We start from the raw sequence: 129,247 nt of genomic DNA, 5'->3' as shown, positions 1-129,247 counted from the left end.
CAGATAGAGTTCTGTATTTAATGAAAATGTGACAAAAATCCAAAGGAAACGGATTTCGTGCCACAATTCAAACAATGCTATGATAAAAATTGAAGAGCCATTGATCTTTCCTGCCGTGAAACGATAAAGGTGAGTGTTCTCATTTGACTTAGCAGTTTAAAATCTTGGTCGCATTAATAAGCTAATAACATCTTTTTCTTTATGTTTACTTCGATCACAAATTCCATAGAATGATATGAAATTAAAAATAATTGCATTATGTAGTGGTAACTGTAACTACCAGCTTTGATGATATATTTAACCTTATTATAGATTTAATTCTACGCTGCTATGTGATACAATAAAGTCACTAACAAGGTTTTTCTAAATTTTTAGTGTTTTGTAGTAGTAACTGTAACTACCAGCTTTGATGATATATTTACCCTTATTTTAGATTTAATTCTACGCTGCTATGTGATACAATAAAGTCACTAACAAGGTTTTTCTAAATATTTATTCCTCAGCTTTCATATTTCACAAAATAATTTTTATCAGATTTATCAGATTCACCACCTTGTCCGGTATAGTCCACAAATTTCCACAGGGGAGAATGACGCCTCCGTAGCTTAACTGGCTAAAGCACTCGGCCGAAAATCGAGGGATCCGGGTTCGAATACCGGTCAAGGCGAATGATTTTTCCTCTGTGGATTTTTCGCATCATCAGATGGCGTGTCTCCTTTCAGAAATGTATTCCAATTCTACGGTCTTACAATTATTGGTGTTCATTGCTGGTGTGTATGTTAGCCAATGTAACGCTGAATTCTTCGTGATTACTCGCTCTGTGCCATCGTAGAATTATATATTACATCGGTACAGCTCGACTAAGCACCATGAGGAGTAAAAATGGAGAATTAATTTGTTTTTTCTGCTGTGAGATTGAAATACAGCCTTCATTAGGAGTTCCGAAATACCAAGCCAGTTTTATTTTCAATGTGCTTAGAGTTAGTCTTAATGTTTTTCGCTACAAGATGCTGTGTTAACACAAAGAAAGCTTTCGGTTTCATGGTCTTCCTTTGAATGCAGTGCGATGTTAAAAATGTACAACTCGTGCATGGTGTGAATCTAGGAAATAAAAATTTATGATGCAAGTCTTGAGTAATTAGATTACAGTTAAATACACAGAGCAAGCGATGGAAAAGGATTTTGAGATTTTCTTAATTTGGGATTAATTGGGCTATGATACAAAACACGCTCGGATTTCAATCGAGTGTATATAAAATAAAAAAATCAAGTGTAATGAGATGCATTTAATGATAAAATTGAATTATATCACAAATAATTAGGATTATACACCCCTCGTAAAAAGGAAATATTGTTTTGATGAAGATAATGGCTTATTGGAAGGAAAATAACAGCTGGTTTCGGATATACTTCCAGCAACATGGACGAAGATATACTCGGACTTTGAGCTATAAGTAACGAAAAAAGACGTAAATACAAGCTTCGACAAGCAATTATCACTTCATTTACTCCTTAAATATAATACTATGTAGTTTTAAGACTACATTCCGTCTTAGACTGGAGACGGGAAGACCTATAGAGAAAATGTCTTTTCTCCTTCTTGCCAATGAAATTCAAGTCTACAGAAAAATTCACTCAGGAAGAAAAAGCATAGAATGCATACTAAGTATGAAACTTTACATAAACAGAATGACTTTGAAATCTAATATGTAAATTTTAAGCAGTCGGCTTCCAATAATTCGTATTAAAAATCAAACAATTGATGTGTCCCACCTGTGAGGTGAATAACTTCAGTTGATTGAACATTGCATGGATTTTACTCCGACTGATTTGAAAGTAATTCAACTTTAAATTAATTTTCTTATACTTTAATCGTTTTTGCGCAAAATATATTTTGAAAATAATTTTATTTTAAATTTTTAAATCTCCACAATAGCTGCTGCATAAACTTCACGCATTCTTCCGATGAAATTGAAAGCTAAGAGTGATCACATTTCATTACTTTGACCTTTGACACTGATTTACATTGTGATTGCAATTTTTTAGATGGTAAATATATTTAAATTTGAGTTTACCTAAGCTTAAGAAATAGTCATTAATAGCGGAGCATTATTTTTTGCTCAAATTACAATTCACGGTGAATAAATGTTTTAAAATAGTGTATTGGGGCGTAGGCGATCACTAGCGGTGATAATCCATCGTTAACACATATGGATGTTCGCGTGAATTTAAAATTAGGCGGAGATTATCCTTTGACAGCGAAATTACATTTCATTTAGCCCCGTTGATGGCTAATCAGTTTACAGAGATAACCTCTCTCTGAACTCAGCGCGCTAAATAATGCAAAAGGGTAATTCAATTTCCCGATATAACATCTGATTACTCCAAAAAAAATCTGAAAAATCTGGTCTCTTCACTTTCGTTTTCTTCTCTACCTGTTTAAGCTTCACACTCATCAAATCATTAACAGGACAGACGTTTGGTTTATGCATTAAATTGCAAATTAAATGCATAAAGATGTTAAAATTGGCCTGTCAGGTTACGGAAACGATATACTTATTAAAATATATAACTTAGAAAAATGAATAGCGATTACAGAAGAGCATCATGCGTCGTAATTGGACCGGTTGATGATAGAAATTAAGAAAAGCGTCCTCATTTGAAATGGAAAAAGTTATTCCTTCATCATGACAAAGCATGGTTACACACCGGTGCAGTTGAAGTGGCCAAAACTACGAAATTAGAGTTCAAAGTATTACGAATTTCACCGTAATCACAAGATTTGGACCCCAGTGACTTTTTCCAAAAACTATTATATTATACTGCTTCTCTTGCTTCCCAACCTGACGAAATGGATTGGCGAACAAAGGTCTGCGTCTAAGGTGGAGGTCATCGCCCAAACTAATGCCTACTTGGAGGAGATCCCGAAATTATACTTAATTGACGGCTTGATATGTTTGATAAATGTTTACGAAATTTTATTAAGCTGAAAGAAGGCCATGTTGAAAGATATAAAAATAATCCAACATAATTTATTTGCGCATACCTACTTCTAGAGAATTATTAAATTACCCCATACGTGCGGATTCACACAACTTAAATTAGTATAAATCAATATGAAATCACCCCCATACTTAGCGTTCCGAAGAAATTTCAAAATAAATTTAATCTGCTGAAAACATTGCAACCTTAGACGTTTTTATACCACGTTCTTAAATCAAGAGATAATTCTTCAAAAATTTAACTAGCCTCATCAAATACAACTACAAAATTTATTCCTTACATAATTAAGTCATTGTTATTATTATTAAATATGTTTGAACGTTGTTTATTCGAGTAGTATCCCATGTTATCCTCTTTGTGTAGAGAACAGTTGAGTCATATATTGTGTGGTGCCAGGACAATGCAGGCTGGGAGTTTACTAGAAAACTAATTTAGATGCCACTCCTCAAAATACGCCTAAATTCTTACGCTTAACCACTCTCTATGTTCTCTTCTCTGTTTTAGCACTTCAAATACAATGTCGTTGATGCAATGGAACTGAGGAAATGTTGTGCAATATTTTTATCTTTAAAAGTTGGTAATTTCGTAATCGAAGTTCAAACTTGGATGCATATAATTATGTATCCGGTAATGATGAAATTTTTGTGCTACGAAATTTTTTAAATATATTGTTTTAACCAACGTGGTTCAAAAATTCTTCGAGCATCAATATTTCTTTCGCCCATAAACCCAGGTAGAAAAAGATTCGGATTTAACGATTACAATCTTCTCCACCATTATTTTCAGCTATATTATTAAAAGGCTATAAGTAAAATTTTACAGTTTAACAAAGATTTGGGTACTAAATTAGTTTTCATGGCTTGATTTTTAAGTTTACTCATTCGGCAGTGATTAAGATATGAAAAAGTAAATGACGGTAAACTGCTGAATTTATGTAATAATTTTGAATATTCACAAAGTATTTTTTCAGAGTAAGTAAATTTACTAAATGAGTGAGACAAAATTTTTCTCAGATGGTCATACAAAATTCTTACTCATTAATTCGGGATTTATTCATGAAAGATGGAAAGAAATTTTTAGGTTTATTACGAAAAAAATCACCCGCGTCATTAATAAGTAATCGGATTTCCCTTTAATTTAGATGAAAATGAATAATTTTCTCAGCTTCCGGGATTGATATTACATTTTAGCTGATGAGAACTTAAAGGGGAGCGTTCACTAGATAAATTTAAAGGAGGTGGCGTCTGACTCTTGGAAACATTACAGCTATTCATCGATCAGCTCAAGAGAAAGACTAGGTAATCCTTTTCACTTCAAAAATCTCTTGTCATTTCCATCATAATTTTTAATGCTGATTAATGTAACCTTGGAGTGTAGGCCTTTACGAATTAATCATAAAATTATTGGCCAACGTTTTGGTATATTTTTATACCTTTATCAGGGCTTTTCTGTAAGGAATATGATTTTTTCATTCTTACAGAAGAATGAAAAAATCATCTTCCTTACAGAAGAGTGAAGAAATCGTATTCCTTACAAAAGAGCCCATATGAAGGTATAAATAATGTACCAAAACAATAGCCAAAAGTTTTGCATTTAATTCTCAAAGACTGCAAGACACTAACTAACGTTAAAATATGAGGTAAAGAGAAAGAAAAAAACTCAATAATTTTTAAGAACGTTGACGGGTAAACCATATTGCATTAAACGTTATCCAGGTTATGTTCAGTGTACAATCATTGAGGGGATATTTGCTTTATTAAAATGGGTATCAAAATGAAATTAGTGTATAAAGTTAACATTACATACACAGTACGAAACGTGAAATTGATTAAAGGCAGATTAAAAGACTTGTCGCTACTATCTATGTCGACTATCGTGGTCGCAGAGTGAAATTAATGGAAACTTTTCAATCGGGATATCTAGACTTTGCAGAGTTATGCATCACTGAACACTCATCTTTATTATGTAAATCGGGATTTTTTCTTCATTTGCGCTACATTTTTTGTTGTTTGTACATAATTTTATATAATTTTTTCCAAGTGATGATTGTGAGTTTTTGGTATTTTCATGCATATTTTCCCCTTCTGGTCATTCTACTAGCTATTCATCTAAGCTGTTTGATACTACCAACCAGGTAATTAGCCTTGCAGAAATATAAATGTACGGTTTTATCAGATAAATAGGAAAATGGGATTACTCTTTTTGAACTTTCAGACACAATGATCGGGTATTCTACTTCCAGAAGTCTTTATTTATTTCCAAAACTGTTTCTTGCGGGCACCTCTCTTTAGTGAGTTCCATAAAAGAGTTTACTGAATATAAAATGCCATAATAAAATCATCTTCAAAAGATGGCGGGCTCAGAGTAAGATTAAAGAATTTTTGCTGAATTAAAGACAAAGCATATCGACCTGTGGGCGCTCTTGAGGTGGGCTTATAAAGATTTTCTTGAAAGACGTCTACGCTCACCGATATTCGGCTCACTTCCGAGGCCATAGATATTTGAAATGCATCATAGCTCTCCTACATATTTGCCATGTGCCCAAAAAGGTCAGCATCAAAACTGGAAAAAGGTGGTATATATACTCGATTTGAAATTTTGTCCTCAAAAATGTGGTTTGCGTAGTGCAGCTTTTATCTCTGATTAGATTTTCCAAAGTTACTTCATCGTGTTCATTGTGTTGGATATTTTAAAAGCGTCTTAGCATTTAGAATTAGTCCTTTTCAAAACGCTACACATAAACGCAATGTCCGCTAGACCCAGTCATAATTAATAATATGATGATAAGTCGTCTCTTCAACTGAACTCTAGCAAACGAAAGACAATATTATAATACATCCAATCGCGTCAAAACAGGAAGATAATAAAAAATCGTTTTTTGGAAGGCGATAGACATAAACACATGAATAATGAATATTTTTGGAATGTTTTTCTCATTCTATGCCTCTAATACTTAACTGAAACTTGCCCGGCTATTACCTGAAGAATACAGAGATATTACTTTCATGAATTTCATTTTTTAAGGAATGCCGAAAATTGGCAAACTTTCAAGAAAAAGGTTAACAATTCAAGTGCGTACTAATTTATGATATTTTATTTTATACGTTATAAATGTTGGGTATTCGCGGTTGGGCCAAATGAAAAAAATCAAAATTGTTCCAGGCATCCAGTTTTGAACATCTGATTAAGCTGTATGTGATCATTACATTTCTCATAACAGGAATGGACATCATTGTTTGATTCCAAAAAGTAATGTATTTCCTTTGTGACCACCACAACTCATTTATATAATGCATTCATGCAATTGATATTGGTACAGATTAGAATTACATGCCGAATGGAGCCCCAGAGATGGAGTCTTTCTTAAAAGTATAAAAATAGGCAAATATCAAGTGGTAAAATTAACAATAGCATTTTCATTGATCTCAACTGACTTAAAATGAGGGAGGTTATTTTATTTCAATTTTATTATTAAGATCGATAATGTTTTCCCAGAAATTTGCGTTTTAGAGGCCAAAATAAAATTATTTTCTCTGAATTCAGTTTTATTATTACAGTATTCTACCGATTAAGGAAGGTTTGCGTTGAGTATTTAAGAAGCATTCTGGTAGCCTCCCCTCCCTTCATAGACTCCCGTCTTTCGTTCATAATGAGGGGTACTCCCTTTTATTCCTAAAAATCCTATTCTCTTACTTTCTCTCCCTCGTTTACCCAACTATCTCCCCTCTGACTTTGGTTTCAACATCCCCTCCCTGCTAAGTACCCGCTCCAGCTATACCTTCTGCCTCCTCCGTATCCCATTTAGGATCTCTCTCCTCATTCATCATGTAATGCACTTTGTGGTTCCTCCTCCTCTCCGTCCACTTCTCTCCATATTTCTCCACACCCACATCTCGAATTCCTCCAGTCTTCATTCGTCCTCCTTCCTAAGAGTCCATGTTTCTGCTCAGTAAAGCGCCTAACTCCAGGTAAAACTCTTCACTAAAGTTTCCTTTAAACTTATGCATGACGATAATCCCATGAGTTTTAGCTTATCCTTAATAACTATTTCAGTCAAAATAAACGAAGTAGTACATTAGACAACTGATTTATTCTGACTTGAAAGGCAAGACAGAGTTCGCCGACGAAGCCAAAGGTAACACGTGAACAGTCGTATGTGCAGAGCACCGGAGTACTATGAGAGAGCTGTACTTGTCAGGAGGCGGTTCAAGAGAGAGCTAGCGCTCAGAGAAGCTAATGGCCCTGCGAGAACAATTTGCGCAGTAGAATTTCCCTAGCGGAAAGAGCTGGAACTAGAAATACGCAAGGGCGCACATTTGAACAGCGTAATATCCGCAACAAGAACCATGGCTTTGGATTTATAAATGTATATTTGAGTTAGTGACATCAAACTCATTAGAAATAGGTTGGCATTATAGGTATATGTGCAGCGTATTATTGACGATGATTAGAGATGCGTGAAAATCGCAAATGCGATAAATGCGATATAGATGCGATGTACGCATATAAATGCGACAAAGATGCGATGACTGGACTTCTATGATATTTTTACGCAAATTTGCCTTTTCGACGGAAAAATTCGTACATTTTGTGCCGAGCGCAGTTTAAATGCTCCGCCGACACTCACCGCTTAAAGCATGTGAGCGACTGGCCATCTGCTAGTTGGCTGGGACTCTGCGTGGCCACAAACTACAAGTGGGCGGGGGCAAGCTACACCTCCGCCACTATACGTCTTATCGCTTAATTTATTATTGTTCTACAACATGATTATTTAAAATATTCTATATTTTGTCATATATCTGTGTTTCACTACATTTTATCGTCATCTACCTCATTATGAAAATAAAAAATAGACGCTAAATAAAATGAAATAAACTGTTATTGAAAGTGCGATAAATTAAAAATGAAAGTGCGATTTTCACGTATCTCTAATGATGATAAATAGATTATAAATATTAATGGAACTAAAATCCCCTTGCGATGAAATGACGATTCTAGCTCGTCATGAACTTTCGAAGATTATTCGTGTAATGACGAGTGTAGTTCGTTATCAAATTTTCATAATTTTAGCACCAATTATAAATAAAAACATAAATACGATAAATAAATAAATCGTACAAATCGTATAAATAAATCGTATAAATTAACAATTTAAACATTTTGAAAGGGAGCAATATAATTTTAAATTGTTAAACTTTCTAAATATGATATGTTTTGAAAGTTTAACAATTTTAAAACATCCATAATATACAAAAACATCTTATGTATTGCATGAATTATGATGTATTGAATGGAATAAAATGATTTTATACGGGTAGAAATAGCTGTATTCTCGATGTTTGATAAACCCTTTTTTTTCACATTTTTCCATTTAAAAAGAAGCAACAAAAAATAGAGAACAGGAGAACGATATTCAGAAAGTAAAATGAAGTAGAAGGGGTTAAAATAAACTGTATTTTATTTTATTGTGGATAAGGATAAAATTGATTAGTTTTTATTCACAAAAAATTAATATTTACCTCAAAATCCTTTCCTTTATGTTTAGAGCAACGTGAAAATCGTACTTTCATTTTTATTTTATCGTACTCTCAATTACAGTTTATCGCATTTTGTAGCGTTTATTTTTTTATTTTCATACTGAGGTAGATGACGATAAAATGAAGTGAAACGCAGTTATATAACAAAATACAGAATATTTTAAATAATTTTGTTGCAGAACAATAATAAATTAAGGAATAAGACGTATTGTGGTGGAGATGTAGCTTGCCCGCACTCACTTATAGTTCGCGGCCACCTAGATTCCGAGCTAACTAGCAGCGGACCAATCGCTCACATGCTTTAAGCGGTGAGTGTCGGCGGAGCATTTACACTGCGCTCGGCACAAAATGTACGAATTTTGCAGTCGAAAAGGCAAATTTGTGTAAAAATATCATAAAAGACCTGACATCGCATCTATGTCGCGTTTATTTGCGCACATCGCATCTATATCGCATGTATCGCATTTTCGATTTTCATGCATCTCTATTTATGATGAAAACCAATGGGCTTTCCAGCTAAAATTGAAGATGATACCGGAAAAAGCGTGGTAGCTTGAAAATTCAAGGTCATTCATTTCCTTTTTTGAAGAGCCCATGTGTTCAACGGCACTCCGTGTGGCTGCCGCTGTGATCGAAATTCCTCTCACGCAGAATACCTATGAGGCTGGACCCCCTGGGGTCCTCTCAATGGCTGCCTTTAAGAGAACCTTTGAATGCTCCCCTCGAACAAAACTCTCAACCCCCAGTGCCATCAATTCCGTAAACCCCCTCAAGCGCCCTCCGTCAAAAACAACAAAAGGTCTTCTGAACTCTCGACCTGAGCATCCTTCGAGGGATCATGGAACAGGGTAACGGAGAAAATACTTTGCGACGCTATGTGATGGTATAAAAAATTATGATGCGCCGATTAAATTTTTTTCGATTCCGATTCATGCTTATAGATTACTTTTCCTAAAAGGGATAAGCCGAAAGAGGGATGAAGGTGGGATAAAAATAACTTATTTTACCTCCCATTTTTTATCCTCAGCTGAAGGGCTCATTAATCAAGAGGGAAAAGATTTTGAGGTTGCATTAAATTTTTTTCCGAGAAATTGAATAATAATATCCTAGGTGCGAGGTGGCTTAGGGCAAGGAACCGGCTTCCCAAGCCCTGAATGTTTGAAATCACTTGTCTGCGGCTGAATCTGGAGTAAGCTCTACCCGGGACTGGGCAATATTTCAAATACAGGTATTTTAAAATACGTATTTGAAACAAATTTGTAATTTGCATTTAGTATTTTAAAATCACGGAAGGTTTCTTGTATATTTAATTTTAAAGATGGATTTTTGGTATTTTTCCAATTCTAAAATAAAAAATACATTTGTAATATACTTTTGAAGTAACTCTTATAACACGTCTGTATAATTATGCTTCAGAGATTACTTTATTTTCGTTAGAATCGTTTTCTTCGTGTTACCACTACCCTGATTATCCAAACTAACTATCGGGGTGTATCACTGAGTACGTGACCCCTGGAAATTTTTATTTAATAAAAATTTAACAAATTATGGTTCAATGGTAAAAATGCAATTTAGAATCCAATCCAATTTATTCCCGGATTTGCGCATAAATCCTTTAAAAATATCTTAAATAAAATTTTTTCGGAGGTTTCTGAAAGTGCAAACTATGTTCACCGCGATTCATATCTCATTACGTCAGAATTAAGTGGTATTTGCGTTGTATCCAACGTCATTCTTCACCTTTATTAATGTCGTTCTATTGACAGTATCATCCTGCCTGTTTACATCGCGAGGATAGCATCGATGAAAATTTATGAAAGGCGTCAGGTCAGAAATAGTTACGAAAACATACTTTTCCAAAAAGTTTTCATTGCATCTGTGCGTTGTGAATGGAATTTTTTTATTTATAATAAACCTTAACTAAGAAATTCAGCATGAGGTTTTGTTTGAATAGATAAGTTAGAGAGTATGCTGGACTAAGCCACAAGCGTGTGGATTGCAACAGTGACGTCATGGCAAAATTAGCAGTGCCAGAACGAACTTTTCTTAGCTCTTATTAGAAGTGAAGTATTGGTCTGTGTTTTCTTTAGTAACTAAAAGTTATTTCTCAAATTTTATTACATGTCTTTGTTTTGGTTACGATTTTATGTATTTGAAATTTTGATGCAGCGAAATTGATAAAAGTTGTATATTATGCTGATTACCATGTCTTTTGTTAACCAATGCCGGAACGGCGTTACCATGACACCACTGGATTTCAAACATTCCGAGTAGGACGTAATTCCTTTTCCATGGGATACCACTCAATGAGAGATGTGTACTTTGTCATATGATAAGGCTTCAGCTGGATTCGAACCAGAAATCCTACGAAAAGGCCAATTTTCCAGCCGCAATGGAAACGCGGTTCCACTGTTTCTCTGTAAGGATTGGTGCAATATAAAAAAGGAACATTTCTGGTTCATAAAACTTTGCATTATGCCTAGAAAATACGTTTTAGGCTACAGTAGACATTATCACAATTTCAGTGTAACAAATAGGTAATTATCCAATTTGTCGAAAGGAAAATGAAGACGGTTTGAACTAATTTTATTAAATCAATTGGCTAATTCAGTTTTTAAAAAATAGATGTTACTTCTTGAAAGCCCTGTACATTCTAATTATTTGAAATACAAAATTTTCACTTTAACAGCAATTTGTATGACGAAATATTATTCCGTGTTTCTTTTAAGAAATAACTGATAGAAAAACTAATAGAAATTACTTAATGCATAAAAATTAATCTATAATAATTATATGCTAAGCAAGATATTTCGTTTAAGATTATATTAACAACCTACGCCTTCTGTGAAGGCATCCTTTGTGGAGAGATTGGGGATAAGGTGAGATATTTTGGCGTTTACTTTTGGCTTTTTTAAATTTTACTGTTGATTTTAATTACGCCTTCTCCGAGAATGACTCATAACTAAAAAAACTCACTGCCTAACGGAAAACATTGAAAGAAATTTCGTGCGTAAAAATAAATTCATAACTGAAGTGATTGTAAAATGAATTACAACATGGTATGTACGACGGTACAAAAATTGCGATAATCCTTGGAAAATTAATTTTTGAAATTAGCATAAACTAATTAATTGCAAATATTGTATTAGTAATGGGCTAAAAGTTATAGCGATGTCAGAAAGTAATACCTATGGTAAAAAATCCACATTGCTCATTAGTTTAATAAAATGACTTCGACTTCTCTTTATTTTTCTTCATGCAAATCGGATAATTACCTACTTGCATTGCTGAAATTGGGATACTAAGTTCTACCATAGCCTATGACAAATTTTGGAACCATAATAAAAATTAATACGGAAATATTCCTTTTTTAAATTGCACTAATCCGTATATAAATACCGCGAACAGCGTTTGCATTGAGTTTGGAAAATTCGCTTTTTCGTAGTATTGCGGGTAGTGAGTTCAAGTATTGAATGGATCCGAATCGATTTTTTACGCAGTAAACTATTCAGTTCTTATGGTTGGAATCGAAGAATGAACTCGCTCGACCAAGAGTAAAAAGCCATGGTCCTGCCTTGGGCAAACAATGATCTCTCACCCGTTACGTTCCAAAACCTATCCAAGAACAAACACAAGCGTTCCAAACTCGTAAGCGACGAGCAACGGAGGGAAGGGAACCGTTTCGAACCCCAGGAATCCGTGATGAGACGTTTACTCCTGACCTGCACTGTCAACATTCGCTCCTTCAAGCACCGTCCTCTTCCACGAAAGAAGGTCAGAGTGATGATTGAGTCTCACCTTGCCCAAGGAAAATCCCCCGTCCAGGCTCCAACGAGACATTCAAGACAAACATCCCACGGACTTTGCGCCGCATTTGTTTTGACGCACAGTGGGCTGAAATAAAAACATAGAACTTCTTCTACAGAGTTTTTAGCCCGGAAGCTGAGACTTAGCGTAAAAATTCTCCGTAAATTTGCGCTTACAGCAACCTACACTGGAGGTGCTACCGAAGTATTATAAAGTTGAAATGGATCGACCGAGTAAGTAATGTGGAAGTGCTGAGAAGAGTGGGAGAAAAGAGAAACCTTCTTCTAAAGGCCGTTTTACGCGGGGCACGGAATTGCGCAGGTAAGAGCTGCATTGATTTCTAAAATGGCGTGGAATTGCGCGAATACATGAACGAAATAAGAACAGGGTCTATTTTGCCGTCTCGCATCCACGCATTCTCGCATGTGTTCTAGCATTCACCGCTTTACACGACGCAATTTTGATTGCGCCTTCGCACGTACGTCAGATTGCGCAATTCCGTGTACCGTGTAAAACGGCCTTAAGAGCCTCAAGGAGATGACGGGACACCTTGGTTGGCCACATTATGAGGCATGGTGGCCTGATGAAAATAATCGTAGAAATACATGTGGAAGGGAAAAAGGGCAAAGAACAGCTCCGATTGAGTTCCGTAGGATAGGTTTTAAAGGATTGAAAAGAGAATAAAGACGTCAAAATGAAAATGCTAGCGGATAGGAGAGCGGAAAGAATAGATGAGTCAAATCTATCGTAGGATTTTTGATGATGAAGGAATTTATCGCGGTGCTTACTCAAACAAAAGAATATTACATTAGTTATAATTTCTATCATCCTGCAAAAATGTTCGTAACAACCTTAACTTACTAACGTCTTTATTTTCTCTTTGTCCGTAATCTTTTTATCCTTATACCTAACACGGCTTTTTTCGTCTTTTTATGCTGATTCGTCTTTAGATAATTTCGGTTTTCTTGGAAGCTGGGGACAAAGATGTCAATGCTTACGTTTCTTTAGTGTTGCGTAAATCTTTTATACTATCTTTATTTTACATATAGTTTTAGAAAAGTTCCATGTAGCACTTTTGAATATTTTGGCTCTGATAATTGGTTAAAAGAAACGGATGTTGAAGTCAGTTACGTTCTACTTTTCCAAGGCATATATGAAATCAGCCCAAGTCATTTCAATCTTATAAACACAACCCTTCGAAGCTTATTTTTCTTTAAAAATCAAACCTTTGTTAGAGCTGGAATGATTAAAACAGAGAGTCTGACAATTAATTCAATGAGGCTCTCCTAAGGTTGTGTAGAATAGGGTTTTTTCATCGTAATCTTGGTATACTTAAAGAATGTGTGAAATAAATTCGGAAGCCTGATGTAAACAACGATCGTAAAATAGCAGCCGTCGGAGAAAAATGTAGCATTGTAGCCAAAAGTAACTTATAAAATTAAAAATATGCTATTGAAAGGCGAGAGAGGGCAACATAATGCAAATAATTAGGGGGGAACATAATACAATAAATAAAAAGACATGAAACGGCATCTTAGGAGAGCTCGAAGCATTCAAATCTAAAGCAAGCAGACATGTGTATATTATGATGACAAAAAATTGCGAATCCGAGATGACGTTTAAGATGCACCAAGGTTGGAAGAGTTGAATAGGCTGGATATCTTTTCATGAGATATCTTTGAAGAATTGCCCAATGGTAGCAGCAGACGAAAGTAAGTCACATTAATTAGTGTGGAAGAGTAACAATCAAATAACAGAGCTGCATGACGACAAGGTCGCTCCAACAGTGAGAATTGAAAAATACGAAGAGACTTCAGGCGAAGCTCGCGATTGTTTGAAAAGTGCAGTCGTAAATAATGAAATAGCTTCTGAAAAACGCCTTACGAAGCATCTGTTATAATTGAGTAAAAATTTACACTGCCTGAGATGTTGCTAGAAAGATTTTTATCTGAATTATTCACGAAAAGGAATCGCTATATAAAATGTCTTTGCTGTGAAAATCTATGGTTTTTGCGTATGGCAAAATTTATGAAGTAATTATGTTCACTTTCAGTGAAAATGAGATACTGTCACAAAAAGATGTGAATGAATATATGTATATAGAGCTATCAATGTGTGAATCCAGGTTGCAATTCATAGTAATAAGAAATTCCCAACTCCTCTTATGCTAAAAACAGCTCGTAATAGAATTCATTTTCCAGTTTTTCTTCGTTCATGCAATTGCAGTCATCATTCTGAGAATTTTCGTCTCTTACTGCCTGCCAATGAGGAAATATTCAAAGCAATTTCCTAAAATGATATAACTATGTAAATTCTTCTTCCTCAATCCCTTCAATGTCCGTGTTCTTTAGAAACTCATCTCGGATTGTAGTATACGATTTTGAACATACGAAAAGTATTGAATGATGTATTATATTCATCTTGTATTTTTTCGGAAGTGTGTTAAAGAGTTAATCAGTATATAATTATGTATTCCGAATAAGTTGACCTTATTTTGACCTGGATAATATAAAGGGAAATAAACCATACGCTTTTGTTGAATGCTCTTAATATTGTGTTAAATCATAGACGATTCTTTCCGAAATAGAAAGCGGTGACTTTTAAATATTGAAATGTACCGTATTAATGCAGAAAAAATAGGGGGGGGGGAATTTATTGGGATATTGCAGTGAAAATTATAGCTGATCTGTTAATATCTGTTATGTATTACTCCTCTGTCATAAATATTGGGTTAAAATTTTCGTTTTTTTTAATTTTCTGAATTTAAATTCACTATGCAATATTAAAATGCCAAAATATATTATACTTACAGATGGGGAATTAACGAAATTTTTAATTTTCGCGGTGTATTTTCGTATATCATCGTTTTTAGAGATCGCATCTTGTTTTTATTAAGTCTCATTTTGTATCTATTTGCGAGCATTGCCATATGGCCTTACTCGCCACTAAAATGTACTTTATCCCGTGAAAACTAAGATTGAAATAAATGCCATTAAAGATTTCGATGCTGGAGATGAAATTTTGACTATGATGACCAAACTTCCTCCGTCGAGGATAATTACGAAGAATTATTTTTTTGGACGGTCAATGCCATCCCAATCGGACTTTCTTCTATGCATAAGGATCTGGATACACTATCACTCCTTAATAATCCCCTACAGTAAGTATCAAAGGTGTTTTCTTCCTTTATCATTTAAAAAAGATTTGGAATAAAATTCGTTATGCATCGTAGTCACTAACTTTCATGAACCTCGAATCAATGAATCGTCATGGTGGTATAGCATATATTAGACATGAGGTTATTCACCTCCACATCTGAAACATTACCTCCATTTCTCCGACATCATTTCCCAACTTCGTTTAGGCCAATTAAAACAAACGATCTTCATTTTTTTCATTATTGTCTCCCGCTGAGAGCGATATTTACGTTGCTCTGAAGAGCTCTCCAGTCTCTTGAACTGGCGGAATGGAAACCTCTCCACTGGAGATGGAGATTACGTACAGAGCGAAGAAGTTTTACGAGCATATGCTTTTCCACTTTACGTTCTAGATTTTCATTCCTTTTTTACCACGAGTCTCTCGGCTCAACTTGTTTGGCTACCCGATTCCTAGTTATCTTAGTCCTGCGTTTTTTTTACGCAAGCGTGTTTTCGCGAGCTGCGAGTTCCTGAAATTATTAATTAATTATGCCTCGTGATATATGAATGTGAATTTCACTTAAAATCTTAGAGTTGGCCCATGGTAACTTCAAATTTATTGTACAGAAATCGATTAATTATTTTTCAAGAGCAGCACAAATTTGATATCATGCTCGAATTTTTAACTACTGCTAAAATCACATCAGTTATAACTTTTAGCCTTTTTTTCTCGAATTGAATCTTTTATTAAAAAAACTTACACTGTTTTTAGCTTTGAACTCGAACTGAAACTTGAGGAACTTTTTTACTTCTATGGAGTTACGTTGATCAGTCATTTACATATCAACAAGTTGATCTATAAGAATTTACTTGGCAAAGAAACAATGTGTGAAAAACGGCATTATTCTATGGACCGAATGGGATACATCTCGTTCGCTTTGGAACTAATGCTAAAATAAACTGGCTTAGTGAACGTCCGTAGATATTTCTTATTGCATTACAAAAATGATATAATTGATCGAGTGTATTTATTGACTATAAAATAAGTAAATTTAAAATCAGCCCAGAATCATTTGAAGAAAAAAGGGGATTAAATCACGTAAGGAATAATTTAATTTTATATTTATATTCACGACTACTAATTACACTGTTCTGCAAAAAATAGTTCAAAAAATGCCCCGCTACAATTTAGGGTGTTTCTGGCTAATTTTGGGTCGCTGAATCCGAAAATGACCTCCGTTTTTTTCTATCGCCCTCCATTTTTATGCAACCCCTAAATTGGGGAAAACAACCCCTTATGTAAACTTATCGCTTTTCAAGTGACTTTTACTAATTTTATCTGCTTCTGATTGAAAGAAACTGACGTTTTAATGCAATTAGGGTCAAGAGAGAGACAAACTTCACTGGGGTTTAAAAGATTCAAGACGCGGTGATGAGTGCAGTTCGAACCACTTTTATCCAATATTTTGCGGTATAGTGCTTTTAATTACTAGGTATGGCTTTGAAAAGTAATGAATATGATAGATCACATCAGTGGCGCCGACACAATGGGGCCTGAGGGGGCCCGAGCCCCCTCAAAAATTCGTTATGGGTATGAGGAAAAAATGTGTGGGGCTTGTCGATTTTCCTCGGAGTGTCCAGATATCGAGATTCGTGTTATTATGGTTCTAATATTGATCATATGACTCTTCTAAAATGTTTGAAAAACCTAAAACTCATTACTTATAAAATTTCCCAGGGCTAGATCCCCGGTTTGGGCCCCCCCCAATAATTTTTGTAAGTCGGCACCCCTGGATCACATCGTCATGTTTATAAATTTCGGTTAAAACCGCTAATTATACCTTATTTCCCCGTTGAACTCGGATTAATTTGTCCGGTTGTGAGTGGCCACTTTTGAAAATCCATTTAAATGCGCAGTGGGTGACAACACATTTAGAGGCCAATTTTAGCATCCTCTTTTGTAATATTCGTGGTTTTCTTATTGCCGAACCCTGCAAGTGCGCTCAGCGCCACCTAGCGCCCATTCTACACCCTCTACCTACTCTACAACCTTCCGATAACTTTCACTCTGCCATATTTGTATATCTTTGTGCACGCTGTGTGCGATGTGAAGGCCAATTTGGCGACTTCCAGTTCCAATTCTGTATTTTCTCTCTACTTCATCGTTCACAGGTAAATGGCCCACGGTTAACCTTGCTATCCTTTTAACCATGCATTCCGACAAATCGTATTTCTTCTAAGTTCTTTCATATTTTTCCTTTGAGAGGTAAATATGACCATGAACTCCAAGTTCATAATTTCCCCTTCTCTGGGTACCATCCTTCGCGAGCAACGCCGGGTGGCCGGCTAGTTATTTAAAAAAATTGATGGTTACTGATGTTTTATGCATGTTACTAATAAATTCATGACCTCCTCTAAGAATTTTTCTTTTCTTCCCACGTTACTAGAGATATTCGCTAAATAATTGTAAAAATTAATTAATATAGCGATAAATAGCAACAAAGCTTGAAATTCGAATACAATTTTCTCTTAAATCTTCCGTACCATTTATTCCGCCAACACCTTAAAGTCGTTTGTTGATTTCCCTAGTTTGAAAGAGATCGAAGACTATTTGCAATAAATTAATGGTGAATTAAATCTTGCGAAATTCTTTTCTATCTGACGACCTTAAAGTAAGGTTCAGGGAAGGAAAAAGGGTCACCCAGAAGGGTGATTATGAAGACGAAGCTCTGAAAGATTTTTAATTGGTCCTAGGGACTGTTGAAGAGAATATATATGTATGCATATGTATGTAAACTGCCGAATGGGGTGAGTTGGTGAAGGAAAAGAGCCTCTGATGAAATGGGGGTAAGGATCGCTTCAGCCTCCTGGCGAAGTTTTTAATTGCATCTACCTCGGATAGATGGTGTGGGAGGTGTTGAAACGATGAGGTGGCCAGGAATTAAAGGAACCTTTTCCAACCCCTCCACCATGACTAGAAGGCGTGGCCGAAGAAAGGGAGAATATACTGAAGAGACTTAGAAGAGACTCGTCTTCATTCTAATGAGATGAAAAAGCCAATGAATTATAATCGTTATATTTTAGGCGCGAAAATGTGACAAATGGAATTCTAAAGAGAAAATCCGCCGCCCTCACTTTAACTTCAAAATGCGATATTTCAGTCTTTCTGAAGCCTTTTTTAATGCGTTACTGATAAGAAAAATCTTTTCGTAAAACACCTTATTTTCGATTGCTTAATCTAGAATTTTTACTTTCCATATTTTTTAATCGGTTATTCAATTTGTCGTAGACATTAAAAAGCCTATTTTTCGACAGACATTATATCTCTGGAGGAAAGGTTTTCGACCTCCGTTGAAATGTATTAAGATGAAACGAATTAATTTACATACGGTTTGATCATGGGATCATGGGTGTGAAAGGTCTGGCGAATTGAACGAAAACTCATTTCCATTCTCACGGTTCGATCCAGCACAGCGGTCCGTAAGTTAATCAGAAGTTTAAAGCTGTTGAGAATATCTCTGAGGAGGTTATTGGGAATTGAGAATTTAATGAGCAATGGGTATATTTGATGCCGAACCCATGAAAACGGAAAAAATTTGTTGATCTTTCCAGTTCAGCCATTATGAGGAAACAGAAAGGGAATTCAATGGCGCTGGAGGGAAAAGGGGAAGAAGTTGATTGAGACTCTTGAAATATCATTCCTTTGTGAAAAGTGAGACAAGAGAAAGTTTAAGTATATAATTGAAGGCTAATTGATGATTAAGTTCTATAATTACTTCCTCAAGGACCCTCCGTTTTAATTACAAGATTGTTTGGTTTAATAACACCACCGCACATTACTTTGGAAGTTGGTAGATGTATCATTAAAATGTGTGTAAAATGCCTCGAATAATTGTTATTAAAACCACCACGATGGATTGTTTGTAGCTTTTAGTAGCTTTGTTCCCTAATTCTCTCAATCACGTGCTAATAATTTCATAAATCTATTCAATGCCAGACTATAATGTATTATATATTCAAGGTTACATGATAAGAGATAATGCAACGTTCTGACAATCACTTTTCATGGAAATGGATGCTTCTAAAAAATGATTGAAAATAAAAATCGATTGCTAGAATTTCACAACTTTACCCACGTTAATGATAGAACTGCAAACAAATTTCTAAAATCAAGCCATTCAAGGGCTAGTAGTGACCTCTGATCATCACCTGTGAATATGTCCGGAGAACGTGTGGTTGTGTGCTTAAGAAAACTGATGTTCCAAATTAAAAAGAAAGGCAGTTGCATTTTCCACAGTTATCTATAATATTTATTGCTGAAAAGTACAACTACATTTCATTTCCATTTGACGAACTTCTATTGTTTCACGCCAGAATCGGTTGAATTTATTCGTGATGTTCAAAAGGTTATCGGAAACAGTACAAATGACAGAATAAAGAAGCAAAGCAACTTTACGAAGTGGAAGCAGTATTCCAATTTTTATTACTTATTACATTAAGTAGGCATAGTATTTGTTTTGGCTCACTCTAATGAAATGGGCGTAATCAGATTTTCAACGTAATTTAAAGGGATTTTTTTTTAAGCTTAAAGACCTGGGGAGTAATTTAGAATTAGCGGATGATTCTGCCCGTTTTCCCAGAGACGAAGTGAAGGTTCAGCGAAATAATTCCCATGGGGGAAATACCTTAAGCCACGCCCCTCCCGCACCGCTCCAGAATCTTAATTTGGAGCAATTTCCTCCCTCGCGAGGCCTCGGTAGGGAAACTATTTAAAAAGAAAACTGATGAGCATTATTTCCATTACCTTTAAGAACTCATCAAAGTTGCAAAACGATTTTAATTTACATGTGGTTCTGAAAAAAGAGGCTTAACTACGATATAGGTAATTCCGTTATACAATTTTTTATGGCTAATTGAGACTTGGAGAGAAAAATAAATATTAATTAAAGAGTAAGGAAATTTCGACGAATTAAATAGAGATGTAAGTGACCATCAAATGAATTTAAGGAATATTCAGCACTACCAGTATCATCACCACTGCATCATGTGCCAAGGCATTTGGTGGAAGAAGATTGCAGTATGTATAATTTCAATTGATCTTACAATACAACTATAAATGTCCTAATTATTGCGTATTTATCCCACTTTTTTGCTTAAAATTTGTGTATTCCCGGTAAAATACAATTTTCTTCAAAATAGATCTCGATCCCTAGAAATAATGGCGTAGGTTTATCACTTAGCCTCATTTGTTGTACTGTTAACAAGTAACTTTTAACCATGTGATTAGAAACCTAATGTGTTGTACTAAAAACTAAGGAACTTACTTATAATTTTTGTCATAGAGAAATGATCCCTTAGCATTTGGGCTAGTTCAATGTACTCCATAAGCGCACGGCTGGGGATGAATTTCTCATTTCGCATAAAAGAGCTAAAGTTTTAATTTTTTTATAAGGTAAGATAATACTGTAGTAGATTCTGCCTGAACGCAAGATTTAAGAGGAAATTCGGAGCAGGCAGTTTACTTGTTTTGGTTAGTCGAAGCGAGCACAAAACAGAAAGGGCGTACTGAAACTGCTTCAGAGGGAAGAATGTCAGATAAAGGGAGAAGGGAGAGGAATTTAACAGGGTTTATTGAGAGAATGAAAGACTACAGTGGGCCTATATCGATGACTAAGTTCTAACAACACGTATCTCAAAAATAGCAACCTTTCAGGAGAGAAAAAAACAATTTATTTTTTTAATTGTATATAATTTTAATTGAAATCGAAAACCAAAAATACATAAAACTGAAAAATAAGCATAGATTTCCAAACACAGAGTTGTTTTTTGTTTAAATTTTATTGTTTATTAACAGTATTACCAGTATTATCTCAGACTGGCCAAATTTTGAGATAAGTGTTGTTAGAACTTAGCCATCGATATATAGCCCTATTGTGGACTAAAGAGGAAAGTTGAATGTAGGAAGTGGGGAAGAAGTAGTAGATTCAAGAAATGCTTCGAGCATACCTACCACAACCGGTTTAATAATTAAATATAAATATGAATGATATCGAGAGAAAAAAGTTCTTGTGTATAGAAAAGACTATCAATAACTGTCCCATGAGAAAAATTGTTGTTTATAAACAAGAAATATTTTCTAGGGGCATTTATTGACAGTCTAATTTAACAGGTTTAAAAAACATATTTTACAACGCTCCAATTGATACGTTTTTTTTTAATTTTCATGTATGCTAATTGAAGTTCTTGTGCCACTGACGGCTTGGGATTTTCATAATAACCAGATGGATTGGCGATAAAGATTATTAAAAGTGTGACATCAAAAGTAATGGAAAATTTCCCTTGTTGGTGTACGGAGCGGAGCAAAAAGTGAGAAATAAAAAATGGTCCTTCATGGATGGAGAGTGGTTAAATGATTTTTGGTCATGGCTCGATGGCTTAAAAAGGGTTAAAAGTCACTAAAGGCCATCGTGGCCATGACCAGGAGATAAAGAACCGGAGATGAAAAAAAATCCTAACGATTTGCGGAAAAGAAATTAACGGTGGAAGGTGATGCGATAGAATTTGCAAAAAAAAAAAACAATCTCCGTCGACGAGGGCACATATGGGGGAACGGTTTGCGTCTTTCTTTTGTTTTCTTTTCTCTCTGCAAGGGAATTTTGAGGCCACACCCGATTAGTGGCGTATCGATAGATTCGAGGGTGTGGCGACTTTCGGACCTTGGGCCATATAGAACGCTGTTAACCGGTAAACGATCCTCCGCCATTAATCACTGCGATGCCTCATGGGAAACTTCTCTGGTTGGGATCCATCCTCGAGCGAAAAGTGAAGAATAAAAAAGGGGTTATCCATGTCAGGAGTGGTTAAATGATTTTTTACTACTGCCCGATAGCTAAAAAAGTGGTTTGGAAGTATGGACAAGATGTGCATGTAGGCCTCCCTAGCTCAAAGTACTTTATGCCTTGCGTTGCCCAAGAGGTTACTTCAAGTACCCCAATGGGTATTCCCAAAATCGTAAGCGTATTGAGCGAAATATTGCCACTTGGTAATCTTGAGATATTATAATTATACATGGTGTATTGAATCAAGATAAGTCATTGCATTTGACAACTAAATGCACGCATTACATGAAATGTAGGCAGAAGGGTCTATGATAATACAGCTTGGAGTAGTTATAATAATGGTACAGTAATTGAATATTGCAGACATATTTGAAGCATAGAAAGGATAAAAAATGATCTAATTGCAATTATAGTACACAGATGGAGGCAAGATAAAGTTCAATAAGAAAAAATTAAGTTCTCATTTGCACCGTATCGTCAAAGTGCCTTTCCTTCCCCTAAGTTAAAAGCATAATTGTTCAAAATTTGAAGAAAATTTTCCTCAAAAATTACATTTTAAATGAGTTGGCTTGCAAGGAAAATCTACTTGGGGGGACATCCTTGTTCTTCGTCACTATGCAGAGCAGCATTAAAATAATATAATTTTTAACTTACGCAATCGCATTAGTCTGTCTTTTTTCACTCTTCTTATACTCTAACACACTTCTACTATAAGCCTTATTACGTAAAAAAATCATCGTAGTCTGTCAACTTTTATGGCATCGTGTGAAAGGGCTAATCCTTTATCTCCTTTCAGTTTGACCATTGAATTAACAATTTATATTTAACGACATAACAAAATTTCGTTTATACATCCTGGTTTAGGGCAGACGTAATATCCGCAGTTTAATATTAAAAGCATGCGGATTCAATAAAAAGATGGCTGCAAGACAAATTTCAACAATAAGTTCATCCATTAAATGAAAATTACATTGTTTGAATGCTACTATGCATTGTGTCGAAGAACAAGGATGTCCCCACAAGTAGCATTTTCTTACAAGACAACTCGTATAAAATGTAATTTTTGAAGAACTTTTTGTTCAATTTTGTTTTGTAGCCATCTTTTTATTGAATCCGTATGCTCTTAATATTAAATTGCGGGCATTACGTCCACTGCTTCTTCTGTGTCATATCGTCCGTTTACTTTACTGACTTGAACATCAATCCGTATGTATACATTTGGAATTTTTAGTTTCAAATTCAAGATAATAACCGCGGAATAGACAGCGTAAATGCATCTCGTAAACGGGCAGAAAAGACGCAAAAATTCTGTGGAGTAAAAATCATTGGCCGCAGTTAAACCTTTTAAGATGATTCAATGCGTATTTGAAACAATATGAAAGGTATATACACGATCCTTCTATGCTGCATTATTTTCCCTACCATATTCCGTACTTCTACATATAACCCACACAGCGAAATTATATACTCAGAAAAGCTCATATTATACTTTCAAGACCAAGGTAAATGCCGAGAATATCCTCTGTATTGGAAGACCATAGAAACGGTAAGTGGTATTGCTGGTCACATGCTGGGAATGGGTGATAAGCATAAGCTTGGCACATCATATATAATGGGAACATGTACTGAGCACTAGTGATCGGTCGTTCGTGATCGATTCGTTCAAACTGAATAAATCACCATGTGATTCAAATGACTCATAATTCATTGAGCAAAATTTAGTCGATCATCAATCTGGTTTGTTCGGTGTTTCGATCTATCAGCTAGCCTTTCTGTTTATTCACTGATTGATTCTGAGTTCTTACTATTGGTGTGAAAATGACTGGCGTTGTGCTTTTGTGAATCCAATTGATGTGTTAATCCGTGTACTTACAGATAATCACTTTTGTCACTCACTTCGCAATATATTTTTAATCTCCGTGCTGTATTAGCAGCGAATTTCGTGAATACCAATTGACATATGATAAATAATTTATACACTTAATTAACTCATTATTCCCCAGACTGTATGTAGGGCGTTTAACTTCGGTTTTATCGTATTTTCCGGATTAGTTTGGCCTAATTAAGGATTTAATATTCGAAAAATTGCTATATTCATCTTAATACATGATTTACATAATTTTGCGTTTCCGCAACGCTGGAAAATATTCGGTAAATAAAAAAAAAACTTTTCAAAACTTTGATTGATTCTTTTATTTTTCATCATCAATTCTGATGAAATGCGTGAAAAAATTCTGCTTGAAGTTGAACATTGCACTTTTACACACATATGAATTGTCTGTGATTTGCTCACTCGACATTTTTAGCATGGCAATGAGTTGGTATCTCTTCTTATGGTATCGTAGTAATTTAATAGTGAAACTACAAATTTATGAGCAAATTCAATTTACTAAAAACTAATTGGATTTGGTAAGCTAAATCCGAAATCGGATTTCTTTTTTTTTTCAGACATAATTTTACGAACGCTTTCATGGAACGTATTTCCCTCTAAATTCGTAAATCTCTTCAAAAATGTATCGAAGCAAAAGTCTTTTTGCGTATCTTCAAAATACCAATTTGCTATTAACACTTAATTACAGGAGATGATTTTTTTTAAATTAGCAGTTGAATACCGTTTCTATACTGCTTTTATTGGTATCAGTTTCTGCAATCACTCGATCATAATTCGCTTGAGTCATGCATTTCATTTCAATGGACAGGTCACCATCCGTCTATGACCGCTGTTGCTTGGTTAAACGGTTTCGTTCTTCTGATTCCATGATTCAATCAGTGATATCAGTAAACCCCAAATAATTAATCAAAATGAATGAATAATCGAAATGATTGAATTAGTTGATGGAATCACCCAAGTGACTTTGCTAACCGTCAATTTCCCGTTTACTTTCGATGTCAGCACTAGATGGCAGCACAGGTTTTAACCATCGTCGTGTGAATGCACGTTAGCTCCGACAATCGCTGGAGCAATCGTAATGTGAATGAGGCATCACAGGAAGAAAAACTAAGGATTGTTGCTCAACAAGGCATTGAGATGTAATGAATAAGGAAAAACCGTAGTGTTAAGTGATATTGGAGTTTTTATAATCACTTTGGTGCGTTAACATGTCCTTCAACGATTATTCTCATTATACGATCGTATCTCGTGATGTGGCCGATTAAATTGCCTCATCTTCTATCCAAGGTTTTTTCAAAGACTTCTCCTCTCTCCTCCTAATATTAGAACTCCGCCTTGCTCACATAATCCATCCGTTTGATCTTCATCATTCTTATATAACTTTACATTTCGAAAGCTTTCAACCTTGATTTCTCCGCTGCTATCATCATCCATCGTTAACACACTCATTTACGTTGTTTGTAGACCTAAAATTGTGGCCACTAAGGCATTTGTATTCATTCAAAGTCCTAAAATTGTTTTATGCCAGAAGTGGCAATATGTCGATTGGATGTGATAAATATTAATTTAATTTAAGGAGTGAGTCATTTGTCGTAACAAACAGATCAAGGTGAACATTATATAAACGTTGTTTTCCTTACATGGGGCCAAAATTATTTATTTCATTTACTGACCGCTAAAATTAAAAAAAAATCATCAAAAAATGCTAAGACCCTCCAAAGACCGCCTTTTCTCACAAGAAATAATTAAACATTTACTTTAAAGTTATTTCTTTAAAACGCTCATGTAGTGCATTTTTAATTTGAACTTATTATTTTCTTTTATTGACTAACGTTTTTTTTATTTTCATAATGAGATAGATGACGATAAAATGTAGTGAAACATAGTTATATGACTAAATACAGAATATTTTAATGTGGAATAGTACTGTGTTTTTATTTAACCATGAACAATAATAAATTAAGGAATAAGACATATAGTTGCGGAGGTGTAGCTTGCCCGCGCCCACTTGTAGTTTGCGGCCACGTAGAGTCCCAGCCAAATAGCAGCTGGCCAGTCGCTCACATGCTTTAAGCGGTGTGTCGGCGGAGCATTTTAACTGCGCTCGGCACAAAATGTACGAATTTTGCCGTGGAAAAGGCAAATTTGCGTAAAAATATCATAAAAGTCAAGTCATTGCATCTATGTCGCATTTATTGACGCACATCGCATTTATCGCATTTGCGATTTTCACGCATCTATAATCATCATTAAACTTTACAGCACAACAGAAAGCGTAGTTTAAATCTTTCCTGAAAAGAGCTGAAAATGTGTACATTTTGGATGTTACTTAAGAGCAAAATTGCGTTACAATGGATCAAGGAACATTTACGTCTCTTACGTCGGCACCTGGGTTTGTGGATGTTCAACCCCACAGTCGATCTCCTCCATAGAATTCTCAGAGTTTCTGAACTCACCAAATCCCTTCAAAATTCGAATCTCCATATGCAAATGCTTTGAAAATCGAATTAACGAAAGCAAAATACCTCCGGAAGTGGTTCGTCAAGAATGTTATTAGATTTAAATCCTGAATAATTCCTTGCCATTAACTGGCCTCAAGAATTTTTTGAAATTTGGTTAGATACCGGCTCTTTATTTAAATTATTCAGGAATGACTTGCAAAAAAATGCTACAAACGTGGGCGTGTGTTCAAAGCCGAGCGACGTTCCATTGTTAATATAATTTTTAACTTACGTAATCGGGTTATTCCTTGTGTCTTGCCCGCACACATTTACTCTAACCTTATTTCATTGAAAATCATAACATTCTGTTAACTTTAAAGGCACCGTGTGAAAGGGCAAACTCTTTAACCTCTTTTGGGATGACCATTGAAATAACAATTTATATTTAACGTTATGAAAAAAATTCTTTTATACATACAGGACTACGTCAGGGAAAAAATTTAGATGAAATTCGGCCTTCCAAACGCTAAATTGAAAGGGCCAATATTCTGTATATATTTGTGTAAATATAAAATCTCCACTCACAATAAGAACAACATCTTATTGAAATGTCTACTTTTTTGTGTTAAAATATACCTGCATGAATATTCAACACGGAAAAGCCTTTTGTTCCCGTGTTTCCTCTAGCTCATCGCAGGAATATATAGTAAAATGTCAAAATTTGACGTGAATCATAATTGTACGAATTTCACGCTGAATTTTGGGACGAAAGACTGCTCACATTAACAATCAAAGTGATTTAACGGCAGATAATGCGTTATGATGAAGCGATATAGCTTATTCTCAATGTCTATTCCTCAATTTAACTATTTAGGCGTCTTAAATATCTAGGAGTTAGACTCAATAATGATCTATCATGGAATAAACATATTCGAGAAATAACCGGTCAGGCTAATCGTAAAATGGGTTTTGTTAAAAGAATATTAGGAAAGTGCGACGACAAAGTGAGAGAAATTAGCTACTTTTCCCTCGTTAGACCACATTTGGAATACTCTGCCAGTGTTTGGAACCCTCATGAAAAAGGCTTAATAACAGAGTTAGAACGCGTGCAAAGAAGAGCTGCCAGGTATATGAAAGGTCGTTACGATAGTCTTGTTAGTGTAACTGACCTCTTAGATAAACTCGGATGGGAATCTCTGTCGGACCGTAGATTGAAAAATAGACTAAACCTTTATATAAATTCAAGAGCAGTGTCTTTTCTGACGAAGTTAACCATATCTTACGGACGCCAACATACTACGGAAGATCAGATCATATAAATAAAATAAGAGAGATAGATTGTAGAACAGACAGATTCCGAATGTCATTTTTTCCACGATCAATAAGAGATTATAACGGCAGCAATAGAACTCGTAAATAGATTGCATGACTTGTAAAGTAGCCTATAAAAAAATTAATGCATGTTTCTTAATTCAATTATTATTTCTAACAGCATATAGTAGTATAGCTTGTTAGTATACGGGACTATATAATATATAGTTTTTTGGACGGTGTGGTGTGCATGTGGGAGTCCAAATACATGCTGCATGCTGGTGATTGATCACCCCCTGCCAAACACCCTAGAGGTGGCTCGCAGGGTATTATGTAGATGTAGATGTAGATAAATTTACTGTCTCTCTATGTTTGTCATTGCAGGTGACGTAAATATTAGCTGAAAACTTCTTTTGACACCTTTAAAATTGTTGGAAAGAGTTTTATGCACAGAAAAGGAACGCGGTATTAAAAAATAAAACAGAGAAGCTGCACTGAAGGTATACCGGTGATTAGATAGCGCACCGTCCAAATTATAAGTATATATCCGTATTCAACATGGATTTTCACAAAGTTAAAGCCGAAACAATTGAATTCAAGCAATGTAATATTGTTATAATCATATATTTTCCACAATGCAAATTTTCATCAATCTCGGTTTTATTGTTATGGAAACCGTATTTTAGGCAACCATAGGTATATCTATATTTATGGAAAGAAGGTAGGAGAAGCATTTTACGCTTGGTCTAAAACAAGTTTAATTTCACTATTCTTACTGAATACTCTCCGATTCCTTGGCAACTGAAAAATACTTTAGAAAATACATTGTGTTGCCATAGCTTGTAGGTAGCTAAGGGTTCCGACCCTGTGTTCATTGGACCAAAAAAGGCTTAATATCGCCTTCCCTACCTCTCTCGAAATGCACAAATGTCATAAATCGTCTAGTGCATAAAATAAAACTATTATGTGACTCGCACATCTTTTCCTTTACTACGTCCTTTGGCATAAACCTTCAGCGATTTATTTTCTTGCTTCTTCGGAAGAATGAATTTCCATAACACCGCGGTAATGCTGAGGTGACTTCACTGACCGGGTGACTGAGTGACGTCTTCTTTCCTATTCATCACGGTAGGTTGCGGAGCAGGTTTCGATGTTTTTTTTATCACGAAAAAGAACCGCTGTTGATCGGATGCTGGAGACGTATGAAAAAGAAAATAAATCACAAAAGAAAATATTTTGCTATCTTCGTCTTCTTTTTCCCTTACCGACCACACTCGGATTTTGACGTGAGAAGCAGTTAAGCTTTCACTTCCCGAGTCCGATGGAATGGCTAACCTGTTTTACGATCTCCGCGGCTGGGTAACCGCAGGCTTCAGTTCATTCACGGTTGAGTAAACAGGGAAAATAAGAGCATAAAAGGTAATGGTCATTGATCATTCACTTGACCAGATACGGAGATGCGTTGCGTTCAACAAATAACTTGGCTAAGCTAAAGTTAATTTTTAATTTTTCGGTAGTGAAAATTTCAAATTTTAAAGGGAAACTATTATCAATAAAATTAAATTACAAACATTTTTATTTATAACTTTAAATAATAATTCTTTAAAAAAGGGGCTATTGGAGAATGGAGCCTACATGTCACCGCAGAGGTCTTTTGAATGGAGTTATCTTACTGAAAACTTAATCATATTTGATGTAAACAATTGAACACAATTTTCCTTAAACTGCAAACGAAAGTGGTAATCTTACTTCAAAGTTGATGGAGCTGGAACTTCAGCTAGAATTACAACAATTACTTCGAAAAGCTGAAGATTTGTAAGGGAACTCGACGAAATATTGAGTGTGTTAGTCATCTTTGACATTCGAAGATTTTTTGTGTCAATATTAATATCAGAGGAAAATAAACAAATTACCAGTTACTTTTACATTTTTAAATGTAATAATTTCAAGAAATTGTATCAGTGATGTCAATTAATAAACGCATCTTAGCGTGAGGTGGTTAATTCCATCAGGTGAGTGTAAGCTTTGGTAGGGTTTGAGGTCTACATTAGTAAATACGCGCAAAATTATGGGCACAATTTTTGTGGCATTGAAATCATTGGAAAATCACTACTGTCATGACAGAAAGTCTTAAAAATGAAATCTGCGTGAAATAAATACCATATTTTCTATTTGTTTTTCTCTTGCTAATTATGTAATATAAAAAATATTATACATAATTTTTCCGCGGCGTGGATTTGCGAATGTTTCCATGCATTCAGAGTTTTACCGCGTAAAACTTATCGAACGACGACATTTTTGTAGGCGTAATAACGCCATTTTTTCTGACTGAAGTGTGTGGTTAAAGGTGGTATAGGTGATTCAGTATGGATAAGTCTTCGGATTTTATGAGTTGAATGTTAGGTATGAGATCTGTAAGAGGTATGAGAACAATTTAGTGGCACTGATAAAATTATAACAGTAAAAATAACTATGAGTCATGATAATATTAGTGATGAAAAATACCCTCTGTAGATTATTATCCCGCATTTGCGCTGGTTTTCACTGAATCGAGTTCAAAAAACGCAATAGGTACCTTACTCTAAGGAAATATGGTTAATTATTCTATGGAAAGAAATACTTACTCTATGGGCCCATTAGAAATAAAAGTAAATTATTCATAATGGATATACGGGGAAATTATACTCCTCTTCTATACATTTTCCGGCACTTTATATCTCTTTAAATATTGTGGCTGGGTATTTTTCTTTCAATTTGGCCAATGGTGATGGCTACAAATAGGAATTGTTAAGATGTCGTTTACTAATATGGTAGAAATTAAATTGAGTGAAAATAATATGTGATTGATATCATTTATTATCCCTACGGGAACGTTGGATATTGAATTTTCTTTATTAAAAATCATTCAGATGCATCTTGATGTAAGTGCGTGAAAAACTGGTCTAGATTTTTCCTGTTAATCGATGCACAAGGTGCTTTATTTTTGAAGCGCCGCTCTCAGAATCAAAGATATAAACACCAAAGAAGATATCTTCCTTGAAAAATATCATTCCACTTCACCTGGATATGACGGCATTGGAAAAATTTCAAATTATGTATTGTCTATTGAACAGGTGGCAGTTTATTGCAAGTAGCCATAATTGTGTAGTAGACTATATGGACAGTAACACAGAGCTTATTTCTTCTAATAAGGATTCTGATATCATGCGATAATTTGAAATTAGATGTAGCATGTAGATATTATTAATTCCAAGATGGTTTTGCATGGCAGGGTCAACAGTTTTGATTTATTTTAATACGCTTAACATGAAGTATCCTTTAGTTCACATGAAGCACGCTTTAAGATCCAGTCATTGCTCTCATTACCCTATTTATTAAGTTTAAACATTCTGTAATTTGACAGAGCGGCCCTAGAATATTATCCCATATCTAATTCTCTATTGAAAATTTTCAGTAGAAAGTATTTGAAGAATATTCGGAGATACTGTCCTCGTAAGTTAAAAAAAATCAATGTAGGAATGACAATTTTCAGATAAACTTTCTCTGTAATTTGACCTTTCATAAATTTTTGTCAAAGTTTTCCAAGATGTTTTACATCTTCACCATGATTAACTTTGACTGTCTATAAAGCTCTCTGAATTATTGACTTATCATCAATTATTACTACCTATGTTCTTTTATCCCATACCCTTTTTATATGGATGGAATGGAACGTAAGAAGTCGCCTTGTTCTAAGTTTTAAGATGGTTTAACTCTTATCCTGACCTGATATTAGAAACTGGTGCTCTTATCACACTCCGAATTTGTTTCAGAGCCAAACGGTTCTAAACTGACATGCTTTGAGCATTGATAAAATGTTTTGAATTGCTAAGGCGAGCGCGCAAGAAATCAAGGCTTCAGACGTAGCTTCCCTTATCGACACTAGATGGCAGCTGACGTTGGAGCCCCCGCTCAGTGGCGCTTCGTGGACGATGAGTGGACTTTTTCGACAGGACGTAATCAGACGGAGGCGTGTAACAGGTGCGCGTCTGCCCCGCGTCTCACGTGTGTCTGCCTTTCACGTAATCCCACAAGAAGTCGGATTCCAGGATAACCACCGGAGGTCTGCCACTTCACCTCAAGACCTTCACCCGACGGTAGACCCTGCGGTATCCGGAGAAGAAGCTAGAACTTAACGCTGCTCCAGAAAAATGGTGAGTCGCTGTTGCGAGCTACGCAGGTACTTACCTACACAAAAATAGGTCTAGTTTGTTTTCGTCCGGTCTTCGTTTGTCTTTTAGCCCGCCGAAGTTAACTTACAGCGCTAGTTCGGACAAAAATCATATTCATCGTGGAATCACCGCGTTTGGTGTAGACTGAATATGATAAGTTGTATCTTGTATTCTTTGGCGTAATAGCTTATCCCATGTCCAATTAATCACTACCTATCCGCAATAATAAATTGATGATATTGTAAAATATGAAGTAGGTGTAGGGTAATTTACTTTGACAGGGAAATTTTGTAGGCTATCAGTAATTATACGTGTATCGAGTGCTGAGACAATCAGGATTAATACCTTTACCTTAGGTATTTTAGTGTGTTACCTGGACCAATTATACTGCAGGAAGTTAGTTCATTTAAATTGGAAACATGTAGCTTTTGATAAATTTATGTAGCTGTAGCCTGAGCCTCGAATATATCAATATAATAGATGAAAATACATTAAAACTGGCGAATGCATGAAAATTTATTTCCAAGCAAAATTTTCTATCGGTGACTAAAAACCAAATTGAAGCTTATTAGTCACAAAAAAATTGCTTAAACTCGGCGTTCATCCAAGTATTAACATCGTCCTGCTGTATCAAAACTATATGAATTACTCCTACTTGTAGGCAATATAAGTTTAAGTTCCAGAACCACAGCTACATAGATGCTATCAAATAAGGTTGTTGAATTAGGGGATGGAGATTGAATTTGTGAAATATTTTACCCTTACGATAAATTGTAGGTAAAATATCCAATCGTGTTGAACGGAAAATATGTTGATTACTTGGCAGTGTTGAATGCAATGAACATTTGAAAGGCATTGCTGGTAAAAATGCACCTCACTTTGCATCTGGCAGTGATTATAAAGGTAAGTTCACCAACAGAAAAAAAATATATGACGATATAAATTATTTATCACGTTATTTACTCTCTGCCATATTTGTCATTACTTCATTAAAAATATTTCGTTTGGGCTTTTTCAAATATGATTCCAGACTAAAATTTATTCATGAAAGCTGTTAATAAATGTTAGATTTTTCAATTGGATGGCTTGGTATGATTTTATTGTTTCCATTTGAATTTCTCATCGTGTTTTCATTTTTTATAATTCTTCCCTTTATAAGTCGTTTTTCAGATATTATCTTTTTCATTTCTTTTGAAGGAAATGGGCGGGATATAGTGAGCAGTTTTTCATCGCTTGAATTGTTCCCTATTGTTAACCACAAAATTAAATACTTCTCGGGTAGCCTAATGGTTAGTTTTTTTTTTTTTTAGATGGGCCATTTTATATCAAAGTATTTTGCGGTCACAAACGCCTAAGGTTTATCACGTAAGGCCTTTGGCAGGTGTTGGTAACATTTCGTTGGTAATTTTTCTTCGATTTTGAATTTTCATTGTAGAATTTTTGTAAAAAAACTAACCCCTTGGTATACCAAAACGAAGGTGTTCAATCGTCCTTGTGTTTGGGCAGAATGAGGTTGCCTACGTGACCAAGTGGCCACTACAAATGGCCTATGGAGGTTGTGTTTAAGAAATCATTTTGCCCGGGTACGCATTTACTGTGTGACTGCCCTTCTGATCCTGAAAAATGGAATAGTGCCAGCCGTGAATAAACCACGCCGATCCAAAACTTACGCTCTTGATTTTCTTTCGTGTACCGCGGCGGGCTGGAGAAAGTTTACTCACCCGTGGCCTCGAATTTTCAATGGAATTATAAGACGATGGTTCGACGAGGCATATGCATCTTGTTTCATCATCTTCTCCAAGGAGACCCCACTGAGGTTGGTCGCGGTGAGTGCTGGTGAACCTGACGCGCGAGGATGCGTCTCCCTTGGTCTACCGGTCGCGTTTATTCGTGTCTTCCTTACGCATTTCTTGCTTTAAAATATTATAATAAATTCAAAAATTAAATAATTTAAAAACCCACCTTTGCGTTCGTGCAAGAAAGAAGAAAATTAAACATCAAAGCCTAGGCCCAAAGTCCCACGGTTAAATTTTCAGACGGAATACCATGTGTCGAAAACCAAAGACGCAGTGCGAATTCGATTTAAGTTTGAATTGGAGTTGCATACATTAATCATCTTATCCATGATAAAGTATAAAACACAAGGGAATTTCTACACTTAATTATAAAACTCCACTACCGGCCATGATTTCCACTTTCTATGGTATGGTTTATGACATAAAATGTCAAAACCATGGTCAGTAGTGGAGTTTTATATTTTTGAAAAGTGGAGATTACCATTTACAGGTTATATTTTACCATGGATGTATCGCACTTCCACAAAGTCAAGGCTAAAACGATTTTATGCGTTCATAATCATTTATTTGAGATTTTGGTAGCGGTATTGTAATAAATATTTACAAGGGGAAGAATATGATTTGAGGAGATGTAATTGACTATAAGTACTTGAACCTGTTTTCTTCTGATACGTCGTGAGACGCGTTAATCGTTGCGACGCAGGGTTCCTTATGTAGTTGCGAAGAAAGAAATCGTTAATTTTTTTATTGAAACTGAGCGATTGATACAAATATTAACCTTTCATCGGATGCACTTTTGAGATTTCTGAGTTCAGGCGCAATGTGCCCGACAAGCACAGATGTGAAAAACCATTATTAACTATGAAAATAAAAATGTAACCTTCCACACAATTTTATTTACAAAAGTACCGACCCGGTTTCGACACGTAGTGTCATTATCGAGTTATCGAAACCGGGTCGGTACTTTTCTAAATGAAATTGTGTGGAAAGTTACCATTTTATTTTATTCTCATGGATGTAAAACATTTCCACCAGATATCTCCGGACACTGTGCATTATGTCCATTATTAACTAACTGGTACACCTTTTAAGTTAAAAGCACCATTATTAGTGTAAACGAACACTTAAATGATGTCTTACTTACTATATATATGTATACCCTTTTACACACCGTCATATGGCCCCATTCCGATCCAGCAAGGAGCGATTTTACGTCCTCTTTAAGCTAATAAGTATTATTATATGTAATGCGATTTAGCAAGTGAATTCTATAAGATGAGTGTTTTTATTTAGCTAATCACGATTCTATTTTGCTTTATTGTACCATTATTGCCTTTTAAAGGGATCGGATTGGTATGGTGGCTAGAGTGTTGGCTTCCCACCCGGTGGGCCCGGGTTCAAATCCCGGCAGCGGCAGAGAATTTTCAGGGAATGCCCGATCCCTACTTGAGTGTTGTGTGGAGGACATTTCAAGCGCAACACTCCGTCCGTCGGATGGGACGTTAAGCCGTGGTCCCCTTGGTGCCTTTCGTTAAGAGCAGGAGAATGCCGACGCCGGGTTTCTCTCTATCCTTCCTTAACTATCCTTCCCTCATGGCGCAAATGACCTCAGCTATCGGTCGCCTCCAAATACCATACCATGCCTATTGCCTTTAACTATGCTGTATAATCTGCCACTGATCTATCGGCATAAATGCGAAAAGGGAAAGGCTGCATAAAGTGTGGCAAAACAAATCAGCTACTTAAAGCGTCAAAGGTCTTTGCCGCCAAGTGGCGCAGAGAAATGAAAGAAAAAAAAACTCGCGCTGTGCATGTCTGATCCATTGCACCCGACGGAAGAGTTAATATCGGAAGTGACGGTTTATATTTCCCTTGAGGAAAACGGTGCAAAAAAACCATTATCAACTGATTCTGAATTTTACTGTAAATTTTAATCGCATAGGTAATTGGGAAGTGGATTAAATTTGGATGAAAGTTTCTCGGGTTTTCAACCGGGTCAGGGTCTGCTTGGTGTCGGCCGACGTGTCGTTGGAAGACTTTCCCAACATCCTCAGGGCTGATGTAACTAGGTGACCTATGATTGGTGAAGGAGGAGGGTATATGTATCGTAACACAGCGACATCATCAGCCCTAATGCTCAGATTCTCGATTAAATTTGAGATGAAATGTTAAACTCACAAAGAAATAACAAAAAAATACAAACAAGAAAGTTACTTTATAAAAAAGTGGTGAAATGAACGTTACCCCGAAGTTTTCAGGGCACGTAGAGAATAAAATAATAACCTGCAACTCCACAACGGCTGGCTGTCTCAAATATGAAAATTCTACTTCGGAGAAAACACAAAGGTAAACTTTTTATGCATGTAATACGGGTAATTTATGTCTACTCTACGTAATTAGCCCTTTTTTTGAGATATTTATGGCCCCCGCGCACTGGCAACTTTTACAAAGCAACTATTTAGTTGCTTTGAGGAAGTCCCTATGGAACACACGGCGCGGCAGTTGCGGCAACTAAAAAGTTGCCCGTGCGCGGGGCAACAGTCAATTTCGTGTTTCATTTGAACATCCACAAAGCAACTAAATAGTTGCTTTGTAAAAGTTGCCAGTGCGCGGGGGCCATAATAATAGAACGCGTAGTAAAAAATTATTTAAAAAATTTATTGGAGCGAGATTGGGAGTGCAAAGTCCATTCTTCTACCTAACCCCTCGTCACTAAACTAATACACAATATTTACGGTAATTTCCCTGGAAAAAGTGCATGAAAATTTTATATACCGTGATTTAAAAAAAGATTAATTGCATCGAAGAATATGGTGATACTGACAATTACGGGAATACGAAATATGGCATTGCACTGATATAGCAGAGATTAATAATATAACATGTGGGAAACAAAATTAATTGTAAGGATTTGGTTCAATGAAAGTTTATAATAACGTATTATTTTTAGCGGAATACTTAATAAATCGAGATAAAAAATATCCGGTTGAGCGAAGAAGACTATTTCATGGACCGCAAAAAGCCTAACATAAGCGATGTTCAAATATGTAGGCACACCGACAATAAGTGACTCCGCGCACCGAAAAATTAGCCGTTTTGTCAACTTCATGAACTTTCTAACTCAACCTAGGGAAAACTACTACGTTTACAGCATTCATCTTCCACAACACGTTGCAAACAGTTATGTAGATCAAGATAACGGCTTTTGCGTATTTTTGAACGCACATTTTGACGTTAATTAACGAAAATATTTAAACATTACCTTATTCTACAGTTTTCCCTGAAATAAGAAATAACACTAATAGAAACACCTTTAAATTTATTTGTAATTTGTATATGATCCGATAATACTTGACTTATACGTAGCATAAATTATATATGGACATTAAGAAAATTCGCCGGAGCAAACGAATGTTGCGTTGCCAAGGCAGAGCGCAGAACTCAACTTATTGCCGGTGTGCCTACATACTTGAACATCGCTTGTGTTAGGCTTCCAGAACCCCAGAGTTGAAACTAGATTGTATTGCTGTATTCGCACGCAGGGTGGTGTTCCAATGGGCGGGTCTCAAGGTTGGAATCGTGACTGAAGAGTACCAGCATTAAAACTGCGTGACCCTCAATTGATCCCAAATTAAAAATCTTCGGTGAGTAAAAGAACAGTGGGAAAACTACTAGCCTGTCTTAGAGATGCCAAGTTATGATGGAGTGACGAGATTAGCAAGACTGTGTTAGGTAAGCCGCTCATATGCCATGGGTTATGTGATCCTTGGGATTATGCATGAGAAGTTGCGATAGACATAATTTTTTACGACATAAATGGAATAGATAGGATACGAAAATAAAAGTTAAACCCTTCAGTCGAGTTGCCTATTGTGTTACATAACTTAATCCATCCCTCTTGGTGGAATCTATTCCATGGAGAGAAGAACTCAACTTCATGGTGGTGATTTTTAAGTGGTGTCTATAGTATTTTCTCCTCAGCCAGACTGTCAGAATTCAGATCCCAGTGGTGGCGGAGATATTACTGAGAAAGCGTATTCCTACATAATTCACAGTGTCCGGCGATATCTGGTGGAAATGTTTTGTATCCATGAGAATGAAATAAAATTGTAAACTTGTTTGGAAGAAACTAAAATTGTTGTGAAACTAAAATTGTGTGGAAGTTTACCATTTTATTTTATTCTCAAGGCGTATTCCTGATTGAATGCTGTGGCGTTAATCGGTCTCTGCTTCCCGGGGCAAACGCGAAATACGCCTTTTCTTCTTTAACCTACAAAATATGGTATCACTTCGAAGATGAAGTTTTCAAACATTTTGGGAAATAGTAAACGGAAAATAATACTCTCCCATTTCAGAATTCTTTTTGGATAAATATTTGTCTCCATCATTACATTGATTTGAAAGATTTATTATTTAAAAAATACAAAACTAGAGGTGAATGAAATTATGAAGTGATTAATTGATATTTTTAATATGATTTTCCCTTCATTATGTAATGAATTTAAGATTTTTTTGTATAATGATTGCTTCCACGTTATTTATGTTCAATTAACCCTTAACCAGTGACGTGCAATTCTTGTTACACTACCAGTGACGTGCGGTCTGGGAGACCGCAATAAATCAAAAATTCATAAAATATTGCTACGCCATTTTTATTGTTTTGTTTAATTTTTCCTTTGAATGCTTAACTATTTTAAAACGTATATATTAAAATTTTTACACTCCCAATACGAACCAATTTGTCTAAAAAATTGTGATTTGAAGCAGGATCAACAAACTGATGCCAAAAACACTTGAGTTATAATTATTATATTTATGTATCAATATTTCGCCAGAATCAAAAAAGGCCTTAAATGTTAAAGTTGGAAGGCTAAGTAGTAAGTAGCCATGAAATTTATCCCGCTTATTCCTTTTCTTGATGCATTCTTAGTAAGTGACGTGCGGTCTCACAGACCGCTAATTGAGTTCAATTGCAAATTTACAGAAATTAATAAATGGAACGTTAAATTTTAAGAGTGGGATGTCCTTGTTATGCAAAAATATGAATATAACGAGAATTATAGATATTTTGAAATCTTAATTTTGAAAATATTCATAATTTTAGAAACGGTCACCGGTTAAGGGTTAAAAACATTTCTCACCCAAAACTTGAACAATACTTTGTACAAGTGAGGAAATTAACAGACTTTTTATAAAGGAAATATACCTATGTTACATTATTTTTTTAAATTTGCAATAATTTTTTTGTGAACCCAAGGTTTTAAACTACCAAACTTATTTGCGTCCGTTTCGATAAGTTCTAATAGTAAAAGCACTGCAGCAACTAGGTAGTTAGTTCTTTCACTTTCTTTTTAGTTCGCCTGCCTTGCTTTTAATAGACGTACTACAGATATGGACTGCCAAGTATATTTCCGACGACGCCTGCTTGGCCCTTTTCCAAAGCTTTTTTTTTTATTGAGCGATCGCGTAGAAGCGGTTGAATGATATTGTAATTGGCTACCTGTTCATCTTCTGCTTTCCTGTTACTTCTTCTGCTTGCCAACAGTGCTGTGCTCTAATGTGTGTGAAGGATGGGCTAAAATATAATTTTTTGACAATATCGAGTATTATTTTTTTATTCCACTAGTGTCAGCCAGCATGCGACATCGGTAATAACCAATGGCGCTTAATAAACCCTACCATTGTATGAAATAAGAAAAGGCTATATGTTAAAAGTTAAGGACTGATAATTGAATATTGTAATAGACTCAAAAGAGAAATTATATGGACTTGTCGGAGGAATTCAGCCTCTAATGACTTAAGCGTCTATCACTCAAGTGGAACGTATTACTTAAGCCCGACTCTTAATAACCATGCCTAAAGAACTTAACAGTTTTCAGTGGGCAATGACGAACTACTGTCACATGTATAAAATATAGCTTTAATAGAATCAGGCAGAGATAGGTCAAATTAGTATACTCTATGAAGATACATTATGCAGAATAATGCAGATATGAATTTTAATGTATGGAATTTTCCGTACGTTTCAGTTCATCAAAATACCGGATAGTACACTGAAAGAAAAAATTGGCTGTGGTATCCAAGAGTTGGATCCCACGTCCAAATTAAATGGTTGCTAGGCCCCCATCCATTTAGTTGGATGAGGGAGCCATTTTAAATGGTTGGGTAAGAGATGGTTGGGACAACCAACTCGTTGGATACCACAGCCAGTGTCGTTGGGTCTGATGTCTATCTATATTGGATGCTACGGCTTTGCGAAATTGTTGCTGTAGCGTTTAATGAATGGGCCATATTTCAGCGGATATTATTATTAATAATGACACTAGTGGCGTAGCGAGGGGGGAGGTCCGGGGGTCCGATACCCCCCCCCCCAAAATATGAAAGCACAATTAATTTACTTCATACTTAAATGAAAACAAAATAGGGAAAAATCATGAATTAAAAAAAATTTCTTAGATTATGAAAAGTGTAAAAATTATTGATATCTGAAGTACTATAATCTTTAGCTAAAAATTATCTAGTAATTCACATGTATACCGATATGCGTGCACTTATAAAGTGTCAGTATAACCAACCTGGATGTTATCCTTAAATTTAAAAACTCATCGTAATTAATCCCTTCATTTTGTTAAATTCAAGTATATCGGGACTAGCCACGGTGATAGCTTTAAGGAGTCACCCGCAATGCACAAACTGCGAAAGATCCACAGAGAAAAAATCATTCGCCTTGACCGAGATTCGAGCCCGGATGCCCCGATTTCCGGTCGAGTGCTTTAGCCAGTTAAGCTACCAATACCGGGACCGGGACATTGCTAGTGACTCCTTGAAGTTATCACCGTGGCTACTCAAATTAATCAAGAGAGACCGCCTCTATGTGGTCAAAGTTCGGGCTTTGCTCTCCGGCTGTGGCGCTGTGCGCACGATTTGGACTGTTTGTGGAATCATATACTCAGCAGTCCATACCACCTTCTTCGGTATAGTCCTTAAATTTCCACAGTAGAGAATGACGCCTCGGTAGCTTAATTGGCTAAAGCACCTGACCGGAATTTGGGGGATATGGGTTCGAATCCTGGTCAAGGCGGGATTTTTTTCACTGTGGGTTTTTCGCATCCTTCATTTAGCTTAGCCCTCATGGGCGCACCCAGCGAGGGGCAGGAGGGGGCAGCTGCCCCCCCCCTAGAAGCAAAAATCGCAAATGTCTTTGAGGAAAATTATATTTCTTCAATCAAATAATTTTAAAAACTAATAAAGAGCTGTTACAGTTTCCCTAAAATGTTGGTGTCTTTCACCTTTTCCATGCTTAAATCTTACGTTTATCTTGAACAACCATGGCTTATCCCCCCCTCCAGTTTTGATCCTGGGCAGGCCCTTGTTAGCCCTTGCATTGGTTTGAAACAAATATTTGTGAAAACGAGCTAAAACAACCCCTGGGCATCTATGTGGTATCCAACTCAAAACGTTCAAGGAATTCTTCCAGACATTTCTTTCTCATTCACAAAAATCATTTCCCGTGCTCCCTCGTAGAATACATTCCAACATGTACGGCATCGCTGTGGGACGAAGATTCGGGGAAATTGCGGCCTTGTAATTTTTTGATTATGCTCCCCTCGTAGATTGGGGACAACCGGTTCGTCTTTCAAAGAAATCCTGCCCATAATATTTTTCGCCTTGCCCGAGTGGATGCGAGCTTGACTTCTCGCTTCTCGAGGGCAAAATATATGCCTCATGGCCTCTCAACTTTCTAAATATTGTGTATGGTCACTTTCCCGGTCGCAATTTTTCACGCGTATGACACTAAAGGTCGGCGTTCAACATGACGTGGATCTGGGTTTCTAGTGATACGAATAAAATTATTACTAATAGGTAATACTGACGATATTGTTGGTAAACTTTTCGCAGGATTCCCACCGGGTTAAAAAATTCATTCCTGTCGACGTTTCGTGCTCCGACTCAAGGTTCACCCTCAGGGCTGCTTGTAAGTGCCGAGTCGGAGTTCGAAACGTCGCGTCGGTAAAATGAATTTTTAACCCGGTGGGAAGCATGAAAAATTTTACCCACAATATCGCCAGCTCAGTAGTTTCAGGTGTCAGGAATTCATTTCTGCCGACGTTTCGTGCTCCGACTCCAGACTCACCCTCAGATCTGTTTGTTAAGTGCCGAGTTGCAAAGTTCGAAGCGTCGCGACGCGTCGCACAGTGGGCTAGAATCGAAAAAAAGCTGGCCAAAACTTCAGAAACGATTTTTTTGAGCTAGGAAGTTGAAACTTCGCATGCATATTCTCAAATAAATTTTGCATAAATTGTCTGATTATTTTTTTCCTGTGCCTTCACACTAACAATATAATTGATGTCAAATTTGAGCAAATTTAGCGAAATACGACCACTCTTGATTTTTTCTGAAAATTGCCAACTATTTTTTCGTGCTGTGGTTTATGAATAATTTTATTGGCAAAAATCGCTCGATCACTTTCGATCATCAGGAGGGCTCTGCCAATTCCATTCCGCAGAAGGCTGATTTCTTTTGCCTCTCAGTTCGCATTTTAATCAGTTTTCAAAAATGTCCGCGTCGAGGTGATGAATGCTATGCGAACCACTTCTTTTTTCGATATTTTGCGGTACAATTTTTGTAATTGCGAGGAATAGCGTTGATCTTTTATGAATTTGATTGATCACGTCATCATGTATATAAATTTCCGTTAATACTGCGAGTTATACCTAATTTCCTCGAGAAATTCGGGTCACGAGGTCTTTCAGTGACGCGAGTGGAGAATTTTGTAATCCCATTTAAATGCCCAAATGAAACAAAATCTTCCACATTCTTCCATTCTCTCATTGGCTTACAAGAATAGAAATAACGCGAAAATGTCCACCCATTTTTCATGAGTTTATGCCGTCATTGGATTTTTTGTTCATATAATAATTACGGGAGAAGGAATTTTATGCAGGGAAGGAATCGCTCTCAGGCGTATAAACAACTACGAATCACACGAGGCCGAGGAGTAGCTGATAAGAGGTGACCCGCTCGCCAATATTTTGTGACATCATCAGATTATCTGCGTAAGGCCGTCGATTCTTTGCCGCGAATAGCTCAGGGAGAAGGAGAGATATCAAAAACGAAAATTCGGATCACGATGTCTGTCAGTGACGCGAGTGGAGGATTTTGTAAAACCATTTAAATGCGCGGCGGCTGACAACACACATTAATATACATGATGACGTGATCTAACAAATTCATAAAAGATCAATGATATTCCCCGCAATTACAAAAATTAACTGCAAAATGTCGAAAAAAGAAGTGTATCGTATACCACTTATCACCGCGCCGCGGACATTTTTGAAAACCAATTGAAATGCGAACTGAGTGGCAACAGAAATCAGCCTTCTACGGGATAGAATTGGCAGAGCCCTCCTAATGATCGAACGCGAGTAATTAAATACGTGAAGAAGCCCATTACGTGTGATATTGGCACTCATGTCACGAATGTGTTACATCACAAATGCCTAAGGAGTCGTTAGATATTAATAACAGAGTTGGGATAGAATAAGCCGAGAGTTACATCATCTTCAGTTATGTCCGAAAAACGCCTAAAACTACCAAAATTTCAAAACTTTCTGTGCGATGCGGCACGATTTCCCGGTATCCCATTGCAAAAATAATTTTCATTACTTATTGTCTCACCAAATGAAACAAAACTGGGGGACGTCCCAAAATAAATTCGAAATTTTTAAAAATAAGGACCACCCTAACATCGGCGCAAAAAATATAGAACGCTGAACTTTGAAAAGCATTTATACGAAATTCTACCGAAGGCCCGTCGGGTCGTGTCAAATATAGTTTTACTCATTGTTTATTCGACTACAACATTGAATCATTAAAGATTATTTGAATGTAAACGTTTCGCTTCTACGGTCGATAAAATGAAGAAGAACACGCGAAAAAATATGAGAACGGTAAAACGGTCGTCTTCTTAATCTTGTCACGGGCAAAATATTTGATTGGTGCATTTCATTGCATTTTTTATAGAGAGAACAACATCTTCGCATGTCAAAGAGCTGTTTAAAATTAAATTTTACCCATTCTTTGATTTTTTTAAATGGCTTCAAGGTAGATTTCAATTTCCGAGGTGTAGAAGAGTAAATCAATATCGAAGTTACGTATGCTTTATGAAAAAAATATTTTTTCAGGAAATGTTGATATTACTCCTATTACTGAAAATAACACACAAAGACGAAAATCACCATTGTGATAGCGTGAATTTCTGTGAGGTGAGATTTAGTGTGACATTACTAGCCTCGGATTTCGGCATAGTTACGTTAAGCGCTGTTAATGCTTACTCTGAGGTTGTGTGTGAAATTAAGCTCGCCAGCGCGCACGAGCATCGCTCGGTTGGATGCAAGCCGTACCCACTAGACGCATCGAGTCTGTCGACGGACTATCCTTTGAGCGGCTCTATCGGCCGCGTGACCGACTGCGGTAGAATTTACGTCTTGTCTGCGAATAGCGCTCGCCCTTCAGACCTGTTTCTTGACAAGCTCACGTCAACATCACGTACTCGCGGTTACGTAAGGTTGTCGCCCGATGCATCTCGCTGCAACTACCGCTATCACAGTGGGCGAAATCGAAACTGCAGCTGTCTTTAAGTGACGTTATCCGACGGAAGGTAAATGAAGACTGCAAAGCATGTTGATTTTTTGTGAATAGTTTTTCAGTGGTACGATGGCCTGAAGAAGACAATCGTGTAGGGACAAGTAGTTGGCGAGAATGGAAAAAGGAGGACCTCGAATGAAATATCTGGAACAGCTAAAGACGATTAATATGACAACCCATTTGTGGAAGAAAAGAAATATATAGGTATGAAAAGATATCTGATACAAGATTTGAGGAGATAGCTGCGTCAAATTAATCTTAAGTTTGTTGACCAGTGATGATGATGATGAGTTTTTTTATTAAATCCACACTTATTCCTGCAGTTTTTTGTTGCCTCTAGTTACGTTTTCACGTAAAAAACGTGTCTCTGTCGATTTTAGTTACATTATTAAAATTGCTAATAGATAGAAATTTGTGACTATGTTCTTGTTATGGTTCGAATAAAAATGCTGCTTTTTAAAATTTTTAATTTATTGTAATATTTTCCTCACTTAAGTTTAAATAAAGACGTGATATTTGAGATGAATTTATAATCTATTGCAATAGTATGACTAAACTCCATCGTTTACATTCTATCAGGGCCGAAGAACCTGAAATGGTTTAGAATTATCGAAAATCGTTAAAATTTACGCTGCAACTGAACAATCATAATGCTGAAATTCCTAGTTACTAGCTACTTGAAGTGATGATGTAGAATTTAATAAAATTTTAATGCAATTACTTGCAAAGCAATAATGTAAATAAAAATATTGATGAAAGTACATAAAAATGGAAAATATAACCGAGAGTTTCAGGCGTTACTTAATGAAGTTGCTTCATGTTAAATAAAATATTTGTTTTTTTTTACGTATTTCATTTCACACGACCAGTTCCATCGAAGGGCGACATCATCTGGTGATGATCTCGCAACTCGTTGTACATTATAGTCCTCAACCAGATGTCGCACCGCGACGAAGCAGTTTTTTTATTAAATACGTGAAATTAACAAAGTTTTTTCATTTAATGCAAATGGTATCGTAAATTAGTTACTGTATTCCAGTTAGGATCAAGTTTAATAAAATCGGGTCATAAATACAAAGCGCATAGAATGCAGTAGATCACTTATCCTTTTGTTTAAGGGAAACGGCATTGATATACACTAAAATTTATGAAGACAAAAGAGCCTTTTAGGTTCTCTCATGAAGTCATAAATTATATAACTGGGATCAATTCCTCTGTAGTAAGAGATGGAGAAATCCTGATCAGAATTTGAACGATAGGTAGAGGCAACTTTCAGTCGATTTCCGCACTACTGGGATATACCGGCTAATGGTTAATGGGTGAGATGCTGATCGGAGAATATCTTTCGCTCTTTTAAAATTATTTTTTACGAATTCGATTCTCCTTGTTAATCATTCACTTCCGTGTATCTATTATTCCCCCACCTCCTAGAATCTATTGTGAATTCATGAAGGGTTTCAAATTGCTGGCGTTTCTCGAAGATTAATGAGAAGAAGAAAAGAGAAAGCAAGAATTGTTTTCTTCCTACTTGCTAGAGTATATAATGTCATACAGACAAGATTACAATAGATGGCGTTGGCTTTCGGAAAAATTTCATATAGCTGGTTCATTTACAAATATATGGAAAATTCTGATCAATTTTCTACTCTTTGGAGTTAAAACTTTTAGACATTATAGTCTTCAAATAATATGCACAATATTCCTTGCTGTTTATTACCATCACAACATAACTCAGCCATCTTTTCCCGAATAATACCCCATAGTCATTGTGTCATTTAGACTATTAAAATAGCCCTTGTGATAACGCAGGCTCGATAATCTCAAAAAAAATATAAACCAAATAAAAATCTTCATGAATATCATATGATCTTCCATGCATCTGACAGCACGCTATTTTCAGTTGTAAAAGTAAGTTCTTAAAAATCTCGGATTTCATTGAAAAATCGCAGTTCAGTTATCCGCCGTTTGTATGCAAACCGAGAGCTGCGATTAAATCTGGACCCAGCCATGAAGAAATATAGTTAACATATGAGTAATCCAACGTAGTGCGAAGAAGTTGGAGAAAAAATGATCACAACTTACATTCTTGGAGTGTTTCTTTATAGCGGTGAAGGATGGACGATCATAGCAACAGAGAAGTCATCATTGGAAGCATTCTAAATACGGTGCTACAGGGAATGACGAAAATGACAAAGACTTATCGTACAGACTAAAGAATTATACTTATACGCATAGAATAATGTGATGTAGTTGACAGAATATGAGAGAAAAAAGTTTTCTGAAACCCAGAGAAGATGACGGGACAGCTTTATCACATCCACATCATAAGAGATATGGTCTTAAAAAGACAATTGTCGACACGACGACAGTACGGAGAGGAAAGATTCCTATGGGATATGTGGGTCAATTAGCATAGATTTCAATGAGAATGAACACGTACAGCATCGTAGAAATGAAAAAAGTATTTGACTTTCGGTAGAAACCCATGCTGAAGTTCGTTCTGAGAAAATGGCTTGTTGGTGTAACTGGCTAACACGCCTAACCGGCGATTGGGATATCCGGATCCGTCTACCGGCAAAATCAAATATTTTTTCATGGCGAACTTCATCCCTGGGTGTGGATAACGTTTTCCCCTTTGAAATCAGGTCTCTATGATTTTAGCGACGCAAGTGGCGACTAAAGTAAATTCATTCAAATTGGCGGTGGGTGGCAACAAATAAGGTGTGACAGATTAAATATGAAGATCAAATTGAGGATTAAAGTTTTAGGATAGTTAATCAACATATCCCTCTTGCGGTAAAGTACAATAATGTCCACGAAATTAACTTTAAACGGGTCATTATAATTTATAATATATAATCATCACTCAGGCCCGAAATCGTATTTCTTTAAATTTTAAAATAAAAAACGCGACAGTCGCCGCTCAGTTTTCATGAGTTGGTGACGTGATTATCTGTTAGCGGCGTCTATCGCGTTTTTTATTTTAAAATTTAAAGAAATACGATTTCGGGCCTGAGTGATGATTATATATTATAACGACCCCTTTAAATTTAATCTCGTGGACATTATTGTAATTTACCGCAAGAGGGATATGTTGATTAACTATCCTAAAACTTTAATCCTCAATTTGACCTATAAATTTGATCTTCATATTTAATCAGTCACACCTTATTTGTTGCCACCCACCGCGAATTTGAATGAATTTACTTTAGCCGCCACTTACGTCGCTGAAATCGTAGAGACCTGATTTCAAAGGGGAAAAAAGTTTAGCATACTAAGGGATGAAGTTCACCATGAAAAAATATTTGATTTAGCCGGTATACGAATCCGGATCTCCCAATCGCCGGTCAGGCATGTTAGCCAGTTACACCAACAAGCCATTTTCTCAGAGAGAACTTCAGCATGGGTTTCTACTGAAAGTCAAGTATTTTTTAATACATAGTATTTTATACTATTATACTATTTTTTCATTGTACTGCGTACAAAGCCACTTGTTTCATGCAGGGAAAAAAGCTATAATCAAAATTATCACCCAAAATATGTATTTATGATGATATAACTTATCGACTTCATTACTTTTAATGCTATTCCTCGGGAATGTATCTCATAATCGTCAACGATAGCTATTGCAAGTCCATGTTTACCTCTACATCGGTTAAAAAGCTGCATTCCTGCGAAAAAAATTTTTCCCAAGACCTGAAGTAGTATATCGAAATGAGGAAGAAAGGTGTGCAGCAAGTTTCCGAGATCTGCAACCGGTTGGAAAATACTTCCTGCCTCGATCTGTCTTCAATGGATTCAAACGGGCGTGACTTGAAATGAAGATTGCGTCTTTCTTTTTTAGCTCTCACCTTGCTCCGCCAGAAGGTCGCAGTCCGCGATATAATTTTCGGGGTTTCAAGAGGGAGTGAGTTTATGAACACCGATGTTCCCGATTAAATTCCCTGCATGCTGCATTTTGGAATGTGCCACGAATTTTACAATAGAGGATTCTCCAATAATCCACCAGATGTCGCTGCTAGTCTTCTGGGTTGTCTTCCGCGTCGATTCATCTTCGAGACGACAGTTTAACCGGCGTTGCAGCAAGCCTCTTGAAACCTGCAGTATATATTTTAAAGATTTCGATAATTCAAAACGGCTTCCTGCTATTCGGTACTTATTGAATGTAAAAATACAAACCTGAAGACGTCTGCTGCATCCCCGGTGAAACTGTCGTCACATGAAGATGAATCGACGAGGAGTACAGCCCTGAAGCATAGATGCGCTTATCTCACTTCACCGCGGAAGCCTACATCAACAACGAATTTTGCCAACCACCGCGCATTTGAATGACTTTACTAAAGACGCCCATCGCGTCGCTGACATCAGAGCGACCCGAATTTCTTAGGGGGAAAAACCTATACTCAAAGCTATCAACCAAAATTTTAATAATATTAACAATATTATAATCTATTGAATTCATGACTTAAACGGCTTTTTCTCGGGAGTATAACTCATAGTGGTCATCAACCCTTCCATATCAATTTTTTTGACAACAATTTCTGATAATATTTTATTGTAAAGTATAATTTTTCTCATTCTTTTTCCTAATGCATTTTTCTAATTTTATTTTTATGATAAATAATTTTTTTTCTAATAGGTACCTATAATAAAGCTATACGAGTTATATATTTACGTGTGTTGTATCACAACAGTATAATTTGAAAAGAAAAGCTGAAGAAGCCGACTCATGTCCAGCGCAGATATGAAAAAAATGTTGCTATAGAAATGTTTGCTAAATTTGTTGTGAAAATTCTAAATTAGAATAAGTTCAATGAACTTTAAAAATGACAGGCCCACAATGAAACTTTAATAATCGAGTTGGCTTTGGGTCGTCAACTGAAAGCAACACAAAAATAGAAGTTTGAAACTGCTAATGAAAGAATTATTAGTATTGTGCCTGGGTACGATATTTGTTAGAATGGAAATTAAACTGTAGAATATTTAAACCCTTCGAAAATACGATTAATTTTGATTATTTTAATACGATAAATAAATAAAAATTTGCCTACTATTTTATGAAATAATAAGCTTAGAAATATTTAATTTAGAAATTTTAGTCTAGAATCAATTTTGTTAGGAAAATATTTCTATAAAACTATATCATCACCATTTCTGGTCAGAAATCCTAAGATTGGTTTGACGCAGCTCTCCACTCAATTCTCCTATCAGCTAATCTTTCCACACATACGTATTTCTTCTATTTCACATCCTCCTTTACCTGTTCCATATATTTTGTTCGAGGTCTTCCTTTTCCATTCTTGCCTTCCACTTGCCCTTCGACGATTGTCTTCATCAGGCCGTCATGTCTCAAAATGTGGCCTATAAGGTTGTTCCGTCTTCTTATTAAGGTTTTCATGAGGCTTCTCTTCTCTCCTACTCCTCTTAGGACTTCCTCGTTACTAACTCGGTCGATCCATTTGATTTTCATCATTCTTCTGTAGCACCACATTTCGAAGGCCTCTATCCTTGCTTTCTCCGCTGCGGTCATTGTCCATGCCTCACTTCCGTATGGGAGCATACTCCAGATGTAGGTTCTTATAAATTGTTTCTTTACTTCCATATTTAAGTTTCCCGCTGTTAGCAGGTCTCTCTTTTGGTGGAATGTTCTCTTCGCCTGAGCTATTCTGCTAATAATTTCTTTCTTGTTTCTCCCGTCACTAGTTATCTTGCTTCCAAAATAACTGAATTCATCCACCTCTATCAGTTTTTGCTTCCCTATTTTAATGTTAGTCTTGACTTCTTCTTTTCTGCTGCATACCAATATCTTGGTTTTCTTCGTGCTTATTTTCAGTTGATATTTTCTCATTACCCTACTCATATTAACCAGAATATTTTTCAAATCCTTCTCTGTTTCTGCTATAACAGCTAAAGCTTAGAAATATTTCATTTACAAATTTTAGTTTTGAATCAATTTTGTTAGGAAAATATTTTTATAAAGCTATATCATCATCATTCCATAATCGCCATCTACTTGTCCCTCGTCGATTGTCTTCATCAGGCCATCATGTCTCAAAATATGGTCTATAAGGTTGCTCCTTCTTCTTATCTTTAGATTAGTTTGATACTATAAATACATTTAAAAAATAGAAAGTTTGAGAATTTAAAAAGCCTGAAATCTTTCATTTAGAAATTTCAGTTTATAAGAATGGAAATACCATAAAGGTATTTGAAAAAGTTACATAATTAGAAAGAATTGCGTAAGAAATTTTGATAGGGAACTGTCTTCAACAGTCATAAATTACATAATTGGTTAGACACAGCCCTCCACTCAATTATCCATTCGGATAATCTTTTAATACCTACATAATTCTTCTGATTTACATCCTTCATCACATGCCTTTATATTTAAATCATCGCCTCCATCTGCCGTTATTTCCTTCCACCTGTCATTCAACGATAATTTTAATTAGTCCATCGTGTTTCATTACATGGTCGATTACATTACTCTTTCTAGAACTTCCGCATTACTCAAAGGATCTACCAGTTTGATCTTCATCATTATTCAGTTACACCACATTTGGAAACATTCCAAATGTGGTGTAACCTTGAGCGTGTGGTGAAACCTTGATTTATCCGCTGCTGCCATCGTCCATGCCCCAGGGAGTTCAAATACTAAATTGAAAATATATAGAATGGAAAAATCGTTCTTTATCATCCCGCGATGAGGACATTTTTGAAATCCGATTGAATGTGCCCTGTGTCTTCTTGTATTTGGTCCCCTAAGGTCTAGCTCTTCATATATCATCATCATTAGTCAGCAATCCTACAATTTATCCTCTTAATAGGGTAGTTTCCTTCATCAAAGAAAACGAAAGCCATTGATTGCGATTCGTTACCCACCATTAGTGTATTCATAATATACAAATTATTTGGTTTTAGAAATACCGGTTTACACGAATGGCAACGGTCAATTTTATCCTCATTTGAAAAAGGCCATATTGGCGCCCATGCGATGCCACTCCATGTGACGTCACAGGGACCTAGTTTCTGTACGAGTAGATAGGAGTTTTACATCGTCTGAGGTTACCAATGCATGCATGAGGCACAGAGCTCAGGGAAACATTTCTTAACAATCACCTATTAAAACTGGCTAAGGTCGGAAAGTTTCCTTCGTTTGATAAGGTATTAATAATCCTTATTTAAGCCAAGCACTACTAGCTAGCATGGTACTCTGCTACCTGCTGGCATCATGCGTCGTATCAGCGCTCAGAGCCTCGCCCCAAGATCACCTCACTTGCGGCAGCGGGAACCAGATCGACGTCACACGGAGTTTTCCCGGCATTCATACTTACCCGTCGCGTTTTCGCGCGCTTGAAAATTTTCACTTTTCATTTAATCGCGAAAAATAGATATCGTAATTTAAAAATCTAAAAGCGTGAAATACGTGCTCTAGGAGTAATAGTCTTTCGATTTAGGCAATAAAAAAATAATAGGAAACCACCCTATTCCTCTCCCCTATTCACTAACCCATTCATCGGAACGTATTTCTTCTCATAGTGAATCGAAAACCAAGTAATTTTCTACAAACTTTAATTTGCTCTTGACTAGTTTCAAAGGTTATAGCGTCATTATCAAGAAAAACAGTTTAAACCAGTTCCAACTTTCAGACAAACTTTTTATCTTGATAATGACTCTATAGCCGTTTGAAACTAGTCGACAACATATTGAAGTTTGTGGAACAGTACTTGGTTTTTGATTCCACACGAACATCTCATCGTTCCACCAAGTAACGCCCAAATCAGTTGATTGTATTTGTTCTCTTTTACGTCCTAGAAAACACGTCCTATATGTATCTCGTTCGGGGCCATCCCCTTCCCTTCTTCCTTTCTACTTGCCCCTCTATGATTGTTTTCATCGGGCCATCATGTCTCACAATGTGGCCAACTAAGTTTTCCAGTCTTCTCTCAAAGGTTTTTAGAAGAACTCCCTGTTTTCCCATGTCTTTTTAGCACTTCCTCATTGCGTAGTCTATCGATCCATTTAACTTCTTTTCTTCTGTGATAGTGATGGTGTGTTGTGATAACTGGTGATGTACCTGACCGGAAAGAGAGAGAACTGAGTTCCCCTCCCGGTTGTGTCAATTGATTTTTTCTTGGTAAATGTACTCCCAACTATTTTTGGATTACTTATAATTCTGTTACTATTAATGATTGTGGATAATTCAACGTATGCGAAAGTTTTATGTTGACGTAAGGTCCGACTGCATAAAACCAATTTTTTTATCGCGCGCATATTAAAATGGATGTAATATCACCTGAGTTTAGGGTTGTCTTTCGCAAAAATAGACGCCATTTTTGCCGATGGCTTCGCTTAGTACTAATATTTTTTGTTTCCTTTCACAATCACAGTTTTCTAGACGCTTAAATGGCCCTCAATACTAATAACTTCATTTTCTGTGTTTCAAATGTGTCATATCATGAAACTACTTCAACAATGTGATTAGTGCTAGAATAGTCAAATAGATTTTACTGAAAAAATGACTGCGGGAGGAGTAAAAAATATTAACTGATAAGTATTATAATTTTTTCCTGTAAAGATACCCTGCGCAATAGAATTTACCTTTTTTAAGTCCGAACTTTTACCAGGTACATCAGCGGACTCTAGCGTAAACTTCATTCACATAATGTGCTTTGATTTAAATCACGGAATGCTTTTGCCAATCATTCATAAAGTAGCAGGCTTACTAAAAACAGATTTAATTTTCACATTAAATCTCATTATATACTTTACCATCGGCTTGTTTTTGTTATAAAGACATTTATGTATTTACAATTATTCACACTACTTTAGTGCAAAGATCAACTTAATATTTGGAATGTTTTATTACAAATTATCCGATTTTGGGTACGATGGACGAAACATAGATACCGTTGAAAGCTTAATATTTTTAAAAACAGGCAGTGGAGTGCTATCTTATGCGTTAATAATCCCTTCACGCGTTGATCATTCGTAAAATCTCTACAATTACCTCTTTTGCGTAATCTCGAGCGATTTTATCTCGTCGTAACAGCCCAGTTTGAAATGGCATTCTTGAGAGAAAAAAACTGTATATACTCAGCCATGTGGCATGAATCAGCCGCCAACTTGCTGTGAAATTTATGCTAATATATTTATGGATCATCTCTCACCAAGAATGACAGTCCTTTGGTATAAAACACGCTTAATTTCTCAATTAGCAAAATTGGTAAATTCATACTTCATTCTTTTCTCGCTCGGCCATGGGTCTCAGTGGTTTAAGTCAAAACAGGAATGAAGTTGATTGCATCTATAAGCATTTTTGTTTTAATTATCTGGAGCTTGATATATTATTCCTGCTTCTAATGTCCTGGTGTAATTCATGCATGATTTTTATTAGTCAGAATTCTGTAAGTATGAATATTAGGTTTTCAGCAGTTTGAATGGAATTTGTTGCCTTTGATAAAAAGTATTCGAATACTTGTTGTATACATGTTGGACTTATCATGTTTAGACATTATTAAGATATCGTTTTTTTAAGGTTTTAATTATTTTTTACCCGTGCAGTGCAAGTTATTTGTATGGTTTCATGGTATTCGTATTCGTATGGTAGCAGTTATTTTGTAATGGATATAAGTCGACCATGTCAGCAGTTACGTCCACGACCCTGTGGTTATCCGACGAGTTTATTTTCCCTCCAAAAGCAGACACTGGCAATTGCGACCACATTTTTGGCGTTCATAATTTTCTGCAAAGAGGGGTAATTTCGCCCTCCATGCCCTTGATCTCTGCTCGATCGCCCTCCAACGCCTATTTTACTGATTCCTAATATCAGGTCTCCCGAGGAGGCGCTTAAAATCGCGAATTGACCTTGGGCTTGGCCTTGGATTTCATGTGCTCACCGTCTAATCTTTTTTTTCTTTAGTGGTATGATTTTGGTATTGAATTTAGATTAATATCCAAATGCTAATAGCTGTATTTAGTGAAGAAGCAGGAGCAATTTCCACAATTTTAAATGTATTGGGTCTACCGGTTTCGCTTACAGCATCATCAGGTACAATATATCAAAGTTTGCAACGTATTAAATAGGAAAGGCAGGATGGGGGTGGTAAGACGGGAAGGCTGAGGAAGGGGAAGAAAGGAAGGGAAGGGTGTACAATCACTGAAACTTGGACCCCCCCCCCCCTGCCTTTCCTATTTAAGACGTTGCACACTTTGATATATTGTACCTGATGATGCTATAAGCGAAACCGGTAGTACCAATAAATTTAAAATTGTGGAAATTGGTCCTGCATCTCAATTATGCTCCGTTTCCACTCCATCTCGCCTGAAACCTCAGATTATAGCTGTATTTAGATTAAATTCCATGAAAAATAAGTTATCGCCAATCGCAATTGCATCAATATCTAGATTTTTTTAAGTGTTTAAAAAATAACAGCTCAAAAATGGTAAAAAGAAGAGATGGGGTAAAAATAAACTCAAAATCAGATTCAGGCGATCAAAATCCTTTTTAAGTACCCATTTTTGTTCCTTATTTGGGTAAAATTACGACGTTATTAATTGTGGCCAAGGTTTTTCGATTTGGGACCACCTTCATACCACATGAACACCTTTCACAACTCTGCTTATGTATCGTAAGTAATTAATAGGACGTAGAGATAGTTACCTGAGAGTTCACTGCTTATTTCACGCTTGATTGGAGGAGATATGCCTTGCAGAATACACAATGTATCCATATGAATACAAAGTAGGTTAAGGGAAACCGCTAATTGATAGACCGCTCTGCTTGGATTCCAGCCAATTCACTCAACCCTCTGGATGTTACTAGATTCATTGCTTCGTTCGACCACTCGTTTTTCGAAGCGAGTCATAATATACCGCTCAAGTCAACGACTCGCACCATTATTATGCACATTGTAACAAATGCGGCATTGGGGAATGGGTTAGTAAAATAAGAGAGAGAACTGCGTTATGTAAGGGGAACACATTAACTAGCCGGCGGCAGGGTAAGGAGACAACTGACTCAGAGCTAAACAAGTGAAGCTTGTGGAGCCGGGGTAGGTGGCGTGCCGATCGAACCAATTGAGTCTCATTTATTGAAACTTCATAATTCAATTAAATAAAAACATAAAACACATGCTTTTTTGCCAAATCATTTTTTATCTTCACTTACAATACCTGACTCAAAAGTTCAGAACGACGAAACAACCGTACAGAATGACATTTTTTTTCGGTGAATTCGAAAATTGGTTTCACCTAGCTCTCCACTGTGCTCTCGTAGCAGCTAATGGAATCGTGTTTAAGTTTTTTTCTTTTATGTTTCTTAATAAATTTTAATATGTAAGGGGGCGTCCATTAATTACGTGAGGTGATTTTGGCGATTTTTGAACCCCCCCAAATCTCACGGTATCTCACTGAGTCCCTCCCCCATTTAATCTCACGTAAGATTGTTAAAAAAGCATATTTTCAGTGTGAATATGTTAATGTATCCTTCATTCCGTTGGATTTATTTGAAAAACAATTTGTTTATTTATTCTTATCTAAGATTAGTTAAGACTAGTATTTATGATTACTAATATCGTAGTCCAGAATCACATTCACACTATTTCTTGCCGAAAAAAATTGCTATATACTCACCTTGACCCCCTCTCTCCCTCACGTGATATTGGGTGAGAATCGGCTTGACATGCCCCCTAAGTCATTCGGAGCCTTCCTTTGCCTTTTTTCCCCTCCACTTGCCCTACAAAGATTTTGTTCATCGGTCCATCATGCCTCTCCATGAGGCCACTTAAGGTGTCCCGTCCTCGTCGAATCTTGAAAGAACTTCTCCCACACTCCTGAGGAAGAGGGTAGTTTCCTTCATCAAAGAAAACGAAAGGCATTGATTGCGATTCGTTGCCCATCATTAGTGTATTCAAAATATACAAATTATTTGGTTTTAGAAATCCCAGTTTAGACGGATGGCAATGGTCAATTTTATCCTCATTTGAAAAAGGCCATATTGGCGCCCGTGCGATTTCACTCCACGTGACGTCACAGGGACCTAGTTTCTATACGAGTAGATAGGAGTTTTACATCGTCTGAGATTACCAATGCATGCATGAGACATAGAGCTCAGGGAAACATCTCTTAATATCAACTATTAAAATTACCTAAGTTCGGAAAGTTTCCTTCGTTTGATAGGGAAATAATAATCCTTACTTAAGCCAAGCGCTACCTGCTAGTAGCCTGCGTCGTATCAGCGCTCAAAGCCTCGCCCCAAAGTCACCTCACAGGGCGACAGCTGGAGCCATAAATACGTCACACGGAGTTTTCCCATCATTCCTACTTAGCCGTCGCGTTTTCGCGCGCTTGAAAATTTTCACTTTCCATTTAATCACGAAAAATAGATATCGTCATTCAAAAATCTAAGAGTGTGAAATTCGTGCTGCAGGAATAATAATCTTTCGATTTAGGCAATAAAAAAATAAAAGGAAACCACCCTATTCCGTCACTCGTTGTGCACTCGGTCTATCCATTGCATTTTCATCGTCATTCTATAGGAGATTAAGAGCTCATTTCTAATATTCTTGCTATAGATTCCACAAAACCTAAATATGCCAACCAAAAGACCATTATCCGTCTATCATTTGATTTAATGAATAAACGGATGAATATTTATTAATTCTGTAGTAAGGAGGGCCGTTTTCAGACATTTTTCTAGTAAAAACAGACATTATTCCGGCCACCCCCCTCAGTAATAACGTGTGAGGTCTAAGAAGGATTAGCACTGAAAAATGGATTTAGCGCTTAGGCGCCTTTGTACTTGGCGCCCCACGCGGGCGCGTACTATGCTTACCAGTTAAACCGGCACTGGCTGTAAGAGCAAAGAAAATGAATTACAAACCGTGTCCTGTCAAAAAGAAAATATCATTTTAACATAATATTCGATTACAGTGGTCCAACAAATATATTTTTGTAGGTCTTGAAGAAATCATAACGAGCACTTAAAAGAATGAAATGTTTTGACAACAGCACAACAAAACACTCAATATCAATAATAATAAAAATGTAAGCTTTAGGGTTTAAAGAAGTTTTAATGGAAACTAATGAGATTAGAAAGTTTTGACACTACCAAATTTAAAAAAATAGTGAACAACCTGCAATGCAAGTTTTCAAGTAACAGTAAAATATTTCTTTAAAGGAATGAAGAGAATAATAACGAGAAGGATACATCCAACGTAATATTACTATTTCAATCAATTTCAGCAGTTAATAACCCGATAAAGTCATTTTCACCTATTTCAGTCAACACCTTAGCTATTACCAATAGCTGAATACTAAAGAAATGCAGCATTAACCATGATTCAAAACGCTGAATTTTTATTTCCAGTAAATATCATAATACAAAATGCCATCAGTGGTTAAATAGCGGTTGAATCTCCTCTCAATTTGTCCGATATCTGTGCTTCGCCATTTTATATTATATATTTTATGCACAGTACGGCAGTGGTGGCATGGTGCCGGTGCCTTTCCGGCACTGGTTAAGAAAAGGCATAATAGTCAAATAACACTTATTATGGATTTTGGTGCCTCAGCATTTCTAATATAACACATTCGTTACCAAAAAATAATTTCAATTTTGCAGACGTAAGTTGTAAGAACAAATCGCACAGAGTAATATTTAATTTGTGAAAAAAGTAAAGGAAAGTTCGATCTGGCATGTCTAGTTTTGCCGTGGCACCACTGCAGTGCAGCACAACTGTATACATAGTGAAATTGGTTTTCTATATCCGAGTTTTAATTCCAAATTTGGTTATTTATACATTTAGCGCAAAGGCTAAAGCGATTCGTTGGCAGGAAACTAATGTTTGCGTTTATTTATATTTCATGGATCTCACTTCCTTACTGACGAAGACCTTGCAATTTTCCAAATAATTAAAATATCGCTTTCGTCTCTTATCTAAAATCAAACAGGACAAAGTTTCATCCAACACATCTCGAAGTTGCATTTCTGTCAATCGACTTGGAATTGCTCTATGTTGAGCTCTCACACTTTCATATAATTTACCACATGACATAAATCTCCCTACGCGGTCTTTCTTTATTGGTTACATCGACGGTTTTCCTGTCTCCTTAATTTTCGATCTTGTAATAGTGTGAGTTGTGGTGATGATGATGATGAAACTGTGGTTATATCACTACATGGAGACCATTACGTAATCATTTGAACATTGAACAAGTTTTTAATTATTTATTAGATTTATCTTTTATATCATGATTACTTTTCCATTAGAAACCTCGTTAACATTGACAGGCGTAAATGTCTGAGCGCCATTTCCGAAGTTAGTGCCTGCACAAATACATACCGATGATCTCTCTCATAATGAAATTATATCACATAAGTATCCTTGCCTAACTTCAACCTAGACGAGATAAATGTTACTTTTATAGCTTCTTTAAGCATAAATTCCTTTTGAGATAATTAGTATTTCATTTGAATTCCTTGAGTGGTGCATTGCTGAACTGCCATGACCCACTTCTTTCTTCAGTATGAATTGCCCCAGAAAAAGCACAACTACTTTTCTACCCAAGTTTTTTAACTTTGTAGAAATTCTTGTCATATTTATGGTATTCAAGCACCAAGATATAATCCTATTCCTTCAAAACTAGTTGCAATATCCCAAGGCCTTTTCAATAGGTTCGGTGATGTTTATTTTCAATCCTACATTAGCTCTAGAGAATTTTAATGTGGCTAGTTTCGCTCACAGAATTTATATTTACTTCGTGGGTCTCCTCTCCACATATTATTGAAATTTTCCTATCGTAAATGATATTTTACTGACAAATAAATAGTTATTCCCGTATGGAGTAATATTTGATTCTCTGTTGTATGTTTTTGAATGAATTATTATTACCCTAATGAGTGGGATGAGAAGAATATCTTATATGTGTTTTGATCCCTGTATTATGGAAATCGCTGTCTTTGCTCACATATTAGTGATAATAACAAAAATTTTAATTACTCTGGGTCATAGAATAACTTTTAATCCCCTCAATATTCCGCATTGGATCTTTCTCTTCCCTCGTTCGTACTATTCATACTACCTTGTTAATGTTATTGAGGCTATGGAAAACCAAGCCTACGCATCATTTTGACTAGCTTCATTCAAACATCAAAGAAATATTACGCGTATAGATGTCAATATTTATTTTTCTAAATTAAAATTTTATTAATGTTAGCAATTGGTAATTGAAATTCAAACTTTTTTTGAAAATTTATTATTGGCGTGTATGTGAATTGAAAAGAACATGTTCGTGAAGTCATTTTTCACCAGTTTAGATAGTTATAGTATATCATTCACCCCAATGGCAATGTACGAGTCGTACATATGTTTAAAACGATTGAAACCGTTGAAAGACCTCGTGTTTTTGTCTCTTATTTACGATGATCCCATTTTTTTCTGTTGCCTCGAAAGGAAAGATTATTTTACCATTATTGCGTAATTGACCTCATCAGGTTTAAATTGCCTTTCAATCTTCACCGCTACAATTTGACCCTTGGTAACAAGCTGAGCAGGAATTTTGCCGTATTTCTAGAAAATTCGAAATAACGCTTATAAATCACTGATGGCACACTTTAGTATTTTATTTGTGTAATTTTTCTTCGACCAAGAACATTATCGTCAGCAATACCTTAAAAAAATGATTCATAGAATTTATTACGAAACTTGCACACTAATATGGTTAAATAGTTCTTGGAGTATAGGTCAAATGTATATGATGCAAAAAAGTTGTTAGCCAACGTTTCTGTTTATTTTAAACTATCACCAGGGCTATGAATAAAAAATGAGAACAATATAAAATACAATGATATACAATATTTTATTTATTTATTTATTTAGTTAATCCAAAAATAGCACGAGGCCAATTACAGAGGATCTGAGAAACAATTTCATAATGTTAAGCAACGTAACCAACAATAACAAAAAATATTTAACAGTATTTACAAATAAATAACAAAGAATAGTCATCGAGTGGTGCGAGGAATAGGGGGAAAATTACGATAGTGAAGGTGCAAGTTGGATGAGGGATGAAAAAAAGGATCAAAGACATAAATAAATGTCAAGATAGAGTTTTTTACAATAAAACAATTTAAAAAATAAAATAATAAAATAATGGGATAAAATTGTGGTGAAGATTGAAACGCAATTTAAACCTGATGAGGTCAATTACACAATAATGTTAAAATAATCTTTCCCTTCGAGGAGACAGAAAAAAAATAATATCATATACATTTGACCTATACTCCAAGAACTATTTTACGACTAATTAAACGAGATCAAGATAAGAAGAGAATAAGCTCTTATAAAAAAATTTTTTTTAAAAACCAGCCTTTATATTTAGATTACAGGGGATGAGCAACGTTTATATATGACACAAAGCAAAAAAACTCAGTGACCCCGAAAAACCAAAAGTGACGTATTAAAAAAGTCACTATATTTATTAAATTTTCAGTGAATGGTAAGCCCCCTATGTTTCAAAATGCCACCCCTATGCTTTTAAATGCCTACCCCTATGTTAAAAATGCCACCCCCCTATGTTAAAAATGCCACCCCGTACGTTTTATGTAACGGTAAAACAATATTCAAACATTTACAAAACCTTACAATTGTTAATAAATATATGAAGATCATAATTAGCTGTTGTACAGTTTTCACAAATTAAATGTATATGTGAATAAATGAGAAAATTGTAAAGATTCGTGTAGTGTGTACTGTAGTAGTGTGTGTGGGGGCTATAGGTTGACTGGGGGGTGGTTAAAGGGGGGTTGGAGAGAAAAAGTTATATTTTCATGTATTGTCATCGGAAATGAAGAAGTGTGCAAAATTTCAGCGTTTTTGCTTCACAGGAAGTGAGTCAAATTTCAGTTACAAGATTTGTACCAGACAAACAGACAAACAAACAGACAAACAGACAGGTTGGTGAGTTGATATAAAGGCTGGAAAAAAACGTACTAATATGCTTAATTTTTGTTTATAAATGAAAGAGAATTACATTTGAAGTGCCTTTATAATAATTAGAAGCTATCCAAATGCGTTAAAATACCCTGAAATTTGAATGTATATTTAGGAAAACCAAAATATTAAAGTGCGGCAAAAAGCCGCAAGCGTGCACTGGCGTGGGCGCTTGCAGCCGAGGGTTAAAGCACTCGGCCAGTCCACCCTATTTATTTCCCGTAATTGACCACTGCCTGACCTTCGGGCTCCTCTTGATCTCTCCCAATTGTCGTATTTGTCCAAGTAAAAACACGCTTCAAATCTCCTCCATTGTGACGTCGAGTCATCCCTCTTCCAATAGATTCTATCCGACCTCAAATCCGTAGGCAGCTATACAATCTCTCTCCAGTCTCAATTGTACGCGGTTACCAGTACGCTGCGGTCTGGAAATTTCCAAGTAAGAATTTTTCTGTCGTATTTCGGATGTGTACCGGTCTAAGTGGGCCTAATTTCGACAATCTCATCCTTGTTTTGGACCAAGTAGGAATATTAATCCGCTTCCATTGATAAGGTATGGTTAAACTAACTCATAACGAATATGTGAGTATCTATAGAAAGGATTTTAGAAGGTAGTGAAGAAAGCCATTTTATCCACTAGCATGTCTTAGTAAGCAGCCCAGTAAATAGTTTTTAGCGTTTGGGTATTTTCGATAATTTAGTAATTTAATAAAACATTAGCAAGACAAATTTTTTGTATAACTTAAAAATTATCTTAGCTTGATTTCAGTGAAATATGGTATAAAGACAATATAATCATTCATATAAGCTTCGGTTGATAGCGAATAAAATGCGACCCCACGTTTGTAAGGCCGCAAAAGTAGTTTAAATTGACTCCTTCACTACCTCCTGAAATATAGTGGATTCTGAACATATTTCGTATAATTTTAAACAGATAGAGTTCCTTATTGAATAAATAGATACAGTAATTCCTCGAGTTTTTACCCGTTTCGTTCTTAGATGATTGGACTCCGAAGTTGGACATTATGTCTCCTCCTGAACTTTTTCACGAGAACAGAAGCCGATTGTTCTTCACCAGCATTACGGAGCTCTAATCGGGTAACTTAAATTGCATTATAATTTTTACGAGAATGGGAGTGACGTCATGGCAAAATTAGCTGTGCCGGAATGCATTTTACTAAATTCTTTTTAGAAGTGAAATATTACTCTCTGTATTTTTGTTACAAATTATTATTTACATTTTATTGCATTTTTTGTTTTGGTTACGAATGTATATATTAGAAATTTTGAGGCAGAAAATTGATAAAATTTTTGTTTGACTATTATGTCTTTTGTTTACCAGTGACGGAACGGCACCATGACACCACTGGAGAATGGTCAATTTTCATCGTATCGTTGCATCTCTTAATTGCAGTTAAAGTTTTCTAAAGCCTGAATCACACGATCATTTTTTTTCGTCGCGAAAGTGATCATTATCGCGATCACTGCGCAAAACGATCGTCGCCGGCAATTGTTTTTCGCGATCGCGATGAGGATTCCCATCGCTATTTTTCATCACTCGCCCGGTCGCTTTTTCCGTCGCTAAAACCGTCACTAAAACCCCATATCAGCTAATCGGAACGCATTCCCCTATAGAGCGATTGCAGCGCAACGTTTGACAATTGTGGGAACGACATAAATAAACAAACACGCTATATAATTTCGTGATGTTGGTCCGATGACAACGAACTGTGATATTGGAAATGATGCGAAAAGCGACGGCGGGAGTGACCGTGTGATTCAGAAAAATGATCACTAGAGCGATTGCTTTTCGCGACGGGAAAAGTGATCTCGATAGTGATCACTTTCGCGACGAAAAAAAATGATCGTGTGATTCAGGCTTAAACGGAAGAGTTGATGATAGTAGTATATGAACTTTCACTCAAAATTTAGCGGATGATATGTACTTTGCTGCATATTTGTGCGTCTGTCATTGCATTCTTCATCATGCTTCTATTGTTAAATTTGTTTTTGCCTATGTACGCACTTTTACATGATGATGGTATATTCTCGTCGTGTACCACATTAAAATCTTGATGGAATGATTATAGCAATGGTTCCTAACCTCGAAATGTCCGGCCCATTTTTTTTGTAGCCCAAATTTACTATGTTTCCGCCTTAGTCTTCAATTTGATAGTCATTGACTAAGATAATTCAATATGTGTGAGCGGTTTGTTGTTTGAAGTTGAGCCCAATAAGCGAATCTAGCTTGTTAGCCAGGCTACAATAATTCAAAGGATTAACTAAGTATTAGTATGGGTATAAATTATATAAATTGATATATTATTTTAATTTGTATTATCCCACAATTCAATAATTCCTGCCTCAATAATACCCCGCTAATCTTTTGAATTATTGTTGCAAGGAAATACAAGGAGGTATTGCATTGTGTAGGCGAACAAGGTAATACAAAGGCCTGTTTACAAGGTACATTTACCCGTACAAGTTAATGTGTAAATGTATGACAGCGGGAATGGACACGAAAATGCACCATGTAGCCACCCAATTTGTGCGAATGCATGAATGGAAAATAGAACATGTTCTAATTTGGTTCATGCATTCGAACATGCTCCGTCCCGGTCCACAAAAATCATTCACGCAAACAGGCATTAACTCGTACGTGTTAATGTATCGTGTAAACAGGCCATAAGACGCTTATAAATACTCGCACTTGTATTTTCAAATGTTGTGATGCTACAATAGCGGGATATTTGATCGGCCTGAGGCATTGTATTGTGTGCGGGCGAACAAGATAGTATTAGGGTGCCTTCACAGCTCTGCGTTGAGTCGACACCACGAGAGCTCCCGCCCCGCCAGCAAATTTTGCCCTTCACAGCTCTGCGTGGCGAAAATAAATGAAAGTAAAAAAGCGTCGGCAACTAAAAATCAGCCTGGTTGCATATCATCTTATGATTTCGAACCAAACGCACAATACATAGGTTATTTGGTGCATTTTTACGAAATTTCATTTCTTCAAATATTCTTCTTGACTATAAATAGCATTGGAAGTTAATATGGCGACCATAGAGTCGATAATCATGTATGCAGTGATGGTCCTTGCCTATGCATTATTATGACCTTTATATTTTATTTCCTAACTCTGAATATTCGAAAAATAACAAATTACATGCACTCAGTGAGCATGACTAACGTGGAGTTTTATCAGGAATATTTATTTATGATAACTGTTGTTCAAACAGATTGTCCTGGTCATGTTATCTTAAAAGCTCCAACTGAGCAGATCATGAGGGCTCAACTATTAGGTATCAATTGGAATTTAAACGACCGTAGTCACCAACTAGGAGCTCTCTCGCTGTATTTAGCTTGTGATACCATTGACGGGTATGTGTTACGCTAATCTATGCACCAAAGTGATTGTAATCTAATTTAGGGTTAACATTTGTATTATGTTTAGTAAAGGTACGAAATATCTTTGCTGAACACTTCAAAATAATAGTAAATAATGAAATCAATAGCATTTGTCACTCCCATTACAACTTATATTGCATATTTGAACACCTAAGCTTCCCATAAACAAACACCAATTCGAAATCGTTGGCGTACTGCCGCCTTCACGCAGAGAAATTCCGATAGCTTTAATTTTTCTGCGACGACGCAGCGAGCTGGAGACGTGACGCCATCAATTCTCAAAGACGGGCTCTGATTGGCTCGCTAGCCGTGGCGTCAACGGCAACGCCGAACTGTTAAGGCACCCTTAGACGCATATAAACACTCAAACGCATACTCAGACGCATATAAACGTGTAGTTTCAAATTTTCGATCGAAGGGAAGGAGACACGTGGGTTCCGAGATTTTTTTCGCCCCGGAAGAAGACCGCGAAGGGTCGAAATGTGATTTTGGAAGGACACTACAGGTAACATATATGAATAGATGACAAGAGAGGACACAAAAACGAAGGTGAAGAACATTATAAACGCTCACACGTGTCGTTTCAAATTTTCGATCGTCTCAGGGTCCACTCCGGGAAGGAGTGAAGCCCACGTGTCGTTTCAAATTTTTTGACCGTTCCCCGTTCTTCCTGGGAAATGAGACAAGCACACGTGTCGTTTTAAAGTTTCACTTGTGGTGTCCTTCCAAATACACCGCAACCTCGAGCTAACTTAGCCGTTGAAGCAAGGACGTTCCATTGTTCCGGGGTCGGAACGTCAGCTAGGGAGGACTTGGAGGAGGAGTATGGCGGCATGGGTGGCGCCGTTCGACGCGAGCGCGGGAAAGTTTACGCGATGCGTATGAATGAACGGGCGACATTTTTCCATCATAAATAAACAACCTTCATGGAGCGAAATAGCCATTGTAATTCACACATCATCAATATTCTATATTACTTATACTGTATAGATACCTTTTCTAAACTTATACGCAACCAAACTCTACAAATGAGGTACCAAAATGCACACAATTTATCAGAGAACATGCGACGGCATATCTTACTTCCTAAATATTGCTATTGTTTCCTAAAATTGGTTTTTAAATAAATAAAAAATAAAACCAAAAACCGGTAAATATTCATGACGTTAACGGCGCACAAACTGATACATTTGTTCATTTGCAACAATATCTCACATTCTTTAAATAACTTTTATCAAAATGCGGCTGATTCCACATTCAAGTCTCCTGTTGATACGTAAGTATGAGTCATCATGTGCGTTTAACAGAGGATAGTGTAATTACTTCCAATGTTGTGTTTAAAGAGGTCCTCTGAAATTGATTTGTACATGAACATTCCAATTAAATTTGTACATAAGACCCTGCCTATTTTTCTACATTTTAAAATTAGAAACGGGCCTATCCCTCTGTGGAGCTACATTGAAAAGAGCGGGGGAAGCCTGCTGGGAGCGGGCGCATCACGCTCGTCAATTTATTAATGACGATGATAAATGAACACCAATATGACTCTCTAAAGCTAATAACCTATGTCTTACTAACTGATGCGGGATATTTGATTAATAAATTAATAAATATATATATTAAAGCACTGCCTGACCGGCAATTGGGAAATCCGGGGCTGAATCCCGGCTAAGTCAAATACTTTTTCAGGTCGAGGTGCGTCTATATTTATTTATATACATATATTTATTTATTTTGGAAGTATATGTATAACTTTGGAAGGACACCGCGGGTGATAAATATAAATATCACAATCTTAACGTAATCTTATGTTTAACAATGCATGTGGAGATCCAGGGCTCTGTTTAACAATAACCTCCTTTGGTATTATTTGAATCCAAAGGAAGCTAGTCTTTTGAGCAGTAAATCCTGGCTTTGATGCCAAATTTATTCTAAGCAACGCGCCTAATATAATAATATGATACGGCATAACTCCTTGTGCAAAATAGATGCAGCAATTAAAGCAGTGACATAAATATGCAGATTAAGGATAGTTTTGTGACAGTGACGTAGCGAGGGGAGAGGTCCGGGGGGTCCGTACTACCCCCCCTCCCCCCGAAATATAAATTCACAATTTATTTCCTTCATGAAAGAAAACAAAATATTTCTAAAAATCAATTTACAACATATTTCTTTAACAAATGAAGTTTTTTAGATTATGAAAAGTGTTAAAATTAGTTTAAAACCCTATACTTATAGCCTGTATTTTTTATTTTTCCGCCTTGGCTTTAGACCCCTCCACACCCGAACGAAAATCCAGGCTACTCCACCGTTTTGTGAATATCAAAATTTAAGAGCTTAACATCGAAGAAAACAAAGAAAATTTCGCTGCGACGTAAGCTACTATCTGTATAAGATAGGACCTAAAGAGGGCTTAAACATGCTAGAAAAATCACCTTGTATAATAAAGTGACGTATTGGTTCAAGGTGGCGAATGTCTGCCAAGTATCAGCCTACGCGAAGACTATCTTCGCGGCTCTTGTGGTTTTCTTAAAAATCGAGAGGAAATACTGAAGTTCGTTAAAGTGGCAAGAACCAATCACTGGAATACGTGTTGAGGCTCGCGTGAAGCCGCTCCGATATTTTACAACTTTCCATGAAACTCACATGTTACTTTCCATTTTTAATGACTTTCCATCTACCTCTGTTGGTTGAATACCACTCTCCAGTATATTGAAAATGTGCCAGATGGAGTTTACTGCATTTTAGTTAGGTAAAACCGTATAGTTTTTTTCGGTTATTTTACGGCTTAACATACGGAGCTCATTAACTGAAATCTGTTTTTAATGACTGGCGCGAACTTGCGATGCTTTTTAATTACTTCCCGATGGCTTGAGTACGCACAAGAAATATTTTATGCCCACTTACGTAATATAAAATTAAATAAAATCGTCACGACCGTATATATCGCTGAAAAAAGTATGAGCGCAATTATTGCCATTATATAAATATAGCAATTGGAACCTCAAGCGAAAAAAGATTGATAGATTTCTTGCAGGTTACTGAGTGAAAAGAATTTAACAATTATGTAATAAAACAGCCTCAATTTTTCAATGGCCAAACTGGTCAAGTGATTAAAAAATAATATCAAGACTTAGGTTAAATGCTTGCCGTCCTCAGACACTCCATTAAGTGAATAATGGCAAGAGAGCTCTGAATTACCAACAGAACAGCTTTTCGATACCTCCACTGCAATAACGCTCAATCGCCCACTGAATCAAATCCGCTCATCTAGTATTATAAGGGCTATCCAGATGAACGGATTTGAATCGGTGGGCGATTGTTGAGCGTTTATATAGTGGAGGTATAGTTTCGTTGATTGATACCAGAAGTATCGTCAGTCAGGATACAAAAACTCATATATTTCTAGAGAAATGAACATACTGCGTGAGATTATAATGAAGCCAATCTGCTACAATTAAATAGCAAGCAAGGATCAAACGTCTCAGAACTAAGACGACATTTTTTGGAGAGAATTCGACATGTGAATTTTCTTTAAAGGAAGTTAATATTATTTATGATAATTCAATTTTTTAATCCAATTTGTGTCCATAGCTTTGTTTGGTATGATTTTGGCACCGCATAGTTTCTAACTAACGGACAAAAAGTCCTAATTAAATGAAACGCATTACACAATTTAGTTTTTTTCCAGGGGGCAAGAAAAAACGAATGGTGTGAAATATATTGAAAATTACTAACAAGGAGACTTTGCGTAAGTGATGTCAAGAAATAAGATGAAACCTTTTTTATTTGAAAGCAGACACTTAGATAGGAATACTGTTGAAGTGTTTTGTCCATATACGCCCGGGTTTGAGAGAAAAAAACCTTTTGGAAATTTTTAAAATATGTTCAAGTTGAATTTAATTTTAAAATTTCGCCATTTCAAGGTCGATTTGGCCTAGTGGTAGCGTATCCCATTTTCGTTTTGAAAGACTAGGTTTCGAGACTCAGAGAGAGTAAATTTTTTCCAGTCTGCCACTTTCTCCATTTTTTTGTCATCTGTTCCATCTTCTTCAGATTTGTTTATTTCAGACGTTTCACATTGTTTTACTTGACTGCTTTCTGAGAATAAGCCCTAAATTGACATTTATGTCGCTAGCTAACCCTTGATTCGAGTTATTCTTTCCGTTGGCAAGATTCATCCAAGCAGGAGTGATAAAACTGTGGTGCTGGCATCAAGGTAAAAGGAATTTATTTCCAAAGCAAAAGATTTTAAATATACTGTCTTCGAAGATTTTCCCAGGTTCCTTATGGGAGAAAGATATAAAATCAGGGGGAACGAAACTCGACAAGCTTGAAATGATCGAGAGATGGGTATACGATCGCTTTGTGGAAGCCAGGAACAGGAATGAGCCGGTGATGACCCGGACTTTATAATATGCTATTTCAGCGTGATTTCAGCACATATATCCAGGATTTGAATTCTCTGCGAGTGCGTCGTGGGTTGCATCTTTCAAGAAGAAACACCGAATCGTGCAACGTAAAATAACAAAATACGTGTCAGCGAGCGAGCAAGCGTCTACTGAAGAAATATTGCAATCAGCAATGACGTTTCAGAAGCAAACAAAAAGCCTAATCTCCAAATATAACAGGGATTTTGTAATTAATACAGACCATACCGAGTGTCCGTAGAGGGAGATATAAGGAGAACGCTCTCCAAGAAAGGAGAGAAAATTTTTCAGGTTGCTCTTGGGAGCATGAGCAAAGTAACTCTCTCATATACAGCGTAGTATGCTATTACGGCCTCAGGAAAGCTTCTTCCTTTTTTTTGTTTTTATTTTTCATGTCAGAACCTGGAGGTGATTTTGGTCCTGTCAAGTCATCGCATGCGAAGTCATTAAATTCCCGTTTCATTCTTCCTATTATGTGAATATTCATATTAAGTAATTTAAAATGAGATGAATGAGCTCTCTCCCCAAATACTGTCGTTAATAAAATTATTGCATTTCATACAAAAATGCCGTGCCAACCTCAACATTTTTCAGTAAATGTGACCTTCTTTATACTCTCAAACATAAAGAATTTCCAGGAAATATTTGTTCCTCTTGACATACTTAAGCTATGGCTGCGAAGATAAAGGTATGATCTGAATGAATTTGAGAGAGGAAGGAGGATGAAAGGAACCAGTGGCACCGACTCCATGGGGCCTGAATGGGGCCCGAGCACCTTCAAAAATTCGTTATGGGTGTGAGGAAAAAATGTGTCAGGCTTGTCGATTTTCCCCGGATTGTCCAGATATCGAGATTCGAGTTATCAGGGTTCTAATGTTGAACATATGACTCTTCAAAATGCTTTTAAAAAACTTTAAACTCAATACTTATAAAATTTCACGGGACAAAATCCCCGGTTTGTCCCCCCCCCCAATATTTTTTGTAAGCCGGCATCCCTGAAAGGAACCCCTCCCTTTTGAGAATCTCATAACGGCCATGTATGACTGTTAAATTGAATGGGAGAAGGAGATACTTTGCGGATATCCATTATTATAAGATATGAAGTGACACTACTTTGCACTCTTCCGCGTAAAATTTTATTTCACCTGAGTCTAAGGTGAAATATATTTTTATATGGAAAACTGCAAAGTAGTTTCACTTCATATCTCATGCATGACTGTGTCGTGAATGGAGCGCAGATAAAGGATTTTGACGATATACGGGAATAACTGTAAGTACAAACCTAACGAGGGAGAATACGTACAAAAAAACATATACCCGAGGCGCGAATAAACTTGGATTCATAGAACGTTTAGTGAGAATGACTTAAGACAAAAGAAGTATTAAAGAGAGTTTCTGCTTGGCTCCTCCTCGGATGAACCGCAATCATTTGGTATCCGGAGCAGAATAGGGTGGTTTCCTATTATTTTTTTATTGCCTAAATCGAAAGATTATTACTCCTGGAGTACGTATTTCACGCTTTTAGATTTTTAAATGGCGATATCTATTTTTCGTGACTAAATGAAAAGTGAAAATTTTCAAGCGCGCGAAAACGCGACGGGTAAATATAAATGCCGGGAAAACTCCCGTGTGACGTCGTACTGGTTCCCGCTGCCGCAAGTGAGGTCACCTTGCGGCGAGGCTTTGAGCGCTGATACGACGCAGGATGCTAGCAGGTAGCCGAGTACCCTGCTAGCTGGTAGCGCTTGGCTTAAATAGGGATTATTAATACCTTATCAAACGAGGAAAACTTTCCGACCTTAGCCAGTTTTAATAGGTGATTATTAAGACGTTTCCCTGAGCTCTATGCCTCATGCATGCATTGGTAACCTCAGACGATGTAAAACTCCTATCTACTCGTATAGAAACTTGGTCCCTGTGACGTCACGTGGAGTGGCATCGCATGGGCGTCAATCTGGCCTTTTTCAAATGAGTATAAAACTGACCCTTGCCATTCGTCTAAAGCGGTATTTCTAAAACCAAATAATTTGTATATTATGAATACACTAATGGTGGGTAACGAATCGCAATCAATGCCTTTCGTTTTCTTTGATGAAGGAAACTACCCTATTACTCCTTCTGTGAACCATTGCAAATACCAAAGGAATAGGGCAAGGTCATCGCTAAAAATTTCTACGAGCGTTGCAGTGCTTACACGCGGATTAGGTTTGGAACCGACTCTTGGAAGCTGCGCTCTCGGTGTAGAATTTTATAATGATGTCAACAGACATCTTACATCGTGACTCAAAGCACATCATTTTCGTCCCACATTTTGTTTCCAGTTCCAATACAAAACGTAAAAATTTAGTTTTTTCTGCATAGTGTATTCGACGTTCCAGTTGGACGAAGTCCCCATCGTATCGGAAAGATTAGCTGTGAAGATAACCTGAATTTTCCGATAAAGACGAGAAAATTATCACCTTTTCTCAATTGATACTATGTAATAAGTCTGTGCCGGGATTACGAGATAGTGCTTCTCAATAGGACGTTAAACTTCCAATAAATCTTACGTGTTCCCGTGAAGTTTCCTCTCGGAGTTTGACGGTAACTTTATGTCATCAGTTGGCTTCCTCCCTGGCTTGTATATTACAAGGAACTTGAAAGAAATTTCGAAATACTGTGGTTTATAGCATTAGTTCCAGTTACAATTTTTTACCGCATAGATTAAATATTCCCCAACCTGTCATACATAATGTCACTTTCTCTCGCATTCCGCTGCTGCGTATCATTCGCCTCGCTGTCTTGGCCTTCGACACTCCGCTACCTTTCAATTTGTCTATCTTACAATGTTTTCGCTGCCTTCCTCGTTGCATTTCCTTGACTTGATAATTAAGGTAGTTGGGCTGCCACTGCGTGATTCAAAACGTATACTTTTAGGTAACATTGATTTAAAATGAACTTCTCCATCACATGATTCTTTATCTCCACCATAAGTCAGTATTTTCTACCCTGAAACAAGTATAGCCACAATAACCGTTTGAAGTCTTCTTCTGGAACGCAAAGGTATCTAAGGCGGGAAATCTCATTTACCCACTGCACTTTTACCGTCGACTGGAATGCATCACTTAAACATTTTAACTCAGTTGGATATGGTATTAAATTTTAAAACTTTATAAAAAAATTCATTGCTACTTTTAGATATCTAGGATATATTTTTCACTCATTTCTGATAATATTTTAGATTTTCATTAGAAAATATGATTTTCAGACTAAAACGGAGCGTACAAGAAAATGAATTTTAAGAATTAAGAAGTTCATTCACTTGCATAAGTCACATTACATGGGCGAAATTTTGAAGCTCGACTCGCGTATCATCATCACGGGGGATGAGTGACCGTCTACCATCTCACTCTTCTGCCCTAATGAATATGTGCAAGCCAAGCATCGAAACGTCAGCCGTGAAAAACCCGACCCAGTTAAGAACCTCAGAAAAATACTTGCTACTCGTTCGCTGGGAAAAACTTACCATCCGATTATTTTGTTATTCTCGATTGAATTTTACTGATCGTTAAGACTGATTTCATCGATCTATGGCTTTGTAATGAAAGTAATCGACCTCCAGTTGGTTTTTGTTTATGAATGTGAATTATTGAGTTTATTTACTTGCAATGGTTACATTAGCTAAGTTTTCCATGGCCAAAATGTCGCTGCTTGACTCGCTCATCGTCATCACGGCAGATGAGCGGCTCTCTGCCATCTCACTCTTCCGCCCTAATGAATAAGCAGAAGTCGACCATCGAAACGTCGGTCATGGAAAACCTTACCCGGTTGATAACCCGAGAAGACTACCTGCTAATAGTTCGCCGGGATATCCTATGATCCAATTCATTGGTAGATATCATTCTCGATAGGGATTTTTATGATCTTCAAAGGTTGTTTTCATCGATCTATGGCTGTGCGGTGAAAGTAATTGACCTCCCGCCGGATTTTGTTTATCCTTGCGTCTAGACATTCCTTTCAGTACGTCTACCTCGCCTGGGCCGGTCAACTCCAAGGTAATAAAAGAGTTTCTACCACCTTGGGTCAACTCTGCATCGGCCATGCCGAGGTCTGCCAAGCATCCGGCGGTTCGGGCGTATGTTTGAGGCGTTTAACCGGTTACTCACTAACCAACCAACGCCTCCTTTACTGTCCCCCACCTCCACCCACTCAAGCTTACGCCTTTCTGTGAGAGGCCCAGGGAGAATTTGATCCCGCTATGTGTCAACACCGCCAACACTCTCGACCACCAACACTTCCTCCATGGATTTGGGCATAGACTTGATATCACCACAGTAGGCCCCACTTTCTCCGCTCCCACGACTCCATTGGGCGCTTTTCATTCATGCGACTCACGCGTCGACTTGTGTCGACTCGCGGTAACTGTTTATAACTCTCCGATTCCTGCGCGTAATCGTTTGTTGACTTGTGTCACACCAGTCGGCGACACACAGAATGGAACACGAAAACCTCGACGCAAGTCGACTTGTGTCGACGTATGTCAATGAATGGAAAGCACCCGTTATGGAAAGCACCCATAGATTCCCGCCGGTCACCGTAAATAGTGGCGCTCCAGCCGCTAGGATACTTGATAATATACTTATTAGCCAGCAGGAGATACGCCACGCGTTGAATGTAATCGTTTATTGCTAAAAAGCAAAGCAGCTACGAAAATATTACCGTTACCGTGAGTTTGAGTACAGTTTCCGGGTAATGAATATCATGCACGACCACAAATACGAATATTGTCCGGTATCCTAGCGACTGGAGCGCCACTATAGACAGCGGCCGGCAGGAATCAAAGGAGTCGCGAGAGTGAAGAATCCTGTGTACAGCATTGATGGTTTGATGCAAGGGGACTGCATAGAGGAGGCCCAATTCCATCCCATAGAAGGCTAGATTCTGTTTCCACTTTGGTCGCATTATAATCGGCATTCGAAAATGTCCGCCGCGCGGTGATGAGCGCAATGCGATCCACTTATTTCCAATATTTTGCGGTATGGTCTTTGTAAATTCAAGGAATTGCATTGAAGAGTTAAGAATTTGAAAAATCACATCATTATGAATGTAAATTTCGGTCGACACCCCTAATCATACTTTATTTTCCCATAAAACTCAGATTAATTAGCCCGTCTGACGACGAGAGAGGCGCCTTCTGTAAACTCATAAAAATGCGCGGTGGGTGATAACCAGGGATGGCAAAAGAAACTAACGAATGCCAAAACCAGTAAAATATCTGTAGTTTCGTTCTCGGAAGCGAAATGTGGAAACGAAACGAAATGGATTCAAACCCACGGATCTAAACTCAGGGTCGAAACGAAATCGGAGTCAAAACTATCTCTGGTAGAAACTAAAGTAAAACTCTAGAACGAAACGAAACGGAGATAATGTTTTGCACCGGAGGGACCACGTGCTTCACCTTCGACCGGTTTAATTTCGACCCACACACCGAGTACGAAGTATGGTTGAATGAAGTAGAGGCTCGGCCTACTTCCAATAGATGCATGGGGCACTCATATTTTCACCAATAGCAGGAGAACGGTGAACGCAAACTGGCCATTCGATTTTAAGCTCAATGTTTTAACCAGTCTACACGAATGTCAAACGTAATGGGTCGAAACTATTCTCTCTTATCCGTCTCCACTCAACTTTTGGAATAAAAATTTAACTATGAGCAGCGGAGTTTCGATTAATTTATTTTCATTCTCGAGGAGGGGCGCAGCTGGGATTTAAGGCTAGCGGGGGTTTTACGCGCAACTTATACTGGGGGATATGGGAGTTATGGAAAACCCTCCAGGGTAATCGAGTGGTGCGGAAGCCCTCCCCAAGAAGTTTTTTAAGGTAAATGGTTCAAAATGGTGAGTTTTACGGCATTCTGAGGGATATTTAAGTAACCTTAACACTATTCTGTAAGTTAACTTAATACAATTAAGTAAAATGGAGTAAACTTAATAATTTCTCTTGCCCTGGGGGGTGGGGGGTATATCCCCCAAAACACTCAACCTCGCTGCGCCACTGTTCCTGAGAGTAAAGTTTCGTCCCGGGTCGACACTAAACTCCTTGGTGATTTTAATTCCATGCAGGAACGAAACTAAACCTTGGCCTCGTATTTTCGTTTCCCTCCGGGTCGAAACGAAATATTTTCGTTTCGTTTGACTTGCCAACCCTGGCATTGGCGCCAACTCCATGGGGTCTGAGGGGGCCCGAGCCCCCTAAAAAATTCGTTATGGGTGTGAGGAAAAAATGTGCCAGGCTAGTCAATTTTCCCCGGATTGTCCAGATATCGAGATTCGAGTTATCAGGGTCCTATTGTTGATCATATGACTCTTCTAAAATGCTTGAGAAAGGGGATCGGGTTGGTGTGGTGGCTAGAGTGTTGTCTTCCCACCCGGCGGGCTCGGGTTCAAATCCCGGCAGTGGCAGAGAATTTTCAGAGACTGCCCGATCCCTGCTTGAATGTTGTGTGGAGGACATTTCAAGCGCAACACTCCGTCCGAAACTAAACCTTGGCCTTGGCATGTAAAGCCATGGTCTCCTTGGCGCCTTTAGTTAAGAGCAGGCTAACGTCGACGCCGGGCTTCTCTCCATCCTTCCCTCCATAACCCTCCCTCATGGCGTATATGACCTCAATTCTCGGTCGCCTCCTCCAAATACCATACCATGCTTAAAAAAACTTAAAACTCACCACTTTTAAAATTTCCCGCGGCAAGATCCTCGGCTTGGGCCCCCCCAATATTTTTTTGTAAGTCGGCATCCCTGAACACTGGTGACAGCAGATTTAGAGGCCGACTTGAGGATACTCTTCTCTTATATTCTTGGTTTAATTCAAGTGCACAATCAGGAGGATGCACCAGCCCGTCCCGTAGAAGGTTGATTTCTACCGCAACCTCATCAGTTATATCATTGTAATCAGTTATCAAAAATATCCGCTGCGCGCTGATGAGTGCAGAGCGAGGTATGTTCGGAAAGTAAGTTCCGTTTTGAAAAAAATAAAGAACAAGTACAAGGCTATTCTGCTAAACGGGGCCATACGTATGGCCGACCGTAAGTTTCATATGGCCTGACCCGAAATTACGGCCTACACCGATTCCACTCTCGAGGGGCCATATCGTATGTCCCGGCCAAAAGTCTTAACGCCCTTTCTGCAGGCGAGTATGAGAATTATAATTGGTACTATAAGTTGGGTTTACTTTTTTTAACGCTAGTCATTTTTTGAGAAGGAAGTTAGTTCTAACGTGGATAAAAATTAATTCTATGTTCCTTAACTGAAATGGACTCTTATTAGAGGATAAATTTGGATTTTCTTTAAACTCTGATCTGGCGGCAGACGCTGGAGATCTTTAAAAAAGGTGAAGAACGCAAATCACGGACGAGAAGAAGCAGAAGAAATTTGTACACGATTTGTACCCTACAGTATTATAATAATATTCGTGAATTGTACATGTAATGGATAGAGTTAGAACATGACATCCTATTGTAGTTCTAACCACCTTTCTCTCCTTCCAATGGTGTAACTGTTTTCTTATGGCTGCAATAATTTGCCCTCAAAAGCCGTAGAAATCCAGCCAATGCACGAAATCTAAGGAAGTTAGTTCCAACATGGATAAAAAAAAATACTATGTTCCTTAACCGAAATGGACTCTTATTAAAGGATAAATATGGAGTTTCTTTAAACTCTGATCTGGCGGCAGACGCTGGAGATCTTTAAAAATAAAGCGAAGAACGCAAAGCACGGACGAGAAGAAGGAAGGAAGGATGAGAAGAATGTACAGCTTTTTACATTTTCACCATTGGTAGATAAATAGAAGTAAAGGAGTGAATAAATAGAATTACAGGCAAATGCAACCAGTGCAGATCGCCAGGAGAATGAAAACAATTCAGCAAAACAATATTTTCAACAAAAGAAAAAAAGGAAGAAAAATTGCACTTCGATATAACAGACTAATTACAAGAATCTAAGGTGATAATTCGTTATGACAATAGTGTCAAACAAACATTTTTTTTCAAAAAGAAACCAAAACATTAGGATAACACTGTGATTTAGCACAATTCTAAACTTAATTAACCATTTATTTACATGTGTATCAATAAAAATAACAACAATAATTAGGCTAAACATGAATATAAACAAGAGAAATTCAACTTGAAGTTAAGGAGGCATTTTTCAGAAACCCATTTGTGCTATGTTTACATTTATTGATGAAATAATTTTTTAAATTTATTTATTATTTTATTCATTAATTTTTGTTTGTTTTTATTTGTTTATGTAGATAGAATAGAGAGACGAGTAGCAAGATTTGTTAAAAATTGTTAAAAATTTTGGCTTCAATTGACGGCTTTCAGTAATGCTAGAAATCTGAATACGGATGTGCAGTTTTTGCACAATTTAAATATCACATTTTTTAAGTAATGCTTCTTCAAGCTCTATGAGTTGACTTTAGTGGACATAACACTGCGTTATTAGCAATTGAACGCTGTGATTGAAGTACAATAATGGTGGTTTCATGAAAATGACACTACGTTCGGCTTACAAAGCTTGAAAATGAGTTAATTTAAAAATATCAGCATGAACTTCAGCAACATCTCTTTATCCTCATCGTCCTTTTGGAATTTGGATGTCATCCATAAAAGCAACAATTTTTTGTGAGAAAAATATGCATTCGTTTTTAACGTGTAACCATGGTTTATCGCTATACCTCGATTTCACCTCACGTTGAGAGCTGCCAATATCCTTTTCGGCGTGTTTTCCTCCACCCTACTCTGCATTCCTCGCCCAAAATCTCAGTAGGGGCTAGCAGCGGCAGACTAGAAAAACTCGGCCTGATATTCAGTTTCGACTTTACTGGTTCCTGATACCGATTCTATAAGCCAAGAACTAGTATTACGGAGAACCTGTACCGGAACTGGACCATCTCTTCTATCAACCCATTATTCTTTTCACATTTACGAGTATTTTCCTTAAATCCTTCACTGGAAAGATTCGACTCACGTCAGTGGTTCAGTTCTGCCGTTCCAGTAGGTCATAACTGACATTTGACCAGCCACTTTACAATAAGAAAGTTTAATGGCGGATTTTTACCGGTTTTTGTTTTTGTTATACATGAAGAGGAATCTTAATACTACTCATTTAACATTTTCACAAGAACAATTGATTTTATTAGAATGTAAATATATGCAATGATCATTATTTTTGTGATTTTTGGATTTTACATATATTTTTATTTTGAATCAAACTAGTAATTTTATTTGATTCTTTTCACATTTTTTCTGCACTTCTTCCATTTTTTTACTTTTATATTAGAAACAAAACATTTATAAATGAAGACCTATGATTAATAGGGGGTTAAGACGTAGAAAAAACTCACAAAAGAGAAATTTGATGATACAGTGAGTATATACATAAGACCCTTAGACCGTAATCTAAAATGTACTAAAAGGTTTATTCTATGAGCCCATCGGCCTAGACTTAACGTTGAAAGCTAGATGAGAAATGGAAGATCTATCAACCTGATTCTTTAAACGAATTCGATGGCTTAGTTCTAACTGCACGTGTCTCAAAAATAGCAACTTTTCAGGAGAGCAAAAGAAGCGACTTATATTTTTAATTGTACACTGAAATTAAAAACAAAAAATTCATAGAACTGAAAAAGAAGCGTGCATTTTCAAGCAAAGTGTTGTTTTTTGCCTGAATTTTATTTTTTAATTGTCATTACACTTTGTTGAAGATACCTTCCTCAAACCGGCCAAATTTTGAGATACGTGTCGTTAGAACTTAGCCATCGAATTGCGATCCTTGAGAAAGATTCTATTGGAAGAGCATATTTCGAAAAGTTCGAGTAAAAATCAGAATCCGGCTCTACGACCAGCCTGCTTGATTCGAGACAGGGCATGGACGTACTGCTGTGCCCGGCCTACTTTCCATTTCGTTGGCGAGGTCTGCATGAGACGACCGTGAGCTTGGAAGCCGCCGAACGACGCTATCTGGACTCGGGGAAATTTCGCGGACCTTCCTCAACCGAGGTCATGTTGAGAATGTGAGGCAATTTGGCTCCCGTCTTCTGATTGGCCGGACGGCCTTATAGCAGCGAGTCGCGCGCAAACTCGAACGCATTTAATGGTCGAGCCATGGACATAAGGGGAATATAGACTATAAACGGGCCGCTAAGAAGCGAATCAAAGGTGATTTCGAACAGGTTATCGACTACCTTCCGTTCTGTCATCTTAGCCAAGGAGACTGCATAGATGAGGCCCAATTCCATCCCATAAAAGGTTGATTGTGTTTGCCATTTCGGTCGGATTTTAACCAGTTTTCAAAAATGTCCGAAGCGTGGTGATGATTGCAATGCTATCCACTTTTTTCCAATATTTTTCATTATTGTGTTTGTAGTTTTGAGGAATAGCATTGAAACGTTATGAATTAAATTGATCATAAGCAGTGCTGTAGTTGGGCCGGTACGGCGCACCCCTTAACATCCAAACTCGCTATAAGCATACCAGTTAAACTACCTTTTTATGTCTGTATAAAAATAGCCCTACTGTAAATTGTCCAATGGATTGCAGAGAGAAAAATCGGAAATGATTACTATTTACTTGTTCATAGTTATCTCGTGGCACAACTTGGAACTAATGTAAGAGTTGAAGTTGGACATTTCAATCGCGGCCGGATGTATCATACATGCTCAGCCGTTGACAATTTTTTGTGAGTACCGCCTAAATTTTTTTCCCAACTACAGCTCTGATCATAATCATCATTTACATCAATTTTGGCTGACACCCCTAATCATGCCTTGTTTCCCCGTGAAACTCGGATTACTTTATCCATCAATGAAAGGACTGGCCACTCTTGTAAACCCATTTAAATGCGCGAAGTGTAACAACTCATTGAGATGCCTGCTTCATGATGCTCTTTTGTAATGTTCGTGATCTTTTCCACGAATAATACTACATTAAATTCTCCTAAGAAATAATAGAAGCGCTCTTAACTAGTGCGCATTGGAATAGGTTCAAGTCGCCACTCTCAACGCTGGATTAAGAATAATCCGAATTTCACGGGGAAAGAAATAATAACCAGGGCTGTTAATTGGAATTTATATTCGAGACTAGCTGACCCGGCAAACCTCGTTTTGCCGCATTAATTATTTATAGTGAATACTTTCGTAGTCAAATAAAAAATAACTAACTTACTTTAAGTGTGTGGGGATGTAGTACATGACTGCAAAAGGAATGGCGCACTGTGAATGATGACGACCAACAAAAATAGCAAAACACCATATAATAATTTTTTTTAATTCATTGGACTCTCATTATCTTAATCAATAAATTTCAAACTAATCCCTATCACATTTTATGACAATTATCAAATTTAAGTACAAAATGCTAGAAAACAGTATATTGATAATGTGTTTGTTCTTTTATTATTTTACGTACCTTCAAAATTATAAAATACCTATATGTTTCTCTTTTAATTGAAAGCGATGTGGACCATTCCAACTGATGCACTCATCTGTAGACTGGCGTAGGTTGCGGCACATTTTATAACTTAAGCAGGAATTAATAGGTACTTTTTTATTACGTAATGATAACCACTATTTGTTCAGTCGCAGCTTTAGATCCTAGGAAAAGCTTGGCAAGGGTTTATTCAATGAACCTTGAAACTTTAAATTTGATGGTATAACTTTGAAATAAGCGATCCATCACGAAATATTTGGTATATGAGGTACATACGCTCTTTTGGAAGTTTCAAAGTACATTATAAACAGTAAGCGTAATTACGCTCGTAATTTAAACTATTTTTTTTATATTTTAATTGAGTCTCATTAGCTATAAAACTACAAATGGAGTTGTATCTTGGCCAGTTACTTCAACTTGATTGTATACCCTTCTACAGTTGCATCGGAATTCTCTCGTAGGCGAAGACTTAACTACTGCATTATATAACCCGAGTGAAGCACAGGCTCTCAGACTCACGGTCTTCCCAGACAAGAATGTGGAAGGTTACGATGTGGCCATCTGAATGAGCCATTCAGGAGAGACTGGTTTCCTCTCCTTTCCCTTCCCCACCTCCTATTCGTCTAGCCCACACAGTCTTAAACCGCTCGCTCCGGAAATGTAGGCTTTTCTTCGCATTCGATTTGATACCTGCAAGAATGTACACCGAAATCTATCTATCTATCTATTCTATTCTATATATATATATTTCTACTGTATAGATACCTTTTTCTCAACTTATACGCAACCAAACTCTATAAATGAGGTACCAAAATGCACAGAATTTATTTCGCGCTTACAGCGTTTTCAACATTATATTTTTTGCAATATAACGCGTTTTCAACATTATATTTTTTGCAATATAACGCGTTTTCAACATTATATTTTTTGCAATATAACGCGCTTTCAACATATTATTTCAAGTGAACACAGAAAGGTCTTGGACTCAACACGTACTCAGTCTATGGCGAACCATTTTCTGTCTCTCTATCTCTGGCACCCTCTTTTCTTTGTTTTCGTGTCTTGGTTACGGTGGAATGTTCGAGAGGTAAACCGGTAAATATTCCTGACGTTAACGGCGCACAAACTGATACATTTGTTCATTTTCAACAATATCTCGCATTCTTTAAATAACTTTTATCAAAATGCGGCTGATTCCTCATTCAAGTCTCCTGTTGATACGTAAGTATGAGTCATCATGTGCGTCTAACATCATGGTGTTTCAACGGTCTAAATGTTTCCTTTACTTTGACAGGGCCGCCATGAAATACTATTTCACGTAAATATTAGAAACGCGCCTATCCCTCTGTGGACATGCATTGAAAAGAGCGGGGGAAGCCCGCTGGGAGCGGGCGCATCACGCTCGTCATATATTAATTGCATATCATATTGGTAAACCGCCAAACATAATGAGGTATAAAATCGCTCTAAGATTAAATAATACGTAGAAATGTATCCTTGGGAAAACTGAAAATAAAATTCCGCTATTTTGGGTATTTTAAATTTAAAGGAGGAGAATTTTAATCGGGGATCGGTTTGGTGTGGTGGCTTCCCACCCTATGGGCCGCTATTTTCTCTACCACCACCGGGGTCCGAATCCAAGCGGTGGTAGAGAATGTTCAGAGATTGTCCGATCCCTGCTTGGATGTTGTGTGGAGGACATTTCAAGCGCAACACTCCGTCCGTCGGATGGGACGTCTAGCCGTGGTCCCTTGGAGCCTTTCGTTAAGAGCAGGCTAATGCCGACGCCGGGTTTCTATCAGCTCTTTCTTCCATACCCTTACGTCATGGCGCAATGACCATATCCTTCGGTCGCCTCCTCCAAATACAATACCACCAGTATTTTAATCTCCCCGAATACACGCCGAAATGATAGAGTAGATTGCATATAATATCATTTTATTTTTAAACCACCAAGTATCTGGAATAATAAAATCGCTCAGAAAAGAAAATATTTTGTAATAATGTGCTATCGTATTCAATAATATGTAGACACCCATAAGCCCCACTTACCTGATGGGGCCGGGCCGGTAAAACCTTGTACGGTTGGTACATGAAGCAACCTGCATTCTTTGCCTTCATGGTATCAAGAGCCAACGAGGACGGATACGGACGTGACAGAGATGCCGAAGCTGGAGTCAAATTCCAGTGGTAAATGCCCAAGCGGAATTAAGATTAGCGGATGGAAAGCATTGGCTTCAGGGCTGAATGAGTTTATTCCATGCGGAGTCGTTGAAATTCTGTGACGGTTCGAATCCATAGTTAGGACCGTATTCTTAGTCGACCCTGTAGGGTCAACCGACCCTGGATACGTCATCAGCCCCTACATAGACCGATCTTGCCCTACATACGCCACATCAAGCCCTACATATGGCCGTTTTTGGAACTAAACGGGCCCTACTTGATGTAGGGTACCCGAACCAACCCTACACGCTACAAAAACATGGCGGCCAAATATCGAACCTTGGTGATGCAACGTAAGTTCACACGTCAATGATCATATATGCTCCGTACATATTACTATCTTGTACGTACCGCTTTTGAAGTAATTTAAAGACAATAAGGTTCTACTTTTGGCTCGATATGAGAGTATTTGTAACGATAATTAATATACCGATACATTTTCTTAGTTTCATTGTTAGTTCCCATTACGCCACCATAAGAGTGGAAAATTGGCGATGCTCCGTCATCTACGTCATCTCAGAGAACTTGACGACCGAATCACCAAAGACCACTTATGTAGGGTCGACTGAGAAACGCATGTAGGGGCCTTTTGTTATGTAGGGACGGATATGTAGGGTCGACTAAGAATACGACCCTTAGTATACTTTTTTTTTCTTTTTTTCATTTTATAAAAGAGTCATTCTTAACATCATGACAACAGATACAGTTGACACATGAAAAGTTATTTGTTTACGAAGTGGCCGATTACGACTTGACGTGGAGCCGTAGCGGAATTGGTAGACCAGGTCATTTTATTTTCGAAGCAATTTCATCATCATCATCAGTACAGGATAATCCTAAGATTGGTTTGACGCAGCTCTCCATTTCTCTCTCCTATCCGCTAACCTTTTTATAGCTTCTTTTATTCTTCTCTTTTACATCCTTTAGCAATTTCATATGTATGTGAAAAAACTATGAATAGGTAGATGATTGGTGGCTTAACAACATGATGATATTACTTAGAATCAATTTATTCATTTCGGTGCACATACGGGGAAGTCATCATCATCATCACTAGTCGATAATCCTAAGATTGGTTTGACTCAGCTCTCCACTCAATTCTACTATCAGCCACTCTTTTCATGCCTACGTATTTCTTCTCTCTCACATCTTTCTTTACCTGCTCCATATATTTCATTCGAGGTCTTCTTTTTTCCGTTTTTGCAATCTGCTTGTCCCTCGCCGATTGTCTTCATCAGGCCATCATGTCTCAAGATGTGGCCTATAAGGTTGTTCCGAGACCTTATTTAGGTTTTCATGAGGCTTCTCTTCTCTTCTACTCTACTAAGGACTTCCTCGTTACTTACTTGGTCGATCCATTTGATCCTCGTCATTCTTCTGTGGCACCAAATTTGGATGGACTCTATCCTTGATTTCGCCGCGGCTGTCATTGTCCATGTCTGACTTCCGTGGAGAGGTATACTCCTAATGTAAGTTCTGATAAACTGTTTCCTATCAAGTTGTTTAAGTTTCCCGCTAAAAGTAGATCTTTCTTTTGGTAGAATGCCCTCTGCGCCTGGGCTATTCTGTTAATGATTTCTTTCTTGCTTTCTTTCTCTCTTTTGCTTCTTTCTCTCCCATCGCTAGGTAGTGTGTATTATCAATTAGCCATACGGGGAGGTATCGAGTCGAATGTGAGAAAAAGCCTATCTTGCCGAGCCGAACAGTTCATAAGAGTTGTGGGCCCGACAAATGGGCTCTGTAATATGAAAATATAGGGTGATGTCAATAATAAAATGAGAAAAAATGCTTTATTGAATAATTGCAGCAACAAAATAGTAGGTACAGTAAAAAACCAAAGTCATCAAAACGAAGCAAAACATGTAAATGCAGACTTATGTAAGGGCTAAGTGAAGTAGATTTTTATTCTTGCTCATACATCAGTAATGCTGCTCCATTGAAGAATGCACATAACATAAAAATCATCAATTCATATATCCAGGTACATGTAAAGAAATAATACATGCCATACACCGCAGTGGCGCAGCGAAATAGATGAATAAAATGAAAAAAACTTAATATATTGAAATAGATTTATGGGGAATTTTGCCGTGGCTCAGAGAATTTTTTAATAAAAATATCTTAATGTGACAAATTTTGTAATTACTATTGGGGGGACGGATGACTCACAAAAAATTAACCTATTCGTACAGCCGTAAAACTCACCATTTTGAACCATTTATGTTAAACATTTTATTTTATGGGCGAGCACGCCCCCACCTACCTCTTACCCTGGCGGGTACTCTATAACCCCAGACTCTTCAGTATTAGTTGTTCCTAAAACCCCCCATAGACTTAATTCCTAGCTGCGCCCTTGATACACCGAATAATAAGGTCATAATTAGTGAGAGGATATATACGGAAAGGAACCATGGTAATTTACACATACGCTTAATCGGTATAATACTATATATTATTATATTACATTATATTAAACATTATATACACTATTTTTTGCTCACTGCCTACAATATTAATAATACGCAGTGAGCAGGAATATAGACAATTATCAGCAATGAGAATATTTGAAGTAAATTTTCAACTTAATACAAATTTTAAAAAACTGTTCAATTAAAATTTAAATAACATAAACGTACTCAAGGCTGAACACATCAACTGATATTAATAGGTATTTCAAATTCACAATCACACATTTTGCCACGGGCGAATATACGAACGTATAACAAACAGATAGAAGGATAAAATAAGAGACGGGGACATAAACGCATGATGATGACACAGCGGTGGCGTGGAGATGGAATGATGGCCGAAAACACATGGAAAATTTTTACCTTGACCGGGATTCGAACCACGGGCCTTCTACTTTCCGGGCAGATGCTCGGATCCGTGAGTTATCGACGTTTATCGGCCGGGGGTTTATGCGGCCAAATCCCTCAGATGTATCACAAAGAGTTGGCCAAGAGATGGCTCTGGGCTCAGGGTACAGGCAGAGTCCTCTAGATTGTTCTCTCAACAATACTCTAGTTATTATATGGCAATATAGAGGACTCTGGGTACAGCAGGGCTATTCTACTAAATGAGGCCATACGTATGGCCAGCCGTAAGTTTCTTATGGCCTGACCCGAAATGACGGTCCATACCGATTCCACTCACGGAGGGCCACATCGTATGGCCCGGCCAAAAGTCTTAACGCCCTTTCTGCAGGCGAGTATGAGAATTATAATTGGTAATATAAGTTGGGTTCACTTTTTTTTAACACTAATCATTTTTTGAGAAGGAAGTTTGTTCCAACGTGGATAAAAAATTAATTCTATGTTCCTTAACTGAAATGGACTCTTATTAGAGGATAAATTTGGATTTTCTTTAAACTCTGATCTGGCGGCAGACGCTGGAGATCTTTAAAAAAGGTGAAGAACGCAAATCACGGACGAGAAGAAGCAGAAGAAATTTGTACACGATTTGTACCCTACAGTATTATTATAATATTCGTGAATTGTACATGTAATGGATAGAGTTAGAACATGACATCCTATTGTAGTTCTAACCACCTTTCTCTCCTTCCAATGGTGTAACTGTTGTCTCATGGCTGCAATAATTTGCCCTCAAAAGCCGTAGAAATCCAGCCAATGCACGAAATCTAAAGATGAAATTGAAACTTTAAGTTTCATTAATTTTATTATCAGAGGCTTATGTTTAGGTAGCTGTATCAAATTAAAACATCAATATGAGACTATCATTCTTTCCTTGATCTGTGGACGGCATTTGTCCTTTACGCATCGACTTACTGAAGATTGCCTTACTTCCAAAAAAATGTGTTGCCCTATGTTTCTTAGATATCCTCCCTCATGAACCGTAATTCTACGAGATTCTTAAAATATAAAACATTTTATAGCGGATATTTCAAGCTACCTACAGCTTTTAGAAACAAGTAAGAAATCTGCTAGCAAACGTAGCACAGAAAGCAAATAAAAGCCCGTTCCTCCGTTCACTTTAACAGAGCATCCATTGAAAAAGTATTTCTAACTTTTTAACTACAAGCAAACTTTTAGTTCATCCACTATATCTACTTACGAATTAAGTAACAACTTCTTTTGACGCGCGGAAATATTTAATGAAAATATCATAATCGTATGCGAACGGATTACACGTATCCCGTATACTCCTTCTTTCCAGATGAAATCGGCGTCTTTATTTTATACATCTAGCCAATGCCCGTTGAATCCGTGCATGTGCTCCCCCGCAATATTCATTTATTTCTTGAAACAATCTCTATATAATCGACGACACTCCGTAAATTTCTTCTATAACTCCTTAGGCGAGCAATGTTATTTCGTATGGCCCGAGTTATGACCGCCTTAGGGCAGGCCATAGTATTACGGCCTTTAGGCCATAGCTACCGCCCGAATTATGGCCTTTCGCTCAGAGTAGAATCGCTCGAAGCCATACGTATGTCTCGAGGCCGTAGTTATGGTCGATTTCGACTTATGGCCTGGCCATACGATTAGTGGAATAACCCCGGAAAGGTCCCGCTACCAAGGAAGAATTCAACGTCGCACACGGAAGAAATGGAATTAAAGGTTGTCACACTCACACAGGCAGTACAATAGTAGATCTTTCATCTGTATAAAAGATCTATGGGCAGTACGACACTCACCCTAAAATCACAAATGAGGATCCTCAAGGCGGCTTCTAAAATTGTTGGTACCCACCGCGCATGTAAATGGGCTTACAAAAGTCGCCACTCGCGTCGCTGACGGACAAATTGATCCGAGTTTCACGGGGAAATAAGCTACAATTTAGGGCTTTAATTAAAATTTATATACATGATGATGTGACTTATGAAATTCATAACTTTTCCTTACTATTCCTCGCAATTACAACTATTAAAATGCAAAATGTTGGGAAAAAAAGTGGATCGCATCGCACTCATCACCGCGCCGCGGACATTTTTGAAAAACGATTAAAATGCGATCGAAGTGGCAACTGAACTCAGACTCATATGAAAAGGAATGGGGCCCCCTCTATGCATTCCCCATCATTTTCACACTTACACAAACAGTACGACACTCCTGGCACCTGAGTTTCGGGGAACGCCGATGCCATGCACATAAATAACCCAGGACCTCATTCACACAGGTGTGCCAGACAGAGGGAGGACTTGGGGATAGGGAAGGGGTTTTAACTGGTGTCTACTGGATAGCTCATTCCGATGGTCACCACGTAACCTTCTGCATTCTTGACGAGGAAGACCGTGAACCTTGGTGGCGGTTCACCACTCACGTTGAATAATGCAGCAAAGTCTCCCTCCCCCCAGAGAATAGGGTGGTTTTCTATCTTTTTTTAATTGCCTAAATCGAAATATTATTACTCCTGGAGTACGTATTTCACGCTTTCAGATTTTTAAATTACGATATCTTTTTTTCGCGACTAAATGAAAAGTGAAATATTTGTTCCTCTTGACATACTTAAGCTATGGCTACGAAGATAAAGGTATGATCTGGGTGAATTTGAGACAGGAAGGAGGAGGAAAGGAATCCCTCCCTTTTGAGAATCTCATAACGGCCATGTATGACTGTTAAATTGAATGGGAGAAGCAGATACTTTGTGGATATCCATTATTATAAGATATGAAGTGACACTACTTTGCACTCTTCCGCGTAAAATTTTATTTCACCTGAGTCTAATGTGAAATATATTTTTATATGGAAAACTGCAAAGTAGTTTCACTTCATATCTCATGCATGACTCTGTCGTGAATGGAGCGCAGATAAAGGATTTTGACGATATACGGGAATAACTGTAAGTACAAACCTAACGAGGGAGAATACGTACAAAAAAACATATACCCGAGGCACGAATAAACTTGGATTCATAGAGCGTTTAGTGAGAATGACTTCAGACAAAAGAAGTATTAAAGAGAGTTTCTGCTTGGCTCCTCCTCGGATGAACCGCAATCATTTGATATCCGGAGCAGAATAGGGTGGTTTCCTATTATTTTTTTATTGCCTAAATCGAAAGATTATTACTCCTGGAGTACGTATTTCACGCTTTTAGATTTTTAAATGACGATATCTATTTTTCGCGACTAAATGAAAAGTGAAAATTTTCAAGCGCGCGAAAACGCGACGGGTAAATATGAATGCCGGGAAAACTCCCGTGTGACGTCGTACTGGTTCCCGCTGCCGCAAGTGAGGCCACCTTGGTGCGAGGCCATGAGGGCCCATACGATGTAGGCTGCTAGCAGGTAACGCTTGGCATAAATAAGGATTATTAATGCCCTATCAAATGAAGGAAACTTTCCGAACATAAGCAATTTTAATGGAAGATTATTAAGACATGTTTCCCTGATCTCTGTGCCACATGGATGCATTAGTAATCTCAGATGATGTAAAACACCTACTACTCGTGTAGAACCTAGGTCCCTGTGACGTCACGTGGAGTGGCATCGCATGGGCGCCAATCTGGCCTTTTTGAAATGAGGATAAAATTGACCATTGCCATTCGTCTAAACCGGTATTTCTAAAACTAAATAATTTATATATTATGAATGCACTAATTTTGGATAGCGAATCTCAATTAATGCCTCTCGTTTTCTTTGATGATGGAAACTACCATATTCGATATATGTAACCATATAACCAGAAATGGGTTAATTGCTAAGAACTAGTAATTGGGCCAAGATAAAGGCCCTTTAAAAGTGTTATTGCTGAGTAACAATTAAAATTTCATTGAGTCATTATTTAAATTTACGAGCGTTATTTACACTCTGTGTAGCTTATATTGAATTTTTTATTTACATTAAATAGAACTCTAGTTGGAGAAGTTTCATTATCAACATAATAAAAACCATGACTTCAAGAAATATTTTATCATAAATCGAAACAGTTTTAAAGCTTTTAATTCACAATTTCTTTCAGTTTCGTAGTCAAATTTGCTCTATCCCGAAGGCGCTCGTTAGGCTCCTTCTGTCGTCTCCGTTCGATTGCAATACTCACGAGGACGGCATCGTAGGATGACAGGACGCGAGGAAAAGTTTCATCTTTTGGTGTACATCTTTTTGTGTTCTGATTATTTTTTAGGATGAACGGTGGAAAACTTCCGCTTTTCGATGTTTCCTATTATTCACTCCCCGTAATGAACTATTCCACCAAATTTCAAGTATGCAACTCAGCCATACCTTAGAGTAAGTACATATAGAGAGAATATACTATATTTACTCTATGACCAAACGTAGTTGAATTTTTTATGAGTAATTGAGTCGGGTAGTATACCTATTTATAATTATGGCACGAGATCACCCGTTGAAGTCTCCAGCAAATTTTTCGGTCCGAATTTGAAATTGATTGTATTCAGCGAATTGGACGGTTTTGTGGGTTAATTATGCGAAATTTTTCAAAAGTGGAAATAAAATTTTCGAATTCCACTTTTAGAATTTCAATTTTAATACGACCCGGGTAATAATTAAAATTCGTTATGTAAAATTCGTAGGTTACATTGATTTACATCGTCAGATTTGTCCTGAAAAATCATTGGACTGACGTACATAATTAAATTTCCATACTAAATTATGCCTTTCAGCTATTTAAAAATACTAACACGTCGGGATAGTCGGGATGATTTGGAAGTGGTGCAAACTTTAGCATGGTAAAAATTGCCAAATTCCCTATTTTAACTTTTTCTGCAGGAAGGAATGGTAAGTTACGACTACTATTTTCTTCTCCTATTATCAGCTACCTTTGTTCTCGTTTTAACCAGTTCAAAGTATTTAAAGTAGGTTATTAATTAATTCTTTTAGAAGTGGTTGGAAATTTTTATAATCATTCAGTTACTGATTGATTCTGTATTGGCCTGTTAGCTTAGGCCATGGTTGGCAGTCTAAGTGACACATTCTCTTTTATCTCCTGAACTCAGATTTTCTTAGTCCCAATTTAATGCAATTCTCCGAATGTAAATTCAACAATTTCAGGAAAAATATCACGAGACAGTTTGTTTGAAAAAGTAGATTTATTCAATGAGAAGCATGTTTATGTTTTCTGTGGTGTGACATTTATTGTACCGCAATACTGAAACACGAATTTATACTATTTTAATGACACATTGAATGAATTTCAATGTTATTTTCCATTAATTTCATATTTTGAACTCCCTTTATTGGTTCAATTTACGCTCTCTTAATAATTGAAATGTTAAATCACTTGACCACACTCTAACTCTCGGCTACATTCCTTTTTCCCATCAGGCACCCTTTCCAACATCTGCTACGGAGAATGGTGAGTCTTCAAATCTATGCAAGATCACGCTGCCCTCAAGTGACCCAATGGATCTTTTCAAGGAGTGGTACGAAGCGGCCAAGGAAGCAAAAATGCCCCACTATAGCAGAGTATGCGTTGCCTCCTCATCCAGGTGAGAACTAAGCAGAAAAAATACAGTCTACCTCATCATTATTATCAGTAGTGGAGGATACATATGGGGGGTGCAGGAGCGCCCCATTCTTGCGGGGCTGCCCGCATTGCCGAATGTTGCAAAGCCACAGTTGTAACTTTTTTTATATCATTAGATGGCACTGTCTTGTACATGCGTACCTATTATCAGGTTAAATTAACGTTTCTTAAACTTTACATTTGACTTAATTATTTGTCATTACAACAAAATTAAAGGTAGCTCAAGATATCTTTAGTGCCCCTCCTTGAGTTTTTTCTGTTTCCACTAGGTACTGATTATCAGTGATCAACAATCATTAGACTGACGATGTTCCCAGCAGTAGGAATGAGTCGAGTTAAATATTAAGCATGCATACGTACACCCGAAAAATGGAATGTAATAGTGCAATCATTAGACTGGTTTGATGATCTCTATACTCAATTCTCCTATCAGCTAATCTTTTTACCTCTATGAGTATCTTCCATTTTTAATACTTGATTATCTGTCCTATATATTTGATCTGAGATCCCCCTTTTCCCTTCTGGCTATCATCTTTTCCCCTATTTGCTATAGTCCGCTAATTTTTATTAATTTTTGATACTTGAATAGATATGTGGCATAGTATTTTCAAAAACAAATTTTTATGGCATGCCAGTCTATAATGTGCTATTTATTTTCATTAAATGCTCGATTATTATTTGTGCAGTTCTTCATGAAGGCCTCTATAGATTCGTCTGGATAGCTAAATTTTTTTGTAGGTGTGTAGCGGGAGGCAAGGACAATTTTAAGCTAATTCGGACCTAATTATTATTATTATATAGCTATCATTGGCTCACTTTAGATTTTGTCAATGAGGATTTATTTAAAAGATAAGGAGACTATTAATAAATGTGTGATGTGCACAAATTTGTATTTATACCGTTAGGGTTGAAGTAAGTAAGAAGATACTGAGGTACACCCAAATTTTGTCAAATTCATTTGATGTTATCAGGGAAATAAATTAAGGATAAAATAGTGATAGTAAATAATTATGCAATGTAAAAATTGAAAAATACACTTGAAAATTGGTCACACCTAACCCATACACTTATAAACAAAAAACACATTGACCTTAATCCACCCCTGCATGTAGAGTACATAACTATCTTGTCTAAATTTCCTGCGCTTATTTTTCAGCTCTGGTCACGTCACTTCTAGGAGTCTAGTGTTGCGGCAGCTGGATGATGATGGATTTATTGTCATGACCGATAGGAGGAGTCTGAAAGTCAAACAATGGGTATGTTGCCGTATATGCAAAATAGAAACCCTATTCCAATACATGTCTATACCATATTTCAGCTTTTTTTACAGAAACCCCTTTTATGCATACATATCTTATTATTAATGAGGCATTTTTTATTTTATTCTTTATTTTAATATCAGCATTCAACATTAAATTTTCCTAAAATTTAATGTTGAATAAAGTTCTTTTTTTGCTCTCTGTTTATCAAAGGATTTTGTACCTTATATAATTATATATTATTTCGGGGTTTCTTTGTCGATGAATTGGAACATAACCTTATCTAAAGTATGCGGTTGAGTATATCTTTTATATCATTAAGTTTGCTCCTCTTTACGCTTTTTATCATGGAATTTCATTTTTTAATGAAGTTTAACATTCATTTTTCATTCACAGGAGGAAAATCCTCGTGCAGCTTGTAATTTCTTTTGGGGCTATCCTCAAGGGGACAGAATTTTGGCAAGACAGGTGAGCATTTCATTTTCACTCGATATTCCTTCATGATACAGTACACTCCCAATTATCCGGGCTAATGATGGGGAGAGACGGCACGAATAATTGGAAAGTACGGATAACCCAAAATTTCAATTTAATGTCTAGTAATGTTCATAATTCACTTAAAACAAACTATACATAATTATTTATACCGTTATTCTGTTATTTTAGAGGTCTTCCCGGGCACATTGAGAGCTCTCCTCGCCAGTTCGCGATCTTTTTAGCGGCGATAACATGGTTTTACTCGTATTATTAATGCTTTATGTAAGGCATGGTTTCGAAAACCACACATCCTCGGCTGTGTGATCACGGATACTGAAAAGTGGTTTTGAGGCACGAATACTTGTTTGACGTCGGAAACTACACTTTCAGGCACCACCCCACGTAGTCGCGTATCGCACAAGTTTCCCGTGTTGCAACTGCTGAGGGACGTGTATCCCTGATCACGGAGCGTGGTCGCGCTCTGCGAGGCTTGAAAAACAGGAACACGGTACCACCGTGAATGCAGCTAGCGCGCGATCGCTTCCGTTTTACGAAGGGGATTCTAACGCTAAGTAATAATAAGCCCGGTGTATCCTAGCATTAATGCAGTAACTCCGATGGTTTTTCGTCCGATTATATTTTTTCATAAAAATCGCGTAAAAAATTGTGCTAGAGTGAAAATCATGCACGGATAATCCGCAACGCGGATATACCGCAGCCGGATAATCGGGAGTCTGATGTATTTTCCTTTGTGTTATCCAATTGGCTGTTTGGGAGAACTTCCCCACAGTTTTTAGCTCTTAGAGACGTATCCACAAATTTGGGGAGAGAGGAACTTCTGAGGAACACTGGCAGATTAAGAGTGATAGCAGGGGGGACTCCTCCCCACCCACCCATTTGAAACTGTTGCTTGTACCATCCTGAGCATATGCCTGAGAAAAATCCCTGCTGTAAACCAGTATACAGCCACAAATACCTCAGTAATATTGTCCATTGGTAATAAAAATAATTTGAATCTTGGTTTGATAATGATGAATACAATTAGGATACAAACTAGCACAAATAGGCAAATAATGGCATAAGTTTTGATTTTTCCTCCATGATATCTCCATTGATATGCATAAATATTTTGGAATTTTATGCTTGATGAACTGCATTTGAATATTCCAAATTTAACATGAAACAAGGGCAAAAAATATAATAGCGGAAATGACATCAAGCAATATAAAAATGATATCGAGTATAAACCGTTATACTGCGGGAACTTTTTTATATTTTTTGTATGCTGACTACAGAAAAAGGTTTTTAAACGTTTGACCATAGCTTGACTGCCTCCTTCAGTTTCCTAACACTTTCATTGCCACTTGGCTTGAGCCCAAGTGCACTTTTCCACACTGTAGGGATTGCTATTTCAGCTTAACTTTTCCTGACCATCCCAAAAATGCAAAACGTTTAAAAATGGAGTCTATAAGGGTTAAAATTGTGAGGCATAATAGGTCTTCTGGCACCATACCATTATAAAGCATGGCTCAGGTCATCCTTGGGCTTTAGTATGAATAATTATCATGTAATTCATACTTCAAATTGTAGGCCAGCAGAAAAGTTGTCTATTAATTGCAATTATTCTTTCTCACAGGTGCGAGTTGAGGGAAGAATGGAAGAACTCTCCACTCTTGCATATGCACACATTTATGAAAGGGAGCCGCTGTACTGCAAGATCAGGTCCTACATTTGCAACCAGGGACAGAGGGTGGAATGGGATGAACTGAAGGCATCTCATGACGATCTCCTGAATGATGTTAAGGCTGGTTTGAGAAGCCTTCCCATGCCAGAACACATGTAAGAATTAATTCAGGTCTTCTATTTGATTTGGTGGCCTGTGGTTGAATTCGAACAATTTTTTCTCACTCCAAATGCATGAGGATTGTGCAGACAATTAATAAAAGTGAAAAATACTAGTATTTCTAATATTTTTGGTATAAAAAAGTGTGAATAATACTCATAACAATTATTTATGAACGCCAGTGAAGAAAGAGTCATAAATATTGAATTGTATCACTTTTTTACAATAATTTTTATATCATACATTTATAGATGTTGTAGGTGGCCCTCAGCAAGATTTCTGATACACCTCTCGGACAGAGTTGACTTGTGTTGCTACCTCACCCAGCCTAGTGGTGGAGCTAAGAAATTGAAGCTCCACCACACACCTATGATATTCCTTTAGTTCATTATATAATGTTAATAAATGCACTTTTTTCCTAATATTTTCAGTATCATGTACAAACTGCACCCGAACATGATGGAGTTTTATGATGCTGATGATATATCCATCGGAGATCGGGTCGTATTCTCCAGAGATGATGCCATGGGTGAATGGAAAGGCAGCTGGAAGCATCATCACATTGCTGCATAGCAGGTTTTACTGCTGAGACATCATGTCTTTTCTAGAAGTTCAAGCAACTTCAGCAGCATACACGCCTAGTTATGCGATAGGTTCAGTGGCCCAATACAAGTTGTAAAATTCTAAAGGAGATACCAGAGTTCAAACTTATGAACTTGCTCAAGATGGTAATAAGCTGTTAAGAATGTATGCAACTATACAAATTTTGCTCTCTCATAATTATGATATCAATCAGTATGTGTTGAATATTCACTAAATGTTTTCCATGCCTCGTTTCATATGGTTCTACATGGTGAGGTCATGGCAAAATTAGCAGTGCCAGAATGCACTTTCCTCAACCCTTGTTACATTGGAAATGCTACTCTTTGAATTTCAATTATTTCAGCAAATATAGAATAAACAGATGGAAAAATATTTTAATTTTGATTAAGAATAACATTTGAAATTTTGAGGCACGAAAATTGATGAAAGTGTTATTTGACTATTATGTCTTTTCTTAACCATTGCCGGAACAGCATCCAGTACCATGAAATCCCCTGGTTCAACATGAAAGTGTGTTGTGAATGCAATAAATATGCATGCACACAAATGTGAATGAAGATGACTGTAAAAAAAAACTAACATAATTATAGGAGGAAACATGATCATATACTGAGACCTTCCCCTCATTTTCCAATCTTTAAAAAAATTTTATATTTTAATTCATATTGTCGCATCAAAATTAAACTCTCTGGAGTTGAAAATCCCAAAATCTTTATAGGGTTAAGTGCTCGTTTAAATAAGTAAAAGTGAAATTAATAAGTACCATGTCTTTATGAGATTATTTTGAGAAAAAATTAGTAACTTGGATATAAAAGCTATTTTTGTGGTAATTTTCTTGTGATATTATTTTGCAAAAAGTGAATTGTTTGCAGAGACCTATTGAAGCTTTTGCGGCCATTACAGGGTGCATCATCAGGCAAAGCTGTTGTTGACGGCCTCCAAATACCATACTCTCATTTCCCTGCTTTGACTCCTCATACTATGGATATCATTTAAAGAACAATACATAAATCTGTCTTATATTGCACACCGGTGGCACAACTAGGAATATGCTTCAGGTGGTATGGGTTGCCTGGGTATGCAACCACCACACCCTCGGCAATGGAGGGTCTGGGGAAAATTTTTGAAAAATGAGATGCCTGAAAATAGGTACATTGTACATACATTATTTTGGCACTTAAATTTGGGTTTCATTTGTGATTCCACGGAAATCATCACAACAGGGAAAACATTAGTATAGGTTTTCTAAAATTCTCTGAGGCCTTGGGGGCTGATCTATACCCCATATCCCCCCTCCCTATGGGCTAATGTTGCACAGCATTGGTTCTACACAATAAGTGTATTGCAAATGAGTTTTCTGAGGCCCTGGATCAGATCCTAGTGGCTCTCACAAATAGGTTGCGATGGAAGTGAAATCCGCTTGAATCATCAAGCATTTGGATTGTTATGCTCTCTTCAATCACCACTATGAGAGGTTGAAAATTGCTCAAATTTTTATTGGAGGCTTTCGGGAGCAGCTTCGTATTATGCTTTGTCAAGCAAGCTTATGTGGCTATTACAGGTAATATCATCAGGCAAAGCTGTTGATCACCTCCTCCAAATACCATACCATTCATAATGTGCCCTTAAATGGCAGCAAAAGCTCGCTTGACAAAGTGAGCTGCAGCTGCTCTCACATGGTATGCAGCTGGTATGCTCCCGGAAGCCTCCAATATAAATGAATCTAACTGCAAAATCCTCTTTCTATTGCTCAAATTGCTCATCATTAGCACTATAAAACCTTTATTGGTCTAAACTACTAGGCTTCTTATTGCCAGGTTGGTCATTTGATGTCTTGCCTTCTCCATCCTCCCTCATAACCAACTTTAAATTCTTCCAGCATTCTCTCATCTTCCTTCAACTGCATACACATTTTTAATATCAAGTGCTGCACCCAAAATCAGACCATTTACTATCCTCGCATCAACTTTTTCATATTTATAATTGCCTTTTCATTTGTGAGAAGAAGAAATGACAATTTTAATGCAAACCAATGAAGAAGGAATGACAGTTAATTATATGGTAAGTATGTAGACACCAAGGAGGGCAAGATAGGGAGTAACAAGAAAATGGGTTGCAACAGGTAAATGTTAGTGCATATTAAACTGGTTTAAGGATCTTATTGGAAGGGTTAGGTTTGCTGAAATGGAAGGAGGGAGAGGTAAGTGCCAGATAGACATCATTTTTGTCCTAAAAGCCTCTTATAGTGAGTTGACTTTAACTCTGAATAATTTTCAGAGGTTACTTTTATTTCTGCATTTTGAACCCTAGGTTTCTTCATTTAACAAAACAAGGAAAAACACCTCGAGTGTTTCATAAGCCAATGAGCTCAATCTATAACAAACGTCTTTGATTAATGGAACGAAAAGAAATCACAAGTTTGCCCTGATATACCCTGAGTGGAAAAAGAGAAATTAATGTTTGGGCCATCAAACTTTAAAATATTTATTTCATGACCATATAGGTATTCATTTATTTTTAATTGGTTGGTTTAAGGTACAGTAGATGATTGGATTTTAATACAGATTTATGGACTTTGTAATACTCACTAAATATGTAAGTATATGCCATAGAAAAAAGGAGTTTCAATCGGATTTACTTCATTTTTAGAAGTTTTTCTTAAACATTTACATTTCCATGAATAAAAAAATCATTATAGTTCCAAAACCAGGGATACTCAATCTTGAAATTTGTGTAAGAACCTTATAAAATCAATTAGGGTTGACAGTTAACATCAAGTGTTACACTAGTGAAATAAAATTTATAATTTCTAAAATATTGAAGGGCAATGTCTCAAAGTATTTCAGGTAACTTTTGAAATCAATTACCAGTGTTTTAAAAATTATTTTTAAATGGCATGACTGACTTTGTTGTTCCACTCAATTAAGCCTCACTAAGACCGGGGGGTTTAAGTAACATTTATAATTGCTTTGAAAGTTGGATTGTTTAAATAAAGCTTTTTATGTGGAACTACAAATTCATTCTTATCATTTACATGTTGAAAACGGTTCCATGTAGTAACGCCAGAGTCCGTCAATCATATTTAAATTTTTTTAAATAGGCCACCTTTCATATCAGTTTATATATAGCTCTGCTTGCCTCTTTAATAGTGTATGTTTACATTTGACTTCTTCCTGGAAAATAAAGCTATAGCTTTTTATTTATTTAGAATGAAGTCTCGCATGAATTGCTCAAAGTAATGCTTTGTAACTTCTTAATTAATTATTTCAAACCTTTGCAAATTTTAATTTTTAAGTTTCTTAAAAGGTTTATTAAATGTGCCGGATACGAGGACATTGGTGAGGACTGGCCTCTTTAGCTCGTCATGAAGTGACCCTTTCGTCACGAGTCAGATAATTTTTCGCCTAAATTTACTTTAAAGTAGTTTAAATGAATCGCCTCCGTTCTGTCAGGAATTTTATTTGCCTGTTTACAGGTTTCTTTTGTTTAGAAAATGTGCAATACAAAAAATCTACTCAATAGATTCAGCACTAAAAAATAATCACCATTGGCTTCATTTATGCCAGAAGCTATAGTAAAATGCCTAGTTTGCTAGCATCAGCGATCTTCAGCCCGTGGCGCTCCCCGCGCTCCCTGTTGCAATTTGAACAGGATTTGAATCGCCGCCATATACTATAAGTTCCTATGAGAGAGTAGTGTTGAGAGATCAATCTAGAGGACTCTGCCGTGCATCATGTTTTGAAATGCACCAAAACGTAAAGTCCTCGTGTTGGAATGGACTAGCTGTGCTTTTGAATGGAAGGTTAAAAAAGAACTTACCAGGACTCTGTTAATTTGTGAAATTTCCCAGATAATTGATCATTCATGATGTCGGAAACTACTTTCGAGTCGCATACGTTCAAGTTATTGCGGTGATTGGAGATCGGTACTTTCATTTGTACTGCCTTGTGAAATGGAGTTTGTGTGTGTAGTGGACATATGTGGCGGCTATTTAAATTCCCTGCATCTAAGAACAACACTGTGAGTTGATTATATCTTCATGTAGGTATGACATACTTTTATTTTTTTGTCATATCGTGCCAAAAAAGAACAATTCGGTTCCCGTTCGCCTTTTGCGTCGTTACTAATTCATTTTATTAGTTGACTTATCTTCTTCTACGGATAAAGTCATTTTGGGTAATATTTACTTTTCTGGTGTTTGGCGAGCGTATGAATATTGTTCCTGCGTAGAGAAAACGTGCTGAAAATTGTTGTGTAAATAATGTATCATTATATGCACTCTGTGCATACTGTGAACACATTTCAAATTGCACCCTTTAAGTTCGACTGTTCTGGGCAGAGGCATGACCTTCTTAGTTTCGTTAAGGTGCTATGGGTTCGGGTAAGTCTCAAGACCTTATGCATGGAGTATACCGACTCACTTCGTTCACATTGCTGAAATTTAGGTAAACACTGAATATTATATGACGAGCTCTAAGATAGGATCAGTCTTCATACTATTTCGGTGTTACATACTTCACCCTTATATTCATATTGTAACGCACATTACATCAAATTGCACTGCCTTATAACACCATACCAGTGGCGGATACAGAAAAAACTCAAGGGGGGGGCGCAACATATCTTGAGTTGTCTTTACTTTTATTGCAATAAGAGATGATCAAGTCACAGGCAAAGTAAATGAAAATTTTATTTAAAGTGATTATAAACAGGTAAAATACAATGCCATCTTATGATATAAAAAAGTTACTATTGTGGTTTTGCAATGTTCGGCAATACAGGCGGACCCGCAAGGGGGGGGCGCGTGCCCCCTGCGCCCCCCATCTGTATCCGCCACTGCACCATACTGGCTGGTCAGCATACAAGCTTAGTTTAAGGTCACTGTTTCTTGCATAGAACCCACCAACAATGTGTAAAATAGCTCCGGAAACTTCGATGTGGTCAGAGAAGGCAAAGTGATAGTAATATTTTCAATTACATTAGGCACTTTGCAGTAGTCCAACCCTAAATAAAGTCCTACCAAATTGTCCCAAGTCACCCACTTTGACGGTTAGTATTGTTTTTTTATGACTAATAGTCATCGTCCATAATTTGGCAACATGGTAAATAATTGAATACACAATGCATATTTCATGTTCAACTGCTTTTTACGGATATTGTATAATTTTTTAAATAACTTACTGGATGGACACTAAGGCTGTTTTACTCGGGGCATGGAATTGTGCAGGCTAGCGATAATTTATAAATTGGCGTGGAACTGTGCTAATGAATGAATGAAATTAGAACGGGCTGTTTTGCCATCTCACGTCCATGCGTTCTCGCAATTTAGCGCTTTACACGATGCACTTTTGACTCCGCCTTCATGCATTTGTCAGATTGTGCAAGTACGTGTCCCGTGCAAAACGGCCTTTAAATACTGCAATCCATCAGCACGAAGGCTCATTTTTCCTCCACTCTCAGAAATTATTACTTTAACTCTTAAATTTGCTAGGTATTTAGGGCCTTAATTTATAATGGAGCAGAATTCCACGACATCTCACTTGACACTACCAGTTAAATGAAACTGGAAGTTTCTATGAAAATTCAGCTCCAAAGAAAATTGCTTAAAAAAATGATATCATAAGTCCTTTCACCTTCCTTTATTCTCCAAAACAACTGAAGAGTACAGAAAAAATATTTACAAGCTATTATTCCATCAAATTAATGTTAGAAATTCATTTAGAAATGAATATCAGCATCACCCAGGGACAAAACAGTATAATATCCCACAAAATATTCATAATTGTATCCCATCACTCATAATACTGTAACACATGACTTATTAGGGGTAATTTGTTAGCTGTTTGGCAAACATCATCCCTACAGAATATGATTAGCACTTGTGAAAACATTTAGTATAGCTATCTACCACAATAAGATGGTTCTTACTTGACCATCAATTAGGATTTCATTGGTGATTAACTTTTCTTCTCTCTAAACTTGCTATTGATTAGGGAAGGTAGATCTTGACTGCAATCAAAAGTCTCATAATTCAGAGCACTCGTATATTCCAGCAAATCCTCAGCTACATTTAAAATATTAAATTGATACAATTGCTTAAAATTCAGAAATATGCTACTTATTTCAAATTCTGATGCCAGCATGTACTCGAGAAAAATAGATAATGACCTAGTAAAGACCTCAAAAATATGTTTCTTATAATTTAAAACTTTGTTTTAATAGGAGGAATCCTATATTTTTCTAAAACTCTGATGCAGACTGAACTGTATTTCAAATCAATTACAAATACCGTGCAGTGTAGCCATCACCACCTTACACTTTCCTTAGCACCCTGAGGACATGGTCCAAGAACCGCCCATGGTGATACATTTTACAATATATTGCGTATTTTGAATTTACCAAACAGTCACTTTATAAATACTATGAATGAGCTGATGGCACATATAATGGGTGGAGGAGGGTAGTTTAGGGGAAGAGGGAATTAAAGCCTAATCACTTTACTTTTAGTTTATTGTTGATGGTCACCATCACTTACGCCAACATCCAGCAGATTACAATACTCAGGTTTTGAGGAACAAAATTGTGTTACAAAACGTTTTTGAAATATTTGTAAAAATTATGAAATGTTTGACTTTTTGTTTCAATAGATTTTGTTACATGAATAGGTGTCACATCATATTTTATAATAGGTAAGAATTTAAATGCTTATCTGGAACAAAATATTTCTCCAAAGCATACATGAAATTTGCATGCTAATTATTAAAACTATATGTGCTTATTAGTTTGGAACCAGCATAAATCGATAAAGACTCTTTTAGGTACCTCAAGCAGATGATGATCCCTTAATAATATCATAGTTTTCATAAATATGTATTCAAATTCAATTTGAATGTGTAATGAAAAAAATTGGCTTTTTGGAACACAATATTATTCACTTGCTACCCACTTTCAAAGGTATCTTTTAGAATATTTGATCCAAAAGAGGCATTATAAAACACAAATATCTGTTTCTTAAATTAAGCTGGAGAACAAATAAATAGTTAAAAGGCTGTTGCAATCGAAGAATTAGCCAATCGCAAACATAATTAGCAAACTCTTTAATCTACTGTCAAGCTTCCTTTGGAATTTCCCTGACAAGTTTGTTATAAAACAGAAATATCTCCACCCATTAAATATGCAGCAAAGTTAATGGATTGGCACAAGAATTGTATCTTGTGGTAGACGTACTTGGGCTGAATCTGCTTATGTCATTCCAGAATAATGTGATGTTCAACAGAAGTACAATTCATCTATCTGCGAAATCAGTGAAATACTGAACTGCAAGGATAGTGAAATATTAGGGCCACACTATATTCTCTCAGCATAACATTGATATCTATTTAATACATGTATGTGCAAATTTCACATTACATGAAATGAAAAGACTAGAATATAATTTTGCTGCCTCTGAAATGCACGGACGGAATAGCGAGGCAATATGCTCCTGTAACATTGGGAAGGTGCTCATTTGACCAGTACAAATTCAAATGACAATCAATCGCATGATTCTTATCACAATATTCTTATTAGTTACAAATAAGGGAAATGCCGTTGGAGTAAGTGTTGAGAGTGAGAGACAGTGACACACACATTAATGTCAGTAAGTCTTCCAAGAGAGACAGACATGGGAGAATGGTGGAAAATCTTTCAGGAACTAAGTATAACAATAAAGCTTATTCAGGGTTCCCACTCAACCGTGAATAAGCCGTGAATTTCATCTACCGTGAAAAAACCTGGAAATAGCCGTGAATTTTGTCAGAAAACCTTAAAAATCTCTCAAACTTGATTGTAGAACAACGATAGACGGGTTAAAAGAAAAAAAACGATATTTCAATCATGTTTCAAGGTCATTCTCGTGCAGGCAATGTCCACGCATTTACCTGCACACGTGTATTCGAAAGTGCAACTTTTGATTGGTCCGTGTGTGCCATGACAGCACATTGACCTTAAGCCTGCGATTGGAAGACGTTAATCCTGGCAAAAAAATCAGGCACTTCTTCACTTCCCTGCCACCCTGCTCTCTCCGTTTTCCCACTCACATCCTTTTAGCCGGACATGAATTTTGCTAACGATAGGTGACGTCATGAGAGATAGCACTGTCATCACTGCGTTTGCATCAAGGCATCTGTCGCGTTTGTTACATTTTTAGTTAATGTGTGGCCGATGATTGTTACGTGACCAATATTTCTGCCTAAAATGCCTTATCTAAAACCGTGAATTTGATGACAATTAGACCGTGAAAGCCTGGAAAAAACCGTGAATTTTATAATGTAGCTGGAGTGGGAACCCTGTTATTACATATGTACTTCCATTTCCCACTTATTGAACAGTTATGTACTGATATATTATCAAGCATCAAATTTAAATGTGAGCCTTTGAATATAAAGTAAGTGGGCAAAATGACACTTATCTTCAAAGATTTCCCTCTCTGTACTTGGCAGAAACTGTACCAGTTAGTCCTTAAGATACTTCGCAGTAACCTTTATGTTTTTCAAGGAATAGGGCCTAACCTAGTTCCTACTCATGCTACGGCAAGATAAGGTACTCTTTCTGTTGATTTGAGGGTTTAAATGTATCCTAGCCATGAGGAGATCAATTTTCATTTAAACCCACAGAGGTCAGTGTTAGATAGAACGCAGTGCTGTTTAATTATCAGCCACAGCACTGAGAAAGAAAATGTGTATAGACTCGATAAGGAAATCAAGCATCTATTAGAAGCTCATACATAAATATACTCCATACTTAAAGACTAATCATGGGAAGTTTTTCTACTGGTCATGGGCGGAATGTTATAGAACACTCGATAGATAGCAAAAAAATGTGCCCTTTGTCATGTTTCCATTTCACAAGATAAAACAGTTTCGTATCTGAAGTAGTCATCACGCCCTAATTTGGAGTATGATAACAATATAACAAAACAAATAGTCTTGGCTGGCACACGTGCCACACTCAACATTCAACCTTGAAAATTGTGAAGTTTTTTTAAATAGCTATGGACGGAACATTATTAATACTAGGTCAATAATAAAATATGTGCTCTTTGGTACATTGCCATTTGACTAGATGAACTAATTCCACTTCTGCAGTAGGCACCACAATCTCATTCTTGATTATGCTTTTAATATAACACTAAGGACCATCACAGCCCTCACTCAGGCTTTGAGTAGGGATAGTGCACACAGGGCATGGACAATATTATAGAATTACACTCAATAAATAGTAAAATAGATATGTGCTCTTTGGTATGTTGCCATTTGACTAGATTAAACAACTATATGTCCACAAAAGGCATCATACCCTCATTCCTGAGTATGTCATTAATGTAACAAAAGGGAGGGTCAAGGCTAGCATATGAGACTTCTGGAGAGATGGTGCCACACTTGAGAGGAATGGATGGAAGAAATCATGAGGCAGGCGGATGTGATAGACCGGAGGGGGAGCCACTTCCATCACAGGGGGATTTGTGACATCTACAAATGTCACGGATGACACCAGCACCAAGTGAAGAACCACCTCCCCTCTCTTGTTTTGTAACACTCCACCTGACCTTTGGTTTGCAGGCGGCATTGCCACAACCTCTCCCTTCCCTGTGAGTCGCAGTTTGTATGATTTGAGGTCGATAGGGGGCCCCATTCGAAGGACTGCACCCAGCACCTTGGCCTGAGGATTGCTGGCTGCGCCAACCAAGGCAGTGGCTATCTCCAAGTGCACGCTGCTGTGAATTCCTCTGCAATACCTCCCTCTGGTTTCGCTCGAGCTCCTCTCCCCCTTCCCATCCTCCAACGCCATCTCGCTCAGCTCCTTTCCATCATGCGACACCATTTTCAATGGCAACCACTCGACTAGTCACTCCGGAGCAGAATCACCATACATTGCGATGAATCTTAAAAGGTATGAAGAATAGAAAGAATAAGGGGGTTATCTGGCAAAATATTTACCACATTCTATTTTATAAATAAAAATAATACCTATCTAACTATAAGACTTACACTGCACAGTTTGGTATTGACAATAGGGGCTATTAGGTTCTCAATATAAACAGAAAAGAGGGAAATTAGCTGCAAAAAAAAGTCACTTGATTTGACCAGATTTCCTGGATCTCCCTATTATCGATCAAGCATGGAACTACATAGTTACATTTCCAAACCAGGGATGAAATTGTTTCCAAACAAGTACTTATTTTAGAGTCCTATTAGTGCACATATTTTATCATGGCAGAAAATATTTTTCTGTTTTTTATGGGATGAAGAGATGTGGTGTATGACGATGACAAAAAACGTGTCTTGTGTGGCAACTGTGAGAAATGGGGATAACTGTTTTAAAGGCATGAGAAAGAGCCAAAAGTAAATCATAGGTGTGTTGTAAAGTTTTCTGAGGATGATATATTTAGGAATTCTGTTACATAATGAGCACTAAAGTGCTTTTTGAGGTGGAAAAATGAAAGGATGATCACACTGAAGTCACATGGTCACAGAGGAAGGGTTAAAAGGGGAGCAATAGAGGAGAAAAGGTCACCTCCATGAACAACAAGGAACCTAATTGAGGAGAATATCAAGGGGAAGAGGAAATGCTTATTGAAATGATTTTTAGCCTAAAAATACCCAGAAAACAGTTTTTCATACCTAAACTTGAGTCAGCAGTAGAATATCCTGAGGGTATATTATCAATCAATTACATTCTGCATATATTAGTGGCCCCTTATACTTTTTGTTGCATGTCCTCACCCAACTGGTTTTTTAACTAGGGAATTGGTTCATCCACAATTCACAAGAAAAGGACTTACCGCTCTGATAGATTGCCCATAGAATCCAGGCCGAGGAGCAATGAGAGTGCTTTCCTCTTCAGGGCCGCGCATCCACTGGCTGAGAAGTCTGCCAAGAAGACAGGAAGAGAGCAGCTCCATCGAGCAGAGTGTCGGAAGCGCACTGATTTCCTCGGACCCCCACAAATATGCGTGCCGGCCACTGATCCCAGCATTGTCAGCCAGCCATCTGCATGAGGGGTCACGCGAATCGCCTCCAACACCCCTCCTCCCTCCACACCCTCCTCTCGCTGCTTCACGTCCTCCCCACTAAGGACCTACCAAAATATCAAAGTACTCTTTGTGTTCAAAACATTCTGATTGGATGACAGAGAAGCAATTGTATAATCGTAAACTAGTTCACTGTGGAGTGACCCACTATTGGGTCACACCCCACTTCCTCCTAGAGCAATAATAAATGAACTGTATTTCTTCAGTTTGTAGCTGTTGCCATTTAGCAAACTGAGACGTTAGAGACTTAATGTGTCCACACTATACATAGTAACCTCTGTGGTGCGACTGAAGGTCAGATTGATCTACCGGTGGGTCACACACTTGCTAGACTTGGTGGCATCATGCAAAATGGCCGCCCATCTGCAACTTGGCTCACCACTTACAATCAGAGAAAATTTATGTATCACATGAACAATAAAAACAACTTCACCTCAGTGGCGGCTGGTGGTAATTTATCTAGGGTGTGCATTAGAGCAGATATACGATGATTTAATTATATTATGTTAATAATAATCCATGAGCATCATATTTCGTCGTAATAGAATACATATCAAGCAAAACAAATCACTGGTATATTCTACCCTTAAAATTGCATGAACAGAAATAATATTAGCATGCATGAAAATAATTATTCTAAACACGCCTTTACAAGTGACGGTAGGTGAAATTCATTCTCCTTTCCTAACACCCTATGAGGAAGTAGTGTAGAAAACGGCCATACAGATGACTCTGTAGACGGACTAGGATCCTGGGGGCAGGTAGTGTAGGTGGCGGCTACACCACTACACTACCTGCGAGTCACTATCCAAAAATATGCGCGTGCGCACTCGCATGGTTTTGAGTCTGCTCCCATCACCCATTTGAACTGTACATACCCCCCCGCTAACTTCGTCCCGCCAGAGCACCCTCAAGCGATCGCATAGACCGACAATGCGCCCGGTGCAATGCCACACGGGACCGTACACTTGTAGAGCGGTGAATTCGAAAAGGAGATAGCTGTGGCATTCGGAGCTTCATGTTTCTTGCATATGCAGATAAGATTTTTTATCCTTCTCGTTGCAAAGGAATAGTTTTCTTTTATAATTCATTCATCTTTGGGTGTGCACTTGCTAACATGTGTATACGCACGCACCACCACTGCTTCAGCTATAGCAATGGAAATCCTCCTGAATTTAGCTCTGCTTTATTAGGGAGATGAAATTCAAGCAAGAGCACATTGTATCAACTGAAAGCCCTGTGTAAAAACAACCTTAGTATCCATCCAGCAAGTTATTTAAAAAATATGCAATACCCATAAAAAGCAGTCGAGCATGAAATATGCATTGCGTATTTAATTATTTGCCATGTTGCCAAAATATGGACGATGACTTGGTCATGAAAAACAATACTAACCTTCAAAGTGGGTGACTTGGGACAATTTGGTGGGACTTTATTTCGGGTTGGACTACTGCAAAGTGCCTAATGTAATTGAAAACATTACTATCACTTTGCTTTCTCTGACCACATCGTAGTTTCCGGAGCTATTTTTCATATAGTTAGTGGGATCTATGCAAGAAACAGTGACCTTAAACTAAGATTGTATGCTGACCAGCCAGTATGGTATTACATGACAGTGCAATTTGATGAAGTGTACAATAACCATGTGAATATAAGGGTGAAGGATGTAACACTGAAATAGTATGAAGACTGATCCTATCTTAGAGCTTGTCATATAATATTCAGTGTTTACCTAAATTTCAGCATTGTGACCGAAGTGAGTCGGTATACTCCATGCATAAGGTCTTGAGACTTACCCGAACCACTAGCCCCTTAACAAATTCGTTAGGTTAACCTAAGAAGGTCATGCCTCTGCCCAGAACAGTCGAACTATAGGATGCAATTTAAAATGAGTTCACAGTATGCACAGTGTGCATATAATGATACATTATCTACACAACAATATTCAGCACGTTTTCTCTACGCAGGAACAATATTCATACGCTCGCCAAACACCAGAAAAGTAAATATTTCCCAAAATGATTTTATCTGTAGAATAAGATACATCAACTAATAAAATGCATTAGTAACGACGCAAAAGGCGAACGGGAGCTAATTGTTTTTTTTTTGCACGAAATGACAAAAAATAAAAGTATATCATACGTACATGAAGATATACTCAACTCACAGTGATGTTCTTCGATGCAGGGAATTTAATAATAGCCGGTAAATATGTCCACTACACACACGAACTCCATTTCACAAGGCAATACAAATCAAAGGACCGATCTCCAATCACCGCAATAACTGGAACGTACCTCTGCAACTCGAAAATCGTTTCCGACACCATGAATTATCGATTTTCTGGCAAATTTCACAAATTAACAGAGTCCTGGTATGTTCTTTTTTAACCTTCCATTCAAAAGCACAACTAGTCCATTCCAACACAAAAACTTCACGTTTTGGTAAATTTCAAAACATGATGCACCGCTAGCCAGTGCGCCTTCTAACTGATAAATATAATACTAAAAATAGGAACTTGATATTATATGGCGGCAATTCAAATTTTGTTCAAATTGCAACAGGGAGCGCCACGGTCTGAAATCGCGGATGAAAACAAACTAGGCATTTTACTATAGCTACAAGAATAAATTAAGCTAATAGTGAATATTTTTTAGCGCTGAATCTATTGAGTAGTTTTTTATTTAGAAAAATGAAGTAAATCTGATTGAAACTCCTTTTTTTATGGCATATACATATGTAGTGAGTATTACAAAGTCCATAAATCTGTATTAAAATCCAATCATTTACTGTACCTTAAACCAACCGATGAAAAATAAATAATAATATATATATTATTCCACATTATGGTACATGAAATTTTAATAGGTTACTCAAGCATGAGTTTTTACAAAGGTGGAATATAGGCACCCCTGTGGTAAGAACCAGTGTTGGGGTTGCCATCTCTTAAATTAAACATACAGCTGGCTGGTGCGGCCAAAAACAAAACAATATACCGTAAGTAATGAGTCAAAGTGTGCTTTTCTTAAGCGTCTGTTCCTTTGAGAAAAACTATGAAAAATTGAAACATAAAAATAAATGGAAACAAATACATCAATTACCATGATACATAGAAATATTTCATACACTGTACAGAAATCATACGAATAACATACAATACAATGTAAAAAATAATGTGCAAAGATAGTACATATTTAGAAGTACACTTCAATATTGTCTATAGAGAATAACCATATTTTTAATTCATGTAAAAACAACGTGAGGGACTTTATTGATGTGATACGAAATGGTAGGAGGTTAAACATCTTACTTGCACAATATAAATAAAATCTTCTGAAAGCTTCATTATTAGGTTGTGGAATAGATACTCTATTCCGTGACCTCAAGCCATGATAGGGAATATTTGCGTAGCCATTGACATTTCCTCCTCTGATAAAAAACATGCGTAAAACTCTATAAACATATAAATATCTGAGTGGTAAAATACCTAGTAATTTAAATAATGGGTAAGATGGGTAATGAATACCTATGGTCTTGAAATAAATATTTTAAAGTTTAATGGCCCAAACATAAATTTCTCTTTTTCCACTTAGGCTATGTCAGGGCAAACTTGTGATTTGTTTTCTTTTCATTAATCGAAGACGTTTGTTATAGATAGAGCTCATTGGCTTATGTAAAACTCGAGCTGTTTTCCTTGTTTTGTTAATTGAAGAATCCTAGGGTTCAAAATGCCGAAATAAAATTAGCCTTTGAAAATTTTTCAGAGTTAAAGTAAATTCACTATAAGTGGCTTTTAGGGCAAAAATGGTGTCTATCTGGCACTTACCTCTCCCTCCTTCCATTTCAGCAAACCTAACCCTTCCAATAAGATCCTTAAACCCGTTCAATATGTAGTACCTAATATTTACTTGTTGCGACCCATTTTCTTGTTACTCCCTATCTTGCCCTGCTTGGTGCTTACATACTTACCATATAATTAATTGCCATTCCTTCTTCTTACAAGTGAAAAGGCATTTATAATTATGAAAAAGTTGATGAGAGGATAGTTGAGTAAAGGAAAGGATAGTAAATGGTCTGATTTTGAGTGCAGAACTTAATATTAGAAATGTGTATGCAGTTGAAGGAAGATGAGGGAAGGCTGGAAGAATTTAAAGTTGGTTATGGAGGAGGATGGAGAGGACAAGATGTCAAATGATCAACCTGGCAATAAGAAGCCCAGTTGATTAGACCAATAAAGGTTTTATGGTGCTAATGATGAGCAATTTGAGCAATAGAAACAGGATTTTGTTGTGAGATTCATTTATATTGGAGGTTCCCAGGAGCATACCAGCTGCATACCATGTGAGAGCAGCTGCATATTACACTTTGTCAAGCAAGCTTTTGCTGCCATTACAGGGCACATTATGAATGGTATGGTATTTGGAGGAGGTGATCAAAAGCTTTGCCTGATGATATTACCTGTAATGGCCACAAAAGCTTGCTTGACAAAGCATAATACACAGCTGCTTCCGAAAGCCTCCAATAAAAATTTGAACAATTTTCAACCTCTCATAGTGGTGATTGAATAGAGCATATAACAATCTAAATGCTTGATGATTCAAGTGGATTTCACTTCCAGTGCTACCTATTTGTGAGAGCCACTAGGATCTGAGCCAGGGCCTCAGAAAACTCATTTGCAATACACTTATTGTATAGAACCAATGCTGTGCAACAGTAGCCCATGGGGAGAGGGGATAAGGGGTATAGATCAGCCCCCAAGGCCTCAGAGAATTGTAGAAAACCTATAAAAATAATGTTTTCCCTGTTGTGATGATTTCCGTGGAATCACAAGTGAAACCCAAATATAAGTGCCAAAATAATGTAAAATGTACCTATTTTCAGGCATCTCATTTTTCAAAAATTTTCCCCAGACCAGATTGCCGAAGGTGTGGGGGTTGCATACCCAGGCAACCCATACCACCTGAAGCATATTCCTAGTTGTGCCACCGGTGTGCAATATAAGACAGATTTATGTATCGTTCTTTAAATGATATACATAGTATGAGGAGTCAAAGCAGGGAAATGAGAGTATGGTATTTGGAGGAGGTCACCAACAGCTTTGTCTGATGATGCACCCTATAATGGCCGCAAATGTTTCAATAGGTCTCTGCATACAATTCACTTTTTGCAAAATAATATCACAAGAAAATTACCATAAAAATAGCTTTTATATGCATGCTACTAATTTTTTCTCAAAATAATCTCATAAAGATATGGTATGTATTAATATCACTTTTACTTATTTAAACGAGCACTTAACCCTATAAAGATTTCGGGATTTTCTACTCCCAAGAGTTTAATTTTGATGCGACAATATGAATAAAAATATAAAACATTTTTAAAGGTTGGAAAATGAGGGGAAGGTCTCAGTATATGATCACGTTTCCTCCTATAATTATGATAGTTTTTTTTTACAGTCATCTTCATTCACATTTGTGTGCATGCATATTTATTGCATTGACACAGTGGCGCCGACTCCATGGGGCCTGAGGGGGCCCGAGCCCCCTCAAAGATTCGTTTGGGGGGGCGCAGCCCCCTCAATAATTCAAGAAAATAATTAAGTTATGTTATGCTTTGTGAAATCACAAAAATATATTGGTAATTTTTATTTCCCATGTTTGACGATAGTTACCTTTTAAATAAATTCAACAATGTGTGTTGAAACAAATAATTATAAGGTTAAGCAGGTTAACTGAATTAGTAGTGTGAACCATGGTAGTGTTTGGGTGCTGCGACTAACTTTGAATTTAACCTCTTCCCGGGGAAAGACCTCCGATATGGGCCCCCCCAATATTTTTTATAAGTCGGCGCCCCTGCATTGACAACACATTTTCATGTAGAACCAGGGGTGTCATGGTGCTGAAATGTGCCGGAATGCTGTTCCGGCACTGGTTAAGAAAAGACATAATATTATGATCATGTTTCCTCCTATAATTTTGTTAGTTTTTTTTTACAGTCATCTTCATTCACATTTCTGTGCATGCATATTTATCAGCCTCCCACTCCTAAATTGCAGGTGGAGGGGGGATGGTTTATGTGAGAGAGAGGCTGAAGAGTACGTCATGTCATTAGCCCAGGAATTTAGGAGTGGGAGGCTTAAAAGTGGGGAGTGGGAGTCGTACAAAAATTCGTTAACAATATTGTCATTGGAACGTCCGTGCTGCAAAATTTGCATCTGTTCCAAAGCTTCTAATCTAGGTCCTTTAGGTTCATAATGAAGCACTTCGAATACAAAATCACTTTGATGATTGTTATCTAACAAATGCATAGCAAATTGTGAAGTAGTCTTTTTATTTCTCAGGCAGGCTTGGTGTTCTTTCACCCGTTCTTGAAATTGTTGCCCTGTTTGCCCAACATACACCGCGTTGCATTCACATTTTAGTCTATACACCCCACTCCTTTCTTCTCTTGGGATGGGATCTTTTGTGAGGGAAAGAATGTTCCTGAGGTTGGATTTATTGTAAAACGCAACTTTAATTTTATCCTTAGGCACCTTTTTGTAATTCTTCGAACCGATGTCCTTTAAAAAAAGGATTCTACACTACTTGGCAGTGGATTCCTGTCGCGTTTGGGATCCATAAATTTCTCCCACTGCTTGTTTTTTTTGTTTCTCATGTTTCATGCTTCTCATTGAATTATTCTACTTTTTCAAACACACTGTCTAGTGATATTTTTCCTGAAATTGTTGAATTTACATTCGGAGAATTGCATTAAATTAGGACTAAGAAAATCTGAGTTCAGGAGAGAAAAGAGAATGTGTCACTGAGACTGCCTACCATGGCCTAAGCTAACAGGCCGATACAGAATCAATCAGTAATTGAATGATTATAAAAATTTCCAACCACATCTAAAAGAATAAATTAACCTAATTTAAATACAAAGGTAGCTGATTATAGGAGAAGAAAATTGTAGTCATAACTTACCATTCCTTCCCGCAAAAAAAGTCAAAATAGGGAATTTAGTGATTTTTACCATGCTAAAGTTTGCACCACTTCCAAATCAAGGATTCTGGCTCCTTAACTATGATAATATCCCGGGGTGTTAGTATTTTTAAATAGCTAATAGACATAATTTTTACATGGATGTTTAATTATTTACGTCAGTCCAATGTAATTTCTGGAAAAATCTGACGATGGAAATTAATGTAACTTACGAATTTTACGTAATGAATTTAAATTATTACCCGGGTCGTATTACAATTGAAATTCTAAAAGTGGAATTCGAAAATTTAATTTCCTCTCATGAAAAATTTCGCATAATCAACCCACAGAACCGTTCTATTCATTGCATACAATCAGACTAATTTCAAATTCGGACCGAAAAATTTGCTGGAGACTTCAACGAGTGATCTCGTGCCATAATTATAGATAGGTATGCAACCCGACTCACTTACTCATAAAAAAATTCAACTACGTTTGGCCATAGAGTAAATATACTATCTTCTCTCCATAAGTGCTTACTCTAAGGCAGTGGTTCCCAAACTTTTTCTTTCCGCGACCCATTTTAGCTCATTCTTTTTAGCCGCGACCCCCTAAAAATGATCGTCCAAGTTTAAATATGTTGTTCACCATATTATTAGTATCTCGCGATCCCTTTCCGAACGGCCTACGACCCCCTTGGGGGTCGCGACCCCCACTTTGGGAACCGCTGCTCTAAGGTATGGCTGAGTTGCAGACTTGAAATTTGGTAGAATAGTTCATTACTGGGTGTGAATAATAGGAAACATCGAAAAGCGGGAGTTTTCCTACCGTTCATCCTAAAAAATAATCAGAACACAAAAAGAGGTACACGAAAATATGAATCTTTTCCTCGCGTCCTGTCATCCTACGTATTGTCATCCTCATGAGTATTGCAATTGAACGGAGACGACAGCTGGAGTGAAACAGCCTCGGGATAGAGCAAATTTGACTACGAAACTCAAAGAAATTGTGAAATAAAAGCCCTAAAACTGTTTCGATTTATGACAAAATATTTCTTGAAGTCATGGTTTTTATTATGTTGATAACGAAACTTCTCCAACTAGAGTTCTATTTCACGTAAATGAAAATTTCAAAATAAGCTAACTAAGCTAAATAACGTTCGTAAATTTAAATGACTCAATTAAAAAATTTAATTGTTACTCAGCAAAAAAACTTTTAAAGGACCTTTATCTTGGCCCAGTTACTAGTTCTTAGCAGTTAACCCATTTCTGGATATATAGTTAATTTCTGGTTATATAGTTCATTATATATCAAATAGGGTAGTTTCCATCATTAAAGAAAACAAAAGGCATTGATTGAGATTCGTTACCCAACATTAGTGCATTCATAATACACAAATTATTTAGTTGAAGAAGTCCCAGTTTAGACGAATGTAAATGGTCAATTTTAACCTCATTTGAAAAAGGCCAGATTGGCACCCATGCGATGCCACTTCACGTGATGTCACAGGGACCTAGATGAGTCATAGAGTAGTCAGGAGTTTTACATGGTCTGAGATAACCAATTCATGCTTGAGGAACAGAGCTGAGGGAAACATTTCTCAATTCTCTTCCATTAAAATTGCTTATGTTCGGAAAGTTTCCTTCATTTGATATGGCATTAATAACAACACAAATGAAAAAACGACTTCGTTTTCTTCCACTAATTAATTTTGACGGTACGACATGTTTCGACCTTGAGCGGTCATTTACGAGTACAAAATTTTGTCGTAAATGACCGCTCAAGGTCGAAACATGTCGTACCGTCAAAATAAATTAGTGGAAGAAAACGAAGTCGTTTTTTCATTTGTGAACTTCAACTTCCACAAAGTAGAGCCTGACACCATTGACCGTATGGCATTAATAATCCTTATTTAGGCCAAGCGTTACCTGATAGCAGCCTGCATCGTATCGGCGCTCATGGCCTCGCAACAAGGTGGCCTCACAAAGCGGCAGCCGGAACCAGAATGACGTCACACAGGCTTTTCCCATTATTCATACTTAGCCGTCAGGTTTTCGCGTGCTTTAAAATTTTCACTTTTCATATAATCGCGAAAAATAGATATCGTAATTTAAAAACCGGAAGGTAGTCGATAACATGTTTGAAATCACCTTTCGTTCGCTTCTTAGCGGCAGGTTCATAGTCTATATTCGCCTTATGTCCATGGCTCGACCATTAAATGTGTTCGAGTTTGCGCGCGACTCGCTGCTATAAGGCTGTCCAGCCAATCAGAAGACGGTAGCCAAATTGCCTCACCTTCTCAACATGACCTCGGTTGAGGAAGGCCCGCGAAATTTCCCCGAGTCCAGACTGCGTCGTTCAGCGGCTTCCAAGCTCACGGTCGTCTCATGCAGACCTCGCCAACGAAATGGAAAGTAGGCCGGGATCAACAGTACGTCCATGCCCATCCCCGAATCAAGCAGGTTGGTCGTAGAACCGGATTCTGTGTTTTACTCGAACTTTTCAAAATATGCTCTTCCAAAAGAATCTTTCTCAAGGAACCTTAATCGCAATTCGATGGCTTAGTTCTCACAACACGTACCATAAAATTTGGCCGGTTTGAGGCAGGTATCTTCAACAAAGTGTAATGACATTTAAAAGATAAAATTCAGGCAAAAAACAACACTTTGCTTGAAAATGCACGGTTCTTTTTCGATTTTATGAATTTTTGGTTTTTTATTTTAGTGCATAATTAAAAATATAAGTAGTTTCTTTTAATCTCCTGAAAAGTTGCTATTTTTGAGACATGTGCAGTTAGAACTTACCCATCGAATTCGTTTAAAGAATCAGGTTGATGGATCTTCTATTTCTCATCTTGCTTTCAACGTTAAGTCTAGGCCAATGGGCTCATAGAATAAACCTTTTAGTACATTTTGGATTACGGTCTAAGGGTCTTATGTACATAGTCACTGTATCATCAAATTTCTCTTTGATGAGTTTTTTCTACGTCTTAACCCCCTTTTAATCATAGGTCTTCATTTATAAATGTTTTGTTTCTAATATCAAAATAACAAAATGGAAGAAGTGCAGAAAAAATGAGAAAAGAATCAAACAAAATTACTAGTTTGATTCAAAATAAAAATATATGTAAAATCCAAAAAGCACATATTAATGATCATTTTCACGTTGAGTACAATCAATTGTTCTTGTGAAAATGTGAAATGAGTAGTATTAAGATTCCTCTTCATAAATAACAAAAACCGGTAAAAATGCGCCATTAAACTTTCTTATTGTAAAGTGGCTGGTTAAATGTCAGTTATGACCTACTGGAACGGCAGAACTGATCCACTGACGTGAGTCGAATCTTTCCAGTGAAGGATTTAAGGAAAATGCTCGTAAATGTGAAAATAATAATGGAAATGGGTTGATAGAATAGATGGTCCAGTTCCGGTACAGGTTCTCCGTAATACTAGTTCTTGGCTTATAGAATCGGTATCAGCAACCAGTAAAGTCGAAACTGAGAAAGAAGCCGAGTTTTTCTAGTCTGCCGCTGCTAGCCCCTACTGAGATTTTGGGCGAGGAATGCAGAGTAGGGTGGAGGAAAACACGCCGAAAAGGATATTGGCAGCTCTTAACATGAGCTGAAATCGGGGTATAGCGAGAAACCATGGTTACACGTTGAAAACGAATGCATATTTTTCTCACAAAAAATTGTTGCTTTTATAGATGACATCCAAATTCCATAAGCACGATGAGGATAAAGAGAGGGTGTTGAAGTTCATGCTGATATTTTTAAATTAATACATTTTCAAGCTTTGTAAGTCGAACGTAGTGTCATTTTCATGAAACCACCATTATTGTACTTCAATCACAGCGTTCAATTGCTAATAACGCAGTGTTATGTCCACTATACTTTCTCTCATGAAGGCCAAATCCATGCTATTCTATGGATGTTACGCTCTTCCTTCCCTTTCCTCGTGTTTGAAATAAAATATGGGTACAAAAAATTCTACCTTAGAGTTAGTATCATAGGAAAGCTGTAACCACATTACGTGAAAACGGAGCTACAGTCGACACATAGAGCTTGAAGAAGCATTACTTAAAATATGTGATATTTAAATTGTGCAAAAACTGCACATGCGTATAAAGATTTCTAGCATTACTGAAAGCCGTCAATTGAAGCCAAAATGTTTAACATCTTGCTACTCATCTCTCTATTCTATCTTCATTAATAAATAAAAACAAACAAAAATAAATAATCAATAAATTAAAAAAATATTTCATCAATAAATATAAACATAGCACATATGGGTTTCTGAAAAATGCCTCGTTAACTCCACGTTGATTTCCTCTTGTTTATATTTATGATTAGCCTAATTATTATTATTATAGTTATTTTTATTCATACACATGTGAATAAATTGTTAATTAAGTTTATAATTGTACTAAATCACAGTGTTATCCTAATGTTTTGGTTTCTTTTTGAAAAAAAATGTTTGTTTGACACTATTGTCATAACGAATTATCACCTTAGATTCTTGTAATTAGTCTGTTATATCTTTGTTAAATTTTTCTTTCTTTTTTCTTTTGTTGAAATATTGTTTTGCTGAATTGTTTTCATGCTCTTGGCGATCTGCACTGGTTGCATTTGTCTGTATTTCTATTTATTCACTTCTTTCCTTCTATTTATCTACCAATGGTGAAAATGTAAAAAGCTGTACATTTTTTTTCTCATGACCCAAGGTGCCCACGGAAATAAACGAAATTATTATTATTTTTTTTATTATATCCGAAATCCTCGCGGCTGACAATGAGCTTAAAGCCACCGAGTGCGTCCACCGGGTTGCGGATGGTGGGTCGACCTTAAGATATACAGGTTAGCTGCGAGATAAGCGAGTTCTCTCGTCGAATAAGCAGTCGTGGACAAAAAGCGGCGGTATTCTGAGGGGGTATTGGGCTACCCTTGGGTAAGGTAGACCATTTAAATGATACCAAAACCTGTGAAGATACCGTGACTTGGCGACTGAGGGCCGCCAACAATTATGCCTCTCATCACCCGGGGAAGAGGGCAGCAGCTCTTCTTCACATGTGCGAAGGTGGAGACCATACTGGTCGTTACAGCGACACACATTCCACTACGGGCGTGGTAACATTTACTTTAACGGCTGTGGTACTGCGATGTGGAAGGCAAGGGGAAACCACCACATTATCATCCCGAGGAGTCGCAGCTACTCCACTCAATTTATATAATGACATGATGGAATTATCTCGGGTAAAATATTCCGGAGGTAAACTAGTCCCCCATTCGGATCTCCGGGCGGGGACTACTCGAGAGGGTACATCGGTCAAAGGTGATTGAATGTTACGGATAGGAACATGGAACGTCAGATCACTTCGTACCTGCGGTAAGCTAGAGAACTTGAAGGTGGAGATGCGAAGAATGAACCTCGATGTATTAGGCATCAGCGAAATGAAGTGGCCTCAGGAAGGAGACTTTTGGAGTGGAGGCTACAGAATGATACACACAGGATCGCTAAATGGTAGTGCTGGAGTAGGTATAATGCTTAGAAAGAGCGCCGGGATGCGTGTTAAAAGCTACCTGCAGTTTAATGAAAGGATAATAATGGTGAAGATAGATACTAAACCCGTAGCTACTGTAGTGGTACAGGTTTACATGCCTACGTCAGATTACGAAGACGAAGAAGTAGAAGATTTCTACCAAGATATAGCGGAAGTTATCAAGCAGGTAAGAGGGGAAGAAAATCTTATTATTTTAGGTCACTGGAACGCCGTCGTCGGCGAAGGTCAAGACGGAATAATAACTGGGAAATATGGGTTGGGTAACCGAAATGAAAGAGGAGAAAGGCTACTTGAATTCTGCACGGAGCACAGGCTAGTGGTTGCCAACACGTTATTCAAAAACCCCCTGCGAAGAAGATGCACGTGGCAGATGCCAGGAGACCTTAGAAGATTCCAAATCGACTACATTCTAGTGAAACAAAGATTCAAGAACCAGGTGAAGGACTGCAAAAGTTATCCAGGGCCAGATATCGATAGTGACCATAATTTAGTTATGATGAAATGCCACCTTAAATTTAAAAAGTTGAAGAAAGCTGTGAAAAACATTTGGCAGGTTCAAAATTTGAAGGAGGTTCAGCATCAACTGGCTTTTAAAGAAGCTGTAGAAAATAAAATAGGGGAGGATACGACCAACAAACCAATGGAAGAGAGTTGGAAAACCATTAGAAGTGGTCTGCAGGCTGCAGCTGAGGAAGTTCTTGGTAAAAGAAGAGTCGTTTTAAAAAACCATGGATCACGCAGGAAGTATTAGATCTCATTGAAGAAAGAAGAAAATACAAGGCTGCGAAAACAGAGGAAGGACAGAATCGTTACAAGAGGATAAGGAACGAAATATGTCGTAAAGCGCGGAAGGCTAGAGAAACGTGGATGAAAAGTATTTGTGAAGACGTGCAAAACAATCTTAAGCATGGAAAAGTAGAGGCCGCCTATAGGATAGTGAGGAACCACTTTAAGGAAAGGGCCGTAAGATGTAATACCCTTACGGACAAAAACGGAGAACTAATGATTGAAAACGAAGAAAAAGGGAAGAGATGGAAGGAATATCTGGAAGATTTGTACAAAGGAAGCAGCCTCAGAACGAATGCTATCGAAAACGAGAGGGAAGTGGATGCCTATGACATGGGAGCCCCAATTTTAAGATCGGAATTTGATGCGGCTGTAAGAGACCTCAGGATAAATAAAGCGTCTGGCATTGATGACATTCCTGCTGAACTAATTAAAAATTCAGGAGAGAAGACGTTGAACCAGCTATACAAAATCATTAATGAAATGTATTCGACAGGTGAGATACCAAAGTACTTCGAGAGGAACATTATAATCCCTATTCCTAAGAAGAAAAGAGCGGAGAACTGCGAAGATTTTAGGACCATTAGCCTTACTACACATGCGTCGAAGATACTGACAAGGATCATCTATATAAGAATAGAACGAAAAGCAGAAGAGTACTTGGATGAGGACCAATTTGGATTCCGAAAAAACAAAGGCACAAGGGAAGCAATATTGGCCCTAAGACTGCTCATAGAAAAGAGAATGGAAAAGAACAAGCCAACGTTCGTTGCGTTTGTGGACTTAGAGAAAGCATTTGACAACGTGGATTGGAGCACAATGCTTGGAATCCTAAAGGAAATTGGGGTTCTTTATAAGGACAGAAGAATCATCCACAGTTTATACAAAAACCAAGTAGCGGTGATAAAATCAGGGCCCAGCTGTAAAGAAGCAAGAATTAGGGAAAGGAGTGCGACAAGGCTGTATATTTTCACCCGTAATTTTCAACGTTTACATTCAGAAAGCCATTAATGAAATCAAAGAAAAGGCATTGGGAGTGAATATCCATGGAGAAAAAATTAGCATGCTAAGATTTTCCGATGACATAGCCGTTATAGCAGAAACAGAGACGGATTTGAAAAATATTCTGGATAATATGGGTAGGGTAATGGGTAGATATCAACTGAAAATAAGCACGAAGAAAACCAAGATCTTAGTATGCAGCAGAAGAGAAGAAGTCAAGGCTAACATTAAAATAGGGAAGCAGAAACTGATAGAGGTGGATGAATTCTGTTATTTGGGAAGCAAGATAACTAATGACGGGAGAAGGAAGAAGGAAATTATCAGCAGAATAGCCCAGGCGAAGAGAGCATTCCACCAAAAGAGAGAACTGCTTACAGCGGGAAACTTAAATATGGAAGTAAAGAAACAATTCATAAGAACCTACATCTGGAGTATGCTCCTATACGGAAGTGAGGCATGGACAATGACCGCAGCGGAGAAAGCAAGGATAGAGGCCTTCGAAATGTGGTGCTACAGAAGAATGATGAAAAAAAAAAATTGATCGACCGAGTTAGTAACGAGGAAGTCCTAAGAAGAGTAGAAGAGAAGAGAAGCCACATGAAAACTTAAGTAAGAAGACGGAACAACCTTATAGGCCACATCTTAAGACATGATGGCCTGATGAAGACAATCGTCGACGGACAAGTGGAAGGCAAGAATGGAAAAGGAAGACCTCGAACAAAATATATGGAACAAGTAAAGAGAGATGTGAAAGAGAATAAATACGTAGGTGTGAAAAGATTAGCTGATAGGAGAATAGAGTGGAGAGCTGCGTCAAACCAATCCTAGGATTGTTGACCAATGATGATGATGACATCCGAAATCATTCCTTTTTCATACGGTTCCTATACTCTGGCGGCGTTCTCCAGGTGGGGTCTCATGAGTCAATAATAACATCGTTATTTTACTTTTTCATCGCATTCTCTAATAATTAGTTTAGTAAATCTTAATTTTCGAATTTCCTGCCCGAAAATTTTGCTGAATCTACTTTCCCCATTTCACTCTTGCGTCAACTGTTAAATAATTAACGGATTCTACATTTAATACTTTGCTCGATTAATTGAATACGTGTCGTAGGGAAGGTCATTTTCTAAAAATTCTTTACAACACACTTTTTATTAAAAGATTTTACTCTAATAACCAAATACCACCTATCGTTTAAAGTATTGATATCTCTGTTAAGCGCAATTTTTTCGGACTCGTTGTCCATGTCTCTGTACAGTAGTGCGTTGTGAGCGAAAAGTCGAATTTTACTAGATATTACGTTAGTGATACCTTTTATATACAAAAGGAATAGTAGGGGACCAGCAAGGAATAATATAAGGTACGTTCGGTAGGTAAGTTCCGTTTGGAAATTAGAAAAGAGCAAGTTCAGATATTTCAAAGAAATTTATTGCAAACATCTCCACCCATCATTTGAATGTTAAAATGTTTTAACGTTTTTATTCCAACTTTTAAGCATCCGATTTCTGTTCATGTTCTTCACTGATTGGTGAGAATGCAGCCTATACTTTTATATATATTCAAGGTATTTGTGTTTTATATTGATTCAATTAATTATGCATTTATTTTTATTTTTTTATATACACATCGTATATGCTGGATTTCCTGACATGAACTGGAATGAAGCAAAGAAGAGACTTGAGCAGCCCCACATCCGATGGCAATTGAATGTCCACGAAGCTGAACCAATTGCACTAAAAAAAAGGAAATAGCTCTGCTTTATTAGGGAGATGAAATTCAAGCAAGAGCTCATTGTATCAACTGAGAAGTCTTGGACCGTGGTATGACAGAGGCAACCACTCCCGACAAGACAGTTGTAGTCTAACCTCAGAAATTTGTTATTATGTAACACGTCCATGAGCTGAATCTACCTTCCCGAGTTTAGGCTGTGGTAGTATCCACCGAAGCACCATGGGTTTATTTATTTCTATGACCAACCAGTGGATCATGCCTTGGCTCACCTTCTAGCCCCTGCTCAGAGTTGGCACCACACTCAGGGGCTTTCTACCACTCGGAGTGGGATGTTGTTGTACAAGGGAAGCAAGGAACATGGGGCAGCCACTGTTTGTTCCCACTGCTGCTACAGAATGCGCTAGAGGCCTCTCAGTGAAGTGTCGCAAAGGCTCACTACCAAGATTGAGTGCTATTAATTTTGAGACTTTCACAATCTGGATGTTAGAATGAGGCCAGTGTACAATGGAGCCACATGGAAGCACCACCCAGGTGGTACCAGTCCCATTTTTTTCAACTTTAGCTGTAAAATTCCATTCTAAATTTATGTTAGGGAGTGGGGTGGTGTTACACATGGACTGTATTCATTTCATTAAAAAATTGCATGCAAATAAATTGCAGTAAATTTGCTGTTGCACAGGATGGAAGATGGGTGTAAACCAACAGTGGGTCATGCCGAAGTGAACATGTTAATATTAAAAGCTAAATTAGAAATAATGGAAACAGAAACAAGTTTTCATAAGCTAACATTTGGAAAAAATATTTTTAAATATTTGCTAGTGTCAAAATTCTCTTCTACCTATATAGGGATACCATAACTAGCATATTTTCCGCCAAGTAGCCATTTTCATATTATAAACTCTATTGATCAATACGATGCTGTAAATAGGAACATTGATCCTGTACAATTTTCATCTTATCCTGCATAAATTTTAGCTTTCATATTAAACTGGTGAACGGAACAGTTTTTTCATCATAGAGTAGAAAAGGGTTATGAGATTTTTAATCACAGTAAAAGAAGGAATCCATATTTCATTGGAAATTTTACACTGTCCTACAATCTATCCAATTAATAGAAGCCCCCACTGGTTGGCACTAATTTAGAAAGAGTAGGATAAAATATCCACACACCACAGTCTCAACGCACATTTACATGATGATGGTATATTCTCGTCGTGTACCACATTAAAATCTTGATGGAATGATTATAGCAATGGTTCCTAACCTCGAAATGTCCGGCCCATTTTTGTAGCAACAAATTTACAATGTTTCCGCCTTAGTATTCAATTTGATAGTCATTGACTAAGATAATCCAATATGTGTGAGCGGTTTGTTGTTTGAAGTTGAGCCCAATAAGCGAATCCAGTTTTTTAGCCTGGCTACAATAATTCAAAGTAACTAAGATTAACTAAGTATGATTATATAAATTAATATATTATTTTAATATTTATTATCACACAATGCAATACTTACTGCCTCAACAATACCCCGCATATCCTTTGAATTATAGATGCAGGTCAATGCAAGAAGGTATTGCATTGTGTAGGCGAACAAGGTAGTATAAAGGCCTGTTTACACGGTACTTTTACTCGTACAAGTTAATGTGTAAATGTATGAACGCGGGAATGTACACGAAAATGCACCATGTAGCCACCCAATTTGTGCGAATGCATGAACGGAAAATAGAACATGTTCTTATTTGGTTCATGAATTTGAACATGTTCCATCCCGGTCCATAAAAAGCATTCACGCAAACAGACATTAACTCTTACGCGTTAATGTATCGTGTAAACAGGTCATAAGACGCTTATATAAATACTCGCTCGAAAGGGAGCTACGCCCCCTAGAGCCCCCCCCCCCCCCGCGGCCGGCTTCGCCGGATAATTGGGCCTGGATAATTGAAAATGACGAGTAAATATAGCCGAAACAATTCCCATTCTGAGTCAATAAAAACTACAACTCGGATGAATCTCTGGGTACACGAAATATGCGACCTATTAGGTAATTTTAATTTTTTTGGGGGGGTCCCAGGGGGTTATCGGGGGACTTTATGTGCTTGTCCCGTATAACGCGGTATCGTTTACCTTCAATAAAATTTCCGGCTCTTTAGCTGTAGTGCAGGCATGGTTTTTCGACGGTGTCACCCGTTAAAATTAACCCGGCGTTCTCCTGGTAGCGGCATGCAGGGGCACGTGAAAGACATCGCTCACGTGAATTTAGTGTCCCTACCTTGTCGGGAAGTGGCAAAAAAAATTCCGAAAAATCTAAAATTGTGTGTTGGGGGAATGCAAACTTCACGGCGGATGTGTTGTAAGTTACCAAACGTTGTAGGAGGCGAGATTTCGATTAATTATTTTGAAGTAACCGTGAGGTTTACGGGAAAACCAGGGTAGACCGTTAGGGAGCGAAGTATCCTAAACGATTTTTGCCGGAGATTCCGAATATTCATATGGCAAAGACCCAAGGCGGAAATCGGAAATTGAACGTTCGTCATTTCGACATTGGAAAATCGAAAATCGTTAATTACTCGATATTCCTTCAACTTATGGATATTCTAATACGGCCAAAAAATGATACAAAAAATCTAGTATATGTTGGTTCAAGGTATTTGTCCTACGAATATTGCAAGTTGGTCAAAAAAATCCATATATAGGCCCATAAGAAAAGCATTGTAAATTTTCAGAAAATCATAAAAAATACTTTTAATGACAATTAGGCATAGAAAACAATACCAAAAAAATCAAGGAAAAAATTTAGTTTTGTCATTGGAATTTCATATTCCTGAGACGTTTACAAATGCGCAATAAAAGGAAAAACGTTTTAGTCCCATAAGACTCCCATGTTAATTCGGATCGATATATCTCGAAAACCAATCGACTTTTTCGAGTCAGTGAGGTATATGTCACACATCGGGTTGTATATATTATAGACTCGCATTTGTATTTTCAAATGTTGTGATGCTACAATAGCGGGATATTTAATCGGCCGTAGGCATTGTATTGTGTGCGGGCGAACAAGGTGCCTTCACAGCTCTGCGTTGAGTCGTCGCCACGAGAGCTCCTGCACCGCCAGCAAATTTTGCCCTTCAAAGCTCTGCGTTGCGAAAACAAATGAAAGTAAAAAAGCGTCGGCTACTAAAAATCAGCCTGGTAGCTTATCATCTTATGATTTCGAGTCAAACGCACAATACATAGTTTATTTTGTGCATTTTTACAAAATTTCATTTCTTAAAATATTCTTCTTGACTGTAAATAGCATTGGAAGTTAATATGGCGACTATAGAGTCGATAGTGACCTTTATATTTTGTTCCCTAACTCTGAATATTCGAAAAATAACAAATTACGTGCACACTCAGTGAACATGACTAATGTGGAATTTTATCATGAATATTTATTTATGATAACTGTTGTTCAAACAGATTGTCCTAGTCATGTTATCTAAATACCTCCAACTGAGCAGATCATGAGGACACAATTATTAGATATAAATTGGAATTTAAACGACCGCAGTCACCAACTAGGAGCTCTCTCGCTGTATTTAGCTTGTGATACCATTGACGGGTATGTGTCACGCTAATCTATGCACCTCAGTGATTGTATCTAAGTTAGGGTTAACATTTGTACTGTGTTTAGTAAAGCTACGAAATATCAATGCATAGCACTTCAAAATATCTGATAGTAAATAATGAGATCAATAGCATTTTTTACTCCCATTACAGCTTATATTGCATTTTTGAGTACCTAAGCTTCCCATAAACAAACACCAATTCGAAATCGTCGACGTACTGCCGCCTTTACGCAGAGAAATCCAACAGGTTCATTTTTTCTGCGACGACGCAGCGAGCTGGAGACGTGACGCCATCAATTCTCAAAGACGGGCTCTGATTGGCTCGCTAGCCGCGGCGTCAACGCAACGCCGAACTGTGAAGGCACCCTTGGGGCCGTATTCTTAGGGTGCGTTCCGAATCACGCATCATGCGCATCAACGCATGACCTTGATGCAGCCGTTCCGAAATTGCATCAAGGCATTGATGCGCTTATGCTGATGCGTGATTCGGAACGGCTTGATGCGATATGAGCGGGAAGTATTCCCCCGTTTAAATACCCGCAGGCAGCAGTGCTGGAAGATAGTTCGGGTTAAGCGATAACACAATGATTGATATGCCGAAATTTAATATGCATAGTACTCATGATGACGAACAACGTTTATTGATGCGTATATTAAAACTGAATTATATTCATTACGGTCGTTCGAAAGTTCCAAGCCGTAACTTGCAACTCATATTTACGTAAAATATAGTGATAGACTGAGCGAATTGACGGGAATTTGTGCAGCTAACTCGAAAAACGGTCAATAAGGAAGCGTAGTGTATAGTATATCTCAGCCATCATTGAGTTTTACGGGTCAAATTGTTTTGAAGATAAGATTTTTACGATCAATAGTACGTAGATTTAGCTGCTAGACATCAATTTATGGCTTTCCGATAAGATATACGACTTTAAAACATTTTTTTTTCATAAAAATCGGGAATGAATACTCGATAAAATTTTCACAAATACTTTTTCATACTGCATATATAATGCTTAAAAATAAACTCCAAGACATTTTTATTTAAGTATTCTACCGCTTGGTATTAAGGTAGGTTTCCATGGAGCATTCCAAAAGTCCCTCTTGCCCCCATGGACTTCCCTCCTGAATTCACAACTTCACCCTTTTCATGCTATCTAAAAATCCTATTCTCTCCTTTGTTTACCCAACATTCTATGCCCTAATAGTGAATTCAACATCCACTCCCAGCTCAGTACTTGCCTAATCCATACCTTCTGTCTCCTCCATATCCCATCTGAAAGCTGTCTCTCCTCACTCAACATGTCTCGCACTTAGACCTTCTTTCTTCTCTCAGTCCACTTCACTTTCTCCTTACCCACATCTCGAACACCTCCAGCCTCTCCCATTCTCCTCCCTAAGTGCCCATGTTCCCACACTGTGAAGTGCTATATTCCTGATCAAAATGTTACAAATTTATCAACCAATGTACTGTCTGTAAGCAAGCTAGTTAAAAAGACACAGCTGTCTTGTGTAATGAATTTAGGTACAGCTTGTTTGATGCCAGATCTTTGGAAGTAATAGGAGTGATTTAGCCACTAGTTTTGAAGAAAATGGCATATGTTGTCAAGATTTGAAAAAATATAATTCAGAAAGTAAAAGTAATGCAACTTGTTATGTAGGATTGACTGTCAAAGCAGTAGAGGACTGTTTACTAAGTCTGTGGCACAAGAGTAGCAGACTTGTGACAGAGTAACATGCAGGTTATAATGTGGTTGATAGTGGTGTGGATTGTCCCCCTAATAACAAATTTCAGCCTTGTATAGCATATGTTGATGGCAAGTTAGCAAAGAAATGATTCGAGATAAGCGCTAGAATGGAAGCTGTATGTAATAAATTAAGTCTGATGGTATTATAGGTGAAAATATATTTATATTATTTATGTAAAATATACATATAAATTCAGGGGTAAGGAAAGAAAGGGATAGGAACATGGAATAGAAAAAGGACGAGGACAATGTATGCTCACCTTCACTGATGTCTGCACAAGAAAGGTTTTTGTTTTCTTTATTAAAATTAAGAAGTCTCATTTAGTCCTACAATGCTATACAATTTTTAAGGCAAGCATGGAGAATGAGACAGGGAACAATATGAAATGCCTGCATACAAATTATGGGGGTGAATATATGGGTCAGGCATAACAGGGGAGGTTAAGGGCATGTGTGCTAAAATATTTAACTACAAAATCTTATAATCTTCAAGCAGAAATGATTAGCTGAGCCAATAGAAAGCTAGGTACAAACTCTCTGGCATCAATTTACTAAAATATTATTGGGTTGAAGCTTGTTGAGAAGCTGTATATCTCGAAACAGTACCATCCAAAGCAGGAGGGAATGCATTACCTGAGGAGAGATGGTTTGAACGAAAATTTAATCGAAGACATCTAAAAGTATTTGGATGTATTTTCTATGCTTATGTGGCTAAAGAGCAATGAAAGATGCCAAATGCAAAAAGTATTAGCAATTGTGAGGAGTCAAAAATGGTATTTTTTGACTGACCCTGATATTGCGGGAAGATTCATCGAAGCATGTGATGTAGTATCCTTTGTAAATATGTTTGGGGAGCTCAAACCAGTCCAAATATCTCTTGGTAACTCTTTAATTCTACCTAGGCTCTTAGGGGGATAAGGGATAATTAGTTACTAGCCTCAACCTGACAGTAGAGAGAACAGTAGACCTGACAGTAGAAGAATGGCAGTGCTGAACTCACAAAGGTAGTGAGGGGAA

The 129,247-nt window shown here is 37.2% G+C and overlaps 2 protein-coding genes across 3 annotated transcripts; one reads left to right on the top strand and one right to left on the bottom strand.

Annotated features, from left to right (window-relative positions):
• Positions 1 to 31,992: 31,992 nt before the first annotated feature.
• LOC124166969 (pyridoxine/pyridoxamine 5'-phosphate oxidase-like) lies at positions 31,993 to 96,594 on the top strand. Of its 2 annotated transcripts, XM_046544715.1 has the most exons (7): positions 61,994 to 62,167; positions 62,614 to 62,712; positions 91,381 to 91,544; positions 92,739 to 92,838; positions 93,238 to 93,309; positions 94,955 to 95,157; positions 95,593 to 96,594. In XM_046544715.1, the coding sequence occupies exons 2-7, from the start codon at positions 62,614 to 62,616 to the stop codon at positions 95,732 to 95,734; spliced, it is 780 nt and encodes a 259-aa protein (XP_046400671.1). In that variant the 5' UTR covers positions 61,994 to 62,167; the 3' UTR covers positions 95,735 to 96,594. The 2 variants fall into 2 exon arrangements, with proteins under 2 accessions (XP_046400672.1, XP_046400671.1); XM_046544716.1 differs by lacking the exons at positions 61,994 to 62,167; positions 62,614 to 62,712 and adding an exon at positions 31,993 to 32,159.
• Positions 96,595 to 104,941: 8,347 nt separating this feature from the next.
• LOC124166814 lies at positions 104,942 to 107,012 on the bottom strand. The gene is made up of 2 exons (XM_046544507.1): positions 106,587 to 107,012; positions 104,942 to 105,686 (listed from the first exon to the last, which is right to left on the bottom strand). Exon 2 carries the CDS (start codon positions 105,623 to 105,625, stop codon positions 105,095 to 105,097), a length of 531 nt encoding a protein of 176 aa, XP_046400463.1. The 5' UTR covers positions 105,626 to 105,686; positions 106,587 to 107,012; the 3' UTR covers positions 104,942 to 105,094.
• Between the last annotated feature and the right edge of the window lie 22,235 nt (positions 107,013 to 129,247).

The sequence above is a fragment of the Ischnura elegans genome, chromosome 10 (assembly GCF_921293095.1).
Source record: "Ischnura elegans chromosome 10, ioIscEleg1.1, whole genome shotgun sequence".
In the NCBI taxonomy this organism is placed as follows: domain Eukaryota; kingdom Metazoa; phylum Arthropoda; class Insecta; order Odonata; family Coenagrionidae; genus Ischnura; species Ischnura elegans.
This window is presented reverse-complemented; position numbering and strand designations above follow the sequence as displayed.

What these genes read in the sequence shown, in the direction of transcription:
- LOC124166969 (XM_046544715.1), top strand. Translation starts at nt 62,614, where the DNA reads ATGATTGGACTCCGAAGTTGGACATTATGTCTCCTCCTGAACTTTTTC. An exon ending in TGCGTTGCCTCCTCATCCAG is followed by an intron (nt 91,545 to 92,738) that starts GTGAGAACTAAG and finishes CTTATTTTTCAG; the next exon opens with CTCTGGTCACGTCACTTCTA. An exon ending in CTTCCCATGCCAGAACACAT is followed by an intron (nt 95,158 to 95,592) that starts GTAAGAATTAAT and finishes TAATATTTTCAG; the next exon opens with TATCATGTACAAACTGCACC.
- LOC124166814 (XM_046544507.1), bottom strand. Translation starts at nt 105,625, where the DNA reads ATGGTGTCGCATGATGGAAAGGAGCTGAGCGAGATGGCGTTGGAGGAT.